The 144,179-nt window shown below is 45.8% G+C and overlaps 1 protein-coding gene and 1 long non-coding RNA gene across 4 annotated transcripts; one reads left to right on the forward strand and one right to left on the reverse strand.

Annotated features, from left to right (window-relative positions):
• Positions 1–380: 380 nt before the first annotated feature.
• Positions 381–13,238, reverse strand: LOC120371782. 3 transcript variants are annotated; one of them, XR_005584574.1, is made up of 3 exons: positions 13,124–13,238; positions 2,013–2,140; positions 381–1,033 (listed from the first exon to the last, which is right to left on the reverse strand). It is a non-coding gene; the product is annotated as an uncharacterized LOC120371782 (long non-coding RNA). The 3 variants fall into 3 exon arrangements; XR_005584576.1 differs by lacking the exon at positions 13,124–13,238 and adding an exon at positions 12,657–12,863; XR_005584575.1 differs by lacking the exon at positions 381–1,033 and adding an exon at positions 1,075–1,356.
• A 41-nt stretch (positions 13,239–13,279) lies between these two features.
• SLC16A2 (solute carrier family 16 member 2) lies at positions 13,280–121,605 on the forward strand. Its single transcript, XM_039488009.1, has 6 exons — positions 13,280–13,891; positions 100,583–100,727; positions 111,915–112,377; positions 113,780–113,923; positions 116,931–117,159; positions 118,652–121,605. The coding sequence occupies exons 1-6, from the start codon at positions 13,417–13,419 to the stop codon at positions 118,870–118,872; spliced, it is 1,677 nt and encodes a 558-aa protein (XP_039343943.1). The 5' UTR covers positions 13,280–13,416; the 3' UTR covers positions 118,873–121,605.
• The last annotated feature ends 22,574 nt before the right edge of the window (positions 121,606–144,179 follow it).

Genomic DNA, 144,179 nt, shown 5'->3' on the forward strand with positions numbered 1-144,179 from the left:
TTTCTATTTTGATTACTCAATAATAGCTGTGGGTTAAATCTATATGAGCTAAATTCATCCTTGGGATAACTCCATTGCCTTTAATTAATGTGGGAAAGACTGAATGAACTCCAGGCTATATAGGGTGCCATTCTCCAAGCGTTCAGCATTGGCCTAGCTGAGCTCCTATCAAAGTCCAATAGCGGAGTGCTTTTGAATGTCACACCTTTAGAATCCATAGGACATTGCTTATCAGAATCAAACTCTTTGAAGTTGTCAGTTTGTTTTGGCCAGATTACTTGGCAGGCTGCCTTTAAAGTTGCCTGTTTATCTGATAGTAAAGACAGTTGCATCAAAATATTACTGTATAATCTTGTGAAACCTGAATAAAATCTGTGCCATTTAGAATTTGTCAGGAAATGTAAATGTATTAGGGTATCATTAGTACACATTTTATTTATGGTATATGGCTAGGGCAATACAGCAACACATTACCTTTCCTTTAAAAGTAAAGGCGCTCTCTCGGCGTGTTCAGGCATTCGGAGATCTAGTGTTCTTACTGGTATTTTTATTCCTGCAGCTCTTGCTCTCTGAACTGAGTGTTCCAATGCTCCTGCCAAGGAATGCCCTGTCACTGTTTCTTCCCCCTCTGCCCCTGAAATCATTTACTCTACTGAGATCATGTATTTGTTGTCTTTGTCAGGCCAGATGTCATGGCTGTTTTAAGGACAGCTGAAACCTAAAGAGAAAAGCATTGCTAATGACAGTTGGGGAGGGGGGGAGGAGAAGTAACCACATGCAAGCATGTAAATTTCTCTGCTGGTAGCCACTTGCTAACATAATCAGTTTCCAAATGCTGACAACTTGTGCTGCTTGACCAAATTCAACATGTTGCTTTTGATGTCTGGTCAATGCAACTCTATTGCTGGGATAAAGTCTGAGTGCCAGATCACAAGTCTTTGCTGCTTCAGTGAAGATGAATTCATGTGGCAAAATGCTGTTAGGCTTCCTCAGAGGTTTGCATAAGATGTTTCTATGCAGTCACTTTTCATTTCTGAAAAACAACCAACCAAACAATATATTTTTGTGGCTGCCAGTAACTTGGTGTAAGAAGAGGGTTCTAGTAACGTGAGAAAAGGTGACATTTCTGAAACCAACAACAGTGGATGCACAGCATTGCTCCACCCTAGTGACTGTAGAATGACTGGAGAACTGCTTGCCTTCTGCATGCCTCTGATAGCCACAATTTGCCACCATTCGTCAGGGACTTTTCCTGGGTCCGATCCAATTCTCATTGAATGCAATGGGAGTATTTCCATGGACGCTACCATGCAGGAGGCTGGCTCTGTAGCAGAGGGGTTCTTTTTCAGCACCACCCTTTCTCAAGCGATAAAACAAAGGAAGCCAGTGAGCGTCAATGTGTAGCTGCCAGGCTCACTTGGTAAAGCCTGAGTCCTGGAAGCTGCTGTCACTGGGAAATCCCAGTGAAACAATGGCTGATTTGCCTCAAGATGAATATCCACTACGCCCATGGGTGCCAGTACAAATACCTGGAGAGACAGACCCTCCACCAACACTTTTAGTTACATGTAGCATTTAATGATACAGCTCTTAAAGGGACACTGTCAGGCTAAAAACATGGGTAAAATCCTGGCCCCACTGAAGTCAGTGGCAATGAGGCCAGGATTTCACCCCACGCGTTTAAAACAATGTTCTTTACTTGTGTTATTCATGACATATTATTAGATGCAAAGAGCTTTCAAAGTCTCCGATCCTTTATGTAGTTCACTTAGCTTGGTCAAGGAAAATGGACTAATTGGTTTCCCTTTTGTTTTTAGTCAGTTTCATTTTGTGACTCTAGCACACTAGCTCAAGGCCAAATACTGTAGAGGGGTGTTTAAATCCAAGTAAAAACAGTTTTTAATTTAAAAAAAAAATCTTGGAGACATGGAACTTTGCTGAAAATATCAGAGTCCCGGCTCTATGACCTGCTCTACAGGCCCCTCCATGCCGGAGACAGCCCATCACCTCACCGTCAGGTTGACATTGATTCTGATCTTCAAAGCCTTCAGTGGGACCCAGCTACGTAAATGACTGCATTACTCTCCACCATCCACTAAGACAGCCGTCTCTGGGACAATGCAGCTCATGCCTGTGAAAGCTAGAGATAAAAAGTACTCCATTGAAAGGGTTTGGCTGTGAAATGAGCTTCCAGAGAAGATGAGGTTAACCTAGTGTCTGGCCACCCATAGGACATGCAGCAAGACCTTCCCTTTTGATAAAGCCAGAATGATTTAGACAAACAAAATATAAAACACATAAAACCTCCTAGGCTGAATCAGAGCCTTTTATAACCAGAGAAGGCTCCATGAAATCAACTTGGGAACCCTTTATGCAGAACTCATTCACCTGAGCAGGTGACGGGTGCTATAGAAAACCAATAGGTTACGGGTGGGTGAGTGAGGGGGTGGGATTCCAAGGACAGCCACCAGTGGAAGAATTCCTGATTCAGATCTGGGGGAAGCTGCAGGGACCTGTGGAAGTTAGATTACGACCAAGGGCACTTCACAGATGCCTTGATCTTCAGCAGATCCTTTGCAACCCCCAAGCCCCTTCCCTCACAAAATAAAGAATTTGGAGGTTCTCCTCATGAACTTTACCTTCCCCCGGGGTGGGCCTTCTCCCACCCTGCTTTTTACCAAACACAATTTGGGCCTAAATTAGCCTGCCCTCAGGGTCAGTGGAAGAGACGAGTATGATGTTACTGGACATAACACTGTAATGAAGGAGAGCATCTATTTGTAGGAGCAACTTTTAATTTGCAGGGTTTTGTTGTTGTTGTTAACTTCAATTATAAAGAACTTAAGCAAGTATCCACGTTTTGCTTTGGAATCACCTGGGGCAAGAGCATGGTGGATATTCTAGTATGGGTCTTCGGGGAACTCAATGTCACTCATATTTATTCTGGCTTCTCATGACATACACTGTAGAGCTGGAAAGTTTGTAGCATTATTCTAAAAATGTGGTAAGAGAATGTAACAGCAATGTTAACATCCACGAAGAAGATAACCATTTCTCCATAGAGCTACTAAGTGTCTGTACAGAACCTAGCACAAGGGAGGCCTGGCTGGTACTGTAATAAAATATAATAAAAATGTATTCCTAATTCTAATGAGTGGACACCTGTTGTCTCCAGAATCATTAGCCCTTGCTTTGGGATGTTGCCTCTTTCAGAGTTGACCCTGATTTTAAAGCAACAGTATTTATATATACACAACATGATGGGAGGGGTTCCAGGCACAGCAGTAACTCCTTTGATGTGATATTGGTGGTAGAAGCTCACTGGTTATTTGGAAGCCTACTGGTGTAATAACATTGGCAAACAGCCCTGGTACCACTGTGGCCGGCCTCAGGAGAAATGATTCAAAAGCAGGTTGAACCTACTTTTGAAATGTGGCACCGAAACAATGGGATTGTTTGCAGCTTGAACTCCCAACAGGGAGCCTATTTTTATCGTAAATTCTTTCCAGGCCAGCCACTTACAGTCAATTCTGAGCAGGTCCCATTCCGTCCAGTGGAGGATGCACAAACCTTCCGTGCACAGACATGTTACAGTGCAAACATGGAGTTAAGGAAGAGCAGTCTAAAACTGAAGATCCTAAAGGTGGGAGGCTGACAAAAGACGGGGTTCACCATGAGGACTCTACAGGGAGAAGAAATTCAGGAAAGGGAGAAGATTATCTTTGCTTTTAAATACATTTAAATGCAAACTGTGGAGTCTGCAGAAGGGCTGTACTCCTGTCCTGGGTGTCAGCGACAATGCCTTGGTGTGCTCTGTTCAAACTCAGTCTGACTGTCTCACACACAAGCATGGTTCAAGAGCAATGTCGGAACAGTCAGGAATCCACCTCTGAAGTGTGGAAGAAAGCAGTGTGTAATGGAAAGTGTATAAGATCCAGTAGTCACTGATTTGCAGGCTGGTGGAATGACAGCTCAGCAAGCAAACAAACAAAAAACACAGCAACTACCAGAAAGAGAAGCTCTTTACCCCAAATCAAGGCAAGGTCACATAAGCAAAACAAACATTTCCCCAGCTGGGGGATCATCCCACTCCTTAGAACCCCATGTCTCCTCTCTCTTCTCTGGTCCTGCCTTTGACTATGCCTCTGCCAGGGAAGGAAACAGGGAAGCAGAGCTGACTCTGTGTGCACTGCTGTGGAGCAGATAATGCCACTGCACCCCGCCCCAATTACTTTTCCAGACATCTTTACTTAGTAATCCTGGAGGTAAAGAGAGATCATTATGGGGCTAGGACAGATATCATTTTAATCTGATAGCAGTCTGATACTGACACAAAAGGTAAGGCAAAGAAAGCATAAGACTTGGGCATACATTGAAATATAAATAACTTGAGGCAAGTGGGCCTGAAGACCTACTTTAATACGGACATGCTTGTGTGTAATTATTTAATAAAGGATAGAAATGGAAGATACTTTTAAAAACTAAATAAATGTAAACGCCAAGCACATCCCCAGCAGGTTTTAATCAGCTGTAATGAATCTGTGGTTGCACGCTGTGACAAAGTGGCAATTCTCTGAAATATTCCTAGGCATGCCTCAGTTTCTCTCCATACTTTGCATTCCTACCCAGTGGGTGCAAAAGGGTTAAAAAGCTGCCTTGAGGCAGAGCAAGAAACATAATAGGTCTGCAAAGTCAATGGAAGCCCAAATGGAAGCTACTGATACCCATGGGAATCTCCGGCAGGTGGAATCTGTGAACTCAGCAAAGGTCTGCAGGAGCTGGACATGGGACAGAAAGTTTCAGTTGGCCAGGATAAGCATTAGCTTTTCAAAGAGACTCAGCAGCTCTCACCTGGGACTGACAGAGAGATGGAGAGACAGAGCAAGAAATGGATTCCATGGTAGCTTGGCTAGATGAAGCACTGGCTTGGCTGGAATGGACTATATCTCAACCTGTATGTCTCTATGCTAACCTAAGGACTTCCTGCCGCTGTGTCCCAGTTGAACAATAAATCCTACTCTGTATTGAAAGGCTGCCAGGTGTCACTACAAATACTGAGATGCTGAGGAGCATTGGTCCCTGAAGCATGTAAAAGTCTCTGACCAAGAGTCTGCCACAGTTGGGCTCACTGGGCAGAGCTCATGGTGTGGAGTAGGAATGCCCAGAGGCCCAGTCTCAGAGGTGTTGAGACCCTATGGATCCACATAAGAGACACATGCACACGGCCATGGGAACACATCACATTGTTTGTGCTTAACAAATAACAAAATAATAAGAACTCAGGACCATAGGATACCAAAAGCCCAAGCCCTTAGGATCAATGCATAACTCCTTTAGCTCTGCTTAAGCATCAGGCTCTTAACCTTGCAAGGGGCCAGCCACTAGAGGGATACATGACCACACGCACTCAGCTCATGTATTACACAAGTTCACAAAACTTTTCCATTTTAAAAGACGCTGACGAATTAAAAATCATATTTTAAAAAACAACAAACAACTAAATCAACATCCTGTGTTACATTTTGCCCTCTGTTCTATTTCTTTACTTTCTGCTCTTCACTCATCTTGGACTGTGAAAATAGATGCAGAACTGCCACTTTTGTTTACAGTCAGTTTTGCTTTATGGCTCTCATCCATAGTCCAAGGCTGAAATGTTTTGGCTGCAAACACAGCAGGGGAATGCTTGAATCCAAACATAAATCTGTTTTCACTGATTTTTGTTTGTTTGTATTCTTTTCCTGGAAAATGTTTCTGGTAAGATTATGTATCCTAAAACTTTTGCCTAACAAAACATGAGTGTTTGCGTGTGTCTTATGGTGTCTCATAAAGGTATGGAAAATAATGTTCCATCCTAAGGATACTCACAGCTATCTGTATTGATCGTGAATGCAAGTACCTCTTCACTTGGAAAACTTAGCACTACATGGCTACCTTTCACTTAGGGTTGGGCTAGTTAGGCCCTGATCCTGCAAAGGGATATCCAATCCCATTGAAGCCAACGGGACTCTGTAAATGTCCATATTTGGGGATCCCTTTAAAATACTGGGATGGTAGGCCCTGATCTTGCAAATGGCTCCATGAGGGTGGACCGTGTGGTACTGGGATCTGTACCTTTAAGTGGTTTAGCTTCTCAGATAGGAAGTGTGTAGGATCAGTGCTGCAGAATCCCATCTTTAGTGATACAGAGTGAACTGCATTACAGAATCCAGAGGATCTCTTTCAGGCTCCTTGGGCCCAGAGTGATTGCTGGACTCTACATGGTACGAGGAATAAACAGAAATTAAAGAAAATAACTGGAGTGGAAGAATGGAACTGCTAACGGCTACATCAGAGCTGAAACTCTGGAAATAGGGCAGACAACTGGAAGACAGTTAAATAGCACTTCGCTCTGTATCTGCAAGCAATGGGTGCCAGTGAAAAGGAAGCCAATCAGAAGGCAGCCTTATTTCTGAGATAGCAGGTTCTGATGCACTTGATGTGTTTAAGAGTCTTCAGTTAACTCAGGAACATGAGGCTAACCACAAAAACTTGTGGAGTACAGCACACCAAGCAAAAATGAAACCTATTCAGAGCTGTGTTTTTAACAAAAAGGTACAAAAAGAAACTATAGAAGATATTGTGACTGATCTAAGTCTAAAGACCCAAGACTACTGGAAAACCCAGAAATAACTCTCGACAAGGCAATTAGAATTTGCCAAGCAATGTAAGACACCCAGTCTAGAATGAAGCTTATGGGGTGGACAGAGCTCTGATACTAGAGACAGGATTGAGAATCCAAACAGAACAAGAAAAGGGACCTGAGGCACAAAGACGTGTGGCGCTCAAAGGCCGTGTCTACACTAGCGAACTTACAGCAGCACAGCTGTACTGACGTAGCTGTAAAATCGCTCATGCAGCAGCTCTGTGCCGATGGGAGAGAGCTCTCCCGTCAACATAATAAAATCACCTCAATGAGCGGCGGTAGCTATGTCGGCAGGAGCTTTGTTTCACACCTCCGAGCGATGTAAGTTTTGCCGACATAAGTGGTAGTGTAATCATGGCCAAAGTCAAGGAAGAACAGCACAGAGCACCACACACACTGTGACAACCAGCACTAATCAGGGCAATGCCTGGCATATGAGAAAAGATGAAAGAACTGCAATGGATTACATCACTTTACAAGAGCTTGCGAGCACCAGCAGAGCTGGCACAGCGTGGACAAGGAGGATGATGACAGCAGCCCAAGCTCAGATTAATTTTTTAGAGGGGCAATGAACACATAACATTGCAGCAGATGACTGGACTATCATGCTGAAAGCAAATGAGCATTTATTGATTTAAGTTGGACACAGGTGCACAAGCCAATGTTTGTGCCAGAAACAGTAATATTGAAACTGAAAGAAAAGTCACAGGTGGTGAAAGGTAAATGGGTAAAACTCAGGGCTTACAGTGGTGAGGTGATTCCCACTAAAGGAATATGTGAATTCGATGGAGGGGTAAACAACAAACTGGAAAAGATACAATCTGTGATAGTATCAGGGAAAAGAACATCCAGTATTAGGTTAAAAGCGTGTCAAGTCCTTGCTCTCATCAAGAGAGAGCACTCATTGGTGGGGCAGGGGACCAAAACAATTGAGGAAGAGTTTGAGGACATCTTCAAGGGGATACGGAAGCTCTCACCAGAGTACAGAACAGAGCTGAAAGAGCCCAACCGACCCACCCTTCACACCTGTGAGAAAGTTCCTCTCATCTTAATCCATTTATTCATGCCTGAATATTAGTGTCACTGTAGCTGAATTTTTGGAAGCCTTCATGATCCATTGCTAATTTTGAGCATTCAGCAGTGATCTGCTGCACACCATCCATTCATCTCCTCACTGGTCATCTCCTACTACGAAGACTCTCCATTCCTTCCATAATAACTTTCTCAAGGTTATTTCCATCTCTTCATCTAATATTACTAAAGTACATAAGTTTGCAGCTGCTGATTTCCAACATTAGAGTCTGCTTCTCTCCAATAATATTTCTAACATAGACATTCATCTTTTTTTTCTGTCCAGAAAATCTGTAAGAGCCTTTGCCAGCACCATATTTCAAAAGCTTCAGTTTTCTTCTTGTCAGCATCATTAACTTCCCACAATTCACATCCATAAATTGCTATGGAAAAAAATCGGCTTTTCACCAGTTGCACCCTCATGCATTTTGAGTTGTTTCGGTTTTCCACACTTTCCTAAGGGAAGACCCTAGCTGAGCCAGCCATCCCTAAAAAAAGAGGATGAAAACGAGATGCCAGGCCATCTCTTTATGCTGGGAATTATAGAACCAATAGAGTGGGTATACTCGTTGGTCATTGTAAAAAAAAAAAGCCCCCAAAAGAATTAACTAATTATGTAAAAATGGAACATTTTCCACTCCCTACAAGGGGAGAAATTTTGGAGGAGACGGCTAATGCCAAATATTTTTCTATACTGGATGCTTAAGCAGGGTTCTGGGTGGCACCCTGAGAAAAACAGGGTCCACATCCATGCACACTCAGCAGTCCTTGTTTCCACAGACTGCCACGTGGGTTGCTTCATCAGAAAACACAACAAATTTCTGATAGTAGAGAGGATACTGAAGTCTACACAGCTGCTGTTTTGTTCTGGAGAAAAAAAAATGAAGCGCCTTACCAGAGGCTCTGGAAAGAGCAATAGCTGCTAGACTAAAGCTAAACAAACAAAAATATACATTCCATTGAACAGAAATAATGTACGTGGGCGAGAAGCTAACACAGCATGGTATAAAGGTGGAGAACCATAAGGCTGAAGCCACCACCAACACGCCTGCCCCAACAGACAAGGAAGGGGTACAAAGATTCCTCGGCATGGTGAACTATGTAGGGAAATTTGTGCCTTATCTAGCTGCTCAAACCAGCAATCTGAAAGTGCTACGGTGCAAAGACGTCCAATGAACATGGACTTGCAAATTTTAATAAAGGATTTGAGAAACTGAAGGACTTAATTAAAGAGGCCCCAGTCCTGAGATACTATAATGGGAAGTGCAAAACTAAGTTGTCCATGGATGCCTCCAAGGAGGTATTAGCACGGTCCTCTTACAAACAGCCTGGTCAAAACAGGAGACTAATGGGTGACGTATCACAAATGCTAACAAAAACTGAGTGTCATATGCTCAAACAGAGGAGGTGGCTTTGGTCTCAGGCCATGGGTGTAAAGAGTTGAATGTCTTCATTTATGGCAGGCCTGTGTTAGCTGAAACTGACCATCAGCTACTTATTGCCATTGTCAAAAGAATACAGAGATTATTTTTTCTGCTACAAATGTATGTTTTCCAAATCAAATACATATCTGGGAGAGATTAAGGGGTACAGATACACTTTATAGAGAATTTGACAGAAGTGCAAGGGTGCAAAGTCCATAGCTAGATTTTGTACGTCAATCTGGTTAAAAAACCTGTCTGGTCTCAGACAAAATGTGGTCTGTGATTGCCAAAACAACAGCTCAGGCTAAGACCCTGCATCAAGCGATTAAGGCTCTTACCATAGGGTAGCTCCTATCACCAATTAAGGGGGGAACTCTCAGGCCTAGATGGGATTTTGTTACGGTGTTACAGAAATGTGCAATAGAAAGGATACATGAAGGTCATTTAGGGATTGACAAATCTAGGAGAAAGGCTAGAAACATTGTATATTACCCTGAAATAAACAGTAACAGGGAGAAACCTGTCAAGGCTTGTTGCATATGCCAAAAATAAGGCCAAGCCAAGCAAAAGAGCCCATTGTGGTAACTCAGGAAAAACTGGGGAAAAGCAGATGTAGATTCATTTACACTGATAGAAAAAAACTATGTACAGTACTTGTTCTAGATTATTAGTCTCCCTTCTCTGAGATAGCTTTACTCAAAGACACTATAGCTAAATAGGCGACTGTGCATGTCAAGTCTGTTTTTGTTAGACATGGTATACCTTACACAGTAACATCTGACAATGGGCCGCAGTTCAGTGAGCAGAAGGTTAAGTCAGGGGTTCTCAAACTGGGGGTCAGGACCTCTCAGGGAGTTGCGAGGTTATTACATGGGGGGTTGCAGGCTGTCAGCTTCCACCCCAAACCCCACTTTGCATCCAGCATTTATAATGGTGTTAAATATATAAAAAAGTGTTTTTAATTTATAAAGGGGGGGGTCACACTCAGAGGCTTCCTGTGTGAAAGGGGTCCCCAGTACAAAGGTTTGAGAACCACTGGTTTAAGTAGTTTGCAGTAAGGTTTGGGTTTAGACATGTAAGCACTAGCTCATCGTCCCAAGTCCACTGGTTTGGTGGAAAGTGGTGTTAAAATAATAAAACAGCTACTGAAAATGACTGCAGAGTCAGAACGTGATCTGGACTTAGCACTGTAAAATGAAACATGGTTTGTCACCTGCAGACATTTGTTTAACAGAAAACTGAGAATGAGAATGCCTGTAATGATAGATGCAGTGTAGTTGTAGCCATGTCGGTCCAGGATATTTCGGAGACAAGGTGAGTGAGGTAATATCTTTTATTGGACCAACTTCTGTTGGTGAAAGAGACAAGCTTTCAAGTTACAGAGAAGAGCTCAGTGTACGCTTAAATGCTTCTCTCTCTCACCAACAGAAGTTGGTCCAATAAAAGATATTACCTCACCCAACTGCTATCTGTAATGATAGACACTGATAAAACCAAACAAAAAAAGCAGTATGTTTTGAGCTCCTGGGCGCTGCTACCACTTCATGAACATGATGCAATATCCATGATGTCACATGAGGTTGCCCTGAAGTCTTATGATTTTTACCCTAGACAGACATATGCTGAGGGGAATGGGCAACACCTTTTCCTGCTTCCAGGAGGGAGATTGGGGCCCTGAGTTTTCTGTTTTTCCTGAACGGCTCAGTTAAGCAACAACCAGGTCATGACAACAAAGCTCCAGGACATAAAACTGCCTGAACAAATGGACTGGTATTTCAAAGGAGATCCACATGTTGAAGCAACAGTGCAAAGCACTTTAGAGTTCTACTGAACATGGTTAGTCAATTTAGATGGTAGGTTGGATATAAGTATTTGAAATTGTGTATTACACAAGGGTTGTTAACTGTTACTATTATCAAGTTTTGGCTGGGAAAGGAAGCTGTAATGTATTGGGGACTGTATCTTTAAAAGGTTTAGCTTCTCAGACAGGAAGTCCGGGGGAGGAGTACTGCAGAGGGCCATGTCTGTGATGAAACAAAGGCAGTTGGAACTGTGTCTGTCATTGTATAAGGAAAAGCACCCAAGCACTTTGGGCCCAGAGTGCTGAACATCAGAGACCTATACACATGCTCTGAGTCCAATGAAGCCAAGGGGCTCTGGGCTGGTTCATGGAGCCCATATTCACTTGCAGGACTGGGGGCTTAGGTTGGTAAGCTCACTGGCTCAGCCACCTGTCAGTTTAGGGATTTCTATGTCTACATTTGCCCTACTAGCTAGGCATGGGAACGAAGATAGGGTCTGATCCTGTGAATCCTTATGCTGAGAAGTAACTTTTCTGATGTGAGTAGTCCTAATGGACATCATGTGTATAGCCGTTTGCTATATCAGGCCTACAGCATCTATGGATGCCTCTACAGGCCATGAACACCCATGTGGCACTGTATGGGAACTGGCAAAATAATAATCACTTGCTATGATCCAGCAGCCAGTACCTTGTACCTCAAACCCATCTGCTGGGCTGGCCCCTAATACAACTCACTTGCCCTCTGTGCTGCAGCCTCTCCGCTGCCCCCATGTGCCGGCGGTGGGAAATGGGGCTCCCAGGGAGAATTCAGCTGCAGGTAGTGGGGAAGGCACAGAAATATTCAGGGCCCAGGGGCTCAGCTCCACCAATGTTTAGGGCTGGGTCTCTCCCCTGGCCCCGCCCATGCGATTCAAAAGGGCCCCCCGGGCTCAGGCAGCTTCCAGCCCATCCTCATTCCACACCGCAGCTGGAAGTGGCCAGCACGTCACTGTGGCCCCAGGGGGGGATGTGTGTCTCTGCACATTGCCCCCACCCTGAGCACCAACTCCACAGCTCCCATGGGCCAGGAACTGCAGCCAATGGGAGCTGCGGGGCCGGTGCCTGCAGGAAGCAGCCTGCAGGAAGCAGCATGCAGAGACCCCCGCAACCGCTGCCAGAGGGGTGTGTGGGTTGCTTTTGGGAGCTGCCCAAGATAAGCACTGCACCCCAACCCCTTGCCCCCAGCCCAGAGCCCACACCCAACTCCCTCCCAGAGCCTGCACCCACACCCCCTCCTGCACCCCCATACCCGCTCCTGCACCCCTCCCACACCCAAACTCCCTCCCAGAGCCTGCACCCCACACCCCCTCCTGCACCCCTCCCATACCCAACTCCCTCCCAGAGCCTGCACCCCACACCCGCTCCTGCACCCCTCCCACACCCAAACTCCCTCCCAGAGCCTGCACCCCACACCTCCTCCTGCACCCCTCCCACACCCAACCACCCACCCAGAGCCTGCACCCCACACCCGCTCCTGCACCCCTCCCACACCCAACTCCCTCCCAGAGCCTGCACCCCACACCTCCTCCTGCACCCCTCCCACACCCAAACTCCCTCCCAGAGCCTTGGGCAGGTGTGTTTTTGGGGGGGGGCGGGACTTGGACCCCTTCCAGGCACCACCAAAAGTTATAGAAACCTGCCGCCCCTGCCAGCTGGCTGCCCTGGGGTGGCGACTGACGGGGGGAGTCTTGGCAGCCCGTGCGGTGGCTCCGGGCCCTTCGCGTGCAGCTCCGCGCTCCACCAACAATGCCCTGATTGACTTCCAAAGGGGGCGGCGCCGGGCGGGCGCTGCCAATGAACTGCCCTAGGCAGGGCGCTCGGGCGGAGGCGTCTGCGGGCCGGGGCAGCTGAATTACACTCTTGGGGAGGAAGGGGGCGGGGGTTGTTTTTAAAGCCCGGCTCTTCCCCCACCGCCGCCCCCCCCAGCAGGAGGGCTCCCCTCTGCAGCCTGGGGGAGGGGAGCTGGCGCTGGACCCGGCCCCTTTGCTTTCCGCGGGCGGATTCGCCCCCCGTGGGGAGCAAGAGCGAGCGGATCGCGGGGCTCTGCGCGCCCGTGTGGGACGCAGCCCGCCGCAGGGACGCGCCGATTCCTGCGTTGTTTACCGTGCGAGGGGAGGCAGGAAACCAGGGCTGGGGGAAGCTGGGAAGAAGTCCCCCTCCCCCACGTGAAAACCAAGGTCCAGGCACAGAGTCGGATCCGCCCGGCGTGCCCGGACCCGGCCGGCTGCGGAGCCCCGACCCTCTCTCCGCGCTGCGAGGGCGGGGCGCGCTGCGGCCGCGGGGGCGGAGGGCTCGTGTACCGCGGCTTTCCCCGCCCCCCTCCCGCGCTAACCCGCCTTGTCTCCCAGGCCTGCGGCAGCCGCCGGTGAAGGGCGCTGCGCGGCGGCGCCCGGGAGATGGAGGAGGATACAGCGGGGGGAGGAGAGGCGGGGGGGAGGCACCCGGCGGCGGCGGCGGGCGGAGGAGGAGCAGGCGAGCCGAGGGATGACAGGGGGAGCGGAGCGGGAGGAGGAGAGGGCATGTGGGACCAGCTGCTGGACAGGCTCCGCAGCCGGGATCCAAGAGGCAGCGGCGGCTGCAGCCCCTGCCCCAGCCCGGCCGAGATGGCGCTGCACAAGCAGGAGCAGGCGGTGTCCGAGGCGAAGGGGCCCGAGGAGGAGGATGGCGAGGCAGCCGGGGCCAGGGGGCTGCAGGGGGCCGGGCCGGGCTTCCAGCCTCCCGAAGGCGGCTTCGGCTGGATCGTGGTCTTCGCCGCCACCTGGTGCAACGGGTCCATCTTCGGCATCCAGAACTCCTTCGGGATCCTCTACGTGATGCTGCAGAGCGACCTGGGCGGCGGCGAGAAGGACCCCACGCTGGAGTTCAAAACAGGTGAGAGGGCGGCGGGCTCCCCCTCCCCGAGACCGGCCTCTGCCCGGCCCCGCTGGGCTCTGCGCGTCGTCTGGGGCGGCAGAGCCGGGGAGGGGAGCTGATGAGAGGTGACTGACTGAGGGATAAGTGGCTTGCACAAAAATCACCCCGTAACCAGATCTAAGGGCTTCCTGGGCCTGGCACCGCAAAGGGAACTGTATGTAACTTTGTCTGGTGTCAGGGACACACACACACACGGTGTCGGCAGGGGTGCCCTAGAAACGCCACTAGGAACGTATCTTGTTTAAATGGGAGACATCAGACGGTCTGCTGTAGGAGCAAGTTCCAGTCCAGGCTGTCACTCCTGCAGTGCTTCTGCTAGCATCGGTGCGTTGGGAACTCCCCTTTCTGCTGCTTGGCTTTGGTTGGTTTATATCAGAGCCTGCATGCTGTTTAAATCTAGGTGTCTCCTTGCAGCAGATGTAACTTGGGGGAGAGGGAGGAAGTTTGGGTTATAATCTGTATATTAAATGACTTCCATTCCTACAAAGATATCCCCAGGGAGTGAATCATGAAAACCAAATCAAATAAGAAAGCTCCTTTGCTGTCCAGAGTGAAACAAACATTTCCAGAAGGAGGAAAGCTTGGAAATATTTTACTGGGGGGCACAGGCAACAGATGAAGGTTGCATAAGCGTTTGTATTCTGACCCTTTGTTTTTTCACTGGTTTAGAACTTCCACCTTTGGACTGAATTACCAGGCTTGTTCTGTGCCCAAAGGTGAATCTTTGTGGAAAGTTTCAGTGCTCCTCTCCCACACACAAAAGCAAAACAAAAAAAAAATTCCCAGAACAGTTTAGGTTTTTTTGTAGCGTGGCAGAAATGTATATTTTCAGCATTTATATTAAAAATTTTCTGATGCTGTCCAGTCAAATAGTTCCATGTTGTCACAGGAGCACAGGAATTGTTACTAGTTTTCTTCTTTCTTAAAAAGGAAAACAAAAAACACAACAAAAAAACGTGCCTAGGAAGTTTTATTAAAAAAAAAACTGTTAAGAGACTATAGGATTGCACAGAAGCACAAAAAGGTCAAAATGATAAAGTTAAGGTTGCACATGTAACATGCCTTGTGCATATCCACTATGTGACAGTAATCAAAGATGATTTCTCAAATATAACAGTATTTTACAATCTTTTGTGCATCTGTGTAGAACATTGTGCATGCCAATTAAGCAGACCATTAAAACAATTTATATGAAGAGTGCACCATTAACTGTTCTTACACAACATACTACAGAGTAAAAGGGAAACTTAGCTGACATATAGGCCATCTGATTTTTTTTTTAAATACAGTTAAACAAGCTTTTTAACTGCATCCTCTGAATTGCACCCCAGGAAGGCTGCCTTAGTCCTGTAAAAATGCCTGTTAGTAATTTTAGTCACTTAAATTCAGTGGGGATACTGACATAAGAAAAGTTAGTAGCAGGATGGAAGTATGTGCAGGATTGTATCTTCTAAAGATAGAAAAGAGCCTGTACCTAAGTTAATTATTTATTTGTTTGTATTAGAGTAGCAGCTACAGGCCCCAGCTGAGATTGTGGTTGTATTATGTTAGTGACAGACCCTGTCCTAAAGCTTATAATCAAATAGACAATACATACAAAGCGTGGGAGAAGAAACAGACTTAGAGAAGTGAAATGACTTGCCTGAAGTCACACAGCAGGTCAGTATCACAGCTGAGAACAGAATCCAGATCTCCCGACTCTCCGTCTGGTGATCTATCCTCTAGAACCAGTGTTTCTCAAACTTTTTGATACCAGGGACTAGCTTGTGGCCTTCCTAAACTGTGTCAAGGAGATCTGAGGGACCATCACTGGTCCATTGACTGGTCGTTGAGAAACACTGCCCTAGATCACATTGCACTGATGTGCTAGATAGATGATTTGACAATGAATGTACAGCAATGAAAGGGATTACAAGATGCTACACCTCTTAGATTCTAGAATTAGCAGCATGATATTGTTGAGAAATAATATAATCGTGCAATTAAAGATGGTAACATAATGCATATCCACATGGCGGCAGAGTTAAAGATATATGGACAATCTTAGCATTGTCACTTCTAGGCTATTAACAGTACAGTGTTAACATGGGTTGTCTTTTAAATGGTAAGTGGTGGAATACACAATGCATCTCTGTGTTTGTATTCTTCAGGAAATCAACACTTAGTTATCTGTTTCCTTCTTGTGATCCTATCAACAAAACCCAAGGCACAGTTTTAAAAAAGAAGATCTAACTAAGGATATTGAAAACTGAGGTGATAAAAACTCTGCCATGGGCATGCGGGAATAGGCCCCTGTTTCTTCTAACGTGTGAGAGAGTGAGTGGGGGGAAAAACAAAACCAACCTTACACAGGAATGTAGAAAGAAAGAAGCCAACATAGGCGTCTGAGTCAATCCAGTGCTTTGTAATTAAATTGCCAATGTGACAAATGTGAATTTTGGTCTGTGTGCTTAGCGAAGAGACCGTTAATAATGCATATGCTTTGACCTGTTAGCTAATGTTGCCGTTATATGTTAGTATGTCAGTTCTCACTTGCTTTCCGATCGCTGGACCTGTACGTGGTACACTACGTACTAAACATGTGTATGGAATTCCAGCTTTCAGGGAGAAGGGAATGGGTGCTCATGTACAATGGAGGATTATTTATTTATTTATTTAATCCTCTGTTTATTTAAATCTTGGTATTTTGGCATTTAAATGTAACTCAGAGAGTCCATCCACCTGCAATTCCAGCAGCCTGCTGAGGTCCCTCTGTGCTAAGACCTGAAGCTGGGACTCCGTGGGTCAAGGGGAGGCACGTCTGGATAGGAGTGGAGAGGGAGAGCAGCTACTCTGCTTGACATGTTCTATTCCGTGCTTGGATTGCTTCGATGAATTACACCTGCTATCTAATGCTGCTAGAAGCAGCACTGAGTCTGGCCCATAGCTTCACTTCCCATCCCTTCTGACAAAGGAGCTGTATGGGACTACCTCTGTGCCACCCCGCCTTCCCCATTCTTGGTTTCACAGACCACCTCCGCCCCATCCCACTTACAATTACATACTATCCCTGTGGAAACATAATCAGGAAAGAATTTGTAGCTGCTTTCAGATTGCTAAGTGTTATGGCCTTCCTGAAAAAAATCACACTGTCTATTTATGCTCTGCATTTCATCTCCCTTCTCAGCTGGCATGGTGCTCTGAGCTGGAAACAGAGCCAAAAGTGTGCGACTTGACAGCTTCCCATAGACCACCAGCAAGTACTCCACAGACCATCATGTGAGAACCCCCAATAGATTAAGTACAGGACTAAGAGTAACTCCTGCACTCTAACCCAGCTCTGCCCCCGTGTCACTTTGTGGCCATGAGCAAGTCACTTAACCTCTCTGCCTCAGTTTCTCCATCTGTAAAATGGGGGCTAATACACACCTATCTTGTAGGTTTTTATAGGAATGATGTAATATTTGGGGAGCACTTTTAAGATGTGATGGCAGAGTAGTATTCCAGCCAAGTTATACTCCTGAAAAATAGGGCTTATATTTATATTGAAAAGGTGCTAACTCAAACTAAGCAATAGCAGCACAGGCACATGGCTGTAATTATCGAGGTTTATTTCTTGTTTGCATTGCATTCTCTTGTTTTTGATCTCCTAAAATGTAGACTCCTTGGAGCTCAAATTTAGGGTCAGGCTGTAAAAACAACCTTCTTTCAACAACACACTGAATGCATAGCTCCTTTGTTTAAAGAAATATACTGTTGAGCATATGTAAACAAGCAATCCAATGAAGATCAGCATGTACTGCTGTGAATCTCCAGCACGCCCCTTGGCTACGTGCAGCAGGAGACAAGACTTTATAATGAGACACATTGGAGGTTTCATTTTGTGGAGGGGAAGGAGTATTGTAGAGAAAAATTGAGGCTAGAGTAAAATCTTTACCCAAGGGAAGAGCAAAAATCAGTCACTTCTAGCAGACGTGGGCTATAAGGAAGCATGGAGCAATAGTATACCTTTGGGATACTTGAAAATGATAACGGTGATTAGACAATCTAGTAAAAGAAGCCCTGGTCCTTATTGGGTTTGGTAAAGACTCCCCAGCATGCATCATGGGAGTGACTGACTCCCATTGTGGCCTCAGCTGAGTCTCCTCTCAGTGCCTCAGTTTCTCCTCCTGTAAAAAGGGAACAGTATTCCTATGTCTCACACGGGTATTGTGAGAAGGATTAGTGAGTGGATGAAATGGGGATTCCTTTCCCATGTAAATGGATGTTGGGGCAGTGTCGTAATGCACTAGCTTTTCCTCCTCTGGGGAAGCAAACCTAACCAGAATAGCAGTTCTTCTAAAGGGTCAGTGTGCCCTGGGTCTTCAGGACCCCTGTCTGACCCATTTTAGATTGGAGGCTCTTAAACAAGAAAGGAGGTGCCTAGCTTTATTTAAATCCGTGACCCACTTCAAAATGTGACAGCTAAGGAAAATTAGGCTAAAAACCCAGGCCAGTTCTGGATTCTGCAAGTCAGGCAGCGGTGCCCCACCACTGTGGGCACAGTTGAGGCAACCAAGAGTTCCCAGCCGGTGTCACCCAAGCACAAGCAGTGTCCCTTATATGTGGGGGCAGCAGGGTTCATTGGGCAGGAGAAGCACCTGTTTCCGTTGGGTTTAATGAACACAGGATGTCAGTTGTGTACATTGCTTGTGGTTAACTTCAGTTCAAACATCCATCGAGGATCTGCTGTGGAATGGCAGGGAACCTGCCTGTCTGCCATTCTATAAATCCACTGTAGGTGTTGCAGTTTCAGGGATTTAACAAGAACTGGCAAGGCAGCTAGAACTACTGCATTGATTTTTTTCTCCCTGTTTATTTATTAAAATCATCTAGATACAGATTAACTTTATTTGCTTTACATTTTATGTTTCATTTGCCTTGAAATAGGAACTACAAGCACTTTGATAAATGGACTGTAAAGTTCGTCTGGTTTCTCCATAGCTCTCCCATAAGTGCCTCTGTAGCCTATTCCTCACAGCCAGGGGCGGCTCTAGGTATTTTGCTGCCCCAAGCACGGCAGGCAGGCTGCCTTCGGTGGCTTGCCTGCGGGAGGTCTCCAGTCCCGCAGATTCGGTGGCACGCCTGCGGGAGGTCCGCCAAAGCCGCGGGACCAGCGGACCTTCCACAGGCATGCCGCCGAAGGCAACCTGCCTGCCGCCCTTGCGGTGACCAGCAGAGCGCCCCCCGTGGCTTGCCGCCCCAGGCACGCGGTTGGCGTGCTGGTGCCTGGAGCCGCCCCGCTCATAGCAGTAGTTCCTCAGTGTGTTGTGCAGCAGCCCTTTGACTGCCTTTTTGCACAAGAGATGGGACTTTCTTGCTGCTTTGTCAACAGTGGAAGAATATCCACTGTTACAGCTCTGTGCAGAGTCAGGCTTCTGATTCCAGAAGGTCCTGTAGAAACCAAATGGTGTCTCGGAGTAAAAATGGAATTAAATACTTAACCATAGTGGTTCTTGCTCAGAATTAAATTGATCCCTACATTTGTGGCTGGGGAAAAGACTTCTCCTAGGATATGCTAGCAGGGAACTTTGTGGGGCTTTTCTGGTACATCATTGAATAGGGATTGCTTCTTAAAATCAAGAGTGCACGTTCTACACTGTAGAGTTTCTGTGGTCATGTTGGAGTAATGTCCATCCTGTCGTCATCTTTTATGTTTAAGGGAGGATAGGGAATGAACCACCCATAAACAACCCTGCTTTGGCTAACAAGATGGATAAGGTGTCCCAATGGGCTTTTTTGTCTGGAAGGCTATAGGGCTTGTCATTGTTAGTTTTTTGTTGTTGTTGTTTGTTGTTTTTAATCTGAATTCCCCATTGAGATCGATGGGGATTTCTGCTTAAAAATTGATGCTGTGTTATGTCCTCTAATTCCTAGGATAGGTAAACTAGTTTGTCTAATCTGTCCTGCTTTATCAAAACCCCTGTGTGGAAAGGACAAACCAGGTGCATGTTACTGATAAAAATGGATCAGGGCTTCATCAGAACAGAGAAACTGAGCTAAGATCCTAGTTCGGAGAAAAGTTTTAGTGAGAGGAGAAAACGTAGTTCTAACAGCCACACTGTTTTGGTGTTACTGAGAGTAAAAGAACAAGGAGCAGAAAGTAGGAACTGACTCATCTAATACATACAGAAAAGCTTTGCATACCTCATTGTGGGGCCCTGCTGGCTCTGTGGGCTAGAAAGGGAAAACCCTAATGATACAGTGAATTCCGGGAGGTCATTTTTGAAAATGCACCCAAGTAAATGTTAGCAATATTTCATTGCACTGATGACTTCAAACCCTCTGTCAGATCCCTCACTGTACAGGGCTGTGTAAACTGCAGGGACAGTGTCAGCGTCAAACATCTGTCATTAAAGCACTCTTTATTTGTTGTGTAGATCTAAATTTAAAAAGAGGCTTCTATCCAAGACTCCAGGATTTAAATTCAGGATGTGTTTGGGGGCGGGGGTGGATTTTGTAGTGATGTTTTGTGGACTCTTCAGCCAAATAGGAAAAACTAAAGAATAATTTTATGGAGGTAGGGGTGTGTGTGTATATATATATAGATATAGATATTCATTCTCTGTGAAAATATTCTTTAGTTTTTCCTATTTTATTTCATTCATACACACACACTCTTAATGTCTTTCTTTCTTTGCCTATAGCTTAGTCACCCATTAGGCTAGTAAACCTATGACTTACATTGGGTGACAAAGAAAATAGCTCCATTTAGGGTATTTGCTAACATTGTAAGCAGGACATATAAGCCATAGTTTCACTCCTACTTAATTCTAATATGAAAAAGTAATTTAAATTTCAAACATTTGAAGCGTCCCTGTGACATGATGAAAAGTAAACAGACTTTTAGTAAATTTGTTAACACAAGGGATTAAATTTGATTTTAATATCTAGAACTTCTTCTTTTTGTTGTTGTCCATATAGTTCAAATACATTATAGAACCCGGGCTTCAAGTTTTACATGTTGTTTCTTGAAAAGGTCTTATCTGTCCTCTCCTGAAGGTGGCACTGTAGCTGTTGATGTGGAACAGTTTTTCAGATAGGCTCGTTTCAGATGGACTTGACATCTTATATGAATTGCTCTAAGGTTATTGTATAACCATTAGACTTCTGTCTGCTTTTCACCCCAGGGCCTCAGAGCACTGGACAGACTTGAACCAATTACATTTCCACATCCTATGCTGTAAGGTAGTAGCATTAATCCCATTTTACAGATGTGTAAACAGAGAGGGGAAGTCGCTACCCTTAAGTCCACACACTGAGTCAGTGAATAGAACCCAAGTGTCCTGATTCCCAGGATCTTCTAACCATCAGATTACATGGCATCTCCTAATGATTCTCCCAAGCAATCATATTGCCTTTCACAGTTTTCCCTATGTTTTTTGTCTTCTCCATCTTACTAATATTTCCCAACCTCTTCTTTTAACTCCTCTGAATTTTTTTTCAACCTTCTCCTCTTCGTTCTCCCTTCTTAATCCCCCATTCTTTACTTTCAATTTTCCTGAGGTCTGTCAGTGGTTCTGGATCAGGTTGTTAGTTGCCCCTGCTGCAAAAACAGCAAAAATAATTAAGTAAACTAGATTTTTAAAGTTCGGTTTTAAGCATCAGAGTTTATTAGGAATGCATGAAGAGTTCTCATTAAAAATTATTTTTAACCATAGCTGTGAGCTCTTAGTTCTTTTGAGGGGCCTGGGTTAGCCTTTGGCTGTACCTTGCATTGATGCTTATCCTCTTAGAGTGTAAATGGAATGAGTAGACACAGATCTTTTGAATTTGATCAGCATAATGGTTGCACTTCATTTGAAGTTCCCGTGAAATAATCTCAGGTGTTACTCCAATTGCTGCAATGAGGTTAAGTGAAAAGCTTTAAAATGTCCCTCTTTATTTTGCAAAAGCTAAAAATGCAAATATAAAACTAAAAGAACAAGAAACAGGATTAATCCGAGACTTTAATGATAACAAGCGGCCTTGTATGTAATAATTAATGCACTGCAGCATGAGAGAGTGGAGGAGGAGGTTGCACATAGACAATTCTCAATTACTAGATTAACAATTCTAATAAAGAGTTGTTTAATCTCAAGTTACCTCCCTCAGATATTAAAAAAAAACAACTTCAGTGCTGATGAGAAACAGGCAAAGTGTTATTTAGAAATGCATATTGCAATGCTGCCAACTCTTTCAGTCTTATTGTGAGGCTCATGATATTTGGTGGTGTTCTTAAAGCCCCAGCTCTTGGAGTCAGCTGATTATGTGAGAATCTTATCTGTCATTTAAAACAATAGTTCTTAGCTATCCTGGTTGTGGAGAAAAGCTTGAGAACGTGATCTGAGTGTACCCTAACATCTTGAAACCATAAGGGAGACAAAAAGGACCCTGGTATTTATTTTATTTTAAATCTCATGATTTTTTTTTTATGCCTGACTCACAATTTTTGAACACTTGATAGTGTTGGTGTTACTTGTTGGCAGTACCAGTGTTCGTTCCAGTCAATAAAATATAAGCACCTCCTGCTTTTTAGTAAACCTTCCATCCCCCATACCCTTCCCTTTTTATATAAACCAACTTAAAGCCTTATCAAATTATAAGACTCTGAAAATGGTGACAGCCCACCACTGAGCGCACCCTGCCTCTGGCTTTGGTACCCTCCACTCCCATGGTGAGACTGGAATATAGATAGGAGCAGAGAACCCTATGCACAAAAGACCCTGTTTGTTTTTTTGATCTTTCTCTGCAGCATGGAGCACAGGTCACCTGCAGGTTTAAACTAGTGTAAATGGTGGATTCTCTGTAACATGAAATCTTTAAATCATGATTTAAAGGATAAGGACTTCAGTAACTCAGCCAGAGGTTAGGGGGCTATTACAGGAGTGGGTGGGTGAGGTTCTGTGGCTGCCATGTGCAGGAGGTCAGACTAGGTGATCATGATGGTCCTATCTGGCCTTAAAGTCTATGAGTCTAAAAGACCTTACTCCCAAAACTGCCCAGTGAAGTTAGTTAACTATCTTAGATATGTGTGGCGGTGTAGTGAACTGGCTTTTTTATGGTGTTGCTTTCTGAGAGCAGAGAGAGGATAAGGAACCTGGACTCAATAGTATTCTCCTTTTAGGTGGGTGGTAGAAACTGGAGGGCCTGATTCTGGTCTAATTTATACAAGTGTGAATCCAGAGTAACTCTAGTGAAGTAAATGGGATTTACTCTGGTGTAACTGAGAACACAGCCTGTCTCTCTTTTTTTTTTTTTCTTTTGGAGTTGGCTTCCTGAGAGTGATTAATGTAATTTTGTCTGCCTGCAGCCCATGGGTTTGTTACATTGCTTTGTTCTGGATGCATCTTCCTGTTCAGTGGCCAGGAGGATTTTGTAAGTCAACACTTTCTCCTTGTAATAACGGTGACCTCGCAAGACCAAAGTACTGGGCCTTGTTAACCTGATTGCGCGTGGATGCAAAGCAACTAGCGAGCCCTGTGCAGAAGGCTGTGATCATTGGAAAATGAGAGTTGCAAATCCCGGAAACTCCAGCCCTAAGAAGACCTTAAAGCTACATAAGGGGAAAAAGAGACGGTTTGAATTCTAAGTCAGCCAATCTTCAAGAAATAATACTTGGCACAGAATTGTTACTTCTCTTGTGTGCGGGTGGCATAAATTACTAAAGGGTGTGTGGTTTGCCTGATTAATCTCTTGCTCAATACAAGCTCTGAACTGTATATCTAGTTTTAAAAGCTCAGGGATGTTGGAAGAATTCAAAATATCTGCTAAAAAATGTTGTCTGTCTTCAAGCTTTACCAACCTAGATAGCCCTGGCCTACCCATTGAATCCTGTAACTTTGTGTTCCAGTTCTGAGTAAGTTAGTTTCTTAGTATCTCAAACAGGATAGTACCAGCTGTTCTCTGTAACCATGGATATTGCTAGAATCTGAAATTTTAATATTGGAAAATCACATGAATTCCTAAAGGGACAGGATAACACCAAGCTCTAAATTTTGCTGCTTTTATTTTAAGTGTTGGGAGAGAAGAAAAGCTAATAAAAAAATGGAAACCCCCCCTCTATTTTATAAAGTTCAGTGAAAACAACTTTAACCTTTAATTTTATTTAAACCTTCCTCTGAATTATTGTGACGCTAAGACAACCGTGGTGTGCTTGTTAGTGCATGAGAACTGGAAAGTGAATTTGAACAGAGCTAGCAAGTGAAAGATGGACAATGAAATTAGACCTGTTCAGTGAGAAACGTCAACAATGAAGAGCATGACTTGGGTATCAAAATGACAAGCACCATAGAAATACCTTAAAGAATACTATTGCAGAGCTTGTATCTTGATTATCTGAGTCAGCAAGCAGTCCGGAGTCGTCATAATATAGCTGTTTCACTGTGCCTTAGTTTATTCATCTTTAAAATGGATATAATACTGATTTCACAGCGAAGCTTTGAGACCTAGGGTATGTCTACACTGCAATAAAACACTGGCTGGCCTGTGTCAGCTGACTCAGGCTTGTGGGACGCAGGCTCTGGGCTATAAAATTGCATTGTACACTCTCAGGCTGATGCCTGGGCTCTGGGACCCGCCCCCCTTGCTCTGTACAGGTGCGTATGCAGGGATGCTGGAACTAGGGGTGCAGTGGTTTCCATCATATACAGGGTATACAGTTTTGTTCAATGGCTTGCCACACCCCCACTATAAAAATTGTTCCAACACCACTGTGTATGCACTAGACAAGGTGCAAAACAATAGCAAATTATTAGGCCTTGTGATGTTAAAGCTGCAGTGTTCCTTCCTTGGAGGAAAGGTGCAGGATAAGACAAAATGTTGTTGTTATAGCATCAAATGATCTAAGGCCTGGTCTACACTACGCGTTTAAACCGGTTTTAGGAGCGTTAAACCGATTTAACGCCACACCCGTCCACACTAGGAGGCACCTTATATCGATTTTAATGGCTCTTTAAATCGGTTTCTGTACTCCTCCCCAACGAGAGGAGTAGCGCTAATATCGGGAGTAACATATTGGAATAGGGTTAGTGTGGCCGCAAATCGACGGTATCGGCCTCCGGGCGGTATCCCACAGTGCACCACTGACCGCTCTGGACAGCATTCTGAACTCGGATGCACTGGCCAGGTAGACAGGAAAAGCCCCGCGGACTTTTGAAATTCATTTCCTGCTTCCCCAGCGTGGAGAGCTCATCAGCACAGGTGACCACGCACAGCTCATCTGCACAGGTAACAATGCAGTCTCCTGAGAATCGAAAAAGAGCCCCAGCATGGACTGCACGGGAGGTACTGGATCTGATCACTGTACGGGGAGAGGATTCAGTGCTAACAGAACTGCGTTCCAAAAGACAAAATGAAAAAGTATTTGAAAGAATTTCTAAGGCTATGATGGATAAAGGCCACAGCAGGGACTCACTGCAGTGCAGAGTGAAAGTTAAGGAGCTCAGACAAGCCTGCCAGAAAACCAAAGAAGCAAACGGAAGGTCCGGGGCAGGGCCAAAAACATGCCGCTTCTACGCTGAGCTGCATGCTATTTTAGGGGGCTGCGCCACAAGTACCCCATCCCTGTCCGTGGATTCCGAGGTGGGGGCTGTAATCTCTGCCATGGCTGAGGATTATGTGGACGGGGAAGATGACGATGAAGAAGAGGAGGACGAGCTAGCAGAGAGCACACAGCACTCCGTGAGCCCCAGCAGCCAGGAGCTTTTTCTCACCCTGACGGAATTACCCTCCCAAGCCACTACCCCAGACAATGAAGCCATGGAAGGGACCTCTGGTGAGTGTACCTTTGCAAATATCAAACATTGTTTTTTAAGCAAGCGTTTTTTAATGATTGATTTGCCCTGAGGACTTGGGATGCATTCGCAGACAGTATAGTTACTTAGAAAAGTTTGTTAACATGTCTGGGGATTGAGCGGAAATCCTCCAGGGACATCTCGATGAAGCGCTCCTGGAGGTACTCCAGAAGCCTTTGCAGAAGGTTTCTGGGCAAGGCAGCCTTGTTCTGTTCACCATGGTAGGACACTTTACCACGCCATGCATGTAGCAAGTAATCAGGTATCCTTGCATGGCAAAGCATAGTTGCATATGGTCCCGGTGATTGCTGGCATTTAAGAAGCATCCGTTCTTTATCTTGCTGTGTTATCCTCAGCAAAGTGATATCGTTCAGGGTAACCTGGTTGAAAATCAGGAATTTAAGTAAGGGGGATGGCCATTTTCCTACTGGGTTCGTGGACTGCAGCAGCTTAAAAAAAAAACCCTTTCCTGCACGTAGCCAAGCGGGGGGAGGGGAGGAGTGAATGCCGATGATCTTTTTTTGTGTTTGGTCAGCGGGGATCTTCCCCAAGCTACCAGACAGGCAGTGGAGGCGGGGAAGGGTGTTGATTAGCAGGGAGCTAGCATGGTATTAGCCATGCGTTGGGGGGAGGGGTAAATCACCGCAGAAGCCGAAAGACAGTGGCTTACCATGGCCGCATGCAAGCTGGATTCTGATGCCCGGACCTGTGTCTGTGAGATCTGTAACCCCAGAGCTGCAGGCATTCAGTATTAAGATGAAAAATGCGACCTTGTAGGGAAATCACATGTGCTATGTAAGGTGAATAGTGCTGTTCACTGTGAAAGAGTATAACCATTGTTCTGTAAAATGTATCTTTTAAAATACTTCTCTCCCTCATGCAGTTTCAATTTTTTCAAGCCTCCTTGCTCCATCCCAAAGGCTAGCCCAGATAAGGCGGAGGAAAAAGAAGACGCGAGATGAAATGTTCTTGGATATTATGGAAGTTACACGCAAGAAAAGAGCTCATCTGAATGAGTGGAAGGACGTGGTATCAAATTACAGGAAAGATGCCAGTGAATGTGAGGACAGGAGGGACACCCGAGATGAGAGGTGGCGGCAGGAAGACCGGCAGGAAAATCAGCGGTGGCGGGATGCAACTCTGGGGCTGCTGCGTGATCAAACTGACATGCTCCGGCGTCTGGTGGAGCTTCAGGAACGGCAGCAGGATCACAGAGTGCCGCTGCAGCCCCTGTATAACCACCCTCCCCGCTCACCATGTTCCTTAGCCTCCTCACCCAGACGTGTAAGAACGCGTGGGGGGAGGCTCCGTGCACCCGCCCACTCCACCCCCGTGGACAGCCCAACCAGAAGGCTGTCGTTACTGTGAAATTTTTTAAGTGGCCTTCTCCATCCCTCCTATCCTCCTCCCAAACCACACCCTTACTTCTCTCCCTCTTTTTATAATGAATTAGTAAAGAATAAATGATTTTTAAATGAGAGTGACTTTATTTGCATAAGTAAGCTGTACTCGAAGGGGGAGGGTGGGTTGCTTACAGGGAATGAGTCAATCAAGGGGGGTGGGGGTTCATCAAGGGGAAACAAACACAGCAGTCACACCCTACCCTGGCCAGTGATGAAGCTCGTTTTCAAAGCTTCTCTGATGCGCACCACTTCCTGGTGTGCTCTTCTAATCTCCCTGGTGTCTGGCTGCGCGTAATCAGCGGCCAGATGATTTGCCTCAGCTCCCACCCCGCCATAAAGGTCTCCCCCTTACTCTCACAGAGATTGTGGAGAATACAGCAAGCAGCAATAACATAGGGGACATTGGTTTGGCTGAGGTCTGAGCGAGTCAGTAATGTGCGCCAGCGCGCCTTTAAACGGCCAAATGCACATTCTACCACCATTCTGCACTTGCTCAGCCTGTAGTTGAACAGATCCTGACCACTGTCCAGGCTGCCTGTGTATGGCTTCATGAGCCATGGCATCAAGGGGTAGGCTGGGTCCCCCAGGATAACGACAGGCATTTCAACATCCCCAACTGTTATTTTCTGGTCTGGAAAGTAATTCCCTTGCTGCAGCCGTTTAAACAGAGTAGTGCTTCTGAAGACGCGAGCGTCATGAACCCTCCCTGGCCATCCCACATGGATGTTGGTGAAACGTCCCTTGTGATCCACCAGTGCTTTTAGCACCATTGAAAAGTACCCCTTCCGGTTTACGTACTGGGTGCCCTGGCGCTCCGGTGCCAAGATAGGGATATGGGTTCCATCTATCGCCCCCCCATAGTTAGGGAATCCCAGTGCAGCAAAGCCATCCACTATGGCCTGCACGTTTCCCAGAGTCACAAACTTTCGTAGCAGCAGCTTAGTGATTGCTTTGGCTACTTGCATCACAGCAGCCCCCACAGTAGATTTTCCAACTCCAAATTGATTCCCGACTGACCGGTAGCTGTCTGGCATTGCAAGCTTTCACAGGGCTATCGCCACTCGCTTCTCTACTGTGAGGGCTGCTCTCATCTTGTATTATGGCGTTTCAGGGCAGGGGCAAGCAAGTCACAAAGTTCCATGAAAGTGCCCTTATGCATGCGAAAGTTTCGCAGCCACTGGGAATCGTCCCAAACCTGCAACACAATGCGGTCCCACCAGTCAGTGCTTGTTTCCCGGGCCCAAAATCGGCGTTCAATGGATAGAATCTGCCCCATTACCATCAGGATCTCCAAAGCGCAGGGGCCCGCGGTTTGAGAGAATTCTGTGTCCACGTCCTCATCACTGTCATCACCGCGCTGCCGTATCCGCCTCCTCCTCGCCTCGGTTTGAAGGTCCTGGTTCACCATATACTGCATGAGAGTGTGCGAGGTGTTTAAAACATCCACGATTGCAGTATTGAGCTGAGCAGGGTCCATGCTTTCTGTGTTATGGCGTCTGCACAGTTCACCCAGGAAAAAAGGCGCGAAACGGTTGTCTGCTGCTTTCAGGGAGGGAGGGGTGAGGCTGTACCCAGAACCACCCGCGGCAATGATTTTTTTCCCCATCAACCACTGGGAACTCAACCCAGAATTCCAAGGGACGGGGGAGGCTGTGGGAACTATGGGATAGCTACGGAATAGCTACCCACAGTGCAACGCTCCAGAAATCGACGCTAGCCTCGGACCGTGGACGCACACCACCGAATTAATGTGCTTAGTGTGGCCGCGTGCACTCGATTTTATACAATCTGTTTTACTAAACCGGTTTCTGTAAATTCGGAATAATCCCATAGTGTAGACGTACCCTAAGAACGTTGAGTTAGTGCCCTAACATAGCCTCACCAGCTGCTTCAGGGCTGAAGTGCAGATGTCCCTCTCTACCTGTAAGAGAAGGCAAAACCTATTTCACCCTATTGCAGGCCCTTGAGAGGAAAAAGGGTGGAGCTACTTCCAATCAAGTGAAGATGTCCACATATACCACAAGAATGTTGTCATGTTCCCGGTGACTTGTAATTGTTTGTTTGTATTTTTGTTAGGGGGCAGCATTTCTAATGGCAACTGGCAGATTGTATTTTCGTTTCTCCCCCTTGCCTTTGATTAATACGTGATTTGTAACTGCAGCTGTACTAGCAATCACTTTGTGTGTTGTGCTCTGCCCCTTTGGGAGACTATTGCTATGCTGCGGGCAGGAGAACGATAGGAGCCAGTTTGCACACAAGTTAGGGGCCTGCTACTTCAGACTCGTACTTACACGGATAGACCTGCTGAATAACTGAGACTTCTTGAGAAGGTAAAGGTTTGTAGGGTCAGACCCTTGGGCACTAGGCCTCTGAACATGCCTGTAGGGGATGGGGAAATAGCCACCGTTTACATACTGGGAAACCGAGGCACAGAGCAGTAAGTGACTTTCCCAAGGTCAAACAGTGGGAGAACCAGGAGTAAACCCTAGGCATTGCAACTCCCGCTCTCGTGCTCGGTGTGAGACAATGCTCCTACAGATTAGTAGTTAAATGAAATGTTCCATATCTGAGCCCAGCTCAGCTGAGGTCTTGTAGCACTGAGGCCCACTTGTTGTCATCAGTTTATTTTAGCATAGAGAGCAGTTGGGAGTGGGATCCTGCAGGTGGGGCAAGAGAGAAACGTGTGCTGCTAATCAGAGGTTCACAAGCATTGCTACTCTGTCCTGAAAGCGTATTTCATGTTAATGGCCTAGAAGGAAAATGGTAAACGTGGTTTGCCAGTGAAAATGTCCAGTACTACAGTGTGTTTAAAGATCTGCTCAGCTAATCTTACAATGGCATAATAAATTACTGTAGTGTCCTTTAAGCAAGGCCTGTACCCTAGTCTCTTTATTAGTCCTAAATGTTGTGCCAAAAACCCTAGATCTGTGCGCTTGGTTCCTGGGTTGCAGGGGAGACTTGTAATTGGAGGCTTATACCTAGAAGAGCTCTTACGTTTACTAGGCAGGTGCCTTCTCCAATAGGTGTTGGGCATACGAGAAGTGGGGTGGACTGTGCGTGGCTAGAGTGGGGGTGAATATGGGGCGGTGGACCACGTTCTAGTGTGTCATTTCCATCTTGGAAAAATAATCTAATTTTAATTTTAATGGCTTTTGACTGCCAAGCCAGTTTAGATTATCGTGTTCTGCGTCTCTCACACACAGACCAGTCTAGGCCATCCCCAGTGTTTCTTCTTCTCTATCTGTTAGAGGAAATGCAGGTCACCCAGAGCTGCTTGCGTATTCTTCAGTCCCTCAAACCTGCCTCCCTCCTCTACTGCCTCCATTGACTGCAGAATGGAGCCATCCTGTGGCACAATCCTGGAATTATGCAGCATCTGAACAAAGAGGAAAATTGCTTAGCATTTGGTTGCATAATCAAGTAGGGCATAGCCGCATAGGGCCTTGCCTCTAAGTCAAAGGTGGGCAAACTATGGCCTGTGGGACCCTCCTGCCCGGCCCCTGAGCTCCCTGCCCTTCCCCTCCTGTTCCCGTCCCCCACAGCCTCAGCTCACTGTGCTGCCAGTGCAATGCTCTGGGTGGCAGGGCTGCGAGCTCTTGCCGGCGGCAGGGCTGAAGAGCCGCGGCCTGATCTGGTGCTCTGTGCTGCGCGGTGGTGTGGTTGGCTCCAACTGGGCAGTATGGCTGCCTGGCCTGATGCTCTGGTGGTGTGGCTGTTGCACCGCCAGCCACCGGTGCTCCAGGCAGCGCAGTAAAGGGACAGGGAGCAGGGGAGTTGGATAGAGGGCAGGGGTGTTCGGGGTGGTGGTCAGGGGGTGGGGGTGTGAATCGGGGTTGGGGCGGTCAGAGGGCGGGGAAAGGGGGTTGAATGGGGGCAGGGTTCCAGGGGGCAATCAGGAAGGAGAGGAGGGGTTGGATGGGGCGGCGGGGGGCAGTCAGGGGCAGGGGTTCTGGGGGCAGTCAGGGAGAAGGAATGGTTTGATGAGGCAGGACCCACAACCATGCATTTTTTCATATGACCCCTGTGTATGTGTGTATTTAATAGAACGTATGTTATAATAAAATCTATGTCATTGATACAGAAAAAATCATGCTTATGAACCTCAAAGTTGGGAAAACTCATCTTAATTAATTGCAGATACCTTTGTTTCCTTCAACCTAAGTGAGTTATCACTTATTTTGTTGTTTGTTTTTTTTCTTTTTACTTTTGTAAATGCCTGATTTCATTACTCTTGTATTGTGGTAGCACCTAGGGGCTGCAGCTCCATTGTGCTAGGTGCTGTACAAAACATAACAAAAAAGAGTCTCTGACCCAAGGAGTTTGCAGTTATAGTTATGTCCCTTGGAAACCTTCGTGAACTTGATGTTATATACCTGTGTTTATAAATGTATAGCTGCATTTTGGGGGTGTGTGTGTGTGTGTTATATACACACACACATCATCTATGTATGTGGATATAATATATATGCAGACACACGCTACGATTTTATGGAAGGGTTTAGCACCCATAATTCCAGTTGAAGTACATGGAAGTTCTAGGTGCTCAGTACGTCTGAAAATTAAGCCATGTATGCACGGTATAGTATAGACTTGAGGGATGACTTGCTTTGCTGTGGGTTATTTCTGTTCATCCACCCTGAGTAGGTTGGGGATGTTGCAAAACCCACATTAAGTATGTTCTGAATTGCCGTAACATGCTTTCAATTGTAAGCGTTTCAAATATCACCCAGTTAGCTAGTATAACAGGTCTTGCCAGGTGCTGTAAACAAACAGCTCATTAAAGAGATAGCAGCGCAATTTTCCAGCGATGTAGCATGGAGTCTTCCTGCATGAAAACTGTGTAGATATAAACAGAGCAGTGGCTCTCATTTCACTTATTTATTCTTCCTTCTTGTAAGGTCCCCTGCAGCAGAGGTGCTGTCCTAGGATTGGTAAGAATCCCTTCCCCATTTACAATCCTCCCCCTCAAGGCTCAGTCTCCAGAAGCTCCTTTCAGAACCTGTCTGTGCCTTTCCCATTTTAGTTGCTGTACAAATGTATACAGGATGGTGCAATCCCTGCCCTGATCTGCGTACTCATCTATCTCCCCATCCTAGCCCTCACGGCTCACAGGCTGGTGGTAGAACATGTTGCTACAGGAGTGTGCTCAGCATGGGAGCAAGAGCCAGGTCCATGAATCAAACTTGTGTGTGCTGCTTATGTGGCAATGCACAGCACTGGTACCTCTAGGCCAAGCTATTTCATTGCGTTTAAATGAACTGGTGTACTGGATCAAAGCCCTTTCCTTGGGAAAGGGGAAGGAAGGAGTGTTTTGCTGAGAAGCTGATTCCAGGTGGTAATCTATTAAAGATGATGCAGCGTTGTAAAAAGTTGCCTGCACTGCAGGGCACGGGGAAAGGAGGAATGTGGCATGCAACACTTATAGCTGTTAGCTAGGTCTGTGCAACTGAGTGAGCACCTCAATTGTGTTTTGCATTCAGCTGTGTCACTCCCTTGTGGTAAAGTTCTATGGAGTTTTAACGTGACTGAAACAAACAGGTTTCTATAGGAATCACTATAAAATCCCATGCAATGAAATCTGGAGTGAGAGCCTTACTGTGGAAGGGATTTTTGTCTCTTACAGTCACCCAGTGGAAGCCAAGAACAAGGAACTGGTTCACCACTGGATTCAATTGGACTGTTCCATAAAAGGGTAAAGGATCAGATTTGGTGCACTCAAGTCTCCAAGAGTAACCCCTGTCCATATGTCCCTTACAAGCCATGGAATTCCCTCCTGTTTTAGGTGGGTCCTGTGGCTTGTTCTTGATCCTGATGGGGAAGGAGGCTCACCAGGCTCTGGTTGTGGGGAATGCTTCCACTGAGGATGCCTGAGGATTATGAATGTCTTAACCCAAAGCTCCGTTCAAGTTGGCGTGATACTGCTGGTTCTGCTGAGTGGCTGCAGGGCCAGCCTAAAGTGCATGTCAAAGGCTTGGGGCTGGCAGCTTTCAGATGGTGGAGCAAGGAAGAACGTGTGTCACTCTTGAGGAACCGCCCTTCACCTTCCTTCCTACCCTGCCAAAGTTCAATGCTTCCAAGCCTAGGTAGCTGAAAGGAGGGTCACTGCAGCAGGCAGTGGTTCTTGGGGAAGCAATGGAGGGGAAACCTGCTAGGAAAGGAATTATACATCTCTTTCCCCCCCCCACCCCCCAGAATAACAGCTATCGTGTAGCCACATTACCAACACATTCTGTCAGTAACTCAGGTAGGTGTCATAAGAGAAACAGGAAACTATTATTTTTTTAACCTTTAACAAACTGCCGTTCCTACCCTAAGCACCTTGCCCAGGGCACGCAAGGCCCTGCTTCCAGGAATGCTTGGCCAGTCCTTTCTTTAGTTTGAGGTAGTTTGGTGTTCAAATAATCTATACTGGGTGTTCTCCACATGGCATAGCTCGCTGGTGCTTGTTTGACGTTTCCTGCATCTGGAACAGTGCCTTACACTGAGTAAAAGAATCAATAGCGCTCTCACAATCTCTGCAATGAAATGAGCTTTTCCAAATGCCTGTGTAATACCTAGCCCAATGCTTGTTGTGTGCTATATAAATCGTACTCTGGTGAGGGTATACACAATGGAAACAGAACCCTCTTTTGGGGAAGCCATTTCCCCTGTCCCAACTCCTCATAAAATTGGTTGCACAGGCAACCTTAACCCTGGCATTTCCTAACTATTGAGTGCTTGACTTTGCAACATGAATAATGTTCTTTTAACATAGTTTTCTTTTTGGGTGTGTTAATTATTTATATTACAGTAACACTTAGGGTACGTCTATACTTACCGTCCGGGTCGGGATATATCGAACTCCGAACGCGCTCCCGTCGACTCCGGAACTCCACCACCGCGAATGGCGGTGGCGGAGTCGACGGGGGAGCCGCGGACTTCGATCCCGCGGCATCTGGACGGGTGAGTACTTCGAACTAAGGTAGTTCGAGTTCAGCTACGCTATTCGCGTAGCTGAACTTGCGTACCTTAGTTCGACCCCCCCCCCCTTAGTGTAGACCAGGCCTTAGAGTCCCACCTGAGATTGAACTGTATTGTGATAAATTACACATAGGAAAAGACATTCCCTGCCCCCAAAAGCTACAATCTAAATAGACAAGACAGACTGAGGAAGTAATAGTATCCCTTTTATAGATGGAGAATTGTGAAACAGAGAGATTGCGTGACGTGTCCAAGGTCAAGCGAGAAGCCTGTAGCAGAGCTAGGAACCAGGCTTAGATCATCTGATTCCAAGTCCAGAGCCTTAACTGCAAGACCATTCTTTCTCTCGGAGATACTAATCAAGCACAGCATTAGTTGACTAAAATGTTAATTTGCTGCTGTTGATACCTGCACATCTATTGTTTCTTATAAAGGTCACCTAGTCTAACAAGCCTGTGGTTTTTTTTCAGTCTGTCACACGCACAAGACCTCACCCCATCTCTCAGGTTGTTGAGCTGAGTGAGTGGAGCAATAGATCGGTTGTGTAGAGGAGAATTCTCTTATGCAACCCGCCCCAGTAGAACATCATTTGTGAATTATAAAGTGACCGTGAGTTGTTGCATAACGAGCAATACAAACTCTTACTATTTGTTTAGCTCCAGATGAAGAGGGAACATCAACAGTCACAATGTTCCTGATCACTGGCCAACTAGTAATCCATGTATTTTAGTAAAAGCACGTTTATTTCTTAAGCTTTATGTAAACAATGGAAGCTGTGAGCAATAGGGGGTGGGGAGAAACTGGTCTAGGGACTAAGCTTACTTTAAAGCGAAACATGCCAAGCTGCTGAGCCCGGGGAGAGCTTAATTAAAGTTGAAGGAGAAAAACTTCCAAAAAAATATTAGGTACTTAAATGGGACATTTTTGTTCTGGGTTCAGAAAGTTTCCTGTTGGTATCGGCTTTAATGAAACCAAATAATCTCCAAGAAAAGCAAATTGGAACTCCTAAAGAGGCACTTTCCAAATGAAAATTTGTAACACTGTTGCTAGTAACACTTTATTATTGAAACAGAATTTTAACATTCTAATTTATATACATCCTTTCATACTGTTTCTTTGCTTGGACCTTGACCTTGCAATAAGATGCACACAGCTAAGAGCCCTGTGCCAAACCTCATACACCTCAGTGGGTCTCCACATGGGGATAGGGTTCCACCCGCACACCCCTCATTGCAGGATTGGGGCCTTGGAGAGGTAAGTAGCACCAAACTTGAGAACAGGCGTACTTGTGGCACTTTAGAGACTAACAAATTTATTTGAGCATAAGCTTTCGTGGGCTAAAACCCACTTTATCGGATGCATGTAGTGGAAAATACAGTAGGAAGATATATATACACACAGAGAACATGAAACAATGGGTGTTACCATACACACTATAAGGAGAGTGATCAGTTAAGGTGAGCTATTATCAGCAGGAGAGAAAAAGAACTGTTTGTAGTGGTAATGAAAATGGCCCATTTCCAGCAATTGACAAGGAGATTTGAGGAACTGTGGTGGTGGTGGTGCGGGTAGAATAAGCATGGGGAAATAGTTTTATTTTGTGTAATGGCCCATCCACTCAGTCTTTATTCAAGCCTAATTTGATGGTGTCCAATTTGCAAATTAATTCCAATTCAGCAGTCTCTCGCTGGAGTCTGGTTTTGAAGTTTTTTTGTTGTAATATTACAACTTTTAGGTCTGTAATCGAGTGGCCAGGGAGATTGAAGTGTTCTCCAACTGGTTTTTGAATGTTATAATTCTTGACGTCTGATTTGTGTCCATTTATTCTTTTGCGTAGAGACTGTCCGGTTTGGCCAATGTACATGGCAAAGGGGTATTGCTGGCACATGATGGCATATATCAGATTGGTAGATGTGCAGGTGAATGAGCCCCTGATGACGTGGCTGATATTATTAGGTCCTATGATGGTATCCCCTGAATAGATACGTGGACAGAATTGGCAACGGGCTTTGTTGAAAGGATAGGTTCCTGTATTAGTGCTTTTGTTGTGTGGTGTGTGGTTGCTGGTGAGTATTTGCTTCAGGTTTGGGGGCTGTCTGTAAGCAAGGACTGGCCTGTCTCCCAAGATCTGTGAGAGTGAGGGATCATCCTTCAGGATAGGTTGTAGATCGTTGATGATGCGCTGAAGAGGTTTTAGTTGGGAGCTGAAGGTGATGGCTAGTGGCGTTCAGTTACTTTCTTTGTTGGGCCTGTCCTGTAGTAGGTGACTTCTGGGTACTCTTCCGGCTCTGTCAATCTGTTTCTTCACTTCAGCAGGTGGGTATTGTAGTTGTAAGAATGCTTCATAGAGATCTTGTAGGTGTTTGTCTCTGTCTGAGGGGTTGGAGCAAATGCGATTGTATCGTAGAGCTTGGCTGTAGACAGTGGATCGAGTGGTGTGGTCTGGATGAAAGCTGGAGGCATGTAGGTAAGTATAGCGGTCAGCAGGTTTCACTTCCTGGTTCTGATATGCTAGCCTAGCGTTCTTGGATTTGGGTGTCCTTCAGTGCTGGAAAATGTTCAATGGTCTTTTGTTCTGCAAGTGATTTTTAGTGATTATTTAAATATTACTAATGAAAGCATTTCTATTAGGTATTGTAAATTTAACACACACCAAAAAAACCTTTCATTTTGATCAGGACTATAGTGGTAGTAACTGTTTGATGTGTTCGCTTTCTTGGATATTTCCAAAGAGAGAATTTGGGAGGTTTTTAAAAAAACAAAAGGCAGAGAAGGGATCCCATACAATCCTACATCCTGAAATACTTTGTTTCCAGCCTACCTTTGAGTGGAAATCAGCCACAAAATCATTTTTATGTTGAAATTCAATTCGAAGAAGCTCTTAAACTAATTGGATGCCGTGGAAAAACAGCACTATCCGTGTACAAGTAGATCAAAGAGCCTTATTTCTCCTCCTCCTTATAGCTGGAGCTGTGGTTTCTCTGGAGCACACTTCCTACAGCCTCCATAAAAGGCTGTCATGATGGCAGCCCTTTATAGGCCTGTTTGCCTCTTCTGTGTGTTAAGGTGCATACTGTAGCTGCAGAGGACTTAATTTCTGGATTCCAGTGGGTCTTAATGTTTTAACTAGTCATTATTGATTTGTCTTAATTAGTGTGTGTAAATTGCCAGGCTACTTACCACAATGCCCTGGTACCATCTGTGCAGATGGGGAGTTGCAGAGGTTTTTTTGGAGTCGCAGAAGGGAGTCCCCAGGGTCTCAGGTAGGATTAATGAATCTAGCTAGATTTTTATATCCCACCTGACTCTGGTCTTTGAGTTTGGGACTTCAGGATTAAGGTTTGCACTGCCTTATTTGGGAAAATGGCAAGGAAGCGTTGTTGGGGGTTAGATGAGGGTTACACTTGGATTCAGTGCACTTGTCTCAGGGGCTCATTAACCATGCTCATTACAGCACGTGAATGGGGAAATGATTATGCTCTGCAAGAACCAGCTCCTCTTAATGTAATTTATGTGAGAGTTCAGTTAATCCAGGCAGTCACTTGGAATGTACAACGCTACAGTGAACTAATCTTATTTTAAAAAATATACTTTGTATATATAGAGATTTTCCTTAGGAGATTCTTCTCCTTTAAGAGGTACAAATGGCCCAGATTTCCATAGCAGCAAGGAGCTATAATTTATCTTGGTGGGAGAGAGGTTGTACAGTTATTGGATTATGGATAGAGTTGGGTATTAGAAGATTGCCTGGTCAGAACCATCCCACCACCCGTAGGGAAGGTTGCCATGAACTCTTCCATCCCCGGAACCGACAGTCAACTGCGACCATGCCTTCCATGACCTCTGAGACACAATCTTAGCCTTAGTTGTAAACTTCAAAGGGCTCTTAAACAATGTAAATCCCCCTTCTGCAGTTATGCAAATACCCAGCCTTCTGAACATAAGAAGGGCCAGACTGGGTCAGACCAATGGTCCATCTAGCCCAGTATCCTGCCTTCTGCTGGTGGTCAATGCCAGGTGCTTCAGAATGAACAGAGCAGGCAATTAATGAGTGATCATCTACTATCATCCAGTCCCAGTTTCTGGCAATCAGAGGCTAGGGACACCCAGTGCATGGGGTTGTGTCCCTGACCATCTTGGCTAATAGTCCTTGATGGACCTATTCCACATGAGCTTAGAATCATAGGGCTGGAAAGTGCGAGAGGTCATCTAGTCCAGTCCCCTGCACTCATGGCAGGACTAAATATTATCTAGACCATCCCTGACATGGGTTTGTTTAACCTGCTCTTAAAAATCTCCAATGACGGAGATTCCGCAACCTCCCTAGGCAATTTATTCCAGTGCTTAATCACTAACCAGGACCGGAAGAAGATCGTCGTGGTGGACATCACAGTGCCCTTTGAGAACAGGACCCCTGGCTTTCCATGACACCCGATCTCAAAAGCTGGAGGAAGATGCCCCTTTGGCTGACACCCTGAGAGCTAGGGGCTACGAGGTTCAAACTCTCATGCTGGTCATCAGAGCCCTGGGCGCCTGAGACCCTGGTAATGAGCAAGTGTTGAGAGAATATGGAGTCGGTCAATGCTATGCTTGGCTGATGCAGCAACTCATGGTGTCAGATGCCATCAGGTGGTCGAGGGACATCTACATAGAGCACATCGTCGGACATTGGCAATACTGGGAGGAATGAGCTGGAGTGCCAATGAGAAGCACAGTCGGGAAAGTAACTCAGATACTTTCCTGATGCACTGGTTTTTTTCCCTAAATGGACAATGAATCCTAAATTCTCAATTACTGAGGGACAATCTTCACTCATTGCTATATTTTGCTTTCTGCCACCAACTCCCTGTGTAACTTTTTTCATTAGTAATGTACCCGAATACTTGGATGCTAAATATCTAAACTGTATTCTTAAATTCATTCACCTAAATTTAGGTTATTGCTGTATCTTATGAGTTTAAAAACAAACTTGGTATTTGTGGATAATCTAAGAGCTATACCCAGATGTACAAACACTCTTTTCTCAACCTGTATATTATATAATTTTAACATTAGCTTTAATAAAAATTTTAAATTTATTTGTATCAACAGTTGTGCTCAGAGGTTCAATTTGGGACCCTGTTATGCTGCCCAGCATAAGGACATGTGCTCAGAGACAGTCCCTCTCTTGAAGAATTTACAATCCAAGGCTTTGATTCACAAAAACATCCCTCTGCAGCAGAGTGCATAAGTCTCACTGAAGTCAGTGCAACTTGTGCACATGCTCAAAGTTAAGTATGTGTTTAAGTGCTTTACTGAATCAGAGCCTAAATACAGGCAATACTTATTTTTTATTATTATTATTTTTTTAATTAATGGAGATATCCTATCTCCTAGAACTGGAAGGGACTTTGAAAGGTCATTGAGTCCAGCTCCCTGCCTTCACTAGCAGGACCAAGTACTGATTTTGCCCCAGATCCCTAAGTAGCCCCCTCAAGGATTGAATTCACAACCCTGGGTTTAGCAGGCCAATGCTCAAACCACTGAGCTATCCCTCCCCCCTGACATGACAGATGGGTGTAGAACAAGAGAGAGAAGACCAAGGTGACAGTCATAGAAATGCAGGTCTGCATACACTGTACACAAAGGTAATTTGGAGCCCTGACAGTACTATTTTAAAATATGATAAGCAAACAAGATAAATGACTTGCTAGCGAGCCCACTTGCCTGTTACATCCTGTACTGGATACACACCCCAGTCAGAGTATAGTTTATGGGAGTTTGCAGTGATTCTAGCACCTTTCCTATCCCACTTTGCCAGTTTTGATTTTGGTGAGAAGACTTAATTGCATATTAGTTCCCACCTTAATGTAGTTCTGGCTCATTCAAACTCCTGCAATCACTCCAGTGAAATTACTTTTTTAATTGACTTTTAGATGGCTGGTGGTTTTTTGTTTTTTTCTCTTTTAAAGTCTCCTGGCACTGAACAATTTTCTACATTCTACTCTGTTCCTGATTTACTTTCTGAAGTCAATTTTTCCATTCCTCAGGGAGATGTTTATAAGATCTTGGAGGTTTTTTTTTTTTAATAGATCTGCAGTTATCGCTCACAGAGAGCTTGCAGGTTCAGGCTGTGAACAGAGGGAAGTTGCAGCAGGATCTGTTGTCGCCAGAGCAGAACTATGTTGTCTATCGTTGTTCGCAGTAGGGATGTAAAATATTAAATAGTTAAACGTTAAGTATTAATCTTACAGTTAATACATTGCAGTTAACATTTAAAACAGACTGGTAAAATAATTCCGTGACATTGTAATACCTAACGTGCACATGAAAAATGCCACAGCAATACCAGCAAATATGTAGCAATTGTGTTTTGAGAATTGGGTTTTAAGTGTCATTATTTTATGTGGGACTTATTTTCTTGCCTGTGTATTTTTCTACATTTCATAGTGTATGTGGAACTATATTCTGCATTGTTAGAATCATTTCTTTGGAACTGATGTCACACTTTGATAGCGTTAAACCTTCAAACAACATCAAGCAGGTTATTGCAATTTTGGTAACTACTTTTCCAGAGCAGTAAGCAAAACCCATAGTTTGAAGATGGAGTGATCGAAAAGGAGTAATGCTTGGAATCATTTCACAAAAATAGCAGAAGACACCATTAACTGTAAACTGTAATACAGAGCTGAGGTATGCAAACAGCTCCGGAGCAATGCTGAACCATTTGAAGCTGAAACATCCCTCTGTTTCATGTGTCAAAGAATGCAAAAATCAAACACTGACTGTGTTTGTTTCTGACAGTTCAAAAAAATGCAACATACAACATGCCGAAAAACTAATGGAGTTGTTATGCACCGTGATCACTACAGATATGCTGCATGTAAGTGTCGTTGAGGGTACAGGTTTTTGTGCATTGATGAGTTTTGGAGAACCTGAATACAATGTGCATGTGAGACAAACTGTAACCCTGCAACTAGAGAAGTGCTATGAAGACTGTGAGACGTCTCTCTGGGAAAAATTGGAAAATGCCGTTAAAGTAGCTTTTCACCACTAACTGCTGGACAGCATTAACTACAGAAAGCTACATGACTGTCACTTGCCGTTATATTGAAAATTGGGAGCTTCGATCCGCAGTTCTACAAACCAAAAGTATGGCAGAACTACATACAGCGGAAAACCTTGCTGAAAAATTAAACACTACCATGGAAAGATGGGGTCTGGCGGCAGTGTCTTGGCGTGAGTACACAATAATGCAAACAGCACTGTGCTCGCCAACACACCAAGGTATGTTACATGGGAATCTGTCAATTGTTTTGCCCAGACTTTGCAGCTAGCCATAAATGATGGGTTTTCTTCAAGTAGTGTGGATCATGCTGTTGCAGCTGCAAGCAGACTAGTTGCACACTTCCACCACAACACCGTGGCTGCAAACGCACTCAAAAGAAAACAAACACAGCTTCAGTTTAAGTGACACCATCTGATCCAGTCGTGTAAAACTTGCTGGAATTCGGTATATGACGTGTTCGAAAGACTCAGTGAGCAAAGGTGAGATATAACAGCTGTGCTTTCAGATAGCTCTGTAACAAAACAATCTGCTGCCCGAACGCTTCAGCTGCAAGATGAGCACTGGCAACCATACCTCACCAATCTATTAGAATTCTTTGAGGGGGTCAACAAATGTGTGGCCATGGATGATCCAGTGGATAGAATGTACTTGGATTTTCAGAAAGCCTTTGACAAGGTCCCTCTCCAAAGGATCTTAAGCAAAGTAGTCATGCGGGAAGCCGAAAGCTTGGAGTGTAAACATAACCTCGGAAAATGAACGGATGACTAGGGGTTTGTAAACACTCATCATATAGCTAAATACTCTGAGCATGGACTAAGCTTGAATATGTTACGTAGGAAATACTTAATGCCCGCCAGGGTCTCCTCCAATGCATTATCCTAGGTGTAAATCCGAAAGTTTGGTATGCTTGCTTGGTATACTGTGTTCTTAATTGAAGCTGACCTCCTCTTGGTCTGAGGTTATCATAACTCTGCAAAAAGTCCCCAGTGCCCAAATTCCTTTTGTATTTGTGTTCCATAGCCTTCACGTGTGAGAACTTTGCTGTTGGCAAGTAATGGGACAAGTCTATTGCTGGGAATTTTTTATATTGTGAATCTATGTACAATGCATCCACTAGTAGTAGTAGTAATTTTCCACGTGAACAGTGGAAGACTGTTCATTTTCCACTTCTCTCTTGGCAATCAGAACTAATACCCTAATACTTGTTTGGAAAAGATCCCTCCAAAAAAACACAATATAAGACTGTGTTGATTTGAGAAACTTATATAGGTCTCCCACATTTGATTGGCCTGAGATCCTTCAGTCCCATGGTGTAAATGAGGCAGAAGAGAATTAGCATAAACTGAAGTGTATTGATTTTTATTTTGACAACTGCTCAGTGAAAGTTAAGGAAGCATGCATGATGCAGAAAGACGGTTCAGAGTCGCCAGTGCCATTAAAAGAGGATCAGAGCTAACCAGCCCAGCCAGGATATGGGCTGAATCAGTGTTTCCAGGGTGGTCTCCTGTAGAACCCTGACCGGATTTTAAAGCTGCTCACCTGTAGTGGAACCCATAAGAAACAGCTGTGACAGTTCCACTACCTATGCATGCCTAGAGGTGAATTCCCTCTTGGGTCACAGCTGCCACCCAAGGTGAATGTGGTTGGATTATTTAATTGTGAAAAGATTTCACTTGTGCCATGATATATGGAAACAAAGCTGCATCATTAATTTCTTTCTGTCTACTTGTCCTTGTGGTAAATTCCAAAAATCCAGTGAAAAGGAACTTTTTTGGGTGGCGGGAAGAATGGAATGGGGCAGTCCCCTCCATCATTTTAAAAACAAAACCCTATGGCCAACAACAAAAACTTGCTTACTAGACAAATATAGTGGCCAAGTTCTGCCTTCATTTGCTCCCCTTCTGATCACTCAGGTTGTACTGGATGTAATTCAGGCAAAATTTCCCCCTATACTTGTAACTTTCAATGGAGACTGGGGTAAATAAGTTGTCCACCCCATAAACCAAATCTGCACTAAAGGCCAGTCAGGATGTTTGTATTAACTGACTAGCGATCAACCTTCATGCTTCTGCTGCCTCAAACTGCATAAGATAAGATAATTACATTCTTATTTAATCCTTGAGTAGAATAAAAAAATAAAGTAATTGGGATAGAACATTGCCAGGGGATAAATCCATCCAGCCTTTTAAAAATAAACTTGGCTGGGCCTCCACGTTTCCAAGTCTTTTATCCCGTGGCAGTGTTCTTCCCATTGCATTCAGGCTCAGGCATGCAATGAGTGCTCGCTCTTTCTTAAGGCTTCTCTGTCCTTGTCATTGCAGCCAAGTAGCTTGCAGAAAAACGAGAGACGTGTAACCTGCTCTTGGCCTGGATAGATTTTTCAGAAGCACCATCAACAAAACAGGAAACTTCTCCTTGCATTCAAACAAAGTTGATCCGAAACCAGCTGAAGTGAGAGGAGCTAGGAGTTAAAGGGACATTGCTGACCCCTTTCTTTATTGCTTTTTAATTTGTTTACTTGGTTCTCCATTGTCTATAATACCATCTGAGTAGCTTGAAAATACAGTTTCCTTCCCCTCCAGTTTTTCCTGTTTCACTCGGCAGGCATTGCGCGCGTGTGTGTGTGTGTGTGTGTGTGTGTGTGGTTAGTGCTGGTACAAAGACAACCCTGGAGAATTTGTCCACAGTACAAGGTTTCCTAATCCTTACATTACCCTGAGAACACACCTCCTTCCTGACCTGTGGAGTCTCCAGTGCCCATTCAGCCCTGGTCCCTGGGACAGTCTGAATAAAACAGCACCAACTGAAAGGTATTTTACCTGCCAGCACCAAAGTTTAGGATTCTGGGTGTCTCCTGCAATGATTGATGCCACCACTAGCTTCCTGCCAAGTAGGGGCCTGCATTCCTCGGACTGCTTCAGCTGATAGTGATTCCGCTAAGGCTGTAGCAGGGGAAAGGTAAAACTTGGAACTCTGGTCATGGCAGATAGGTAAAGGAAAAGTTATTCTTGAACTAGGTCTTGATTAAGACCTGACCTGAAACCGTGAGTCTGAACATGCCCAAGCTTGGGGAGACATCACACTGAATCAACACATACACCCATTTTTCAATTCAAATTTAAAATCTATTATTTTAAAATAGCATTTCCTTAGTTCCTTGAAAGTTGAGAAATTGGAGGCTTTTTGAGTATTCTGGCTGTGCGGCTGTTAGAGAAGCCTGTGACACGGCCAGTTTGGCTCTTTGCAAACGCAGCCCTCTGTGTTTAAGGTTCAAGGTATCATTTTAAAGAATAATAAAAAATTGGCCGGCAGCAGAGACCACACTGAAGCAGCGTGACTGCCATGGTGAGAAGAAACCACCCCCTTATGCAAGGATGCATTTTTGTGAGTTTAACAAGAGGTGAACAGTCTGCTGTGTCTCTCTTCCCAGCTTTTCATGTAAAAGAGTTGTGGTCAACTCTGTGGAGTGAAATGGAGATGAAACCACCTGCAAATATCTGTCAATATATTTCTGCTTACTGATAAATGACCACAAGTCATCAACTTCCCTGCTCTCAAAGCATGCGCAGGCACTCCACTTAGCCTTGGTCAGTGGTTTGTCTCCAGCCTTTTTACACCCAAGATCACTTTTTAATCTAAGATCTTCCCCGCCCACTCACTCCATTCCCACCCCTTCTCTCCGTCGCTCGCTCTCCCCCGACCTTACTCACTTTCACCAGCCTGGGGCAGAGGGTTGGTGTTTGGGGATGGGGGGTTGCAGTGTGGGAGGGGGCTCTGGGCTGAGCCTGAGGCAGGGGTGAGGGGTGCAAGCTCTAGGAGGGAGTTTGGATACAGGAGGGGCTCCGGGATGGGGCACAGTGTTGGGGTACAGGAGGAGGTGCATGGTGCAGGCTCTGGGTGGGAGTTTGGGTGCAGGAGGGGCTCTGGGCTGGGGCAGACTGTTGGGGTGCAGGAGGGGGTTCAGGGTGCAGAAGGGGATATGGGGTGCTGGCTCTGGGAGGGGGGGTATCAGGATGGGGCTTGGGGTGCAAGAGGGAGTATGGGGTTCCAGCTCTGGGAGGGGCTCTGGGATGAGAGTTGGGGTGCGGCCTCCCGGCAGGCAGCACATACCTCCCGGCAGGCAGCACATACCTCCAACGGCTCCCAGCTGGTGGTGGGCGCAGTGCGGCTAAGGCAAGCTCTCTGCCTACCCCGGCCCCACACTTCTCCTGAAAGGGCCCAATACACCCCTGTGGCCCCTTGGGAGCACGTGGCTCTGCACGCTGCCCCTCTCTGTTAGCCCCCGCAGCTCTCCCGGCCAATGGGAGCTGCAGGGACGGTGCTTGCAGACAGGAGCAGCATGCGAAAGAAGACCCCTGTCCCCCTGGAGCTGTGCTGGGTGCTTCCGGGAGTGGTGTTAGGCCAGGGTAGGCAGGGAGTCTGCCTTAGTTGCAGCCACACACTGCTGCTGGACATCACGGTTGACTGGGAGATCCTCTAGGGTTGACCAGTTGGTGACCACTGGCCTGTATGATGTGAATATTGAATGGTAAGGGTAGCTGCCAGTGGGGCAGTAGATGAATAGAGATGCTTCCAGGCAGGAGTGATGCATCTGTCATTGGTGGTTGGGGGATTAGAACAGCAGAGGTACCTGTGGGACAGCATTGAGGCTCATCTGCAAAGCCGGGGTGGGGAGCCGAGGACTGGAAGAGCAGATCAGGACTATGGTGCACTGGCTGAGCTGTACTTAGGGAAACATACGCAGCACCTGTCTGTGTTGTGTCTGGCGCAAGCTAATCACTGGTACTGTTAGCCCCTTGCACTCTTAAGACTTAATTCACTCCTAAATTAAGTTTAAACCTACGGGACGTTTTGGTGGTTGTCTCTGTCTAATCATTAGCATTAGACCCAATCGGCTTTCTTCATACAAGCAGATTAGGTACATACCATGCTGTGGCACACAGGAATTTCAGCTGTAACCAGGGTTTGTGAGCGGCGTGTGTTCTGCACGTGGATGTATTGCTAAACCCTCCATAGTGGGTGTGGGGAGAGCTGGCAAATGCAAGAGTCTGTGCAGTGATGTTTCCTCCCATAAACCTTCTTTGCCTAAGCAAATACTCAGACAAAGGACTCCATTCTCCCCCACCTGTGCACATGGCTGTTACCAGGAGCCCACATGTGTATGCAGGAAGAGAGGTCTCTCCCAAGCCCTCCTGAAAACAGTCATCTGTGTGCTTACTTTCCACTAGAAACCTTTGCCCAGTCAGCCGGGGATCTGCGAATACCCACCTATGCCTTGGAGCTGTAAATGTCCCTTACAAATGAACTCCCTCCTGTCAAGTACCTGCAGTGCAATAGGAATTGAGATAGAGAGAAGATCCAGTTGGCAAAATATGAGCTGCTTTTTTTTTTTTCTTTTCAAACCAATGCATGTTCATTCCCTCACATACACAAATGCAGGGACGGTGTGTGTATACCTCTTCCCCGCCCATCAGGCGCTAGAACACACCAGAATCAGAGGCACTGTAACTAGCATATAGTGCATTTCTTCATTCTCTGGCTCCTGGGAGGTGTCTGCATCTTCCTCTTGCCACTGTTCAGCAACTTGCAGTGAAAGAGGATGCCCTGTTAACATTTGATCACAACTCCAGTTTCTAGTTTATTCACAGAAAGGTAGCTTGATCTGCTGGGCTGTGTGCTGGTCTGGAAGCCAGGCGCTCCAAGTGCTTAGCACTGACTTTGATTCCTCTATGGTCCTGCATACATCATAGCATTTTTTGCCTTGGTTTCCCCATCTGTGACTTTCTACCCTTCCAAAGGAATAATTATTTTTGAATTCTTTGGGTTATAGACTCTGGAAGCTCCCCTTTCTGAACAGGCTCTGGTGAGCGCACTGTGAAAGTTACTGAGAGTCACTTGACAGTTCATTTTTTCCCCCTTTTTTGTGCCTCAAGGTATTTGAGCAAATCAAACCATAGCGATCAGATGCGTGGGACAGCGGTGCACATATGTTCCCTATTCCAGCCTGATTCCATGCGAACACCTATCAAACTCTTTGACATAAGAAATCTCATCTCTATTCTTCGTCTCCCAAGATGTCCTGTTTCCTCATACAAATCCAGCAAATATATCTTTGAGCATTTTACTGTATATTTAGTGCTAGCCAAAGATGCTGAGTTGACAGATCTGGAGACTAAAGTTGTCTGTTCATCCACAGCATACTTATAATGTAGACAGAAGTCATGCACTTCGCTCCCACATTCACTGATCCTCCCATAGGCCACACCTGAGTTAGGGCTGAAGGAGAAGTTAATTTTCTATAGCCCAGTATTGGCTTCTCTGTGAATACCACCAGCAAGGGCTCAAATTAATAGTGCTGAATGGGTTCCTATAGTGTGGGTCATCTGAGAGTCTCAAGTGCTGAACAGAGCTGGGTAAGCGTTATCCACATTTAATGATGGAGAAACTGAGGCACAGAGAGGCTGTCCAAGTGACAACGAGTCAGTGACGGAGCTAAGAAAAGAACCCAGGTCTCCTGGCTCCCTGCCCAATTCAGTTGCTTGACATGGGAACAGGCAGCCTAGAGGTGAAATCTAAACACTCACTCCATTGGAAATCAGGGCTTTAAAAAGCTGTTTGTTTGTTATTATTTGTATTGTTTGTATCCTATAGCACCTTTGCTTTAGGTGCTATACAAACATCAGTAATGTTAGAGCTCTTTGAGAAATCCAACAAGTCTGATTATACCTTGATCAGTTCTGTGTATTTCTGCTCCTGTCCATGCATGTTACCCATGCATTAAATAACAATTTGGTGCAGGTGCTGGGGTCAGACTCAGCTGTTCCTTACACTACCTGCCTTGCAGAACGCGGCACTCAGAATGGTTTTTAATTTGTGTTCTTAAAATCCCATGTTCTCCTATGTGACCAGTTTACTGGCATGGATTAGAAGCTGAATCAATGTGGTTTAGACTGGCTGTTAATGTGACTTACCTTATTTTGCTTAGGGAAGGCCCTTGTATTGGCCTTGCCTCGTGTCCCCTGGGTGTCCACCTCCCAATCCATTCCCCACGAGAATAGAAAGCAGCCAGCAGATTTGGAAGCGGGTGAATAGTGGATGGCAATCTTGCCATACAGATCACTCAGGGTTGTGCATCTGACACCTTGCACTTCGAAGCATCCCAGGGACTGCCAGCCAGCCTAGAATGTTAGAGCTATGAGCCAGTGTCTGGAAAGATCAGCATGTGAGTGCCTGTGCACATATGGTGGTGTACCGTTACTGAGCTGGCTGAACGTTGATATTGTTAATAATCCCATTTAATGGCTTGGGGACCTAATGCACCAGTCTGGTCGATGATCCGCTTCTGGGGCTCCTGTTTCCCGCTCAAAAGAAGAAAATCTGTTTTCTATTGTTGTGCAGTTTGGTTTTCCAGGCTATGTAGCCAGCTGGTGTTTGTTTCTAAAAGATGGGATGAGGTAGAACACAGGCCATAACATTTCAGGGTACAATTCAAGGTGCTGATCTACATCTTGCATGAGTCTGACCCTCGCTACTTTAATAACAGTCTCCATCCCCATACTCCCTTGTGACCATCAGAATCCGCTGATGTGTATAATTATTGGCATTCTCCAGATTTGAACATCTGGGGATTGCTGGCAGGATGTCTTCATTGGAGGGCCCTCAGCTCTAAAACTCACTTCCCTGCCTGCTCTGATGGCAAAGCCAGAATCTTTTGACCTTCATGGTATCTTCTATTTACTCAGGCCTTTGTCTGGAGGCTTGATTTTTGGAAGGTTAAGTAATTTCTTTTGACAATGGTCCATTAATGTTCCATTGATAAAGATTCCCAAGCCCCAGGGATAAGTGCAATTCTTGCATTATAAACAAAATGTCCATTAAAGAGACAGTCCAAAGCCCTTGACATGATAAGGGCATTCTCCATGAAAGCTCTCTAATATTCCAGATCCATCTCTTTTTTGTTTTTGTTTCCAGCCATTGTTATACCTTTTCCAAAGACAATCTTTGCAGAAGCCATAAGTTTAATTAAAATAAATCAAACCAATATTGCTTTATTCTGTTTATTGCACACAATTGGTGTTTGTTCTAGAAACGAAATTAAATGGTCACTTTGATCTTATGGATTGTGAAAAAGATGGTGAGTCTCAATTTTTTTAAGGGCCATTAAACTCTGCCCCCCTTCAGACCAGCAAATTACCCAAAACTTGACTCCAATTCAAACAGCCCTAAATTTGGGAAAGCCCAGATCCTGATCTCAGCTTTGTGGCTAGGCCCAGTATGTAAAGTTTAAAAAAAAGACAAGCTCCTGGATCTGAACACACATTAATTTTGATTAAGTCCAGATCTGAATTATTTATTATATTATATATTTGCATTGCAATCTCACCTAAATTCCCGAGCCCCACAGCACTTGCCATTGTACAAACACATAGAAAAAATGATTCCTGCCTCAAGGAGCTTATTGTCTAAGTATAAGAAGATGGACAACAGGTGGTTACAATAACTAGATGGGAGGGCACACAAGGTAACAGTGTGACAGTTTTAAAATACTCTGGCTCTTGCATATGTGATTATCTAGCCATGTCCCAGTAAATTGAATGTTTTCAGGTGTTTGTTTTAAACAAAGTCCATTTAATTAAGTTCCTGATTTCCCCGTGCAGTGATAAATGAAGATTGAAATGGATGGGGGACACTCGTAATACACCAGCCAAGGAGAAGGGAATCACTGATTGTTGGGTTTTTTTCCATAAGTTTTAAGGTCAGAAAGGACCACTATGATCACCTAGTCTGACCTCCTCTGTAACAGAGGCCTTGGAATTCCACCCAATAATTCCTGCATCAAGCCCTTACACCAGTGGTCCCCAACATGGTGCCCGTGGGTGTCATGGCTCCCGCCAGGGCATCTATGTGCTGCCATCTACTGGCTGCCAGACAAGCAGCCACCAAAATGCTGCTGAGAAGTGGCAATGTCAAGAAGAGGTGCCGCTGATTTTCAGCAGTGGCACCTTTGGATGATGCTGCTTCTTGGCGGCATTTCGGCAGCGACACTTCTTGGCATTGCCGCTTCTTGGGCATTTCAGCAGCTGCTTGTCCAGCGGCCACGCTCCTCGGATGCTAGTAGTCCAGCGCCTGCCACACGGAAAGGTTGGAGACCACTGCCTTACACTGTAGCTCCACCACAAGTTATCTCTAAACATCCATTCTAAAGGATTCAGCTGATGGAGAATCCACCATCTCCCTGGATATGTTGTTGCAGGGGTTAATACCCGGACTGTTGAAAAAGTTACTGTTTTTATTTATAGTCTGAAATTTGTCTAGCTTCAGATTCCAGCCAGGCCAGCTGTTTATCAAGTAGGAGGAGAGCTCTTCTGCTCTAGGCCAAGGACAGGAGCTGTTCTCCTCTTTACTTGCCCATATACCCCCCTTGTTTTCTCCCTCCTTTGGCTTTTCATTCCCTGGCCATAGCTTGGTGTCTCTGTAGTCTATCCACAGCCCATGTTTTTTCTTTTTTTTTCCACTATGATTTTCATATTTTGATCGTTCTCTATTGCCAAGAGATGTACCAGAGATGCAATTCCACTGCCTCAAATGACTTCTGCATCATAAATAGTTGGTGCACAGGTGTTGGTGCTCTCAGATTTCATACTTCTGCAAAGACCCATTTAAAATAAAATATGGTTGAAAGCTGCCTACTACTTCTAGTTGTCGGCTTTGTTTCAAAGTACGCTGCCTCATTTGGTTTTTTTAGAACTAACTACAATGAGAATGTCCCTTTAACATGAGAAGTTGAAAGCTGCCGAGGTAGAATTTTCAAGGCAGTGACCAAGGAGGGAGTCCTGTTTGGAATCTCTTTGGGGCCAGGTCCTGGTTCCCGAGAGCCTTTTCACATTCCAGTGCTGCTGCTATGTACATCTTGGATCTGTATAGGGTGACCAGAAGTCCCGATTTTATAGACACAGTCCTGATATTTGAGGCTTTGTCTTCTATTGTGCCTATTGCCTCCCACCCCCGTCCTGATTTTTCACACTTGCTCTCTAGTCACCCTAGATCTATATCTTTCCCTCACAAGATGTGAAATCCTGGCCCCATTGACGTCAATGGGAAAATTCCCATTAACTTCACTGGAGTCAGGATTTACCCAACGACTCTTCCTCCTCCTGGCAGGGATGCTAGCTGCAGCAGGAATTGAGGAGTTCTTGCAACTGGCACGTGAGAATGGGGAAAGATGTGATTTGTTTTGTAATGCTTTCACAATGCCATGAACTAAGCCCAGGCATTGGACACAAGCAGTTTGCCATATATCAGCTGTAACTGTTCACCTGGGGTTTCACCCCATGAAAGCTGTGGTCCCTAAATACAGTCTATTCTGCTAAAATGATTTCTGTGCTGAAAGTACGATGTTGAGAAGCATATGGGAAGTCTCTCTAGTTTCTCCTTCGTTCTTTGTCTTGCAAGTCAGAAGATAGTGTAGTGATTTTGAAGTGTGTTTGTGTACAGTACAAACAGCAGACATGCATAGATCTGGGTGGGAATTCATTTCCTCACCTATGTTACTAATAACACTTGAGATCATGAAAACTCACTGTATTCTAAAATTCCAGTTTACTCTTTGCCATTTATGCTGTCTCATTTCTTTGATATCTCTCAACTTGGAGTCAAATAGACTAACCAAATTCACTTTCAGGTTCTCGTGTACTGGCACAGTGCAATTCTGGAGAAGTTTGTCTTAAAGAACACATATTAAGGAAGTACTTGTACTGAACTGAGGTTTGGTAAATTCAGGTTTTGTAAAAAGAAAAATTGAGGGCCGATTTGTTCTACCACTGACCCTTTTGTGTTTGTAAAATTAGAATCTGGACCGCTGTAGAAGGAAGATGAAGAAGTAGACAAGTCAAATGTAAACAAGTCAAGCCAGGGTTTGCAGCTGGTGAATGGATTAGGCTTTACCTTGATTACAAGAAGGGGTAAACTTCAGTTAGTTCAGTCAGGATCAGTGCTGGTGTAGCTACACTGAGAACCCTATATGTATTCCACTGTGGGTACCCATGTGCTCCACGCACCCCTAGTTGGAGAATTCTTGACAGCAGTGTCCATGGGTCCACACACACGCCCTCGCTCCCTGATGATGTTAGCCAAGGAGATAAAGGGAAGAGCGGATGAACTGCCTTTCCTGTTCCTTCTTACTGCCACGTGGCTTGGGTCAGAACCCCCAGCATCTGGAGCTTTGTCTTCCTTTATTCTTTGATCTGTATATATATTTTGTGAATTGTTTTGTTTTAGAATTTTATCAGTTAGTTTTTAGCTAAGTTTGATATTGAGGTACCCTGTCACGGGTACTGAACTGTGCCCAAGAATCCAGGCTTCAAAATCTGTGCCTCTTGCCCATGCTCCTTCTCGGTCAGTGATAACCATCAATGCTGCCTGTACTGCCTTGGAAGCTCACATCTCGGCAAGCTGTAGTATCTGCTGCTCTTTCCCCAGTCGGACCCATGAGGGGTGGGAACTTCAAATGAAGAAGCACTTAATGGATGGGTTGGGGACATCCTGCCATACATTGGCCTGACTCAGCAAGGAGTACTTGTGGCACCTTAAAGACTAACAAATTTATTTGAGCATAAGTTTTTGTGGGCTACAGCCCACTTCATCGGATGCAGAGAAGGGAACATATAGTGAGGAGATATATAGATACACATACAGAGAACATGAGAAGATGGGAGTTGTCCTACCAACTCTAAGAGGCTAATAAATTAAGAGAAAAAACGTTTGTAGTGATAATCAAGATAGCCCATTACAGACAATTTGACAAGAGGTGTGAGAATACTTAACATGGGCTTTGTTGCAAGGATAGGTTCCTGGATTAGTGTTTTTGTTGTGTGGTGTGTGGTTGCTGGTGAGTATTTGCTTCAGATTGGGGGGCTGTCTGTAAGCGAGGACTGGCCTGTCTTCCAAGATCTGTGAGAGTGAGGGATTGTCCTTCAGGATAGATTGTAGATCCTTGATGATGCGCTGGAGGCATCTGGTAGGGAGTCAGTCCATCCTTTCCTTCAAAGAGGACTGCCAGATCTTCCTCCTGACCCAATGGAAGAGGAAGATTATGAACCATATCCAGTGGTTCCACTGGTACCAAAGAGATGGTCATCCTCATCTCCAGATGAAGTAGTCACTCCAGTATCTCCATTCACCCCACCACCACCTCCATGCCCATACGCTGTTCCAGGAACTGCTACATAGGGTTGCAGATGAGCTACAGATCTCCCTGGGGAAATTTCAGGATCCTCAGCATAAGCTCCTGGACATCCTCCAATCCTCTGGCTCCAGCCAAATAGCGGGTTCTGCTAATGAAGTCATGCTTGAACCAGCTAGAACAGTCTGACGTGCTCCAGACACTTGCTCCCCTACTCCAAGAGGGCAGAAAAACTTATTTTGTCCCAGCCAAGGGAGTGTAATTTCTCTTTTCTCATCCTTCTCCTAACTTTTTGGTTGTCCAAGTTGCCACAGAGTTCTAGACAGCAACATTCTAGATGTGTTCTGGTTGATAAAGAGGGTAAACGACTTGATTTATTAAGAAGGAAGATCTTCACTTCTACTAGCCTGCATTTCAGAATAGGCAATTACCAAGCACTGATGGGTAAGTATGATTACCTGAACTATTCCAAATATGTGGACTTCACTGACAAGCTTCCACAACTGGATATAGCTCATTTTCAGGCTGTCATTGGAAGGCAAGTTGGTTGCCAGGACCACTCTTCAATCAGTGGTAGATTCAGCAGATGCGTCTTCAAGGGTGATGGCTACTGCCATTATAATGTGCCGTGAATCATGGCTTCACACTTCAGGATTTCCCAGGAAGGTCCAGAACACTGGAGGACCTCTTTGATGAAATTCACCTTTTTAACCAAAAGACAAATGAGCCCTCATACATGCAAAAGGATTCCAGGGCCACTCCCTGCTCCTTGGGAATAAATACACCTACCCAAAGAGAAAATTCCACAGCAGTCATACAAGCCTAGACTGGTTCAATAGTTTTAACAGCAATGGCCTTATGAGCCAATGCTTAAGAGGCAAAGGATTCAGAAGTCCTGTTTCCCTGCACCACCTGTGATGACATCATCATCCCAACCCCAGCCCCAGCTAAACAATATTTTTATGGGAGTTTGAGAGCTGCAAACCAATGATGCCACTACCTGCTGATTCCCATGCATCCTTTGGGGATCCTCTAGCACTATTTTCCCACATCTGGAATGCAATAACTGACAATTGGGTACTAAAAATCATCCATTCAGGCCATTCAGTAGAATTTACTTTCCTGCCCCCTCCAAAAACCCCATCCCCACTCCTTTTCAGTGGCCAGTCTCGAGTGGAGGTTCTCAGACAAGAAGTAGAAGCACTCTTACACTGAGGAGCAATAGAGTGGTTATTTTTCAGTACGAAGAAAAGGGTTTTTAACTCAACATACTTCCTAGTGTCCAAAAAGAAGGGAGGCAGGAGATCTATCCTTGATCTCCGCCATCTCAGCTGCTTTATTCACAAACTGAAATCTTGCATGGTCACACTGGCATCTATAATCCCACCCCTGGAAGGGGACATGTGGTTACAGCTCCTGATATGAAGGATGCATACTTTCACATGGACATTCACCCTGCCCACAGACATTTTCTCAGATTCATGGTGGGATCCAACCATTTTCAATACAGAGTGCTCCCATTTGGCCTTGCTACCATCCATAGGGTCTTCACCAAAGTCTTCTCAGTAGTAGCATCTCAGGGCATGGTTTTTGAATGGGCGTCAATGTCAAGTCTAGAACGTTCATGCTCTGAAGCTGTGCAAAGAATCCTTACTAATAGTAGAAAAAGATCCACCAGAAAATACTACTTAACCAAGTGGAAGTGTTTATCTGGGCACAGCAAAAACTTACATCCCCAGAAGCTGCAGTTTTTCTCTGTATTCTGGACTGCCTTCTTTCCCTCAAAACAGTCAGTCTTTCTATCAACTTTTTATGGGTCCACTTGGCAGCATTCAGTGCATACCACCCAGCTTCACATGGTTACTCAGTTGTTGCTCACCAGGTTCTGGAAGGGTCTAATCAGAACTTTTCTGTCAGGAAGGAAACATGCTCTGCAATGGGACTAAACCTGGTTCTTTCAGTGCTCACTGAGCCTCACTTTGAACCACTCGCAACATGTTCCATGTCTCTTCTGTCCATGAAGGTTTCATGCCTGGTAGCCATCACCTCAGCCAGGAGGGTGGGTTTGCTCAGAGCATTGATGGCAGATCTGCCTTACACCGTGCTCCGTAGAGACAAAGTTTCATTGCATTTAATTACTAAGTTCACCCCCAAAGTAGCTTCAGAGTTTCCCCTGAACCAGTGAATCCACTGACCTATATTTTTTTCTAAAACCACACGCCTCTGAAGGAGAGGAGAGTTCAGTCCCTCGACGTGCGACAAACCTTAGACTTTTACCCGCAAAGGACAAAGCCAACCAGAAAGTCTCCCAGACTGTTTGTTTGTTTATCGCCATAGTGGAAGGAATTCAAAGTCTAGCTATCGCCTTTCAGAGGGATCTCAAACAGATCTCAGGCTGTTATCAGGTGTCTAATCTTCATCCCCCTCATGGCCTGAGGGCTACAAAAGCCCCAAGTAATGTCAATGGCATCACTCCGAGAAGTGCCTCTATTTGACATTTGCAAAGCAGCTACGTGGAGTTCCCGCTGCACATTGGTGAGACATTGTGCTTTAGTACAGGGATCCTCCGCTGATGCATCCTTTGGGGTGGCAGGACTTCAAACATCTCTGCCATCCTTGCACCCTCCTCCTACTTGAGTCTGGCTTGTCAGTCACCCACAGTGGAATACATATGGGGACCAGCACATGAAGAAGAAGAGAAAGTTACTTGCCTTATAGCAATGGTTCTCAGATTCCTCCTCCCCCCCCCACCAGGACCCTTTTGGCATCTGGCTAGATGTCCTGGGCCCCTTTCATTTCCAGTACACCTGGAATGCCCCCACATGGGAGGTCATGCTGTGTGCAGGATGCCATTTTGTTCTCAGTGGTGTTCTCCATGCAGCAAAAGTGTCCCTGGCTCAAGGGGCACATAACACACAGTGGGCCCCAGAGGTCTGGGTACCCCACCTGGGGAACCATTGCCATATAATAACTGGAGTTCTTTGAGATGCATGGCCCCTATCTATATTCCATTACCCACCCTCCTTCCCTCCTGCTTTGGGTTGTTCTTGGAATCATGGTAGAAGTGGTCAGTTCCCTCTACCCTTTATCTCCTCATTTGGAGGCTCAAGGAAAGCGAAGGCGCATGCATGGAACCTGCTTTCAAGAATTCTCAGACTGCCAATTCCTGGAGTGCATGTGTACCCACAGTGGAATATAGATAGGGACCACATATCTCAAAGAACCTCCAGTTACTGTAAGGTAAGTAACTTTCTCTTCCTACTTTAGGTACAAACTCTCTGGGACAGACACTATCTTTTTGTTTTGTGTTTGTTCAGCTTCCAGCAAATGAGTGGCGCTCCTAGGCACTACCGCAGTACAAATGATAAAATACTATTCATAATAAGGGACTGTAGCAAGGCGGTCTGGCTCCCCGCCACCCCAGAGGGGTACGAGCCTCTCTGGACACCAAAGTGGGCGGAGCCAGCAAACCCTGCACCCGCCCCTCAGAGGTCAAGGCGCAGGACAGGAAGTATAAAAGCCCAGAGCTCACTTGAAGCTCAGCCACCAGGGAGACCAGACGCCTGTGGTGTAGCTCCCAGTAGGTGGTCGGCAGCCGAACCGAGGACTGGCCAAACCAGCCAATACCTGATGCTAGCCCGAGCCCAGAGATGCTACCAAGCCTACCGCTTGCCCATTACCCTGAGGAACTGCCAGGCCTACCGTTTGCCAGTTACCCCGAGGAGCTGCCAAACCAACCACTCGCCAGCTGCCCCGAGGAGCCGATGGTGTGTGACCCCGTGGAGGATGCTGTCCAGACCCAGGTACCTCTAGAGGGGGAGGTATGAAGTAGCCTGGGGGCAGCTGACCTGAGTCTGGCTGCAACACTGCCAAAGCCAATGTCAGTGTGTTGCGGGCAGGATCCCCACTGACACAGCAGCGGGTCTTCTGCCGCTGCTAGGGCCCCGGGCTGGGACGCAGTGGAGTGAGTGGGCCTGCGTCACCCCTGCCACCCACCTTGCAGGTGACATCTCCCCCTCTCCCCAGCTGCTCAGAGCCAGGAGCCTGGGAATTTGCTATTGAACCTGTTTGCTCAGCCCCTGCCTGAGGGCCTGAGCTACTGACTGTCTGTTGCCCTGCCCCTGCCCTAACCCAAGGCCTGGACTTGCTCATATTGAACCTGTTTGCTTAGCCCCTGCCAGAGAGCCGGAGCTGCTGACTGTTTGCCGCACAGCCAAGCTAATTCCCCGACACACCTGACCCCAGTAGTGAGGCAATCTGGCTCCCTGCTGCCCTGGAGGGGAACGAGCCCCGGCCGAACCTCCCTACAGGGACTTTCAGAAATTATTGCCATTCTCTGAGCTCTCCTTGCCAGCCCATCTCTCAGGGCAGAGGTTTGCTTTCAAGGCAAGAATACTTGTGTGTGTGATAACATTCGACAAGCAAACCTGCCAAAAATGGCACCTGCAGTGGGGCTGGGGTAGGGTGACCAGATGTTCCGATTTGGGGGCTTTTTCTTATATAGGCACCTATTACCCCCCACCTCCTCTCCTGATTTCTTTTACACTTGCTGTCTAGTCACCCTGTGCTGGGGAAGGTGAGAACCAGACCTTATACTCACCTGAATTCTTGCCAGAGAAAAATGCCAACAGTATTAATGATGTCTTTGTGTAGTGTTTTCTTATCCAAGAATTCTTCACCAACTCTAAAACACAGCCACCAAAGCAGCATTGGAGAGGACATTTTTTGCTCTGAGGAAAACGCTGCCCATATGAAAAGTATCATACGTGTTACGGGGGATTTGCATAGTTGAGTCTGCTGCTTATGCTAAGCCAAGCAATCTTCTTCTGACTTGGAAATGCATCGCACTGCAAGCGTTTTAGGCTTAGAGGCCTAAACAGTGTATCAGTCACAGCTGGATGAAGCTCACACAGACATTCCTTGAGAACTACAGAGCAACTTTCTGGCAAGCTGCAGACACTAGTTTTCTCAATTTCCTACTTTCCCATGCAGGCCCTGTAGAAGTCAATCTGATTCTTCTCTCCATGCACTTCCATAGGACATTCCTCAGGAGGGTTATGACCTTTGTGTTGAATTGACAGCATTGTCAACCATGGGTTGCTCCATTAGCTCAAGTGCGAGAGGCATGTATTTTTGGAACCAGAAGGCCAGAATTCTGGACCTCTCTCTCTGTGTCTGTGTAATTCTATATATCTGCTGACTTGGATTGATTACAGGGCAACATCTAGGGTCGAGCGAGGGTTTGATTGCTCTGTCTGTGGCCAGTGCAGAGTCTATGGCCCCTGTGCTGAGTGAGACTGCCAACAAACTGGTTGCTTTGTAGCAATTGTGAAGGCATCGTTTTTCTTTCATAATTTGGCCACCCACTCATCCCCCTAGGAACTGGCCTGGGCTACATTGAGGTTTTTAGCCACAAGCGCAGCTTAACCCATGCATCCTAAGTGTAGATGAATTGCACCACTGCCAGTCACCACTTATGCCAGTGCAGCATATCTATGCTTGAGGTTTGCATGAATGCCGCTCTATCAGTGTATAAAAATCCCAGTGTAGGGGAATGCTTGAGAGACACCCTCTCCTGACACCCCATTCACTACATGCTTAAACCAGCAGCCAGCCACATGAAATGTTAGAAATTTCCCCAGTTCCCCAACCTTTCTTTCTGGCTAACCTTGTGTGCACAAATGCAGTTTCTCCCGCCTAAATCTGGGCTGTCGCTCAGGACCAGGCTCCGAAATGAGAGTTACAAGGTAACAGCTTCCTTTCTCTGGCTTTGTGGTGGTGCGTGCACGTCACTGCTGCAGCTGCACAAACTGGCCATCTGGAGCCCTGTGCAAACTGAGATGCAGCTCTTGATTTTGGTGACTCATTACCATTCCCAGTCCTCCCTCCCCCCCGTTGGACCTTTGTGTGTCTATGTTGCTCGCCCCCGCTTCCTCTGCGGTGATGGGGGCAGCCATTTGCTCTCTTCTGGATGGGCTTTAGTTTCCTAACTGTGTCTTTCCTTGATATTGTATTTCCCTAATTTCCATCACACGTTGCTCAGCTCTCAAGAATGTAGTTGTTAAATAACTCTGCTAGCGTGCGTGTGTGTGTGTGTGCGTGCGCGCGTCTTCTCTCCATTTTACACAGTGCTGCCTGAAACACAGTCAGCAGTGTCGGCCATACAAACCCTTTTAAATGAAAAGTGCGCCATAAAAATGTGGAAAGGGATGACTTTTATGAGGTGTGTTTGACGGGGCTGGTGGAGAAGGAGAACCTCTCTGAAAAGGTGTTAAAGTCCGGAAAATAGGACAGAACATAATGAAATGTTGTAAGCATTTTCAGTGTTTCCTTTAAACTTTTTAAAAATCCATCACTCATTGCATTGCTGCCAACTGAAATGACATCAGTAGGGTAGCTCTGAAAATCTGAGAATGAGATTTACCCTCCGAGTTAGCATTTTTACAATCAGGGTCCCAGTTCAGCAAAGCACTTTAAGCATTCAGCTTTGCTGAGTCAGAGACTAGGTGGATTTGGTGGGTTTCTTGCCTTCCTCTAAAGTAACCAGCACTGGACACATTTCTGGGATTAGCTGGAACTTTTATCAGCTGCAGTGTGGCAGGGAGGTTGGATGGTAGATTGGGTGGACTGATGATTTCCTCTGGTTAGCTGGAGAAGGGAGGTGGGGCAAGATGGGTCTTTGGTCTATTGTGGTGCAATACATTGTGGGTTGGGCCTTGGGGAGCAAGGGAGAATCTCACTTCACAACAGAGTCCACTGTGATCCTGGTGGGCATTGTTTTTATCATGACTGAAGCACGTTTATGGTCTCTGCTTCCTAAATTCAACTCCTGTGTCTGCAATGGAAAGAGGGAGCTGGAATGGCCATAGACTCTCTGGCTGTAATTGTGTTTAATGGGCTTGTAAGATCCAGCCCGTGAGGAATGCTCTCAGCATCAATCAAGGAAATGAAAGAAAAGCCAAAATCAGAACTATTTATCCCACTTTCTTCTCTCCCCTGCCACCCCTGCAACCCGCCTGAACACTGGAGACTGATAAAATGGAACCCAGATCTGAGCATGTGTTGGGTTTTGCATCCCAAGTCTATGCACTTAGGATTGTATTTTACAAATATTCTGTGATAGACGTGCTCTCAGAAACCTTTCATCCAGCCCTGTTTTTCTGTTCCCAGTGTCCTGGGCACCCTTTTGAACACTGAATTCAAAGGACGGAAAGGCTGTGTAGCTTGTTGGCAGTTCCTCTGTAGCTGGGCTTATTTCACGGTTGATCATTTTTTCTTTTGAAATAAGCTCCATTTTGAAGCAAGATAATTCCAGGGCAGCTTGGTACAGGAGAAAGGAGCTAGTCTGACAGCCCTGGAGATGAAATCCTCTCTCCAACCACAGAACTGAGACAGCCCAAGCAGGGGCACTAGCAGAGTTTTATCTCCATCCACCCACCTGTGCTGCTCCAGCACCATGATACTTTAGCCATTTGCTTTCAGGCTTCCCTGTTAAGTGATTCCTTCATGTTTTGGTGTCCGTCTTCATTCCCAGAGGCACTGGAGTCTTGTGGCCTGTGTTTATCTTAGTCACATTGTGCATGTGAGGCTGCAGGAACATTACAAACGAAGGGTTTGAGCGATATCTGTCAGAGGGTGTAGTGAGGCGGCCTGGCTCCCAGCCGCCCCAGAGAGGGACGAGCCCCTCCGGATGCCAAAGTGGGCGGAGCTACTGGAGCCTGTGCCCGCCCCCCAGAGGTCAAGGCGCAGGACAGGAAGTATAAAAGCCCAACCCCAGGGCTCAGAAGCGGCCTGGCCGCTGGAAAGGCTGGACACTGGTGCCCTAGCTCCCGCTGGGGAGACTCCTGCTGCCTGTGACCGCCCCAAGGACTGGCCATACCCATTGAGGCCGGACGCCGACCAGACGCCGGAGAAGCCAGTAAGCCTACCGGTGAGAAGGGACCCAGAGGAGCTGCCCAGCTTACCGCTCGCTGAGTACCCCGAGGAGCCAATGGTGCTTGATGCCGTGGAAGAAACCGACCAGACGCAGGTTCTGCTAGAGTGGGAGGTCGGAAGTAGCCTGGGGGCAGCCGACTCTAGTCTGGCTGTGGCACACCCAGAGCTGATGTCAGTGTGTTGCGGCCAGGATCCCCAATGACACAGCAGCAGGTCGTCGGCCGCTGTCAGGGTCCCGGGCTGGGACGCAGTGGAGTGGGCGGGCCTGCGCCCCCCCTGCCACCCCACTCCCAGGAGGCAGTCTCCCCCTCGCCCCGACACTCAGGACCAGGAGCCTGGGTTTTGTTTGTTCGCTGCCCCGCTCTGACCCAGGGCCAGGGCTTATCATTGAACCCTGTGCTCAGCCCTTGCCTAAGGGTCTGAGCCTTGAACTGTTTGTTCACTGTCCTGCCCTGCCTGAGAGCCTGGGCTTGTTATTGAACTATTTGCTCAGCCCCTGTTTGAGGGCCTGAGCTCCCGACCGGGCACTTGCAGCCTGCCCTTTTCCAGGGCCAGGCCAGTCACTGAACTATTGGCTCAGCCCCTGCCTGTGGGTCTGAGCCCTTGACTGTTTCCTGCCCCACCAGACTAATTCCCTGACTCACCGGACTTGTGTAGTGAGGCGGCCTTGCTCCCAGCCACCCCAGAGAGGGGCGACCCCAACAGCACACGCCTACAGAGGGCCACTGACTCTCCTCCGTGCCCACCTGTTCTAGTCCTCCTAGCCCTTTTGCAGCACAGCACTTCCAATAGTTTTGATTAGGACTTGGTCCATCTGCTGCCTTCGTCCCTATTTTCCTGCAGCAGTGACCAATGCAGCTGAAAGCTGATGTCTGAGCCCTGGCTTCTGTCTAGGGTTAGCTGCTACACAGAGGGCTCTCCTTATTACAGTGGTCTAAGTGATCTGCTGCATTAAGAATATTGGCTTTGGGTCTGCCTTCAAAACTGGGACCTCAGTTAGGACCACGTGTGGCCGATGAACCACATTTTACCTACCTCTTTATCTTTCTTGGAGTCAGAGATGGGAAAATCTTGTGCCAGCCCACTACAGTATAGACCGTAGGGAACTCTGTGATTGGCCCTTGGCCCTTGTATTGCTCTCCTGAGCTACTTAACGTTCAAAAAACCCAGGAGTCTGGATAAATACTCTGTGCTGCAGTGAGAGTCAAAGTAAGCACCAACAACCCAGGCCTTGGAACGCACCCGTGTGGGGTATTCCTTGTACATGTGTGTTGGGGAGTGTCTGAGGAAAGGTATGTAAGAGCACCCATAAGAGTGATTTTAGATATACAAGTAATAATTAATAATGGCCCCGTCAAGTGAGTGCTTTGGAAAATTTGGTGATGGCCCTGCTGATGGTGTGATCCCAATGCACAAAAGGCTGGGGAGTTAGAACTGGAGACTGTGTGTGAAGCGTCAGTGGAGTGGAAGCTGCTTGTTTGAATTTTTCTAGTGCTCCATGAACAGTGCTAGGCAACAAACATGCTGACCCACTTTTGAAGGAGGATATTTTTGAGCTCTTGTGCTGTCGCTGCTGTTTTGATTTCTGCTCCGCCTGGGAGCACACTGCTCATGGAGGTGTAAACATCCTGCAGATGGGCTTCGTAGTATCATTGTTTGGTACGATTTGCTGGTGCCTCCTCTATTTTGATTTTGTTATTTAAAATTACCAACTTGCTACTTCCGACTGGGGTTCTGGCAGTAACTTGGAGTGAGGGATCCATTGTAAAAGTCGTAGATTTCAAGGCCCAGGGCTAGCAAGGCTGAGTATCTCTGGGCCCTAAAATGTTCTCTGCTTCCTCTCCGATATTTGTAGCCTGTTCAGTGTGAGTGCCATGGTGATCAAAGAGCTGGTGTGCTCTGGGGTCAATGGAAAGACTCCCACTGACCTCTGTGGGCTTTGGATCAGGCCCATTGTACATGGCAGCCCTTTTCACAGAGACAGCCAGCTTCCTCTCCTCAGATTCACTGCTGCTGCCTCTTCTGGCACACCACTGCTCTTCTGTGCAAGCCCAGCGTGCAGCTACACCTTCTCCTCTAGGCCAGACAGCCGAGCCACTAAAAGCAGGCCCAGATGGCTGGTTGTTCCCCTGGCCTAGCTCCCCTCCCATCCACTTGCCTCTCCCAAAGCAGCACCCTTATGTAACACATTCACGTGTTGCACACACCAGACACTTACTGTAGAAATCACATGTATATGGGGAGCCAGGGCTAGACAGTGTTCATGCACTCTGGTAAATGCAGCCTTGTTCTGAGGATGTTCAGCAGAATTGAATCAATGACTCCATGTTGCTTATGCTAATTCAGTTCTGCTGACATTATGCAAGCTTCTGAAATACCAAAGGAAAAGTTGGAATTCCAGAGTGGATTGAATCCGTCCTGGGAGTCCCATAAGACTGTGTCCCTAGTCTTATTTTTTTTTATTCACAAGTATGTCTGATCTTGAGCAAAGATAGAAAGAGCAACAGGAAATGCAACAGCAATAATTCCGTGTTCAGAACTCCAGCTAATCAGCCAGGTCGTCGCTTCAGCTTCAGCCAGCAGTAGTGTCTCCCTCTGTCCTCTTCCCCAGTTCTATATCTATGCCGGTCTTAACCCGACCCAAAATGCGCAATAAAAAGTCATTTTGCGTTTGGCCGGTCGTCCTAGGTACATTCTACCTAAGCAAGGGGCTGGGCCTAACAAAAGGAAACTATTTGACAGACACTTCGGCTTCTTAGCGACCAGAATCCTCCGCTGCATGGATTGTTGCCGTAGTTGTTCCTTGCTTCTTCCAGGAGGATGAGGGAGTTGGCCCACATGCGCGCACAAAAGCCTATGGGTAAATAAACCCCCTTAATCTCTGGAGATGAGCCGCATCTACTTGGAGACCTCCTGTCTCTGCACGGACTTCAAATGGCTCTGCAGGAGCTATGCTGCCAGGAACTCCCCCCGCCACAGCTAGCCGTTCAGCTCTCCCCCCCACACCGCCACAGCTAGCCGTTCAGCTCTTCCCCCCCCCCACCGCCACAGCTAGCCATTCAGCGCTCCCCCCTCAGAGGTTTTTCTGTGTCCCAGAAAAGAAAGTGGCATAAGTCATTGTAAACGTCGTTGCAATTTAGACTAGCTTCCTTTGCATCCAGGTTGAGGGATGGAACACAAATCTAGAACTTGGCTGGGCCACCTTCCCTGGCCTCACCTCATCTGTGGAGATAGAACCATACAGAGAGGTTTCTATGGCTTTGGTGGGGAAAAGTAGAAACATTCAGCTGAAGTGGCATTGCCTCTCTCCTTCCTTTGCAGCCTAGAGGCAGGGGCACAGGTTCCTTTCCACACGAGGAAGTTGAGGGGAGCCTGCGAACCAAAGATGATGTCTGGTATTTTTATTTCAATAAGTTATTAGCTTTTATTTTTTACCTCTGGTTCAACAATGCAATATGTTTATTGGGCCCCCCAGTCACCCAGACAGAATGCCTGGTCTTTATTGGCCTAAAGAAAACTTTCTTCTTGGTGTTTTACTCCTTCCAATTTGGAAGGAAAAAAAAAAAAAGCTGTTTGTACAGTGGAAGACAAGTAAGTTTCTTCCAGGGAAGCACATTAACATTTGGCACAAAACAAAACACTTCAGAGTGTAATGACTTTCAGTCTGCCCTTAATTCACTTCACTGGGTTTAGATATTGCATGGGTCTGGGAAAGTAACTTTGTGTGAGCCCTACATTTACTCTGGAGGCTGCAATCCTTGGGCATTGTAGGGTGGGCCAAGAACCTTGGTTTTGATATATTTGATTTTATTGGAATGGCATTGAGAATTTTCTTCTGATTCAGTACCATATCCATTTTATTCCTCTCATGCATTGTGACTATAATCTCCCAGAACAGCTCTGGAGGTCAGTATGTAGAAAGCATATGCTATAAACTACACACTGTGAAAATGTTCTGTTACACTGCTGGTACATAAAGGGGCCCAGCTTTATAGATGGCTGTCGGTGGAGATAATCAACCATTTTCAATTGTTCTATGGTCCATCTGCAGCAGCTTCAGATGTCTGATGACAGTGTGTGCCATAAAGCCTTCAATGATGCTTTAACCACCAGCCAAAATGCAGGAACCACTGCTGAAAAATTCAACTTTAGGTTTCATCAGCCTAGAAAAACAGAATCCTCTCAAATGAGATTTCTCATCTTGCATCAGGTTTTAAAATGAAAGGTGGGTGGTTTCTAACACACAGAGGAATAAGGTCAATTACTTCATAATTCAGCTTCCCCATTCTAATCTGTCCATAGTTCTTCTGTCATGAACACATGGCATCAAAGGGGCATAACCTGTTTTCTTGTTTCAGGAAATATCTTCTTTAGTTTCAGTATCTTCTTTAGTTACTGGGCTTTGCTTAACAGAATGGGATGCTTTCCCAGGAACCGTGTTCTAAGACAGCAGTTCTCAAACTATGGGTCAGGACTCCAAAGTGGGTCACGACCCTATTTTAATGGGGTCACCAGGGCTGGCTTAGACTTGCTGGGGCCCAGGGCTGAAGCCAAAGCCTGAGGGTTTCGGCCCTGTGTGTTGGGACCATTGGGCTTCAGCTCTGCACCCCGCCGCAGCCTCCCCCACCGCCTGGGTCAGTGGGGCTCAGGCGGGCTCAGACTTCAGTTCCCTGTCCTGGGGTCATGTAGTAATTTTTATTGTCAGAAGGGGGTTGTGGTGCAATATGAAGTTTGAGAACCCCTGGTTTAAGATATCCATCTTAACTAATGGAACAACAGGAGATTAAAAATCAAAGGATTATTTTGATATCCCTGTGATTTCTCCTCTGGATAGCAACTTTAAGAATAATACCTAGGTCTTGTATAGTGCTTTTCCTTAGTAAACCTCAATGTGCTTTACGAAGGAATATCATTATCTCTAATTTATAGATGCATGGAGGTGAAGTGACTTATCCAAGGTTACCCAGCAGGCCAATGAACAGAGCCAAGAATAAAACCCAGGTCTCTTTAAACATTTGATTATATATTGCTCCATACATACATCAGCAATCAGACTTGGTTGATCTGTGCTCCACTTGTTAATGGCAACCAGATGTCAGAGTTTGAGTGGACGTGTGCAGCTTGAATTCCCAGAGTTTGGTCACCATTATGTATTGACTGTAGCAGCTTGGAGCATTTTAAAACCCTTTTCCCCCATCTGCCCCCCTTTCTAAAATGATGTTGGTTGCCCGTGATCAGAGTTCAGTTGTATCATTGCAGCAGAGCTGAGGTAGAATACCACTTCCTGTTCCAGGGAATCGACACAAGTCCATCAGCCCCCCAGACCTCCCTACAGTTGCAACCAGATTCAACTCCAAGGGTTTGTCTACACTGCATCTGGAAGGTGTAATTTTCAGGACACCCATGCTAGCTCTGATCCAAGCTACTGTACTAAAAAAAAGAAGTGTAGTCATGGCAGTGCAAGCAGTGGGAGGGGCTTGCTGCTCCAAAGATAATCTCTTCCCAGACATTAGGAATGTGCTTGGGTGGCTAACTCTTCCCCCTTCTATTTTTAGTGCCCTAGCTCAATCAGATTTAGCAGCTGTCTACTCAAGCTGGAAATTACACCTCCAGCTCCAGTGCAGACACACCCAGGGTCTCCAGCGAACCCCTGACGCACTCCCCCTGCAGCCCTGCCCAAGCCAGCCAGCCCCACATACCCCTGCCTCCAGCCAGCCCCACACACCCCCCTGCTCTGCCTCCAGCCAGCCCCACACACACCCCTGCTCTGCCTCCAGCCAGCCCCGCACCCCCTGCCTCCAGCTAGCCCTGCCCCACCCCCCTATCTGCAGCCAGCCCCACGTCCACTGGTGCCCTGCAGTTCCCAGGGCAGTAACCCTGCACACCTGCTTCAATGTGGGAGCAGGTGGGACCCACACATGTGTGCACACATACCCAGGGAGTGGCAGGGACCCACACATGTGAAACAGAGCTCATTTCTAGTTCAGGCCCATCTTTTAAAAAGTCACTTCACCTCCATGCATCTATAAATTAGAGATAATGATATTCCTTTTAAAAGAGAACTTTAGGTGGAGTTAACATACAGCGGTATTTTCCCAGACATGTCAGGCTTTATGGTTCTTAAATCACTGTCCAGGAGGAATTTTTAAAATTTTTAAAACCATACATCTGGGAAAATACAGACGTATGGTAATCCTATTGGTACAAAAAATACATACTGTGGCACATCCCTTAAATCAGAACTTTTTATAGGGAGCCGGTTGTTAAGATTTTGGTAGCTCATCACTGGACACACCTTGTTTGAATCTCATCCTTGTCAAGCCTAAGGCTCCATGAACCTAGTTCTTGCACGAAGAATGAGCAGCCTCCTCTCCAAATGAACTCAAAAGCTTTTGCACAAGCCTAGGGAGCATGCCTCAGCCAGCTGCAATGCATGCTCTGCTGGTGTTGCAGACGGAGCCAAGAGCCTGCATGTAACGTATGGATATGTGCAAGTTAATGGATGGCTGTCTTGTTTGTGAAGATGTCTTGTTTGCCCAGAGGCAAAGGAACTTTAAAGATAATTGACAAAGTTTGAGAGAGGTCTCATTTGAAAGCAGGCTAAGGCAGCTGCTGTTGCTATGTAGATTTTTCCTTACAATCTGTTACGTAGAAAATATTATGAATCTTGAGGAGAAGTGGGGGCTCATTAGTCTTAAGGAAATAACTTACATAATTAAAAGATTTCAATGGAAATTATTTTGGGGGGAGGGGTTGTATCTTGTTTAAGCGTTTATTAGGAGGGGAGGGAAGGAAACAGAAACCACTGTGTGTCTAACCCCTTAGCGCTGGAAATTGGGATGTCCCGTTCAGATTAGCTGCAGTTCTGAGAGGAGCAGAGCTAAATTCACTTCTTACTTTAATGCTTCTTTCCCAGCTAGCTTCTGCACTCCCTGCAACCTGTTCTGAACTAGATTCCTCCCTTTTACACACGTACCACCTCCTCCATTACCAGTTGCACTAGCTGAAATTTGCAGCCCTTCCAAGAGAGGGGCACACAGCAGGAAGAATTGGCTGAGTAGACACTTTTTTTCCCTTTCCTTTTCTAACTTTGGGACCTGAGGAATTTGTGTATAAACCCCATTCCTTTTACTGCTGTCATCCATCTTCTCTGCCCTTCAGAAGCGCCACAACATCCTTAGTTTCATATTAGGAGGGGAATAGAACTGAAAGCCTCACTCTTCATTTTTTTTTTGATAATTTTGTTTTTTATTGTACATTCAAAGTTGCTGCAGTCACACACTTGCTAGTAATCACCCCACTATTTAATTCATGACGTCTGTTAGGAATTTCTGCTTGAGTGCGCCACCTTTTTACCCCAGAGTCTCAGTTCAAAATCTTGCTTCCACTGTGGTCTCATTCTCTCATCCCAGACCAGAAAATAACAGTTGGGGATGTTGAAATGCCCTGTCGTCCTGGGGGGACCCAGCCCCCTTTTGATGCCATGGCTCATGAATACACAGGCAGCAGCCTGGACAGTGGTCAGATCTGTCTTAATTACAGGCTGAGCAAGTGCAGAATGGAATGAATGCATTTGGTCAGCCAAACCAATGTCCCCTATGTTATTGCTGCTTGTTATTCTCCATATTCTCTAATCTCTGTGAGAGAGAGGGGGGAGACGGCGGGGCGGGGGGAGGGGCTGAGAATGGCCGCCTGCTGATTAGCCAGCAAGCAGGAGACAGGGAGATTAGACACACCACATCAATGGCCAGGGTACAGTGGTGACTGCTGTGTTGATTCGAGTACAGCTTACTTATGCAAATAAGTCACTTATATTTAAAAAGCATGAATTCTTTATTGATTTCATTATAAAAGAGGGAGAGAGTAGGTGTGCTTTGGGAGGAGGAGGAGGGAGGGATGAGAGAAAAATTAAAAAAAAAAATTAGTAACATCCTTCTTTGGGGGCTGTCTTGATCACGCAGCAGCCCCAGAGTTGCATCCCGCCACCGCTGATCTTCCTGCCGCCACCGCTGATTTTCCTGCTGCCGGTTCTCTTCCCACGCTCTCCTCATCTCGTCCTCCTCTCCTGTCCTCACGCACACTGGCCTTCTCTGTAATTTGAAAACCATTCCATTCATCATCAGATGAGCTTCTTTCATTGCGCGTAACTTCCATAAAATCCGATCAGATCATCTCTCATCTTCTTTTTTTTCCTCCGCTCTATCTGTGCTAGTTGGGATGGAGAGATAAATATTTAGAAAGATACATTTTACAGAACAATGGTTATACTGTTTCACAGTGAACATCACTATTCACCTAGCACATGTGTTTTCTACAAAAGGTCGTTTTTCATCTTAATAGTGACGCGCTCTCAGCTCTGGGTTTACAGATCACAGACACATCAGGTCCAGGCATCAGAATTCAGCTTATGCGCGCATGCATGGTAAGCCACTGTCAGTGATTTACCTCTAATCAACAACCTTCCCCCCCCCCCACCGGTGACCAAACAGAAAGAAAGATCGGCAAGGAAAGTGTCTAAATTCCTGATTTTTAACCAGGTTATCCTGACGATATCACTTTGCTGAGGGATAACAACACAAGATAAAGGCGGATGCTTCTGAATGCCCAGCAGTAATGATACCTGATTACTTGCTACATGCATGGCATGGTAAAGTGTCCTACCATGGTGGTGGGAACAAGGATTTGCCCAGAAAGAAACTGCAAAGGCTTCTGGAGTACCTACAGGAGCGAGCGCTTCGATGTCCCTGGAGGATTTTCCTAAGTCCTCTGGGCAACCAATCATTAAAAAGGCTTGCTTAAAAAACACTGTTTGCTATTTTTTGGTTTTCTGGTAGGCTTGTCTGAGCTCCTTAACTTTCACTCTGCACTGCGGAGTCCTGCTGTGCCCTTTATCCTAGAAATTCTTTCAAATACTTTTTTTTTTTTTTTTTGGAACAAGTTCTGTTGTTACTGAATCATATCCATTACCTCCCGAGCGTCCCATGCTGGGCTCTTTTTTTCTTCTCAGAGACAGCATTGTAACTGTGCTGGATGAGCTGTGCGTGGTCACCATGATGATGATGCTCTTCCCTGTCTCAGTGTTATCTTTGTGCAAAGGGGATGTGACCTAAGGAGCAGAATAGGACATGGGGAGTCAGGGCTCTCTTCACACAACCTGTGAAACTCATTGCCAGGGATGATGTAAAGGCCAAAAGTGTAACTGGGTTCAAAAAAGAATTAGGGAACTGCATGGAGGAGAGGTTCAACAGGGGCTATTAGCCAAGATAGACAGGGATTTAAGCCAATGCTCCATGTGTCCCTAAACCTCTGCCAGAAGCTGGGACTTAGATGACAGGATGGATCACTTGTTAAACACCCTGTTCTGTTCATTCCCTCTGAAGCATCTGCCACTGGCAACTGTTGGCAGCCCAGATACTGAGCTAGATGGACTATGGGTCTGACCCTATATGGCCTTTCTTATATTCTGTACCTAATTCCGCCATTCAATCCCTCAGGACCTCACTTTCCCCATCTGTAAAATGAACACTTTCCTAATTGACACGGCTGTTGCGAGGCTTAATTTAATGTTTGTAACACTTTTTGAGATCTTCAGGTAAGAGGTGCTAAAGTGTTAAGTATGTCAAAGGTAATTTAACTCCTGTCTTTTCCCTTGGCCCCTTTTAATAATAATAATAATTAATTAATTAATAATAAAAGAGCAACAGTGAGGAGACAGAGAAAGACACCCTATAGAACAGAAATGCCTAAAGTGCCCAGCAGTGACTTCCGTGGAGATCATTATTTACAAATACGTCCTGTTGCTTCATTTTTGTTTTTCAGTCAAAGTGAAAGGTCCTTAGAAGGAGACTCCTCAAAGAGGTTGTGTACCTTAGCTTTGCTTTCAGTAGGTTTTTCCATCTTTGGCTGCTGTTGGGCTGTCCCTGCTTCACCATAGTGTCTCTGCTTCCACCTTTCACATCTTCTGCAGATACTACTTCAGTTGTAACTGCCAGAAATACTCCTCCCCCCGACTGTTCACCCCAGTAGTCTTACTGCTGGTGCTCCCAGTCCTGTCTTGCTGTTCGGTTTAATGGAGAATTTCCTGTTGGTTCTTATCTGGCACAAGCAGTCGGTCTCCTATTGCTTCTTAGCGCTCAGGGTTATTACCCTGGATTCCTCTAATGATCCTTTCCAGCACTATGTCGTAGTGCACCCAGCATCTCCCGCATTTGCTGGTATGTCACGGAACTCTTGGTACTTTATGTTCTATCGAACGAAGGAAGCATTAGGGTCCTGCTCAGAACAATACGTGGCTCTATTCTCCTGGGAGCCGGTGACCAAGACAGCTCCAAAACAGGAAGTGATATTTTCGATTCAAATGTGACCGTTCAGAGGGGCGGATGTTTGGAATGAGACGGATGTTGTTTTGGGGGCAGCCCCCGCTGGCAAGGGCAAAGCATGTCAGTGCAGCTGAGACAGAATTCATAAATCCTTAAAGGTATTTTCTGTAGATCCAGATGGTTTCAGGGGAGCTACTATCAGAGTTACAGAGAGAAATAATCTTGACGATTGTCCATAGGTCACACCATGGCCATAGTGACAGCAGTGGTGGAATTTAGATCCACCGGCTCCAGAAGGAGAGGTTATTTGAGCTAAAGGAGGATTTTTTAACTGTTAACAGTATAGGGTGTATGACACAGTTGCAGTCCTAGTTCCCTCTAGTAGATGGCAATGGTGCATATACACACTAACATTTATATAGCTTTTAATATATGTGGCTTTCATCCAAAGAGCTCAGAGCACCTTGCAAAGAGGAAGTAATTCTGTGCCCATTTTGCAGAAAGGGTGTTGAGAAACAGAAGTTAAGTGACTTAGCCAAGGGCAGTCAGTGGTATTGATAGAAGTAATCTAGCTGCCCTATAACTGTCTCCAGCTCTAACCTCTAGACTCACTGCCTTTATAACAGAGAAATAAGCACTAAATGTTGTTTTTCTTGTGGCAGCCTACAGGCCCTTGTCGGGGTTCAAGACCGTTGAGCTGGGTGCTATACATGCATGATAAAAGTAAAGACATTTTCTGCCCCAAGGATTTTACGGTCTTTGCACAAGACAATTAGTGGATACAACAAACAAATGGGCAGGAACTGGTGAGAAGAAGGGAACAGTGAAAGAATGATGTTGAGTATAAGTACAATAATTTGCAACAGAGATGCTTCCGTCCTCTTCCTCCCATCTCAGAAACAAAAGCTTCTCTGTAGCTGGAGGAATACAGATGTTTTCAAGAGGATCTAAAGTGTCTCCCAGCTCCTCCTCCTCCTCCTCCCCAAACGAGTGATGCTCTGGCACATTTGTGCAGCTGAGCAATCTGGGCTCCATCCTGGCAGATGCTGGGTTGTTGGCTAGGTGAATATTAATAGTTCAGCTACAGGAGCTAATCTGCTGGTCCTCTAGGAAAGAGAGAAAATTAGGTTTGGGGAGGATTTGTGAAGTTCACATTTACTATTTGAGGCTTGAACTACAAATAACTTTAAAACATGTTCCCTTCTTGCAGAGCTACATGACACCAGGAGGGTAAAGTGTTTTCAGGCAGCACAGAAGAATGTTGTTTGCCAGCTAGACTGCTAATGTTGTCCCCCTCTATTTAGCGCAGCACTGATGTCCCCTTCCCACTGCTTGATGGTAGGCTCTTTGCAACCCAGTACTGACTCTTGTTAGTGATCTGCTTACTCTGCATGGAAAAAGTTGGATTTTGGTTTCTTTGCCCACTCAGTCATACACCAATGTACCTGTTCAGCTTCAGAGAACTGCTGGAAACTGCTACCAAACTGCTGGACTGTTTAGCTTCCCAGACAATTCTCAAAGTGCAAAACCGATTGGTCAAAATTATGCTGGTGAAGCGCTTGTCGTGGGGTGTGTATCTAAGCAGGCAGATCAACTCCCAGCAAAATCTGTTTGACATTATTGAGGGGAAAAATGCATAAGGGCTTTTCTTGTTTTGGGGTGAGTGGAGCTGCACTGTTGTCAAACCAAATTTAAATTGACAGTCTCAGCATCTGAAGTCCCTCTTTCTACAGAATCCACACAGTACAAACAGAGCAATTCCAGTTTCCCCATGCTGCTCCATCAGTTCGGCTGCACTTGTCCTAGAAAGAACTGCCTCTGAACAACCCTTCTCACCCCACGCTCTCCAAATTTGTCAGTGGAATATTGATATATCCTGTTGGCAGTTCCAGGAAATGCTGAATGCCAGTAAAGGGGGTGGTTACCACAGAAATTCAGAGACGTTCACATCATGTAAGAAAGAAGCAATCATGGGAAGGTGCAGGGAAGGGCTTGTTCCAACAGTGGCAGGGAGGAGTGATATTTATTTTTAATTGTGCTTTCCATTGAAATCACATCTCTAATCTCATTCTACTGGCTTGTGGACATTTGCTGTGTTCTTAGGCTCTGACTTAACTGCCTTAATAGAGACTCTTGAGATGGAGGAGAGTCATTTCTCTTTGGGCAGTTCAACTGCCCAGAGCTGCCGCTCTTTTGTATGCAAGTCTGGCTTGGCGCAGGATCTCGGTTGGCGTTTCTATTGATGGTTTCTCTCCTCTTCCTATACCTGATCCTCCCACGTGCTCCTTCCTTTGGAGAGGAATCAGAACTTGTTTGTGATGGAATGTCAAGTCAGGTCATGCGGTATTTGGCCATTATGCTCAATAGACCTAAAAGACCTGTTTTTCTTTTACTCTCTACCCAACAATAATACAATTTGAGGGTGGAAGGTAGTTTATTTTTCAGCCATCTCAACATCATATATTAATTCCTTGCTTTTCTCATTTTGGGCAGGATCAAGTTGCCATCAGGAAGTAGCTACTAGAGCAGATCTAACTATAAGCTTGAGAACCACCCCACTTTATCAGCATCCTAATGTGCATGTTACTGGGGCTGGGTCCATAGGTGGCTGCTCTGCTAGACGGGCTGAAAGGCAGCTTCTCCTGAAGCCAGTGAGGCACCTCTCAGCTGCACATCATTAATCAGAGGCTTTTTGAAGTGCTTTTTTCTACAGTGCATGTATTGGAGATTAGCACAATAAACTCATCCCCCTGTTTCTTTTTCTTGCCTTCAGTGCTGCTGAGAAGTGTGTTCTGGTGAGAGGAAAATAGCAAAGTTGAGAATCACATTGTTTGAGATCATATCCTATAATAATTTTTTGAAAAGCCAAACCAGGTAGACTATTACAGAAGTGTGACTTTTTTTTTTACCCTGGTCACACAGCATTTGTCTCCTTGGCCAAATACTTCAGTAGCACATTGCTGTTGTCGTCGTATTAGTTTGTTTGTTCTGTTTTGGGTAACTTTTTAAAAAAATATTTCTTAAAATATTAGTTATTGGAGAGAGAAACAATCCCCTGGAATGATCTGGAATAAACCTGAGTTACACTGAGAGGAAAATTCTGCATTTATTTTTTTTATTATCTTGACCTCTCTTGAGATGAGCCAGTGCGCTCTTTGTTGTACCACCATCAAAGTGGTGGTTCTGCTTGATGCGTCATTCCACATGTTCGGTGACGGGTTAGCTGATGTTAGGAGAGGGGATGCACGTGGGGTTGCAGTGGATGCCAAGTTTCCAAAGAGCTTTTGTTCAAGACGAGGGTGGACTATCAGCATGCACAAGGCTATTGTAACCTGAAAAGGCTAGTTTATAATTACCAAGACACATCCTGCGTGGTCTTGTTCTTCTGGAATCAGCAACTCTCGAAACAAGGGGTGTTTGTGCATCAATCCGGAGTCTACCCTGCAGAGTTTTAGGATCCTGTTTTCTTTGTGTGATGGTCCTTTCTCAGTGGCCTCAAGCTAGAGCTGGTCAGGAATTTTTTGACAAAACATTTTTATCAGAAAATGTTGATTTGTTGAAACCCAAACTTTCCCCAGTAGTGATCAGTTTGACGGGAAGGTTTCTCGGGACCAGGATGGAATTCCTTATCCAAATAAGAGAGAGCCAGTCCAGAATAGCCAGTAGCCCCTCTTCACCTGGGATTTGGGAGATCCAGGTTCAAGCCCCTGCTCTGAATCATGCTGAGCAGGGACTTGAACCTGGGTCTCCCACATGCGAAGTGAACACCCTAAACACTGAGCTATTGGCTATTCTGGGCTGACTGTTTTTATGCAAAAAACTTCCAGAGGCCTAGTTCTCATTCTGATGCAGACTGAAAACAAATTTCTCATTTTCTGACCAGTCCTATTCGAGGCATTTATGGTCCAGGTCACTTTAATTCCACCAGTCCATTCTGCTTCCACACCCATCCATTTTGGACTGACCTCTGACTAAAACTCCTGTCCCACTGCATTATGGATCTCTTGGAAAAATTTTGATGGATTATTAGGAGGGATCTCTGCTTTAGCTACTCCAGAGCCATGGTTAGGAACTAGGAGAAGATTTTCTCAGGGCATTGCAGCATTCATGACTTTGGAAACACAATAAAAATATATGGTCTGGTCTGGGCCAGCAAGCTGCCAGGTTGAAAATCAACTAGGGGAACCCACATGCTCCTGGTCTGCACTTAAACATTTCACTGGCATAGCTGTTGGTTAGGAGAGGTGATTTGTTTTTAATTGGAAGAGCTATGTCGGTAAACACCCTGTTGCAGATATAATTATCTGTAATTATAACTGTGCTTAATTCCAGTATAGCACTTGTCAGTCAGGGGAACCAGAATAATCTATACCAGCATAAGCACTTTTATACCTATGTGACTCTGCTCTCCTAGAGGGATTTGCTGGTGTAGCTATACCAGCAAAACCTTCCTAGATTATATAAAGCCATGATCTGAAAGAAGGCTTTCACCTTCCAGGGGTCCCATTATATGTCCACGTGAAAGAGAGGATTGGCCAGTATCTGAGCAGTGGAAGAATTGTCTTCAGAAGACTCTGACCCACATGTGATTCCTTCCTTCTGTTCTGTCTGATTTTTCTCCCCTCCCCACTCCCCGTGGGAGAAGAGTTTTTCTCTTTTCCCCCCTCCCCACCTCAAAATTGATTGCCACCTTGTTGGCATATGACGGGCATAATTTATGGGTGTGAGGAGGGTTTAATGAAAACCAAGGGCTCGCTCTGCAGTGCCCTAGACCAGAAGAGCCACCTTTCCCCTTCCTTTTCAGCATGCATTCCACTGTGCGATAGAGAGTCAGGTTGTTTGGGTTTTGTGTCCCTCTTAGGATAATTTGAGTTGACGAGAGCTACAGTAGCTGTGGTGCAAAAGAATGTGAGACCTAGATGAAGGGTCTGTTCTCTCTCTTAATAGCAAGGGTTTGGCAGGGAGTGAAATCTCGCTGTCTCTTCCAATTTGGAAAAGTGTATCAGTTTGCACTCAGTCCTCTATCTGGCCTAGTTGCACCACCAGCTAAGGCCAAGTGTCTGTTGTGCTGCTGGATTTTGTGATAGGGACAGTTATCTGTTAAGAACTACACAGAGGCGGTTGGTTCATTTCACGTTGGCCACCAGATGTCTGTAGTGTCACTACTGACCTGCGCTGGATTTGAACCATTGACCTAGAAGTAACAAGGCTCCATTTTCTCATTGGCCTGAGAAACGCATCTTTGATTTTCCCTAATGTGCTTCTGGAAGGAAGCCATTACTTTGCTTTTCTGGCAGACTGTCACAAAGAAAAAAAGGTTACTGTGCATCAAGAGAAATGCTAAGTGGCTGATTTAGGTGAGACCTCAGGCAGTAAATGGAAGGGGGAAAGTAGGTTCTGCTGTTTCCGGGTTTACATCTACTGTGTGTAAATGCAGGTCCTAGAATGGGAGGCAAGGCACAATGTAAAAATCAACAGGAAGGATTATTCTCTGTGCTTTACCTCTGAAGGTCTCAAAGTGCTTTACAAAGGGAGTAGCTATAATTTTGTCCCCATTTTACAGATGGGGAAAACTGAGCCATAGGGAGGTTAAAGGTCCTACCCAAGTTCACACTGTGAATCAGTGGCTGAGCTGAGATTATGGCCTGGTCCTAGGGTTTAACTACTGCACCAGACAGTCTTCTTGCAGGGTTTGTCATGCGTTCTAGGCGGGGGCTCAGCCAGAAAAAACCAAGGCTAGGAGATTGAGATCCAAAACCAATAAAGATATCAAGCTGCTTTTTAAAGACTAGCTTCTCCTCCCCGCCCCCCGCTCTTTCTATCTCTCTGCCTCTCATCCCAGTATCCCTGTCCTGCCCTTCTTACCGTCTTCCCTTTTTGTTTTTGCAAATATGTAACTCTGCCCCACTGCAATAGCTTTTTGGGCCCAATGTACTTCCTTAGTAATTGGTTATGGAAGGGGGAAGTTATGCTAATAATAATAATAATAGTGCTTATTTAGCATCTTTCATCTGAGGATTTCAAAATGTCTCACTCACTCATGCCCGTCACCCCAGTCGGGGTATAGGCCGCCAACCACAGATCTCCAGAGTCCTCTATCCTGGGCCATTTGCTCTAGCTGGTTCCAGGTATAGCCCATTTTTTTGCTATCAGCCTGAAGGTCGCGTCGCCAGGTATTTCTTGGACGGCCTCTTTTCCGCTTGCCTTGGGGGTTCCACCACAGTGCCTGTCTGGTGATGTTGGTTGGCTGCTTGCATAGTGTATGTCCTATCCAGCCCCACCTTTTCCTTCTGATTTCTTCCTCTGCTGGGAGTTGACAGGTCCTCTCCAAGAGGTGGATGTTACTGATGGTGTCTGGCCAGCGGATCTGGAGAATCCGTCTGAGGCAGCTATTAATGAAGGTCTGGATCTTCCTGATGGTTGTTTTGGTTGTCCTCCAGGTTTCAGCTCCATACAGTAGGACTGATTTCACATTGGAGTTGAACAGTCGAATCTTTATTGCCAAAGACAGCTCTCTGGAGCTCCAGATGTTCTTGAGCTGTAAGAAGGCTGCTCTTGCCTTACCAATCCTTACTTTGATGTCTGTGTCTGTGCCACCCTGCTGGTCGATGATGCTACCTAGGTAGGTGAAGGACTGCACTTCTTCTAGGGGGCTTCCATTCAGTGTGACTTGGGTCATTGCTGATGGTGTTGATCCTAAGGATCTTAGTCTTGTCCTTGTGGATGTTGAGGCCACCCTGTGATGACGTGGCTGCCACTACGTTGGTCTTCTCTTGCATCTGCTGTTTACTGTGCGAAAGGAGTGCAAGGTTGTCGGCAAAGTCCAGGTCATTAAGCTGGGTCCACAACGTCCACTGGATTCCGTTCGTACGCTCATAAGTGGATGTCTTCATAATCCAATCGATGACGAGGAGAAAGAGAAGTGGTGACAACAAGCATCCTTGTCTGACTCCGGTTCGCACCTGGAAGCTGTTTGTGAGCTGCCCTCCATGGATCACTCTACAGTGTATGCCGTCGTATGAGTTCTTGATCAGGTTGACCACCTTTCCTGGGATGCCATAATGCCGAAGGAGCTTCCAGAGGGTCTCTCGATCCATGCTATTGAACGCTTTCTCATAGTCAACAAAGTTGATGTACAACGAGGAGTTCCACTCCATAGACTGCTCGACTATGATGTGGAGCGTTGCTATCTGGTCCGTGCATGATCTGTTCTGCCGGAAACCTGCCTGTTCATCTCGTAACTATGGATTGACGGCATCCTTCATTCTCTCTAAGAGGACTCGGTTGAAGACCTTCCCTGGCACCGACAGGAGTGTGATTCCTCTGTAGTTGGCACAGTTGCTGAGGTCTCCTTTCTTGGGGATTTTGATGAGGTATCCCTCTTTCCAGTCTACCGGAATCACTTCTTCTTCCCATATCTTCTCAAAGAGGGGGTACAGCATTTCCACTGAAGCATCCAGGTCTACTTTCAGGGCCTCTGCTGGGATATCGTCAGGTCCAGCCGCCTTCCTGTTCTTCATCATGGTGATGGCTTTTCTGATCTCGTCTCTGGTTGGTTTATCGCAATTGATTGGAAGATCCTCGTTGGCTGGGTCAATGTCTGGTGGATTTGGTGGTGCTGGTCTGTTCAGGAGTTCCTCAAAGTGCTCCACCCATCTGTTCATCTGTTGTTCTATTCCTGTTATAGACTTTCCCTGCTTGTCTTTAACGGGACGTTCTGGCTTGCTGAACTTTCCAGACAGTCGCTTGGTAGTATCGTACAGCTGTTTCATGTTGCCGCTGTATGCTACCTGCTCTGCTTCTGCTGCCAGTCCATCCACATAATCTCTCTTATCCTTCCTAATATTCCTCTTCACTGCTCTGTGGGCTTCAGCATACTCTTTTTGAGCTTTGGCCTTTGCTGCTCTAGTCCTGCTGTTGTTGACTGCTGCCTTCGTCTTCTTTCTGTCTTCTATCTTAGTCAAGGTCTCTGCTGTGATCCACTCTTTCTGCTGGTGTTTCTTAATTCCAAGCACTTCCTGGCATGCTGACCTAAGTGTGTCTCTCACTTTCTGCCATCTGTTGAGTACACTGTCTTCCTCTTCCTCAGACCAATCCTGTAGTACTGAAAGCTTATTCTTCAGCGTCAGTCCAAAATCTTCTTTGGTCTTATGGTCCTTCAGAAGGTTGACGTTGTACTTCGCTCTTCTGTCTGACGCGTCTATCCAGTTCTTCTTCTTCAGCTTCAGCTTCAATCTGGTCACCACTAAGTGATGGTCGGACGCCGCGTCTGCTCCTCTTCTAACTCTAACGTCCTGCAAGGATCTTCTGAACTTCTTGCGAATGCAGACACGGTCGATCTGGTTTTCTGTCATGCCTGCTGGCGATACTCAGGTACTCTTGTGGATCCGCTTGTGAGGAAAGATGCTACCTCCTATGACCAGGTTGTTAAGTGCACACAGATCCACAAAACTCTCTCCATTCTCACTCATCTCTCCCAGAGCGTGGGTCCCCATGACTTGTTCGTATCCTGTGTTGTCAGGTCCAATTTTGGCATTAAAGTCTCCCATAAGGATGGTGATGTCTTTGTCTGGGAGAGTCTCTAATATTTTCTGGAGTCTGTTGTAAAAGTAGTCTTTGTCGTCCTCTTCACTGTCATTGGTTGGAGCATAGCACTGAACAACATTCATCTTAATCCTCTTCATTTTAGTTCTGAAGGATGCTGTAATGATCCTGGGACCATGTGCCTCCCAACCCATCAGTGCTCTCTGTGCCTGCTTGGACAACATGAAGCCTACTCCCTGTGTGTGGGGTGCGTCGCTCTCTTCATGTCCTGAATACAGCAACAGCTCTCCTGTCAACAGTCGTCTCTGTCCAGCTTGCGTCCATCTTGTCTCGCTAATGCCTAGTAGGGTCAGGTTGTTGCTCCTCATCTCTGCTGCAACCTGCGCCGTCTTTCCTGACTCGTACATGGTCCTCACGTTCCATGTGCCGATGGTAATCCTCCTGGTTGTAAGAAGGGTGATCGGCTTAGTGGCTTCCTCGCGGCTTTCACCACCCAGCGTCATGCGTCTTCGAGTTGAAGACCCTTCTTTTTCCAGGCTAAAAGTCTCTGTTATCTCTATTGTTGGCGTTTCTGTAGCAAGTTAATTTTTTATGGGGTGGAGTTGCTAGCCCCACGCCCAACCCTCCTCCTTTACCCTTACTTGGGACAGGCAGATGGCCCCAAAGGACCTCTCTGGTGGAGTTTTCAAAATGTCTAGCAAACCTTAACTAAGCTTTGCAGCGTCATTTCATTGAAATTCAGCCACCTTTGGGGAGGAATGCTAACCACTTAAACAGTGCACAGCAACACTACACCTCACTTCAGGACAACAACTGAAGAGGGATAGGATAGTACATCCAGCTTGAAATTGCTAAGCAATGTAGGTAGACAGGAATATGTGGATAATCAGTTCTACACAATTGCACTTTGGATATGGCTGTTTACTTTTGTTTAAAGAAACAATCAAATATCAGATGCTGGAGAACAGTAAGAGATGTGGCCAGGACTGAAGACAAATCGGGTGTTGCCCTGTTGTTTCTATGCAGCATCATTCCTGTTTTTCTGGGTCACCTCTCCTCCCTGTGCTGAAGAGGCAATCTGAGGAGTCTTGCTATTTCTGTTGTTCAATAGCACCCTGCTTTTGTAACAGCTAAATGGTGCTGAGGAAGGAGCAGTAAAATAGTGGAATGTGTTCCAGAATCCCCCAGTTGTTCACTGTTTCCTGCTCGTCTGTCTCACAGTTGTCCTTGCTCACATGGAGTCAGAGCTAGATCTTTTTAGGACAGCCGATTGCACTGCTGTGCAGTTTCCAATGCTAGTGCTCTTGCTATATAGGCTAGCCTGGGCTGCGACTGCTGAGAGACAGCGTATTCAGTTGCTGCAGAGAGGGTATTCATGTAACTCAACACTGCCCCCTCTGGCCTGATCAGTAGCAGTGTAGGAGTTTAATTCTCCCAGGGTGGTGGTGAGCCTAGAATGTAACACTGGGATTAACTAGAGTTAATGAATTAACTAACCCGTGGAGTCCTGCCATCCATTTGGCATGCAAACAAAAGCAACCATAGGAGAATCTCTGGGCTCAAATTGGGAGATGGAAGACCCCCGTCCCTCCCCATGGAGAGGAGGGTGAATGGCAATACTCAGACATCAGTGCCAAGCTAAACCATGTCCAACTGAACAAACTTTATACAGAGATTTTAGATTAAGCACGGGGATAGCAGGTTAATCGTTGTCAAAGGACGACGAAGTCTGTACAGGTCATCACTTTTTAAAGGCTGTACCTTTAACTAAGCAGTAGGCCATCACCTGTGGTTATTGCTGACTTGGACTGTTGTGTAAGGATAGGGCCAGGCAGCAGAGTTAATTATTATTGCAGCATGGTTGGCTCTAAATCCTGTCTGACTTTGGCAGCGGGGGCAGCTACTCCAAAGGGCACATGCTGCTGCTGAGCAAGCACACTGGCCTCTGAGGGGGACAGGTACAACCCTAAAGCTTCGAAGGGTAGGTCTACACAGCAAAAAAAACCAAAACCCACGGCAGCAAGGCTCTGAGCCTGGGTCAGCTGACTCAGGCCTGAGGTATGGGGCTAAAAATAACAGTGTAGCTGTTCAGGCTTGGGCTGAACCCTGGCCTCTAAGGCCCTCCTCCCTTGCCACGTTTCAGACCCAGGGCTCCAGCAGGAGCCTGAAAGTCTGCACTGTTCTTTTTAACCCCATAGCACAAGCCCCTTGAGACTGAGTCACCTGACCCAGGCTCTGAGACTCGCTGTTGCGGGTCTTTTTTTTTTTGCTGTCAACGTACCCTAAAATTCTAGCTGAACTTCAGAGTCCTTCCTGCCCTCAGGGCACATTCCATTGAATAACATTGAGTTCCTGTAAAATACCATTCCCTTCCTGCAGGACAGGTTGGCATCAGCCATAAGGCTCCATGCCGACAGGTACTATGGTTGGATATGCTAGATCTGGCAGTCCTGCTGTGTGATGTGTTGGTGTCTGACTCTCATCCTGATGATAGTACAAAATTTATCTCTGCCGATATGCACAACTGCCCCCATAGGATTCTAGAATGAGCTTGTCAGGTGGGGTCGAACCTTTTTAAGCAGGTGGGTTTTGCAGTCACAACGCACATGGTCCTGGAGCATGTGCTTCTCCTTAGCTTCTGCTTTAGACTCTGCTCACATAGTTCTCCTGGTGTTGGATGCCAGCTCCATTCCACAGACAGACCTTCAGAGAGGCTACGTTACTAGGACCCTGGTGAATCTGGATACTTTGATCACAGCTGCTATAGAAATCATTCTTCCACAGTGGAAGCAGTCATTCTAATGCATTGTTCATCGTTGGCTCCGTTCCGTCCTTGGGGCATTCCTACTCAGAATGTGTGCTTCCAAAAGGAAGAGGTTGGAAACATTTGGGAGAAAACATGAAACCCTGCTGATGACTTTGAGACCTGAAGCTGATGAGAAAATTGCCTTATTTCACAAATCATCAGTGATATTTTACTGTGCGGTGGAAATGTGCTTAGTACCACGCAGGACACAAAGGAAATCAGGTCCTGTCCGGTCCCCAAAATGTTACAGTATACAAGGCAGAGCCAGATCAGAGCAGATGACAGACCTACGGGGCTGTTTTAACTGAGAGCAATCAATATTTTTTCAGTTTTCAACGCCATCCTATAACAGGGTGAAGAATTTTTCATGTTCACAGAAACTTGGGCCCGTAAAATTGCAATGGAGAATTTAGGGGCTGCTCTTGGAAAATCTGGCCTCAGAAGTTCCTCCCTTTTCATCTGCCTCATTCTCTTGCTTGATTCATTCTGCAGCGTTTCAGTTCAGTGCTCCTGATATCGTCAGTCCATCACTGTGCAAGTGAATGATGATGTTGCCAAAGTCTGCACAGAGAGGAAGTAACTCAGTGAGTGAATCTCCTTGGGGGAGCAGTCTGCTTAGAATGGAGATGTCTACTGACTGGGTGATCAGAAATGATGGGAAAAGGAAATAGTGGTAAAAAGCATGTGATTAAAGCACAGGACCAGGAACCTGGACTGTCGAGTTCTGTTCCTGGTTCTGCCACTGACATGAGAGAAACTCTGGTGCCCAAACTTGTGTCTCTCGGGTCCCCATCTGCTTCACACAGGTACAGCAAGCGTGGTGAAGCTCTCTGAGATCTCTAGTTAGCAGGAGCAACAGAAGTTCCCCATATTCTAATACATAGTATATAACTCTTCACTCAGTGTCTTGCAAAAGACAATATTCCTGTCACTGTTCTTGACTCAGGTGGTGGTTCTTGTATTTTATTCTCTCTGGGGGTATATTTTGAAAAGGGATTTGGGAACAGTGGGAAATAACAGGCAGAGAGAGAATTAAATGCAAAGTTTAATTCTTTAAATGTGTGCACATTTGAGAGTGTATTTGTGCCAAGATAAACTCAGTCAGGAATAAACATGATTTTACATGAAAGGCTCATTAAGGATTTGAGTTCAGCATGTGGCAGAAGGGCATTTTTACCAATTAAAGTGGAACTTTTTTGTGTTTTTTATTAAATGTCATGGAGAAATGCGGCCTAGGGCTGGTGACATGATGGGGTATGTTCAGCAGGACAGGCAAGTGAAGAAGCCATGCACTGTCCAGCTCTAACCAGCACTCTTTATACCCCGTTTGTGTGCGGAGATTTCGGTTTTTTGGACTAAAGTGAGGGCTGGCGATGAAATGTGCCAGGATAACAGCCCTGAAAAGTGAAGGCCTCTAGCTACCATGAGGACAGGTGCATACTGGCAGCAGCAGCACCAGAAATGTCCCAGCATCATGGCTCATTGTGCTCTGGACAAGCCACATCTAAGGGCAAAAGAGTAGTTCAGTCTGCATAGCTCGTTTGTTATTAGTCCTCTGCTGAGATTCCCAGTTGGAGGTGGGGGGGGGGGGAACCAGAGGAGTTGTGATGTGGACATGAAAGACCTGATTTCCAGGGGCAACAAGCACCCACGCGTTTGTTTGAGGTAAATGGGACCTATATAAATCAGGTCCCAGGAGCTAAATGGAGACACCAACACACTTTTCATTTAGGCCACTGATCAGTGGTCCCATGTTAATGTTTGTCACTTCCACTGTGGGCTGGATTCAGCCTAGATGTGGACAATTCTGTATCCCATTAAATAACAACAAATGCATGGGTGCTGGAACTAGGGGTGCTCCCGCACCCCCTGGCTTGAAGTGGATTCCCTTATATACAGAGTTTACAGTTTGATTCAGTGGCTCTCAGCACTATATCCCCCACTATCCAAACTGTTCAAGCACCACCCAACAGATGCGATTGAGAAGTGGGAGAGCAGTGTTGCAAAGAGCATACATCCTTTTGTGGGAAGTGTTCCAGACTCCCAAGCCTAGAATGTGTGGCTCTAGATAATGAGAGGATTTTGTGGTGCCCGGTGAATTTGAGCCATTGAGTTTTGGAGAGATTGTGCTCTAACAGTCATATGGACATTCATGTATATGCTAGAAAACATATTTACACTCCAAACTCCTGTTTGGTTTGTCTAGTAACTTTATCAGAGCAGGTTCACCCCTCACGGGCTAAAGTTGAAACCAAAGGAAAACACAGAAAATGAAATGTCAAGTCCCTTAATGTGCAACCTCCACCCACCCCCAAAAAACACACACTATCCAAACAAAGACCTGTTGGCTTGATACTGGAGCTGTGCAGAAATGTTCATAATGAAAACCCAGCCCATGTGAACAAGGAGGCTTTGCTCTGCAGAGGAATCATGCTGCTCTTCATTGGTTTTGGTCAATTTCAGGGGGATTCAGTCTCCATGATCTTTTTGAGTCTACTTAAAGCTCAGAGAGAATCTCACCGCCCAAAGCTACCAAACCTAGCCTGGTGCAAGACAGTACCTCGGGTTTCCACCCCAAGTCATAATTCAGCTCAGGCTTGAGCCTGAACAGTATGTTGAACTAACGTGGGTTGATTTATAGTTTTGGGTGAAAACCATACGAACTGTGGTTTGGGCTGAATTTCTCTTTGGGGCTTTGGTCAAACCTAAAACTCAGAGAAAAATTCAGTGTGTGAGAACCTCCTATGAAAAAACCTCTGCACCAGTCTCTGGCCAAATGAAACCACGGAGTTGTCTACATCTCTACTTAAGGAGGCCGCAGCCTTGCTACTATTGGGAATTATTTCTCACATACACTGATATCCCTTACTTAGTGGTTAACGTAGGCTGAAACAGGAGGGGGAGCTCATTCTACAGCCAAGGAAAGAGGGAGTCGAGACGGAACAGTGTTTGTCCAAGCCAGGAAAAGGGAGGGAGCTCCCCTTTATTTTAATCTCTTTGGTAGCTGGGCTTCACCTCAAATTCCAGATCTGGGCTGTTCATATGCCTGGAAGTGCAGGGATTGTCACATCTGTGGAGTTGATTTAGGGTTATCTCTAATTATTTCCTGCATCCTGGGGGTGGCAGAGATCAGGGGAGGAGGCAATTTGATGTCTAGAAATATTACTGAAACTAATATAGGCTTCTCGGTTCCAAATCCGTAGGCTCCTGCAGCAGTTAAACACAGACAAATGGTCCTGTGCTTGGAGGATATGTGATGCACACTTGATATATTTCAGTTTCTGGGAAGCAGTTTAATAATTCTGTTTTTTCATAGGACTGTGTAGTGGTGGTGATGGCTAAAGTCTTTAGTGCATTAACACCCCTTCTATGGCTTTCACATTCTTCCTTAATCTGCTGTAATTCCTCCAAGAATGGGACATTGAAAATAGTTCTTTAGTCCTTCTTGGTCTCATACTGACTTTCAGCAAGGAGGGTTGTTTTGTTGTTTTTGCTGAGGAACAAACTAACAAGCTACAAACTAACAGCACAGGATGTTCGTAGATTTGAGTCAAAGCTGCAAGAAAAACTCCAATCAAATCCATGATTAGTAAACCATCCGTAACATTAATTATCTGTACTACAATAGTGCTTAGAGGCACTATAAACGGCTTCCAGGAGTTTCTGAAAACTGGTCACCCCAATTTTGGTCCATATTTTCCCATTGAGACCTCCTGGTTTTAAGATAGGGGAGTCACAATTTCAGGGCAACTGAACTTTGTTGTTATTGGCCTGAAACTAAGTTGAAAATTTCCTTCCTGTACTTACAAGGCCTCGTCAGTGTAACAGTAACATGCTGAGGTGCCCCAGTGTATGGTGGGCTGGGATCTTTTGTATGGGACGGGAGTGGATTAGATCTAATGAATAAAAGAGATGTTGATGAATTACTTAGACCCAAAATGTGGGGTGTTTATAAGCTCTGTGTGCATGCCTGTCTGCTGAACTCCAAACACGACAGCATTGTACATGGGAATCAAAAAGTGAAGTTGGCCAGATCATTTTCACTGGCCAAGTGGAGGTCTGTGTAAAAAGTAATCAGCCAGCAGCAATAACACAGAGTAAATGTTCATGCCAGTTTTAAATGGCAGATATTACCAGTGACACATGCAAGGGCATTTCTGTTTGTTAAATAGGATTATTCATCTTGTCAGTTCCCCTTGGAGATAGGGACTGTGCCTTCCTCTTTGTCCATGACAAGCGCCCACACTAAGCAATGAATCAATGCCTGGCTTTAAGCTGCCACCTGTGGCATGTTGTCAGAACCAGATGGACTGTGTGCCTCTTCTTGCAGGTTTGCCATCCCCTTCTCACATCCGAGAGTATCAATATGCCTCTCTTCGAGGAAAACCATGCAATGGGACCTCCTTTGCTTAGTATGCTTGGGGAAGCCGGGTATCTAGCTTCAGTTGACAGCTAAGCAAATTAACATTCCCTTTGGGCATTAAATAACAATGGGAACTTCCTCAGGGTGGGACTTGGAGCTTCCCTTACTAATTGTGAACGCTCCCCCTAAAGAGCCTGGATCAGCTCCCACTGCAGCAGGCTTTGCGTTGAGCCCTAAGAGCTCTTCATGTTTTGCTTTCTGGGAAGGCAGATGACAGGCTGAAGAACATCACAGTACTGCAATAACCTTGCTATTTTTTTTAAGGGGAACCAGATGAAATAACGATTAGAAGTCTAATGCTGATGGTGTTTAGTTTGACAGTTGTTAGCTAAACAAAGGCATTTTATGGTTCATGAATTTTGATGCCTCATTCTCTAGTCCAGAAGTGCCAAGTTGTATGAGATCCCAGGCCCACTTTGTGCCCTGATCTCTATAAAGATATAATTAATAAGTTGCTGGAGATCCATCTTTCTTCCTTAGAGTTCTCTGTGTTTAAACTCCAGCATAAGAGCTGGCTAATATCTCCAGAGGAAAAGTACATGGCTTAGATAAGTGCAGGAACGTACCAGTGGTTAGACTCATCCATCATGTGCACTGTGTAATTGCTGGGAGATATGGTTTTTAATGGTATTCAAGAGGAGCTGTGGGGGAGGATCATGGGAGAGCCAGGCTAAAACATCAGTTTTGAAAGCTAAGTGAGTTTGGCTGGAATGTGATTAGAAATGCAGTGGGGTCTTTGAAAGATCCACTTTTAAGCCATGTGTGTAGCTGCTAAGTGGCAATGATGAAGGCTGCTCTATCTTCCCAGAACACTGGGATGGGACAGGAATACGCAAATAGGAGAGGAGGGATGGGGGGCTTTATGGTTGGGGTTCTAGGCTGGGACTTCGGAGACTCAAGTTCAGTTCCCAGCTCTGCTACAGACTTCCTGTGTAACTTTGGGCAGGTCACTTGGTCTCTCTATGCCTCAAAAAATACCACTGCCCTACCTCACATGAGGATGAATACATTAAAGACTGCGCTTAGATATTACAGTAATGAGGCCATGGAAGTACTTTAGATAGGTGAGACCATCTATTGAGGGAATATGTTCAGAGACTCCAGTTATAATGGTGCCACTTGCTGTGTCACACTGTTAGCTGATTCAGTATTAGAATAGTCTGTGTGTGCTGCCTTCTTGACTTCTGTGGAGAAATTATTTTAAAAGGGCCCAAATATGGGAGGCCTGTTCATCCACCTTTAACCCTTAAAAGTGCACAGGGAATATTTGGTGGGGAGAGGGGGAAATGACATACAGCTATTCCACCACCCATGCCTAGTAAATACAGAAGCCCTTCAATACACAACAAGGGAGGGGATGATCTACTGTTGTACAAAGAAGGGAATTTTAACAACTGCAGAAGTACCACAACACCCACTGCTAAAATGCAGAGGTCATCAGAATAAAACAATGTGTGATGGGCACACAAGTGTTGGGCTCAGGAGATGACCATCATTACTAGCTGGGAGGTGATGATACAATGCAGTCTCCGATGATAGCATAGGATGACCAGATGGGCATTGCACCCAGGAAGCCGTTTAGCCATGCTCATTTTTTGCCAGATATATTTCTGGTTGCAGTCACTGGGTCAGTGGTCATGTGAACATGGCTAGTATAACACCTTCTGAGTTTGTGTAGCTTGCATGTTTTTTCCCCTGACCATATTGTCCAAATTGATCCTTTATTGCACTTGCAATCTGTGCCATAGGTAGGGCATTCAGGTTTCAGGTGTAGAATACCAGCATTCCTTCATTTCCTCCCTTTTCCTACTGGCCCTTCAGATTTGATTGTATTCATCTGTTCCAGCAAGGCCACATGCTACCATACAGTGTCTGCAAGGATTCTGGTAGTTCTCCAGCAGAGAGAGAGAGAGAGAGAGAGAGAGAGTGTGTGTGTGTGTGTCTCTTTCTGTCTGTCTCTGTCGTCCATCTCTCTCTCTCTCCCCCTTCTCCCTCCCCTTTGCCCTCCGCTATGAGGAGAGAAACAGATGTGGTCAGTCACACTGAGTTAAAAATGGATCCACACCAAAACTTCAGATCTGAGCACTTCTGAACCTGGAAGAAGTTTGAATGCAGACCCAAGCTTAGCACATCAGGTCCAAATAGAAAACACATAAGAATGGCAATACTGGGGTCAGACCAATGGTCCATCTATCCCAGTATCCTGTCTTTCGACAGTGCCTGGTGCCAGATGCTTCAGAGGGAATGAGCAGAACAGGCAGTTATCAAATGATGGGTCCCCTGTCATCCAGTCCCAGCCATAGGCGGCAGGTTCGTATAATTTTTAGTGGGGCCCAAAATGGTGCCCCCCCCCGCTCTCACCCTGTAAGCTGATATAAAATGAAGCTACAGTGCATCAGCACCACAAGATTACAAGGGTCAATTAAAAGTGGAAAGTCAGAAGCAGCACTTGCCTGCTTCAATATACGGTATTAAATTTTGTTGCACCTGTTGTGACAAAGTGGGAATGTTCTTAATGTTTTCTCTGAATACTGTGTGGGTGCCTCAGTTTCCCCTGCAAAGTGCCAAGTGACGGTGTTGGGGACAAAGATCAGGTGGCCTCCTTGTCCGGAAGAGACACAAAGGCCAGATGAGGGAGTGTCAGTTTGGAGCTGGCTGGGGAAATCGGGAGAGGCCCAGAACTTGGGTCTGGGCTCCCCGCCCCCCAAGATGGACCTGACTGAGGGGTCCTGTTTTCTGTACCTACAAGCTCTGTTTTAGACTGTATCCCTGTCATCTAATAAACCTTCTGTTTTACTGTCTGGCTGAGAGTCACATCTGACTGCGGAGTTGGGGTGCAGGGACCTCTGGTTGCCCCAGGACCTGCCTGGGCAGACTCGCTGCGGAAAGTGCATGGTGTGGAAGGGCATGCTGAATGCTCCGAGGTCAGACCCAGGAAGGTGTAAGCTTCTTGCCCTGGAGACAGTATGCTCAGAGAGGAAGCTCCCCCAGAGTCCTGACTGGCTTTGTATGGAGTTGTTCCAAAGCATCCCAGCATCCCCTTCCACACCATGCGCTTCCCAGAAGTCTGCACAGGCACTGACACTCCCTCCTCTGGCCTTTGTCTCTTTTCCAGGCATTAGGAGGCCACCTGATCTCTTTGTTCTCCAACACCTTCAGTTGGCACCTTGCAGGAGAGTGGCCCAGGCCATCAGTTGCCTGGAGGCAGGGTGTCGGCCATTCTCTGTGCAGACAGCATCACACTGGCCCTCTAGGGCTTTACAACAATCACACCCCCTTATCCCACCATCTAGAGCCTTAAGAAATGCATTGGGGAAACTGAGGCACACAGACAGTATTCAGAGAAAACACCTGTATATGACCAGTTACATACTTTGAAGGGTGTAAAATAATCAAATATTGTGCTAAATACAATGATACTCCAAACTGACCATCAAATTTAAGTTGCATGTTTTTCCCCTCAGGTGAGGGTTCTGGGGTGGGGCTGGGGATGAGGGGTTCACAGTGCAGGAGTGTGCTCAGTGCTGGGGGTGCAGGCTTTGGGGTGAGGCAGGGCTGAGGATGAGGAGCTTGGGGTGCAGACAGGCTGCCCCAGGGCTAGGGCCAGAGAGGACTCCCCATCACCACCACTGGCAGCAGCAAGCTCCAGGGGAGGGACCCCTCCTGCCCCCCACAGCACACATACTCTGCACATGCTCCTAGGGCCCCTCTCAGGTCCAGAAAGCTCACTCCCCTCCCCTATGATGGGTACTGGGGGGGGCACAGGTGGCCTTCCATGTTGCTGCCCCTCACCATAACTTCACTGTGGATGGGGCTGCCCCTTGCCCAGCATGGGGCAGAAGTGGGGTAGGCAGGGTGGTGGCTGGCTATGGGACGGGGGAGCAGGGTGTCATAAAATTCACCCAAGCCCCAGCTGCTCAGGTCTAGGAAGCCTCCCTCTCCCATCCCTCCTGTGGCGGGTGGGTTGGTGGGTGCTGGGGGAGGGGGCATTGCCTTCACATGTGGCTTCCTGCTTCCCCTGTGCAGCCTGCTGTGCCTCACTGGGGGTAGGAGTAGGGGCTGGGACTGGGACTGGGGCTGGGGCAGGGGGGGAATCATAGGGTCAAACACTCAAACATAATAAAAAATCATAGGGTCAAACACTCACGGAAGCCCCAGCAGCTGCTAAGGTGAATGATGTCTGTCTCCTGGCCCGTTTGTGTCTCCTCCAGGTAGGGGCAGGAGAGGGGAGGCCCCCTCCACTCCCCTCCCCCTCCTGAGTGCTTCAGCAGCAGTTAGCATTCCTCTTATGCTAATGCTGCAGCCCTTAGGCTATGGCAGCAGCAGCAAAGGAGAGAGAGACGTGCTGTGCGCTCTCTTTACATTCAGGCAGGGAAGCTCCGGGGAGGGGGGAAAATCTAGCTCCAAATATTGGTGGAGCAGAGCCCCTGATTATGAATATTCCTGGGGCTTTAGCTCCAAGAGCCCATATAAGTTGGCGCCCATGGTCCCAGCTTCTGGCAGTTGGAGGTTGAGGGACACTCAGAGCATAGGCTTGCATCCCTGACCATCTTGGCTAATAGCCATTGATAGACCTATTCACTATGAATTTATCTGATTCTTTTCAAACCCAGTTACACTTTTGGCCTTCACAACATCCCCCAGCAATGAGTTCTGCAGGTTGACTGGCCATTGTGTGAAGAAATACTTCCTTATATTTGTTTTAAACTTGCTGTCTTTTAATTTCAGTGAGTGACCCCCAGGCTCATGTGTTCTGTGAAGGACTTAAATAATACTTCCTTATTCACTTTCTTGACATAATTCAGGATTTTATAGATCTTTCTATCACATCCCGCCATAATTGTCTCTTTTCTTAGATGAACATTCCCAGTCTTTTTAATCTCTCCTCATACGGAAGCTGTTCCATATCCTTAATCATTTTTGTTGCCTTTGGTACTTTTCCCAGTTTGATATATCACTGTTGAGATGGGGCAATCAAAACTGCATACGTTATTCAAGGTGTGGGCGTAACGGAGTTACATAGTGGAATTATGATATTCTCTGTCTTGTTATCTCATACATGCTGGGCTTTGTTACCATGGGGTGCAAAGAGATCAATCTAAGCTTTCAGGGTCCTTTCAGACCCAGGCTTTGTACATCAGGTCCATCTCTGCATTGAGAATGCCCTGGAAGGAAAAGCCCATTCTAGTCAAGACACGGTGCTGCTGTTTCAAACTGCAGCTTCTGATTAGGGCTATGTTTGGAGCACTGTTAAATCATAGAAGATTGGGGTTTGAAGGGACCTCAGAAGGTCATCTAGTCCAACCCCCTGCTCAAAGCAGGACCAATCCCCAGACAGATTTTTACCCCCGTTCCCTAAATGGCCCCCTCAAGGATTGAATTCACAACCCTGGGTTTAGCAGGCCAATGCTCAAACCCCCTGTTTTTATGGTTTTATGATTTCTAGTGCTAGTACCAGATTGACAGCCCTAGAGATGGACGCCACATAACATGTACTGCACAGGCAGTGGGGGTGGGTGGGGAGCCTCTAGGACTGAGAGTTCACTCTTCATTGCCCATTTGATCTTTCACCTCCCTACTGAGACTGCCAACCCATACGGCCAGTTAGTGCCAAATGGTGGGGTTGGGCTTGACGATGTCTGCTAGAAACTGGACTGATTTCCTCTAATTCAGTGGTTCACAACCCACGGGGCACTTGCGGCCCAATCAGCACACAGCTGCAGCACATGTGACATCCGCAGGCAATGCAGGTAGTATGTATATTGTGTGGATACAGCCCACATAACACATAGAGAGCTGCATATGTGGCCCACAATGGAAAATAGGTTGAGAACCACTGCTCTATTTCATTTCATAGAGACCACCAAGCAGCCAGCAGAGTGCCACTACTTTGAGTTATGACTTTCTGGGGCTGGCTAGAGGTGAAAAGGTCCATCCAGATCTCATTACCAGTGCCTTGAACTGCCAGCTTTCCTTTATACATTAAAGTACAGATAACTTCATATACTGAAACCTGTGTCTACAGTAGTTTCTTTTCCCTAATATTTGTTGCTGTCACAGTTTGACTACATCAGGAGCAGCAATGACAAGCGCACCAGTGTAGGCATAATTCCAAATGATTGTTGGCCTTTCAGCACTGTGTCCTCCTCTTACTCTGCAGAGAGCAGGTCTACATGACACAGCGCCTAAAACATTGACAGCCGCCAGCATCTGCTTAACACCACCCTGTCTACACATGGTGGTTCTGCACTAATGAAGGTAAAAGTGGGAAATTTTAGGACAAGCTTTCAAGTGTGGACAAAGCTTGGGACAGGATCTGAAATCACCTACCAATTCTTGAGCAGTTAAACTCCCATGCTGTGGTCAGAGAAGGAGGTCTCTCCCCTTCGTTTCCCTGGAGATTAATTTATAATGAACAAAAAGACTAGATTTAGTGCACCCCATGGCACAGTATTAATGTTGTCTTTCTGAAAGCTTTGAAAACAATGAGCTCAATACCAGAGGGAATTTGGATTCTTGTCTGTAAATGACTACAATATTTTTCCTTTGTTTCCTGTCCTGGAAAAATCATTTAAGACTAATTTTCTATTGTGCAACTTGCTAGCCTTGCCCTGTGCCTGTTGCAGCTCCATTCCCAGAAGCAAGAGCTGTTGTATTATTGAAAGCCTGATTCAATTAAGTCAGAAAATGGGGGATGTGCACCTTTTTAAAAGTGGTTTTCCCTTTTGGAATAGATGGTTAGAAAGAAATGGAGAAGAAAGAGCGTGCCCTCCGTATCATGTGATTTAGAAATCCCCTGCAGATTTAACCTGCGGAGCAAGCTTTGCCTTTTGTTGTAGCAGATTTCGCTTGACATTCATCTCCCTGTCTCCTAGAGAAGAATGGGTTTCATGATTCCTGTTAGCAAACGCTTCAAACACAAAAATATAGAGCCTGTTGGAAACCACCCTCTTGATCATCAATCCCAGGAATGGATGGACCCTGGAGACTGAGCTCACCTCTCACTTTGTGAGGTGTTTACTTCAGGTCAGGATTGAGTCATGCTGGCATGTGGGGTGGGGGGGGGAAGCTTGCATGTGAACTGCTTGTCCTGTACCTTGCCTGCTGCTGTGCACCCCATTCAGTTGCTCACTGCAGATTGTCTACGTTCCCCCTGGCTCTGTGGTGATGCTCTGTTTGCACCCTGTACTGGGTCCATTTCCCACTCAATTCCTATTAGCTTGGATGTGGGAAGGAGCTTTTTGGAAGCTGTTGATGCCCTGTTGGCTGCTGCATTGCCGTTCTGTGGTTTGAAATGCAGAGGGCTGCTGGTGGGACTGTTTCCACTGCAGTGTTCGGTAATGCTGCCCCCTCTCCAGATAGTTGGAGGATATCCCCGTGTGTTCCTTCTCCAGCTCCATATTCGGAAGAGCGCTCATATAGGCATGCTGTGATTTACCCACCAAATACCCTGAGCATCAATCTAAGAACATTCCACCTGCTGAGGAGAAAGTTTGGGGCTGCCTGGGAGGGCAAATCACAACACAATCAGCTTTCCACACAGTCTTGCTGCTGTTCTCTCCCCCCTGCAGGTGATTTTTGCCAGTCATTAACCTGCAGACTTGGACAAAGCAGCAGGCATCTTTAGGGAGGTAACTTTGAAAATAATTCAGCCTTTGGTACTCTTTTCAGTTAAAGTCGCCCCCCACGTGGCTGCCGGTTTGTTATCCTCAGGTGGAGACTATTGTGGAGGTTGAGTAAGAGCATATAGATGCGATTTGCATTGCATGTAATTTGATACCAGATGCATCAAACTCAGAGCCAGCAATTAGAACGTGACAATATGTTGGTTGCTGATTCTACCAGCTGCAGTATTGCCAAGCCCACATGTTAAAAATGTGAGTCAGTCCCCAAAAGATCATTTCATTGGCTCAATTTTTTTTTGAGAGAGAATTTTTGTATTGGTTGCAAAGGCATCCTTTTGGGTGGGGAGGGGGGCAGATTTTGACAGAAAATTTTCATCCGGAAAACACATGCTAGGCCTCGTTCTCATGCAGTGTTGGGGATCAGACTAGAAAATGTCAGGATCCTTTGTTTAATGAACTTGCGTACACGTGTATCTATTCCATTGCATTTGAAAGGCCAAGAGAGACGAATGAAAACTTCTTAATATATTGAAATGACCTTTGTATTCCCATAAAGCGTGTCCCGTGTCACACAGGGGGTTTTGCAGGGACACGACAGCTTACAAGGTTCTGCCTGTCAGTAGAGCACTGATCTCTCCACTGCCTTCGCGCACACACTTCGGTAACATCAGTCTTGTTTTCAGATGCTCACAGCATGTCTGTTGGACTTGGAAGATTCTGAATGCCCACCAGTCAGGCCTTTCTTCTCTCCAAAGGCTGACTCCAAAATAAACCCATTTACCATTTATTCCAGTAAATGTTTGAGCCTGAAAGGCCTTGAGACTGATCCAGTCTTAACCCAATTCCTGTCCAGATTTTGCACAATACTTAAATAAATTCCAATCTAGCTTTAAATTGGGTTTTGTCCAATTTTTGTACAACATACTTCATGCTCCACTGGAGCATGGTATGTTGTTGATAAGATTCCATTAGTGTCCTGAGTATTGTGTTTATTTTACATATATTACCCGATGGATTTTGGGGGTGGGGTAGGAACTAAAGGCCTAATCCAAAACCCACTGAAGTCAAAAGCAAGACTCCTATTGACTTCAGGGGGCGTTGGATCAAGTTCTAAATTCACTAAGATTCTTGAGAGCTGCCAAGTGAAATCCTGGCCTGTGCAGCAGACTAATAGATCCCAGTCCAGTTCCCACTGAAGTGCAGGATGAATTTCCTGTTAATAGTGCTGCACTGGTACCACAGAGATCAGCATTTCTAGGCTGCGGTGACCCAGAGGACCAGAACAGCTAAGACTCCACAAGAAGCTTAATTCCATTGTGGAGAGTTAAGATGGCTTTCCAAGGGTCAGTTCTGCTTTAGCTCATGCAGTAATGACAATGGACAGATACAAACACAGCACAAGAGCTGGTCTAGTGACATACCAACAGTTTTATGTGTTACTAAACAATGTGCTGGGCACTTTTTACTATTTTTTTTCATCATCTTTGACCTTTCACTGTGACTATCCTCTGACCTCTTGCTGAAATTAACAAGGCAAAACCGCCTCGGTTGTTGGACCCAGTAGCCATCTTCAATTCAGTTGTTGCCTATCGCAATGGAGGGCTCTGCTCTATTTCTTCGCTCCTGCGCATACCAATCCTGTGACTGTAAAATATAAGAGTTAACTATTAATCCACTTGTCCCTATCCTCATTTGGTGTTTAAACGCAAACCAGCATTAAATAGGCCTCAGGATTGGGAGCCAGCAACTTCTCCTGGTCTACTCCCAGCAGTGTCATTGTGATCTTGGACAAGGCACTTAACCAGTCTCTCCCTCACATTCTGTGTCTGTGGAACTGAGATAGCCACGACGTTTCCCTGTTTCACGGGGACATTGTAAGCATTACCTAGTTAATATTTGTAAAGCACTTTGAAAACAAAAAGCACCCTGAACATGTTGTTTATTATTATTACCTATTTTATCTCACTGTTATGCCAGAACACTATTTTTTCCCCCCACTGCATGTGATAAGCAGTTTCTCTAAGGTGGAGTAATAGAGTAGGGGAATTTTTTGTTAAACAATCCCTCCCTTCACAAGTTACAATTTTTAGAACTTCCAAGCTGAGGCTGCTGATTCTCCTGGTTGAGGTGTGTTTTGAACTACCTATGTGAGTCTGAATGTTGGGCAGGATTTTAATACCGGTTATGCATGTATAAATCTGGAGTAATTGAGATCAGAATCTGGCCTATTTAAATGCAATACCTGGTTTTCTGCTTGCATTTCCATGTTTCTCAGATTCATTTCCCATAATAACCACAATGCTCAGCAAACTTCAAACATGATGGGACCGTCAAATGTTTTACTGGCTTGGCTTAAATAGAGGGAACATTTCCGGAAATATATTCTCCAATGTAATGAGCCTTTTTCATTCTGGCTCTTCCCCTCTGGCCCCCCACCCTTTTTGCGGTTGTTTTGGATGGCTCTTTGGAATGATGCCGCCTAATCCTATTAGAAGTACTTTCATTACACTGTGCACCTTGTTTATAGCCAAGAGTATTGGCTATAGAGGGAGGTCTCTCCTTTGCTCTCTCTCTCTTTTTAATTTTGTTTCGTTCCAGTGCCAGATGGGAGTATTTTCAGCCTGAAGTGAGTCCTAGAGAGCTCCTGCTGTGCCTCAGTTATTCTTCCCTTAAAGGATTTTTCCTCCATCTCAATTTATTGTCAGAACACTGTTTTGAATAAAGTGGTTCTTGAAAACCTATAATTAATTTGAAAAGGCCAGCTGTTCTCAGGCCCAAGAGTGCCTCTTTGTGTCGAGCTTTTTAGGAAAGAGGAAGGGATTGGTTGTGGGGGTGGGGCGCTATCTTTAACTTTCTTTTTGTAAGGGACCTGGTTACTTTTGGAAGCTCTCAGTTATAGAAGGATCAGTTGTATTGTGCTACTTTGGGTTCAGTTGTATGCCGGGATGAAAAGATTTGCAGAGCCCTCACTGCAGGTGCAAGCAAATCCTTACATGCTGAATACTTGCTGAAGTTTGCCTTGGAGTGTAACTGGGACCACTTGTGTAGGGGAAGTTTCTTGTTCAGTGGTCAGTGTTACAGTCTTAAAAGTTGCACTGTGGAGTCTGGTGCCCAGAAGTACATGACTCTGGAAGCTGCCATAAAGAAGCTTATTTCCACGAGTGCAAACCACTGTGATTTATAAGAGATCTTTCAGTAGTTTTAAGACCTATATTGCTGCATGCTAGCATGCTAATGGATACTATCCTGCATTCAGATATGGGTATATAGAAGGTACTCAAAACTGTGCACTTACCGAATTCCTGTGGTGCTCAGGAAAAATCATTCTTCGGCTGTTGATCAAATACTACAGTTCAGAGTTGTGGAAATTCTTTATTTTCTCTTAAAACACTTAAGAAATTCCATTTTAAAATATTAACAATACAAAGTTAAGCACTCAGAAGTCAGAAAATGCCAGTGTTGTCCGCACAACCTTAAGTTTGCCCCTTTGTGCAGCTACTAGATCTCCTTAGCTGGTGTAAACTGTTGTCTCTAATTACATAATTGTATATTGTATTGTCTCTATTTATATTTTGCAGGATCCCTGTCTCATTCATTATACAGGTTGGCTAATGAATGAGGCAGGGGTTGGTGTAGAGACTACTGGGAAGGAGACCACATGGTCAACAATTAAAAATACGATTTCTTAGATCTGTTTTGAACAGCTGTTTAGCTCATTGCACACCATCTGACCTGAACGTTGAACGAGGCAGGGGTGCTGCAGAAAGAATAGCATGTGATTATGTAAATAACGACTCTCATAATTCATATTCATAAGGTGTCCTAAATTAAAATTAATTTGCTCTTCTGAGTGCTTTATTTCGCAGCCTTGTTGTTGTTTATGGACTAAGACATATAATACCAACCTGATTTGCGACTAATTTTGTATCCCATTATACTTCTTTTGATAGGTAATTCTATAAATAAGAGCAGCTGTCTGCGTTTACACTACCTAGAATAAAATGCCAACTGCTTTCAATCCTTATGCATAAGCTAATCATCAGCTGACAAAAGAAATTCCCCTTCCCCGACCAAGGATTGTAAATATTATACAGTTATGTGCATTATCCAGTGGCTGTTGATCTGTGCCAGAGTGGTAGTTTCTATATTCCCTTCCTTCTTTCCTCAGAACTCTGTGCTCCAGACAGGAGACCTCCTCATGCAAGGGTTAATGTATTCTGCAGTGCATTTCTTGTTCTTGGTTCTCCTCACCATTTGTGGATGGAGGATTTTTTTTTAATAGGTTGCCTTTCTGTATCTTCTAAGGAAAGAATGGGTTTGAAGAGACCTTTAAAGACATCAAGCCTGACAGGCCCAAAATCTTTTTCAGCAGCAAAATCTTTCTTTTAAAAAAAATAGTCGTTTCCTCCAGATTTGTGTAAAGAAAGATGGAAAATAAAAGACCTTCCAACAGGCAGTGTTAAATCCTAGGTCATCATCCTAAGTCACTGGAAAAATGCCCGTTGACTCCAGTGGGCTTTGGATCATACCCCTGATCAAAGTCTTTCCAATGGAATTGGGGCATTGGATTTGTTTTGTGATAATGGTCTTGTTCACGCATCTAATATGGCTTTGTGCAGGTACTGTATATCTCTTTGTCCAAAACAAGGTGCATTCCTTGGAACGAAACACTGGCAAGAGATTTGTCAGCGAGCACAGCTCCAGACCGTGTGTGTTCTGTTTTATTACTCTTGGACCAAGCCAACATCTCTTGGTGGGGCTCAGATCTTGTTCTCTTAAGTTTTGCCATTTTTCTGTTTTTTGTTTCTGGTTGACGTGTAATTTGAGTGTCATTAATTTACTAGCTTATGTTGTTTAGAAAATTGATGTTTGCTGTAATTAATATCTCTCAGTTGTTTTATGTAGGGTACATATTGTTGCTGGAGTAGGAAAGAACATTGCAATGGAAAGCCACCCGCAGTGACGTCAGAAAACCCTTATGTCCTGCAGGGAAGTTTAGAAATCTCTGGCCCTTTAGGAAAATTAGTATTGATGGATAGTAATTGTAGCTAAAATATAGGGCTGAAAGCTCTCTGCCTCAGGAAGTTCCTAGGAGTTGACGGTGCTTAGTACCTCAGGATATCAAGCCCATAAATGTCAGAGTCTAGGAAGATCTTATGATCTCTCTGGGTCTACATGTTTTTCTTACCAGTCCAGAATATCTTACAGACAGAAATCATAGCAGTGGAGACCTCAGTATAGTGACTACAAGACAAGCTAGATAGATGCAGCAGAATCTGGGTTGCCTTACTAGAATACATAAACCCAGCAGAGGTGGATATAGCATAAACCTAGGCACGCCTCCCTCACACAAACACCTACTTGTTCTATCCACACAACAGGTACAATGATGTCTGTGTACATGCCAGGCTAGCATGCCTCAGCTATGGCCAGAAGAGACTGTGTCTCTTGAGAGAGTAGTGCAAGGATTGGCTGGCTGTGCAATGGAGATGGGCCACTCTACTGAGACTACCAACAAAATCCTCTCCCCACCACTGCTTTGGTTTCTCTGTCATTGGCATATTGTCTCCAAAGCAGTTGCTGATCTTCACCTCCCTTTCTTTCTCTCCCTAGCACTGGTTGGAGCCCTGGCCATGGGAATGATTTTCTTCTGCTCGCCTATTGTGAGTATCTTCACTGACCGGATTGGCTGCAGGACGACAGCAGCCTCGGGGGCAGCCATCGCTTTTATTGGACTCCTTTCCAGCTCTTTTACAAAGTAAGGCTGAAACTTGCCTGGGGTGGCATGTAACTTTGTGGCAAGCTTTTTTTTTTTTTTTTAGACAAATCCAGTGCTAGTTTATTGCTGCCTTATGATCAGGTGTAGTGGAAGAGGGTGCTCTCCCTGCGCCTGCCCCAGCCTGCCTGCACACAGTGAGTTACTGTCCTAATTTCATCCCCCTTCCTGACGCTTTTCTTTATCTTTGTCTTAAGGAGACACAAACCTTAGCCTGAATTTCTTTAGAACTTGGCCATGCCCAGGGTTTCTCCCTGCCGGTCTGCTCCTACATCTCTCCTCTATCAGAGTTCTCAGCCTTTTTTATGCTCCTGAATTGGAATTTGAGACCTCCTGGTCTGACTTGCAGAGTGTCAGCAGAACAGCTTTGCACCTCCACACGCGGTGATAGAACCTGAGGTACTGTCACAATCAGGTTCAAAATCATATTTTTTAAAAATTGACCTCAGCTACTAAAAGTGAATTAATGTTTAAAATCAAACCTGACCCCAAGTATGGCTGAAAGTGAATAGCTTCCACTGGAGCATAATAAATTGGAGTTGTATAGAGACTGAAGCCTGTCTTTTTATCACCAGTCACAATGGAATCACAAATTTAATTTGCATGGGATTTTTGGCTATCTGCAGTAGAAGGAAAATCAGGAATGTAAATGTGTTTTGAAGCAGAACATATTAGTCTGTTGGAATGTCTTTGTGTCTGCAACATGCTGCTTTTAAAAAATACAGTAGTGTTATTAATTTTTTCAGTGCTTTTTAACTTCTGTGGATTTCTGTCAGGACACGATTTCATTAACATTATAAAAATGTTTAGCAGGCTTTGATGGTACATTATACTGCTTCAGCATCACAGATTTTCAGTTTGTTTGTGTGTGTGAGAGAGAGTGACTATAAATAAACAATTTTCAAATGGGTTTGTTTTCAGTTCTAATTAAAACACTCCCTGTAACTGTTTGAAACCATACTTCTGTGAAAGGAGGTGACTTGTCTGCAGCATTCCACTTCACCACTCCCCAAGTGGGAACCCTTGACAGGAGGGGGCAATGAAGATAGCTGAGGCTCAGAGCAGCTGCTTTTATGCCTAACTCTTCAGTCTCCTTTCTGCTTTGGCATGGGAAAGGGCCCCAGTGATCTCCCAGAGGAGACCCTTGAAACCGACATTTTAAAAAGAGGAGAGAGCTCTCCATGGGAAATTATGCCCCACAATCTAGGTACATCAAGGGGCTATGTGCTGTTCAGCCAGGCATTGAAGGTATAAGTGGAGGTGTGCATTGCTGGCTTCCTAAACAGCACCAGACGATGGAGTCGAGGCACCACATCTTGCCGAAAGTTCAGTGTCTGGTTGGTCCCAGATCAGTGCATTGAGGAATTTTGGCCTGATTTTTACCCATTTGTTGATATTCCCCAAATCCTGCCCATAACTTGGTTTTCTACTAGCATGCTCCTGTATGTGCATGTACCCTCTACTGTGTGGAATCGGAACTGCTTCTTAGTGTGTCATGGAGCCTGTTCTAATAGAGGCCTTGTCTACGCTGGCAAGTTTCTGTGTAGTAAAGCCACTTTGAGCGCTGTAACTCCCGAGGTATACACATTGCCAAGCCACTTAGTGTGCAGAAACTGCGCAGTTGCAGAGCTGTGTTTAAAAAACAAAACAAAAAACAAACAAAAAAAAACCTCGACGAGAAGTGTATAACTTTCTGCTCCGGGGCTACAGCGCCACGGTGCCAGTGTAGAGATCTTGGTTGGTTTCAGCGCTGTGATTGGCCTCCAGGAGGTGTCCCACAATGCCTGTTCTCGCCTCTCTGGTCATCGGTTTGAACTCTACAGCCCTGCCCTCAAGTGACCAATCAAGAGCCCCACTCCTTAAATTCTTTGGGAATTTTGAAAGTCCCCTTCTTGTTTGCTTGGTGACGTGTGCAGTGGTCTCAGCGCATTTTTCCAAGTGACCATGCCTGCTCCACGCACCAGGCAATCCCCCACTTGGAGCAATGCCGAGCTGCTGGACCTCATCAGCATTTGGGGAGAGGAGACTGTCCAGTCCCAGCTGCGCTCCAGCCATAGGAATTATGATACCTATGGACAGATTTCACGATGTATGACAGAAAGGGGCCATGACCGGGACACACTGCAGTGCAGGGTCAAAGTGAAGGAGCTGCGAAACGCCTACCACAAGGCACAGAAGGCAAACTGCCCCTCCGGTGCTGCGCCCACAAGCTGCCAGCTCTACAAAGAGCTGGACGCAATACTCTGTGGCAATCCCACCTCCACTGCGAAGGCCATTTTGGATACTTCAGTGGCTTGCATGTCAGTCGAGAGTGGACTGAGTCAGGAGGAGGAAATCTTGGACGAGGATGTGGAGCGGGACCCAGAGGCAGGTGACGACTTGGAGGTCAAAGATGCATGCAGCCAGGAGCTCTTCTCTACCCCGGAGGAGGCTAGCCAGTCACAGCAGTTGGAGCTTGGCGAAGCACAAACAGGAGAGGAGGCCCCTGGTAAGTGGCTTTGATTTTGGAAATCGCTGAAGCGAGTTGTTGGGGGCAGGAGGGTTGCAAAAAGCAGGCTTGTGTCTGTATGATGCGCGTACCACCACATGCCTAGTCTGAGCGGTGGAACAGGCTGTTGATTGACTCCCTCCCTTCACAGGAATCTGCCTCAGAGATCTCCACGAAACTTTCATAGAGATACTGGCTAATTCGCTGCTGCACGTTCTTTGGCAGAGCTGCTTTGTTTCTTCTCCATTAAGGGTCTCTTTCCCGCGCTACTCTGCCGTCACTGGAGGGAGGACCATTACTGCACACAGGCGAGCCGCATAGGGGCCAGGGCAGAAGCTGCATTCTTGAAGACCCTCCCTTTATTCCCTGCTCACCCTCAGCAACAGAATATCTTCCCTAATGAACGCAGCCTATGGAAAATGTAGGGACAGTAATGATTATAAGGCCCTCCCTACAGTGCTGGGTCTCCCCAAGAGCCACGTGCCCAGTGTACAGTACGGTCCTGGAACACTGATTTCCCCTGCCCCCGTGGTTAGTCACCATTTTGGGGGATTTGTGGCTCCTGTGTGCTTGCCTGGGGTCAGCCAGTTAGTGACAGGTATGTGAATACTAGCTGTGCTTTTAAATCACTGAATCCGTGGTCTGTGTGTTGCAAACAATACTGTTTCTGTAAAATGTAGCATTTTGGCTTCACAGATATGGTCTGGGGAGCCCAGCCTCCCACTTTATCACTGGCTGAACTTCTGCGCAGTTTTAGAAAGAAGCCACAAAAAAATAAAGAGGACTTTCAGCGTGAAGTCACAATGCACTCCACGGCCGAAAAACAAGAATTGAAGGAGTGGTGGTACAGCAAGAAGGACAAAAAGGAGACCGCGGTGCGCCAGAATGAAGCCACGGAGCAGCTCTTAAATGTTATGGAGCGCCAAGCGGACACGCTCCAGGTGCTACTAGCACTGCAAACCGAACAGCTCCACGCCCGCCATCCCCTGCAGCTGCTGTCGCAAAACTCTTTCCCATGCACCCCCCAGACACCGCTAACACACTTATCAACCTCCTGGCTCCAGTCTGTACCCTCTGCATTCCACTCCTGCCCCATCACAGTCCAGTCCTGCAGACTCCCAGTACCCACTGCACTCAACACCCATCCCTCTGCAGTTTAGCCCTGCTGAAGAACAGTACCCGCTGCACTGTACTCCAAAGGACAAGATTGCATGTGATACCTGGACATACACAAATCTTTAACCGCCCTGGGATCCCACCTCCTCCTGGTTGTTGTTTTTTTAATAAAAGAATTGTTTTGATTTGAAAGCAATCTTTATTCCATTAATTGAAAGCAAACAGAACCCTGCAAAGCAAGAGGCAATTTTCTTAAACCTTCACAGTGTTTTCATCTGCATCAATAACAGTCACCTCCTAGCATTACAAGCACTGCACTCCCAAGTATAGCAACAAATAATAGTGGCTTTCAGCTTCAAATTGCTGCCTCAAGGCATTCCTGATCCTTATGGTCCTGCGCTGTGCCCCTCTAATAGCCCTGGTCTCTGGCTGTTCAAATTCAGCCTCCAGGCATGGAGCCTCAGCAGTCCAGCCCTGAGTGAAGCTTTCACCCTTCCCTTCACAAATATTATGGAGCGTACAGCACGCGACTATAAGCATAGGAATATTGTCATCGGCCAGGTCCAGTCTCCAATATAGGCAGCACCAGCGGGCCTTTAAACGGCCAAAAGCACACTCAACTCATTCTGCTCTTGCTCAGCCTGTTGTTGAACTGCTTCTTCCTATTGTCAAGGTTCCCCCTGTATGGCTTCATAAGCCACAGCATTAAGGGGTATGCAGGGTCTCCCAGGATCACAATGGGCTTTCCGACTTCCCCTATGGTGATCATCTGGTCCGTGAAGAAAGTCCCTGCTTGCAGCTTCCTGAACAGGCCAATGTCATGCACCTTTCGAGACCAGCCTGCATTAATGTCTGTGAAACGCCCACAGTGATCCACAAGCGCCTGGAGAACCATAGAGAAATACCCTTTCCGATTAAGGTACTCAGTGGCTAGGTGGTCTGGTGCCAGAGTTGGAATATTCATGCCATCTATCGCCCCTCTGCAGTTAGGGAAGCCCATTTATGCAAAACCATCCACAAAGTCACGCACATTGCCCAGAGTCATGGTCTTTTGGTCCAGGATGCAATTAATGGCCCTGCACACTTCCATCAACACGAATCCAACGGTCAACTTTCCCACTCCAAACTGGTTAGCAACTGATCAGCAGCAGTCTGGAGTAGCCAGCTTCCACAGTGCAATCACCACACACTTCTCCAACAACAAGACAGTTCTCATTCTCGTGTCCTTATGCTGCAGGGCTGGGGCGAGCTCGTCACACAGTCCCATGAATGTGGCTTTCCTCATCCGAAAGTTCTGCAGCCACCGTTTGTGATCCTAGACATGCATGACGATGTGATGCCACCATTCAGTGCTTGTTTCCCGAGCCCCAAAGTGGCGTTCCACTGTGGTCAGCACCTTCGTGAATGCCACAAGCAGTCTCGTGTCGTAGCTACTACACATAGTGAGATCAATGTCGAACTCCTCATGCCTTTGTAGTTTAAGGAATAACTCCACTGCCACTCGTGATGTGTTAGTGAGAGCAAGCAGCACATTGATCAACAGTGTGGGGATCCATTCCTGCAGATCAAAGAGGCAGAGCGCGCAGTGCACAAACCATTGAAAGATGGCGCCAAATGCGGATGGAAGGGGATTGCTGGGATGCGAAGCAATGCATCATGGAGCATTGGGACAGGACCCAGGAGGCCCCGTGACCCCCTCTGCCTTCCCACAACTCTTAGTGGTGGAAGAGAAAGAGGTGCTCTGTGGGACAGCTGCCCAGAGTGCACCGCTCCAAATGCCGATGCAAGTGCGGCAAGTGTGAACACACTATTGCACAGGCAGCTGATCATGTGACCACACAACAGCGGTTTCCTTTCAGCGTTCTCTGAGCAATGATGTAACTGTCAGTGTAGACGTACCCAGAGATTGTCTCTGGGAGCATAAGCACTTTTGCTACCCAAAACTACCTTGTGGTGGCAAAGCTAGAACTCGGGTCCTCCTGCTCTAAAAGGATGAGCTGCTGCCTCTTGATATGGAAAACACTGAAAGACCGGTCTACTGGAAGCGTTGTATTCTATTTATTTATATTCTTGTGTGTGCACACATGCGCGCACACGCTCTCCCACACTGTTTCCAGTGTAATGTCTTATGTAGCACCCTGCACCAAGCCCCCCCACCCCCGATCTCACTTCATGTTTCAAAAAATTTTCAAATAAAACTATGCTATTTGAGAAGAGAGCCTGATAAATCCTATGGGGAATGCTGTATATGAATTCATGGCAGTGGAATAAATAGAACTGAAGTGCAGTGGTGGATTGCTTCAGAGAGAGACAGCATTTTACCCCATCGTCTCTTTTCCTCCCAAGTACTTCTGCAAAAGTTTCAAACTTTTTTTCCTTCGCCAATAAAATGTTCATACAAAAGAAAGAAACTCTTCAGGCTAGGCCGCTTTTAGTTTGGGGTTTTTAAAGAAAAACAGAGCTTCTTTCCATTAGGAGCACTTCAAAGGTGAAATGCGTATTTCCTGCTTTCTCACTGGTGGTTTAAATTCCTTCAAATATCTTGTAAGGATAAAATCAAAGCCTTCTACAGCTGTGTCGCGGGGAGGGGGCCCTTTTTATTGGACTGCCTTAGGCAAAGTCTAACAGAAGTCAGGGGAAGAGTGGTGCAGCTTAGCAGTTTCCACGTACTCCATCAGGATTGTAAAGTCCAGTTCTGAAATTTGGAACTACCAGCTTCCTCCCATAACAAGGGTTTTTTTAAATATAGCCACACCACACAGTTTCAGGTGACACATGTTGTAGATTATATGCACATATTGCAGTTACTACACTGAAACAGACCAATGGTCAGTCTGCTGTAGAATCACAGAAACTGGAAATGGTAAAGAGCTGCTAGACCATCTGCCTATCAGTGCAGAATTGTTCCGTATAATGCTATGTCCAGGCCAGTTTTAAATGCCTCAAAAAATGGGGGCGGGAGGGGGCCTCCATCACTCTCTATAGCAATGTCTTTGACTGTGGGCAGTGTCCTATGTTAGTTCAGAGGAAGGTGTTTAAAAACGCTGTAATTCACAAAACTGTGCTGTACTAGGGTGGTTTTCACTTTGTTTTGGCACTCACAGCAGAGAGGAGAATCATGATTGAGTTGATTTTATAAATCAGACCCAAACCTTCCCTTTTTGCAGATCTTTGTTTTCTGCATGGAAAGAGACACCCACTCCTCTTTCCCCTTAGCAGCCCTAGGGAATGAATGTACAGTAACTCCTCGCTTAACGTTGTAGTCATGTTCCTGAAAAATGCAACTTTAAGCGAAACAATGTTAAGCGAACCCAATTTCCCCATAAGAATTAATGTAAATGGGAGGGGGGTAGGTTCCAGGGAAATTTTTTTCACCAGACAAAAGATATATAGATATTGGAGGGGGGGGTGTACACACACACACACACACACACACACACACACACACACACATATACAGTATAAGTTTTAAACGAACAATTTACTACTGGTACATAGTGATGATGATTGTGAAGCTTGGTTGAGGTGGAGGAGTCAGAGGGTGGGATATTTCCCAGGGAATGCCTTACTGCTAAATGAACTAGCAATTGACTGAGCCCTCAAGGGTTAACTCTCACAACTACAAGGCAGCAGGAAAGGAGGGAGGGCAGACAGAGACACACACCCTGTGTGTGAGAGAAAAAAATGTGCATTTCCCCTTTAAGTAGCTGACCCCAGGCTTAAGTACACTGCCTTTTAATTAAATCAGCTTGCTGAGACCCAGCTACTGCCTAGAAGCTCCCTCCATCGTTGTGTGTCCCCCCTGTTCTATGGAAGATGGGGTAAGTGGGGTGCAGGAGCAGGGAGGAGGGGGAGACACCCTGACATTATCTCTCCTCCCCCTGTACAGCAAGCAGGAGTCTCTGGGAGCAGCTCCAAGGCAGAGGGCAGGAGCATCACATGGCAGTGGGGGAAGGGACAGCTGCTGCACAGGGAACTTAGGGGAGTGGGGAGCTGATGGGGGGGGCTGCTGGTCCACCCTGGTTCCAACCACCCACCAGCTAGCTGCAATGGGCTGCTCTTCCTGCAAGCAGTGGACAAAACAAGCGGCTGCCAAACCACGTTAGAAGGGAGCATTTCACAGCTTTAAACGAGCATGTTCCCTAATTGATCAACAACTTAACATTGAAACAATGTTAACCAGGAGGACTTTAAGTGAGGAGTTCCTGTACCAGTCACTTGCTATCACGCCTCCTTGCTGAACAAGCCAAAATGTTACAGGGATGAGTTTTAATTATGTGATGTGTTTCTCTGGCTGTACAAGAGGGAAGGAGGGAGGACAGTCCTCACTATCACATGGCAAAGAGGGACAGGCAGATGGATAGGATCAAAGAGGAATTGACTCAAACCTTGGTCTATCCCTCGAACCAGAACTTATTAACATTTAGGGAACGTTGTGTTCCCTTTTTTTTTTCTCCTCCTCCCCCATTTCCATGGGCCTCTGCATTTTCTGGTTCCCGCTAGCGAAATATCAGTGCTGAGATAAGAATATCAACATTAGGGATGGGCTTGAACTAGCATCCCAGTTCTGAACACCTATGAACGTGGTAGTGGTTCAGCATCTGGATTCAGATTTTCCATGTGCCCCTGGGCTGATCTAAAATGCCAGATCCAAACATCCCTGAATTTTAAGGTGTTTGAAATCCTAGTCCCTAATTTTGCAGTCTGTTTCTGTCTGGGGCCACATACTCATGAAATATTGGGAGTTGTACATGAAAACTGTTAAATAAACAGTGATTTCAAAGAAAAGCTTTGGGAGGTTGCCTTAATTGTCAGGGTTTTCTTCCCTGTTCCAGCCCAGTAGCAGGCATACATTGTGGCAGTAATAGTAGTGGAGATTTTCAATTATGGCTTTCAACAAGCATTGTTACACTATTAATTAGTGGGAGGCTGCTGCGGCTCTAATGGGCTCTCAAGACGAGATAAACATCGGCTGTGTTTAATCTTCTTTTTATTCAATCTTAGCTGGATTTTGTTAAGCAAAGGCAGGAAACAATAGAATCAGAAACATTTAATATTCCAGTGGGGCTTTCCCCTTCCATATATCAGGCCTCACCTAGAAACCCTTCTCTCCCTAACTTCTGCCCTTCTGTGGGCTGTTTGGTTTGGAGGTGTTCTGGAAGGGACAGATTTCCCTAGAGAGAGAGAGACTCTTTTTCTACCCAGCCTGTACCCCTTGTTTTCCCCTTAGGCCTCTACATTTATTTCAGTGATCTTCTTTGAACAGAGGATGGGTTATCATTGCTCCTATATCAGCCAGCAGGATCTCTGCTGCTGGGCCACATGAACTGCTCTTTCCCCACGGCTGAGCAGCCTACATAGTACCACTGCATTGCTGTGAGCCCAGGGAATGAGCAATCAACCTTCGAATCAGACCCAGATGTGTTAGCGTGGGAGCACTTTATTCCCACCAGGGTCACCAATCTCTCCCTTCTCATCCCCTCCCTCCACTAACCCAGTATGTGCATTGTGAAATAATCAGGCGATGTCTGCATCAGTCTTTCATCTCAAATGATTTCTCCTCCACCAGTGTGTTTTAGAAACGGAATTTTTGCCCTGTGCTGTTACTGTTTCCTTTTATCATAAATATTGATAACCCAGTGAGGGATTAAATCATGGTTGACGGGTTTTATTTTAGAGGATGGTTTTTTTGGTTTGTTTTTTTTTACTGTTGCTATGGTAACTCCAGAGCATTTTCTTTAATGCTTCCAATTTTTTTGTCAAGAAATCTTCTTCTCTCTTGCTTTCTGTGGCTGCTGCTTTTCTTTCTAAAATGTTTTCTTGTTGAGCAGTTAGGCAGGTTTTTGATACAGGGAGAATGCAAGCGTCACATGTTGTCATTGAGCGGATTCTCCTTGTAATATCATTTTGCCTTCAGTGCTTTCCATCCCAAAGGACCCCAGAAGCACAGACTGTCTGTACCTGCCAAGAACCACCTGCAGAGCCAGACATTTTTCTGCAGGAATAGAAACACAGTCTTTGGCACCAAAAGCCCAGGCCTCTACCACCTGGGCTAAACGAGAGCTCATTCAGTTGGGAGTTGTAAGTCTGGGGCAGCCAGTAGAGAGAGAGGTTGTTGTAAATACTAAGCTGGAGAAATATACCCCACTTCTAAAATGCAACCACCTCTGAAGAGGACAGCAGCCAGCTCACAGCAAGGAGTTGGAAAGGAAAGTCCTGGACAAGGATCCAGAGGGAAGCCTCTGCTCTTACAAATCATTCTATAGGGTATTTTAACACCTATGCAGAGCAGACAGGATCTGTGGTTTTAATGTCTCCACTCCTTCCAAACCTGAAACTTGCTCCAGAGCTAGAAACCATTTTATCTCAGCTAAGGCTGCTAGCAGTGGATAATTTGGGGTTATGAAAGTGGTAGGGAAACCAGATGTCCTTCTAATGTCTGTATTCCACTTTAAATGGCTCATCTCAGACTGCAGCGGCATTTGTGTGTTTTGTCAAAGCTTTGTCCCTGAAGCAGTTGTGCAAAGGGTAAGGGAATGGCTACAAAATTATTACTCATCAGTGCACCCTACTTCTGAGGTTTCTCTGATGTGGTTTGGTTTTGGAGGAGCCTGAAATTTGGCTTTTGTGAACGGTGGTTTGTCTTTGAGTAAGTTAGTGTAGCAATTGTGCCTTTCTGCACTAGCTGAGGAGACGGATTTGTAATGGAATTAATGATATACTTGTAAATATTTTCTGATTTCCTGTTGCTCTGTTTCTTCTAAGCAGGAATCGCCTCACCTGGTTTATTAATAGCAATTGGAGATTTAAAAATTTTAGTAAACGTTCATCCCAAAGGACTTGGCACATGGTCTGTAGGGCAATTATTTCACTCCCTATTAACATGCAGCCACCTCTGGAGTGGGTTACAGCAGCTGCTTAATAGCTCACAATAAAACTTCAGGGAACAACTGAAGAAAACAATATCCAGTTAAAATTACCAGAGGATTTTAGAGCACAGAACTGGAATTTGGGCAGCAATGCTCATGTTCTCTTCTTGAATCCAGAGGTTCTTTAACCATTAGCGGTCAGGGCCTCCTGTTTTTAAATTGGGGCTGGTTGAAAATTTTCAGTTGGAACTGGGTCTTTTTATGCAAACCTGAATCTTTGGCTAAATTTAATTTTTTTGCAAAAAGTTTCTTCTTTCCATGGAAAATTATTATTATTTTTTAATAAAAAAAACAGATGCCTGAAAATCACAATATTCCAATTCAGATATGCTGCCACAGTGCCCCATGGGAGTTGAAGTTCAGTTGCTTCATGGGACCATTCTCCTCCAAAGCCAGACTTCATCTCCCATTAGATGTAATGGGCCATCTGTAAAATGGGGATAAACCTTGCTTTGTCATCTAGGCTGTAAACTCTTCCAGGCAGCAACTGTCTGTTCCTATGTATCTGTACAGTGCCCAGCACAAAATAGGACCTGATCTTGACTAGAGACTCTAGGCTCTATTGGAAGATAAATAATACACAGCAATATCTGTTATCCTTTGCAATTTTAACCAAGGTGTTTTTTTTGCCAATAGGTCCCTGGAAGTCCGCTATTTCACCTATGGAATCCTCTTTGGATGCGGCAGTTCCTTTGCTTTCCAGCCCTCCCTGGTCATCCTCGGCCACTACTTCAAACGCCGTCTAGGCTTGGCGAACGGCATCGTGGCCGGAGGGAGCTGCCTCTTCTCAATGTCCCTTCCCTTCTTTTTGAAAACAATCGGGAGCACCATCGGGCTAGCTCACACTTTCCAAGTTCTCAGCGCCTTTATGTTCATCCAGATTCTCTTGTCTCTGACATTCCGGCCCATCTTGCCGCCATCTTGTGACTCTCACCATGATAGGCAAGATAAACTGGCCAGCCGGAACATGAAACAGCAGTGCGGGTCTCAGATGCGGAAGTATTTCAACATGAGGGTTTTCCGGAGACAGACGTACCGAATTTGGGCTTTTGGGATTGCGACAGCCGTCCTGGGATACTTTGTACCTTATGTGCATCTGGTGAGAACATTTTAGGGGAGATAGAGGTGACCGCATGGGGTGTGGGAGGGGGGAATTATTTGTATCTCTTTTTGCAGCCGGTCTCATCCTCAAGTGTACGCCCTTGCCCCACCCCACATCTTGGCTGTGCTCTGAGTGCTGTTGATGGGCTCCAGTAGGAGCCTTATCTCTAGTACTCAGCAAGAGGGAGAATCACCACAATGTGGGAGAGATGCAAGGAGGTGAGAGGAGAGACTAAGGATATGGCTCCTTCCTAGAGATTCTAAGGTGGTGGGTGCCAGGCTGAAGGACCATTTCATAGCTCAGACAGGTAGCTCGAGAGCCCCCTGAGCTATGAACAATCACACCCAAGCATGTTTCCAGCTAAAAAGTCCCATTGATTAAAGTGCTGTAATTGCATGTAGTGCTTCACAAAGCCTCTGACGGTGCATGGCCCCTGCTCCAAAGAGCTTCCGCTCAGATCAATGCTGAGTGTAGCACCGTCTACACTCAGAATGTAGCAGGAGCTCAGGCCTAGGGAGCTATGGGGAGGCATTATGGGTGAGAAGGGTCAGCACAGGGAGGCTTCAGGCAAGAAATGGGTTTTTACAGAGGAGTGGGAGGACGCTTGGCACATGTGAGGTGGGATGATTTTACAAACGTGAGAGGGATGGGCCACGCCGAGAGCAGGGAGGTGAGAGCTGAAGGAGGACACAGGTTGAGAGGAAAACAGGAATGGCTGGAGCTGCGGAGAGTCTTGATGACAAGAGAGTGGAGTGCGCTGCAGAAGCTTCTCTTTGAACAGAAATAGCGAGAGGCAGGAGCCAGCTTTGGGGTGTGTCACTAATAGAGCATTCTGATTGGCTGAGCCTCCCCATGGACTTCATCTGTATAGTAAGTCGTGGCAGGTAGGACAATTACCGCATGCCACTGAAGTAGACTTCGAAGGCGTGAGGCTGAGGGACGTTAACCCCTTGAGTGCCTAGGTTAGAGCACTTGCTGCAGTTTGAGAATAGGTTACCAAACCGACCCATCCGGCTCACGCAGAGAACCGCGTAATGCATAACTTAGGGCTGTGCTGTTGCCTTCGTGGGATTGAAGCCATAACAAGCGGTGAGGGAAATAGGTCTGTGCAGTTACTGGACATTACCGATAAGGTGGGCGATGGTGGAAGCCTCTTACGTAAGGGCTGCCATTATGTTTGGTGCCCTACAGTGGATCTAGCATTTTGCAGCCATTCTCTAATACCAATTAATCCCTTGAGGGGAATTTTATACATGGTTATAATTAGTACCCAGAAATAGACATTCCTGTTAGAGATTCCTGTTTTAATGTTTGACAGTCCCAGCAAGTCCATTTTTGGTGTGTGTAATTAATAAGTTTATTGAGGATTAATGTCCTTCTTTTCCTCCCTGAACCCTAGATAAAGTATGTGGAGGAGGAGTTTAAGGAAAATGAAAAGGAATGGATTCTCTTGGTTTGCCTTGGAGCTACATCAGGGCTTGGGCGCTTGGTTTCTGGCCGGATTGGTGACTGCATTCCTGGACTGAAAAAGATTTTCTTGCAGGTATGCTATGCCTAATCCTCACAAAAGCGCATGCTAAGAATGACAGTTTTACTACCATGGAATGATTTGTCCATACAAATATCAGTACTTTGCACTTAGCACCTTTCATCCAGGGATCTCAGAGAGATTTACAAACAATTAACCCTCCCAACACCTCGAGAGGTAGAGAAGTATTATTAAATCAATTTTACAGAAGGGTCAGTTGAGGCCTAGAGAAGTTATGTGACTTACCCGAGATCTTGCAGCACCTCTCTGACAGAGCTAGGACTAGAACTCAGGAAGTCCTGACTCCTAGTGTCTTTCCCTGACCACTAGACACACTGCCTTCCTCTCTGGATTTTGTGTGCACACCATTGACATCACGTGGCTGATCCATCAGATAGCTCTTCTCAAGGATTCGTAAAAGGTCCTTCTCAAGATTTGGGTGTAGTTGCTCTCCAAGTTAAAACAGAGGATCCCCTGGCATCATTGGGTTGATGGTAGGGGGTAACACTGGTGTCCTGTTCTGTATTCCTTATTTAAAAACCCCAACAACCCTGGTTCTGATAGCGAAGGGCTTGTCTACGTGTGGCAATGTGCACAACAGGGGTGTGATTGCAAAGCACATTAACGTGTTGAGCACTAATTGGTCTGTGTAGCCCCTGCTGGTGCTCACTCAAGGTCCTTGCAGCTCTTTAAAGTGGTACTGTCAGCAGGGTCTGTCTATAGACCCAATTAGTGCACAACACGTTCGTGCGCTTTAGAAATCACACCCAATAGTGTGCATTACCGCACCGTGGAGGCAAGCCCCGTGACTGACTGTGAGCTGCTGCCTTCATGGTACCTAGCTGTTTTTTGGGGATAACTAGAGTACGAGAGGCCCTACACAAAACTATATTCTCCTCTCTCTTTCAGTGTCAAATTCAGCCCTGGTATAAGAGGAGCAACTCCCCTGGCTTCAAAGGAATTGCTCCCACTTATATTAGGGCAGAATTGAGCCCTTCTAAGCAGCATGGGCTAGAGTCACAAAATAAGTTAGGTGCCTAAATCCCAGAAACAGGCCCAAATGGGATTGACAAAACCCCCACTGAGGTGCTGCTGAACCCTATAGGCACCTAAACTCACTTGGCATCTCAAATTTTGCAGTAAAAGTGCCCTGAGTGCTTATATTTCTGCCTCTGCATATGCGTGTTGCAGCCCTAAGTCCCAGAGCAATGCACAGACGGGGGAGAGAGAGGCATTCCTCCACCTACTTCGCCTGCAGAGCCCAATCCAGTGCACATGCACAGAGACCATCTACCAGATCGGGCCCCTGTAGACAAGCTTGCACAAAACTGCTGGGAAAATGGGGGATGAGAAGAAGGACCTCCCTCTGAACTTCTGTGCCCAGTGGTTAAAGTACTCACCTGGGACATTGGGAATCCTAGTTCAAGTCACCCCTCTGTCTAAGGGGAGGAAGGACTTTGAACAGGGATCTTCCATCTCTCAGGTGAGTGCCCTAGCCAATGGGCTGAAAGTTAAGGGAAGGGGGCCTCCCTCCTCCCCCCTCCTTGCAAAAAAAAAAAAAAGAAAGAAGAAGATTGCTGAGAAATCCCAAGTAGAGGAGGTGTGCCTCCTGTAGTCTTTAGGCACTAACTCCCTCCCTGGGGCGGGCGGGCCAGGCCATCCCCTGCCTCATTGGCTCTCCCATTGGGCTGGAGCCAGCTAGCTGCCTTGGGCTTTGAGAATTCTGATTTCTAGGAGCCTAACTCAGGCTTTGTGAATCCCAGTGATATTCTAGGCACCTAAAAGTTAGGCAGATCAATGCTGAGTGTAGCACCGTCTACACTCCTTTGCAAATCTAGCCTCACGTGTAATGTCAGGTAGATCTACAATGTGGGGCTAAAACACCTTTATTCCTTATTGCCCTGGTATAGGTGCGTTGCCTCATTTCTGTTAGGGCATTAGCTTTTGGAGAAAGAAAATCTGAGTGTTATTCCTGCCCTTTCTTTCTATAGTTTAGGCAGGGAAGGAAATACTAGTGTTTTATCTTTCAAACTAGATAGCTTTACCAAGACTAGAGGCTTGCATGCATTTCCAAGAACCAGGAGGTCTAAATATTTATTCTTGCAGCTGTGGCAAAGATCCTACAGGCTGTAAAAAGGTAACCAAATACAATGGGCAGTAATTGCACCCTTTTAAAGTCACCTTAATGAGGGCCTATGTATTGTGTAACTTTATTAACACTTAATAGGTTTGCTAATATGCTGGGCTTTTCTTCTCCTGCAAGCTTTTTTTCCTCTTCATTATTTCCACAAACTCTTCATTCTCTGTAGTTAAGTGTTCTCTTTAGGTTTCTGGGCCATGTTACCTCAAGCATGTGGCATAGGGGAGGCAAAGTCAGAGCCTAGGGCCAGATTTTCTAAGGTATTTAGACTCCTACTGGCATTTTCGAAAGCGCCTACGTGAGTCAGGCAACTTACATAGATTTCAATGAAGTTAGGTGCTGAATCTGCTTTGGTGCTTTTGCAAATGCTGTGAGGTGCCTACCTGCATTTTTAAAGTGCCTAAATGCCTTTGGAAATCTGGCCCAGTTGGATAAGTAGTCAGTGTTCCAAGGCACAGGGCAGGTGGGATGCCTGGAAGCAATGTGTCAAGGTTAGGAGAGTGGCAAGCAATTGAGCAATTCAGTTGGAAGCAAATATCTGGGGCAGTCAAGAAGGTGTAGCCATTCCGGAGAGTGTGTGGCGTCGGGAAGAGAGACAGGTTGCTTATTGGATGTAGTATTTGGCAAGGTCAGTCCAGACACTTGTAGCCAGAAGGCTAGGGAGCTGGCAATGGGTTCCTGAATTATTTGCATAATTTCTCCAACAAGCGCTCTTCTCTTAAAAGGAAATGCTCTCAAGTCACCAAGGAAACTACAGACTGGGACTATGGGGAATAATATTCTGCCTCTAATGTCCCTGCTGCCCTTGGACTTGCATTAGGAAGGCATGATTTTGTCGTCTGTCACAGTTATCTTAGTGATGTCTATACTTTGCCTCTTCAGGTTGCCTCCTTTATGCTTCTGGGCCTCATGTGCATGATGATCCCTCAGTGCCAAGCGTTTGAGGGGGTCATTGTCGTCTGCCTCTTTCTCGGACTGTGTGATGGATTCTTTATAACCATCATGGCCCCCATAGCCTTTGAACTGGTTGGACCCATGCAAGCTTCTCAAGCCATTGGCTATCTCCTGGGACTTATGGCCATTCCAATGACAGCTGGCCCACCAATAGCAGGTCAGTAACCATCAGAACGTAGGGCCCTAGGATTTAGTTAGAATTCTGTCTTAAGTTTTTTTTCATTAAATTATTGGAAGGGTGATGTGTTGTTAGAGGAGTAGGATTGTCACCTTCATCTGTTCTCATATTGTGTGATGCAGTTTCTTACATTTATTTGATCCTGTATCCACTTTGACTTTAGCTGAAATACGTCTACAATTAGCCCTTTTTTCCATTATTTGACTGCCAGCAGTTTTCCCTTCCGGCAGCTGAATAATTGAAAAAATGAGCAGAGGATGATTCATTTTCAAGGCAATTTGGTCAAATTTTTCAGCACAATTAATAACAAAATTGCCCAGAGTTAGTGAACATTCCAGTAACCTGGCAGAGAGCTGGACTTAAACTTATGTAGGTGCCACTTATGATCTGCTCTCATATGAAATTTAGGGTTGGAGTTTTGCCTGATCAGCAAAGGATAAGGCCCTAAACTGAGTCAAATCTAAAGATATATGCTTGGGCCCTGCTCCTGGAAAGACTTGGACACATATTTAAGCATGGGAGTAGTCTCAAAGTTCTTAAAATTGAATGTGTATGTAAACCCTCTGCAGGACAGGCCCTTGAACAAGAAGAGCATCTGCAGTTGCACTAGCTAAGCTAAAAAATTAAGGTTGTCAATCCGTAGACAACTGGGCACAAACTGATCACCAGCTGTTTTCAGGAAGAAACTCTGGCTGTTGCAGAATTATAAGCTTTATAGCACTATTCATCAGAAGCATCCTGAACTAGGTCTATTACACACAGGATTAGGTGTCTTTCATTTATACAATTCCTATGTAGGAAAATTCCCAGCAGCCCCTTCCTAGTGAGTTTCCAACAGCCCTAGAATGATGATGGCAGTAAATGCATCAATCTCAGAAGCGTGGCCATCTCAGAACTCACTGAACTAATAGAAGTGCAGAGTTATGACTGGGTTTGGAGGGATTCATTTATAATTGGTACATGTCAGTAGCTGTTCATTTCTTCCCTAACCAAAAAACTAACTAAAACATGTATCAGCAAACCAAATATTACAAAGGAAGGAAGTTAAGAATGAACCAGTTGCACTTATAGATTGCTGTTAACCTCTTTGCTTGTCATATTTGTTTGGCAATCAAGTATTTAAGAAATTTATCTGAAATGTCTGATTATTAAATACCTTGATTTTGTTTTTGGGGTGAATCTGAGATTCTACATTCAGCTCTGATTTAAATAACAGTTAGCATTTGAGATTCTGATTCTTAAATTTCTTAATGTGAAAATGCCATTCTGATACAAATGTTTACATACCAGTGGGGAAGATCCCACTCTGTGGAACTAAACATCGATATTATTCCATGCTTTAAATACCAGATTCTTCCAAGTCTAATTTATGATGGAGTTGGAGAGAGACTAAGTTGTCTCCTCTTTTGATTTAGGGAGCTTAGATTAGCCATCATACTGAAGCAACAACCAGTGTCCTTCTGTTTTTCAGGATACCTCCATGATTATTTTGGGAATTACTACCTAGCCTTTTACTTAGCTGGAGTTCCCCCAATTATTGGGGGCTTGGTCCTGTCTGTTGTTCCTCTGATCCATCAAAGAATGCTCAAGAAGCAGCAGATGGATTCTGGCAAAGACAAGATGTTGGCTTCAGAGACTGTCATGAACGGTGAGCTTCTTCCAGGCTGTCCCGCCACTGAGGCGCACGTGTAAAGCCTTTCCCCATGCAGCCATCCACACCCAGACACACACACACGCTATCGCTACCAGCATCTTATCGCTTGACTGAGCACAGGCCCTTTTCTAAAAGGAGCGGGACCCTCCCAGATTGCAGATGAGCAGCACCAAATACGTAAAGAAGAGAGTTCTCCTAGTTCCAAGCATGAGCTAACGGAGCCGTTTTTCAGGATGTTTTGATTTGAAAGTTGCGTCTTTCACCAGCACTTTTCTAAAGAGAATTCTCACTAGAACTCTAACTCCATTTCTCCCCCCCCCCCCCAATTTTCTGTTTCTCACAGCAATGGTTTACAGTTAATTAAATGCCTTTAAAACAGGCTGTATGTGGAGCTTGTTAACCCTTTTGATTTTAGTTTCAGATCCATCCCATCACACAGCGGTGTCAGTGCTGCTTGGATGATGCCTTGGAGTGGGATTCCATTCCATGCTGCCTCAGTTTAATCTGCAATTAACAAATTTTCAGACTGTTTTTTGATCCCATGTGAAGGCAAAAGAATTCCAGTGGGGGTAATCTTTGTATCTTTTGCGAGAATGCTCTCTCTCCCTGTCCTTCAAAGAATCTATCTTTGAAGCTGTCAGCATGCTTTTATGGACCATCAGTTAATCTCGATAGTATGGTCTGCCAGTAGACTCGAATTCCTGCTATTCATCCCTTGCTGTTCCATGTTAATGTACACCAAGAAGGGAACAGCCCCTTATTATCTAATCTTCTACCCATATTGGCTGAGGACAGTGAAGGTAAGTTAACGCATTGGCTACTTCAGATGTGAGTTTCACTGGTCTCAACACTCCTGTCTTTCCATCTGTTCTTGGAGCATGCTGCATTGCAGTGGAAGAATGCTTCTGACCACTTGCTGTGACTCGGTGTATCACTGGTCGCCACCAAAGGTTTAGGGCTTTGGGTCACTGCAGGAAAAAGAGAGGGGGTTGATTAAACAGAAGGGCAGAAAATAAAGTAAAAAAAAGAATGATTGGCTTTGCGCAGCTACTATGAATGGCCAGCTCTATGCATTCAGGTTTACTGCTCTGAAAGCCAGGAATCTGTACCATTTCCCAGTGGCTCAATCTGTCATTCATCTCAGATTTCTTGACCAGTAACTAAATTAGTATGCTTCCAAACCATCCATTGAGAGGGGAAGTAACGGGGGCTATTTTAGGATTGTGCTGTAATCATTAAAATACTAAATTTGCAAGGCAACAAAATTACTAGCATTGAATCCTCCAAGAGGAACAGTTAGTCGGAGCTGAGTCCTGATGTTTACACAAGTCAGCATTGGCCTGAGCCATTCCAGTTGGTTAACTCCTCTTTTAGTATTATTTTTTTAATTAAGTTGCAGTATGTGAGTTAGTTTTCGCTCAGAATTCTGAATCCCCTAGCATACCTGTAGGGCTGTCAAAACATGTGCCGTGTGAGCAGAGGGGTAATACTCTGCCGTGCAGATGAGCTCACACGTACCTGTTCTGTATTACTCAATAATAATCAACATGTCAGTGTTACAGGAGCTGTGGGAAAAGACTGAACATTTTTTTAAAGCCACCTGGCTCCTTTTTAAAAACAAAAAATAGTCTGCTGCAGTATTTAACTCTGTGCTCATGCAGGAGCCCTGCAGTGGGCCAGAGTGAGAGGTCAGTTTGGGAGGCGCGGGGATTGTGCAGAGGCCGGCAGTTGAGCTGGCTGGGTGTCCTAAGTGATTTGCATTGTGAGAGAGAAGAATTCTCTCTTAGTGCCACTGATGCAATATGTGGCTTTTATTCTCTGAACATTTGTGTGCTGCAAATGTCTCTATGCTTGATGTAGGAAGAGTAGTGTCAGCTATCCAGCTGGATCGTTGCAAATCAAAATCGCCTGCAAGGCCTTGGTGACCTCTGCCCTCCTATGAGCCAGCAGAGAGAGAGCAAGTTCGGCAGAAATAGAGACCTCTGGGGTTGCACTGAATCTAGTTCATAGAATCAAAGACTTCAGTACATCTTGATCTCGGAGAGAAAGCACAATAAAAATAAATACAACAGAAGTGAATTCACAGCATGGAATGAAGGCAAAACTCAGCGCTGCACAGAAGCTAATTATCACCAGGGCAGGGGTGGCAAATACAATATAGGGCTGAAGAGAAAGGGAGCTTCCCTAGCTCCATGTTTATGAAACCAGTAAGCTGCTTGTTAACCAAGAGAAATGAGGTTCCCTGTGGATCTACCTCCAGTGGGAGCCCTGAATATCTGATAGGAAATCAGAGTCACAGATGATTTTTCTAGGTTTCTATATTGGTGATCAGTCAGTAGAGAGGGATATTGTTGGCCAAAAACAGAGTAATCGGGTCCTAGATGTGAAGTTTTCATACATCTACAAACTTTTTTTTTTACAAGCCATGAACTTAAAAAAAATAAAAAAAATAAAAGCTACCATTAAAAATGTTACAGGAAAAATTTTACAGATGGACATACTATGGTAGCCTTTCTTTATTCTCATTGTGAGTGAAGAGGTCTGTAACCTTAAGACAAAACACTGAACCATAGACTTATCTCCAGTCCGTGCCTACAAGTCCTGTTAACGTTCGCCTTGGTGGGAGTTTGGCATATGGATTGCGGGCTCAGTATGCCCCTTTTGCTTTAACAGCATTGCCTGTATAAGCTAAGGTCTTGTGTTCTGATCTTTTGTAAATTTCTGTCCCTGTAATATCTGGAGAACTAAATGATATTTTGTAGCACTTACAACTTAACCCAAACAAGATGTGTGTCTTTTTTCCCCCTGTCCTCAAAAGATATGCGTGCTTTTCTGTGACCTTATTTACTGTTATTCGATTCACATGGGCTAACATACGAAGCAAATTTTCTAAACTGATTTCTTATTTTGTGATGTGTATGCCAGGAAGCAGGCAACACAGCAAGACTGGGCACATATCAGAGCCAGGGGAGATTGTGTCACCTGGATAGATGCTTGGTGAACAGGCTTGTACTTCATATCAGTGCCTTGATATGGGCCAGACTGTGATTTCACACTGGGAATTTTTTTATTCCATTGAAGTCAAAGGGACCGTTGGCAGAGTAAGAGCATCACAGTCTGACCATAAATCTCTTACGAGAAGAGACGAAGAGGACTTTGCATTGCAAATTTCTTCATGTCTTGGGGGCGGGGGGGGGAGGTGGTGTATGTATGTCCTGCGGGGGCAGGGGGTGTCTTATTGGGTTGTGTTGTGCGCGTGTGATGTCTCTACGTTAGCTGAGGGGTTTTTTAGCTTATTCTCAATTTTGGAGCTTTGCTGTGAAGAGGTGGAAGGGAGTTTAATTTTAAAAAGAGGATACAACTGACTTGTAATAGTACAAGCAGTGCTGTCTCAACACCAGCCCTGAAACAGTAAACAGATACATGTCAGGGTTCATAACTAATTGACTACACATACTGATATCAAACAATAAGGCACTCTGTGTTGTCTGCAGATTAATTCTAAAGAGTAATACTTCTCTAACTCCTGGGAGACCAATTACAGATAAGTCCAGAATTGTCTCAGAATTGCATGCCCCAATACTCTCCTTACCTGTAAAGATCTCACATTGAGTAATAATCCACTTTCTGAAAACTCTCAAAGCACGTGGGTTCTTATGTGCTAGAATATAATAGCACCATGAAATTATGATCCACGTCTTTAAGAAGGTTTTAGCTTTCTGTATCATCAGAGGTAGCTAGCGTTCTCTGCAAAGTAGATGGGGAGTGCCATAATAAAGATAAACAAACTTAGTTTATCTAGATTTAGAGGGAAAAGGTGGGGGTTAGCAAACAGTAGTCTAACCTCAACATCTTTTCTGATTGTAGGCGTACTCTTAATCAGTAATTAAGGGACCAAATTCTTCTACAGGAGAGATGTTTGTTTGAAAAATTAGGGCAAAATTCTCCTCTTTCATGATCCGTACATTGAAGCTAGACTCTGATATTTGGTGCTTTGAACAAAACAGATGAGGGTAAAGAAAGCCAAACATTGGAGCAGCCTTATGCCAGATAGATGCAGGAAGAGAATTTTGCCTTTAACTGTAAAATAAGCCGCTCTCTTATAGTTTAGTAAATTGCTTACATAAGTACTAAGGTATGTCAGGCAGCCTCTAGAAATTATTGCACACTATTGGTATGCAGTAGAGATGAGGCTGAATGTCTGAGTGGTGTTAACCTTGTAGCAATTGCATTAATTTCCCAGAAATTACCTGCCCTTGCTTTGTGCCCATTGGGAGTCCACTGTTGCAAAGCCAAACTATGACTGTAAGCAGCTTCTCCAGTGTAGCCAAAATGAAGTGAGATGCATGGGCTGCTCTTCCCGGTGCATTATCTGGGGAGCTAATATGCTTGTGGTTCCTGCTAAGGACTAGGTTCTGAAATTCCTACTGGGACAGGATTCCTGTTTTGAAGTCAAACTTGCCAGAGTAAAAACTATAGGATCATCCCCTGGAGTGCAGTGTGACTTGATCCTCTTATTCAGGGCGAAGTCGTACTTCAGCTGACAGCGAAGACTTGATCCTGGCCTGTCCATTGCTCTGCAAAGTGTGGGAGCCCTATTTGTTTTTTTTCTCATCAGTAGATAATTTAATAAAAGTATCTTCTTTCTGAATCAAATCATATCTATGAATCCTGTCATGTCAGTGTGAGAGCAGAGGCCACCACCATGACAGCTTGAAATGTCTGTTTCCTGTTCCGTTCCGTTTCATTTGGGGTGAGGTGTTTGCTAGGTGAAGCCTCTCTAGCACCAAAGCAGTATTAACCTTGGAGTATTAAGTGATAGTGCACAGGCTGCAGTTAATGAAATGATCTTCTCTTTCAGCAATAAAACCATGGGAAAATCAAGCAAGGAGGGGATAGGCTAAACTGTGTATCACAGTAGAGTTAGCAGTGGATCCAGAGAGAGCTGAAGACAAATGTATAACCCTATATTACAGTATGTCAGAATAGGACATGTTGTAGGGACACGCCAGTTAAGGATATATTGGAGTTTCCATTCTAAACCCTTACCTGCAAGATGCTCAATACCTGCTGCTAAAAATTTGGTATACAAGATTTAACTCCTGCCACTCTGGGAGAAGACAGGACATGGTAGCAGGGATCAAAGGATCATGTTTTCTTCTAAAAATCTGTTTAAGTTTATATGAAAGTCAGAAAATGTGTGTGGGGGGGGGTGTTACCATTTGTCGGTGATCTGGCTGTCCTGGACTCCATAATTGAAAAATAATTATTTTTCGAATTGATGTATCTCAAATAAGGTTGGGACTTTCTACATAAAAGAAACTGTTTCATCATCAATGACATTGAGGTTTTATGTTCAGTCAGTTTTTTTTAAAGCTTTGTTTACCCTAAACACACATTAAGAAATGAAATTCAATAATCCACATTCTTAAAACTGCCTGTGGGTGAAATCTGTGGAAAACCATACAGGCCATTTATATCCCATGCAAGAGTTTGAGTGTATGGAGTCTTTCAGAGGCCTTCTGTGCTGGGATGAATTTCATCTTCAATGCACACTGGTAGGCCAGAATGTCACTATCCAGTGATGACCTATTTTTTCAAGAAGTTTTTAGACCCATCTGTATTTCAGAGATGGCATGAACCCAGACTCAATAAAGGAGTCCAAGTTAAATACATACATACTTAATCTACTGTGAAGGAGTCAAATTCTGCTCTCAATTACTATGGTGATGTTACCAATGTAAAAGTGAGTCACTGGGGTTGCATCATAATAACATAGCAGAAAAAGATCCGATCTGTCTATCTCGGTGAGTGCCTGAGGGCTGTCTGATTTCAGCATCAGTATCTTATACAAACCAGTCAAGCTGCCTGTGTCGTTGCCGCTCTGCATTATGCCTGACTTGGTCATAGAGAGCGTTGCCATTGAAGTGCCTCAGAATAACCATGAGCTGAGCCAAAAGCTCTGAACTAGGAGATTGGAACTTCAGTTCTGGTTTATAATCTCTCTTGGGTGAAATCATAACACTAATTTAGGCAAAGTTATTAACAAATTAATTATTTGTATTGCATTGCTTGATTCTTAGCTTCACTACTTTTCATTGGGGCAGAATAACCTTTCCTCATCTCACTGGAAATGGAAAATATGAATGGGCTTAAAAGAGCTGAGGACATGCCCCAAACAAAGCAGTGCCTCATCTCTTTTCCCCCATCCTCTCAGCATTCATTCACTAGAGCTGATGGCCAATATTCCTCCCTAGAGAAAAACTAGCTTTCCGAAATGTCAAATTCTGTAATTTTAGGGCAACCCCTTCTAATTTCCAGCTGTCCTTTAACCTGCTGGAGACTTTAGAAATATGCACTATACAAGTCATCCTTAAACATTCATCCAGCTGACAAGTCTGGGTAATACCAGCATTCTAAGGTTAAACACTAGTGGCTGTGGCTCTAATGCCTACTTGGTTCCTTTTTAATTTTTTTACATAGTTCCTTGGTTTTGATCCATTGACTTGGTAAGATTGCTTATTGGGTCCCTAAGCCAACAGATCAGACAGCATTAGTTCATAACAATTAAACCATATGAGGCAGTTTCACACATCATTTCCAGGGAAACCCTCTGAGAACTTGCTTACAGAGAACCTTCATTTATAAAGGAGCAAAATGGCAATCCCAAATTGTTCCAGTGCATAACAGTGCAAACCTCCCGCTATAGTGACATTATTATGCAGTGGGGAAATGATTTGAGTATCAGAAGGTTCCACTCTAGTCAGCCAGAGCCTATAATATGGTTTGCATTCTGGCTCAGGAGTTACTTCATACATGGACATCCCAGCTCATCTTTGGGAGCAGAGCATAGTTCCATATTTATTGAATCACTAGATTTGCCTCCCATTAATCATCATCGCTGGCATGACTTCCTGATGGCATTTGTGCACTTGCGACAGCAGGTGTCATTCTCCAGTGTGTTGCATCTTGTGGGGTCACATCTGTGCCAACTTGGTGTCAGATGCCGCTGTTTTCATTGAGTGGCATATGTGCAAATGGCACCACGAGTCGCAAAGCAGTGGCCCCGGTGACTTTTGTTCTAGTGACATTGAAATCGCCTCTGCACTTACTTTAGCAGAATGATCCCACATGACCATCTCATTTTTGTAAATAATGTTGAAGTCGCTTTACTGTTGCCGCCATGTACTCTTAGTCTCCAAACAGCTGGAATACCGGGGACTCTAACCACACTCTGTCCTGTTGTGTTGGAGATTTTGCAGCCTTCTAGTCAGGCTTATGAAACTGAATCATCTCTGAAATAAATGTTTTAAAAACGAAACTGTGCTGTTTGTTTACTGTTCAGTAACCTAATAGTAGCCTGCCAGCTCCATTTACCTCTTACACACATAGAGCTTTCCAAATCAAAGTGCTTTTCCCTTCACATCTGTTAAAACATTTGCATTACTGATTGCAAATACAGGACCTAATGAACAGAGCATGCTCAGTGTATGCACTCTAGTCCTTGTCAAATGCAAGAGGTGCATATCAAACAACAACAACAACATGCTTTTAGTATGTGAAAAATTTGCTTTTGAATTATGTTTTCTATAGCTAAAGATTTTTTCATTTTATAATGTACTTTCCAAAGTTCATTCCCTTAGCTACTTTCAGTTCCAACTGCCAAGACAATCGTAAATGTAAAGCATTAAGCGTATTGTTAGTCTCTAGAGTTAGCCATTCTGTTTAGTAAGGAATGAAACTTTGTGTACAGTTTTTTGGGGGAGGGGGATTGTTTTTTAATAGATGTGCAGGCTGATTGTTTACTGAAGTCAGATTTCTGCTTGGATTTGACACACTCCACTTTTCATTGATCACAGACAGACTTCAAACTGTCTTTTTTGGTAGGATTTCCAGCCTTCCCTCAATCTGTGCATGAACTTTTGATCCTGAAATGGCTTTGTGCTTTCCAGAATGGTCATTCTGGAGTTTCAATGCATTTGAGTTTGTTGTTTTGTTGGCTTTTGAGCACATCAAATCAAATTGCCCTGTACTTTCCCAGCATATCCTATTTCACCAGACCCAGGAATTTCACATAATGGAATTCATCAAAGCAGGAGGAGGGACTTCGCTTGGGAGATGTTGGGCAATTTGAAAACAATCCATTCTCCCCTCTTGAAATCCAGCCACCTGAAAGGCAACTCTGCGTGTGTGAACACCAGAGGCTGAGGTTTGAATTTATGCTGATGGGTAACAGATGAGTCTGGTCATGGGTTTCCGAACCCATTATGACGATCGTCATAATCCTATAATGAATGGTCTCCAGCGCCCTCCCTGTCAAATCTGTTTGTTTAAAGGATGGTTTGGGTTATGTGCATGGGAATGTCTTTCAGGCCCCAGTGAGGTGGTGGGAGATGAGCCCTTCAGCATCCCTGTAAGGCCTTTTGGAGGCTGGGATTCGTTGCTTTAGCCAGCTTTCCATGCTGATTTGCTGGTAAAACTTGCTTTGAGGGTGATGACCAGCAGTCCCCACCAGAAAGACAGTGGATAAAATGCTTATTTGCCCTACGTAGGCTTTACAAATCCTCCCATTTGTCCTCTGCTTGGAGCTCCAGCTCATCATCTGAAGGGTGCGGCCTGCCATGTGCTGAGCACCCTCAGCACCTATTGAAATTGCTTCAGGTCAATGGAAGCAGAGGGCATTCAGCACTTAGACCCCAATTTGGCAAAGTACTTAAGCATGTGCTTAAGTCCATCCCTATTTAGCAGAGCTCTTGTGTATGTTCTTAACTTAAAATTGAAGTCAGTTCTGTCCAGTATAGCTATGTGTTCCTGAATTAGTGCTGAGCACTTTTGCTGAATGGGGCTGGGTTTTAAGCATATGCTTAACGTAAAGCAAGTACTTAAGTGCTTTGTTGAATCAGAGCCATATAGTGGGTGATTAGTACTTGACAGAATCAGGCCCTTATGAGATCATGAGCTTCAGATAAAGAAAGCTAGTTTATAAAGCTAAAGGCCAGAATTTGATGTCTCCTCCAGATAAATGTTTTATATTCCCTGAAGTTTTGTACTTGGAAGTGAAGTATTTGGATGTGTTTAAAATATGACTGTCCTTTTCAGATGTGAACTTCTGATTGTTGACATAAAAAAGCACATTTTTGTAAATGTTTATTAATGTTTTAAGGACGTGTAGAATTAAAAGAGAGAAAAAATTGACTGGGCTTTTGCTTTTTTTCTGTCCTTGCCATATTTCCCTTTCCTTCCTGATCTGCGCACACAGCCTTTTTCTGCCTTCCCATAGATCCAGTGTCCCTGAGACAGATAAACTGATTTCAAAACACGCCTGCATTCAGTTGTGGAATTTTCAAAGATAAGGAACTTCAGAGATTACAATATAACACAGCATTTATTTTCTAGACTCTTTCATACAAACTGAAACAACCCAAGGCACTTTGCAGAGGTAATTAAAAAAAAAATCCCATAGGAAACTTTTCAATCCCCATTACATTTTCTAGGCTTTTAGAATGTCTGTGGAACTCCACAGTGGTTTCATCTCTACTAAATTTTGTAGCAGTTTTCTAGAGGGGCAGACTCATTAGCAGCATGTTTTTGGAGGTTGTTTTTAAGCTAGCCAGTTACTGGGCTCTGCTTTTGGCAGATTTCACACTGCGGTTGTCAAATACTGACTCAACCACCCACACCAAAAAGAGGGTGGGGGTTCGGGGAACAGCGATTCATGGGGTTCTGGCTACTGGCCTTTCTGAATTTCTGGCTAAAGCATCCAACAATTGTGATCTGTTTTCCTCTATTAGTTGCCAGTGTTTCCTTGATTGCACATATTATTTCCTTGATCTGTATCCGTCTAGTTCTGTAGCGCACAGAACTGAGCTCATACACTATCTCTCTCAGCATAGCGATTGCTGTACCCTTAAAGCTCCCTGTCCAGGGAAGATGTGGGCTGCTTCCACTCCCTTTTGCACAGGCTGAGTGGTGCAAAGGGAATGGAAGAGGCCAGAGAATTTACTCCCCTGACTACCTTTCAGAGTGATTTTTGTTGCAGGTTCTCCAAACCCTTTACACAAAAAAGCTGATTTAAACCTTGCAACAACCCTGTTTAGTAAATAGTTCAGCTGCAGAGAGATTAAAATGTACATGTTGAAAAGAGTTCACTCACTGTCAGTGCTAAAATTCCTGAATACTCAGCTTGAGCACCTATATACTCAGGCATCTAGTATTAATGGATTCTTTTAAAAACATAGGCTCGTAACTATGTGACACACCAAGTCCATGGCAGAGCTGACAGGCTCCAGGCATCCTGCACTAATGGCTAAAAATTCTGCTTCATGATTTACGTGCTAAATCATTGATGAAAAACGGAGAGAGAACCTTTTTGTGCTAGGCAGTGGGAAAAGGACCGAGAATTGTTGCAGAAGTCAAGCTGGGTAGGAGCCACTCTTCTGGCCATTACTTCTGTGTACCCTGCCACTTCCACTGATGATCAGGTGCATAAGATATGAGAATTCCTTTCCCCAACTCTACCCATGCCATACGGCCGGCTCCCCCTGCTGGCACGACTGCAAGTCTGCTTGCATGACCTCTGGAAAATTCAAACATGGTGGAGACACAAGGTCAAGGTAATGAAGCAATGTATATAATAGTGTCCACACTAGCGTTTCCTCTTTCCACAGCTTTAATTGTGTGACAGCTAAACCATCTGTCAACAGAATAACCCAGAGTAGAGCAAGTCTGACCAGCGTGGGGGGGAAGAAATCCTTGTAGAAGCCACAATTATAAGTAAGAAAGATAACGTTGCCAGTTAGAGCTGTGTGCAAATGCTCTAGAAACACTGTTTCTGGACTGGGTTGAAGAATTAAGGTAGTGCAAGCGGCCTATGTCCAAAAGCCACTCCTGTCATTTAAGAACACCACCTAGTAAACGTGTCCCATCTCACTACGTGTGGGGTAGTGCTCTTTTTCTTTTCTGTTGGCATTAATGACTTATGGTAATGCCTCCCAAGGGCTAGCATCATTGTGTTGGTGGGGTCAGAGAGTGTGTCTGAATTACCTCCTGCCACAAACCAGACTATAGAATTTTTCCTGGGGATTGGGTGATTAAACATAGTAGAAGCTGTAGTGGACTGTTATAGCAACAGCAGAACATTAAATTTGTATGATGCCTGAAGTTAATCTTTGAAAAGAAATATAGTAACATGGTAATTATTCTGCTGAGTCCTGTGTTTTAATTGGCAGCAGGTGAGAGCTAGTACACAGTTTAGCACTAACGGAAATCTTCATCAGAGAGCTCAGACTGGTCATTTTTTAATCTTGCACCCATGAAAACCCACCAGTTTGGGATTAGTTTTTGCATATCAATCGATCAAAAGAAGTTGCAGGAGGAGGGAGAGGTAAATGTAGCTTCAAAGGGAATCTCATAGATAAGACAATCAAAACTAGCCTTTCCCTAGGACTCTGTTGTGCAGGTTCTGGGGGGAAAACAAGGTGCCCTAATTGGTTAACGTTGTTTTCAATTTCTCTGAATGGAAACACTGTGAATGCCCTGTCATTTCATTTCATAAATCCTCTTATTCTGGCTAGCAGGAGGCTGCAGAGAAAGAAAAGTTAGCCACAAGCTGGGCGCTTGTATATTTTACTCCCCATTTTTTGCGCACAGTTAACGCCTCTGGGAGAGACACCTACAAGGTTTTTTCTGGGTGTGGTATGTGCGCACACATTTTTGTGGATGGAACTTCTATCTCTTCCTGAAAATTTAGCCCCCTGCATACATCTATAGACAGTGATGAGCTACCGAAATCTTAACAAGCGGTTCCCTATAAAAAGTTCTGATTTAAGGGATGTGCCACAGTATGTATTTTTTGTACCAATAGGATTACCATACGTCCGTATTTTCCCGGATGTATGGTTTTAAACATTTTAAAAATTCCTCCTGGATGGTGATTTAAGAACCAAAAAGCCTGACATGTCTGGGAAAATACGGATGTATGTTAACCCCACCTAAAGTTCTTTTTTAAAAAGATGGGCCTGAACTAGAAATGAGCTCCGTTTCACATGTGTGGGTCCCAGCTGCTCCCTACCCCCCACATTGAAGCAGGTGTGCAGGGTTACTGCCCTGGGAACTGCAGGGCACCAGTGGACGTGGGGCTGGCTGCAGACAGGGGCGTGGGGCAGGGCTAGCTAGAGGCAGGGGGTGCGGGGCTGGCTGGCTTTGGGCAGGGCCTCACGGGGGTGCGTCAGGGGTTGGGTGGAGACAGTGGGGGGGCAGGGGATGTGGGGCTGGCTGCGGGCAGGGCAGGGGGTGAAGGGCTGGCTGCGGGCAGGGCAGGGGGTGCGGCGGGGGTTGGGTGGAGACAGTGGGGGGGCAGGGGATGCGGGGCTGGCTGCAGGCAGGGCAGGGGGTGCGGCAGGGACTGGCTGCAGGCAGGGCAGGGGGTGCGGGGCTGGTGCAGGCAGGGCAGGAGGTGCAGCACGGGCTGGCTGCGTGCAGAGCAGGGGATGCGGGGCTGGTGCAGGCAGGGCAGGGGGGGTGTGGGCAGGGCAGAGGGTGAGGCCGGGGCTGGCTGGAGACGGGCTGGCTGCGGGCAGGGTGGCAGGTCCTCAGGGGAGAGCGACTCGGAGCAGCCCGAGCAGCAGGACACAGTCCAGGCCCAGCAGAGCAGCCTGGACTGCCACCAGGCAGCAGCGGGAGCCCCAGGGGTCGAGGGAGCAGCAGCAGCAACAGGGCCCAGAGCCAGGCGGTGGCCCACATGGCTCCTGCAGCACCCCCGGCGGCCTGAGGAGGAATTACATCACTTCCTGGCCGGAGCCCATCAAAGCCACAGCGCCCCCTCCTCGCAGGGAAGTGGGTTAACAACCAGTTCTAAAACTGCTTCAAAATTTAACAACCGGTCCACGTGAATTGGTGCGAACCTCCTCCAGCTCACCACTGTCTATAGAGTTGCTTTGGTGACTTTTTTTTTAGCTTCCCCATACATCCATTATCTACTGGGTCCCCTTTTAAGGATATATACATAGAGAAATAGCTACCCAGACACCTTGAGGGGATTACACATCTCACCATTAGGCAACAGTTTGCCTTGTTAATGCCCAGCAGTGAACAGGCATAGGGCTCTGACGAAATAAAGACCAGGTGAGATTTCTGTGGCCAGGGGCGGCTCTAGGCACCAGCGGGCGGCATCCTGGAGAGGCGTCATTTGGCTCGGTGGAGCTCCGCAGGCATGACTGCGGCAGGTCCGCTGTCCCGGCTCCGGTGGACCTGCCGCAGGCATGCGGGAGCTCCTCCACCCGGCCAATCCCCCCCCAGGCCAGGAGAGGAGAGCCGGAAGAGGGGGGACCGCGGCGGGACTGCGGCTGCGCCGCAGGCATGCCGCGGAGCTCACCGAGCCAAAAATGCTGCCCCCATGCCGCCGGAGCCGCGGAAGAGAAGAGGACACCCCGGCGGCGGGCGGGGCTGCTTGGGGCAGCCTACTTTGTAGAGCCGCCCCTGTCTGTGGCAGTGTAATGACTTCAGTCATCAAAGCCAGCAGCTGGAGAGGTGTTAGCCGCTGGGCACAGTGCCAATGATGTAGTTTATAATCCTTTCAGCTCAGCCCTGAACATAACCTGGATCACAGTCGCTGCACAATGCAGATCATATTAATGTATTTTGTTACTGTTTTAAACTACGGTAATGCGCCGCAGCTATGACAGCCAGAGCTAACCTTGTTACTTACCCTTAAGCAGATCTGAGCAGGGCCTTGACGAGGAAAACCTCGAGACTCTCATACGCTAAACAAAAAGGTAGTAGCTAGAGGCCAGTAGTCGTTTATAGAACAAGGTGTGTTGTAAGGATTCCCCAACTCACAGTATAAAGCACTTTGCACAAGCCCATTTCCATCTGAGGCAGGCAGAGTTATATTACCATTTCCACACTAAGGGCTTGGGTTTAACCCTTGAACACTCAGAGCCAGCTTCATCCTTGCCTGCGCTATCTAAGGCCTAGTCTACACTACAGGGGGTGGGGGTCGAACTAAGGTATGCGACTTCAGCTACACGAATAGCGTAGCTGAAGTCGACCTACCTTAGTTCGAATTTCCTACCTGTCCAGACGCCGCGGGATCGAACATGGGCACCCAACCGATGCCACTTAGCAGCCGTGCCTAGTCCAGGGCTCCTCAGTTAGTTATGTGGTGCACTACTGAGCAGTCCACCACCACCAAAAATACCAGGCCTAAGTGACTGGCCAAACAACTGTGGCAGAGCAAGAGCCAGAACTTAGGTTTCTGGCTCACACCCTAGCACCTGGCCCAACCTGCCCTTCTGTTAGGTGTTGCTGCTCACACCACTGTCACTGAGAAAGGTACTTGTCCCTGGGGCTGCATTATGAGCTCAGCTAACATGCATGACCACAACGGTATGGTTGCCATATACCTGGGCTTGGCTTTTAGGGGACTGACAGCTCGAGCCCCACTGGCAGGGGCAGCTCTAGAGCCCAGCGGGGCAAGCACCCGCCTGGGGCGGCCCTTTCCCAGGGGGGCGGCAGGCTGGGCCGGCGGACCTGCCGCAGTCATGCCTGCGGGAGGTCTACCGGAGCCCCGGGACTACCGGACCTGCCGCAGTCATGCCTGCGGGAGGTCTACCGGAGCCCCGGGACTACCGGACCTGCCGCAGGCATGACTGCGGACGGTTCGCTGGTCCCGCGGCTCGGCTGGACCTCCCGCAGGCATGACTGCGGCAGCTCAACCGGAGCCGCCGGACCAGCGAACCGCCCGCAGCTGCGGGAGGTCCAGCTGAGCCGCGCGACCAGCGGACCCTCCGCAGTCATGCCCGCAGGAGGTCCGCTGCTTCCGCGGCTCGGGGGCGCCTCCCGGGCATGATTGCTTGGGGCGGCCAAATTTGTAGAGCCGCCCCTGCCCACTGGCATGGGGGGGGTACAGCCCCCAACCCCGCTGCAGCTCTGGCTGTAGCTGGAGGGAGGGCAGGAGGGCAGCTCACAGCTACGGCCACTGACTGCTGAGGCCAAAGACATCATGGCAGTCTGATTAAAGTCCTGCAAGCCCTAAACGCATACCCTTAGCCATGAGCCGAGCAACAGCCTCCTGTTTGGGGGAAGGCCGGAATTCAACCTTACCTAGTAAGGTGCCAGGTGGGTTAAGCTCGCCAAAAAGCCTAGTGCTGTTTTCCAGCTTATGACTGTGCTGCACATTATTCATTTAGGCGTGTCGCTGAGTTGCATTTGTTTTGGCCAGTCAGGCGCTTATTCTGCCCTCCAGGCATATTGGCCAATAGGCATTGTACAGGCACAGGGCAATGATACATTTATTAGCGGTGAACACTTGTACTATTGTACACAAATGACTCACCTTTAGCATAGTCCGAACCCAGTGCAGTTGCCTGGTATGAGGAAGCCAGAACCACAGTGCATGAGAGCATTTGTTCAGGCATTGCATGGTATTTGGCACTAGATCATCCATTCCTAGTAAATTCATGGTTATTCATGCTCTGTTCTTGGAAGGGGAGCAAAGGGTGCAGCTTAAATCACTGACTTTGGCTGTTGATGCGGTTGGACTAGCGCCAGGTGTTTGACCCATAGACTTTAAGGTCAGAAGAGATCAGCATGAGCATTTAGTCTGACCTCTGGCACATTACAGGCCACAAAACCTCATTCACCCACTCCTGTAATAGACCCCCTAGCTTCTGGCTGCATTACTGAAGTCCTCAAATCTTGGTTTCAAGACTTCAAGTTACAGCAAATTCACCATTTACACTAGTTTAAACTCAAAAGTGATGCAAGCTCCATGCGGCAGAGGAAGGCGAAAAAGACTCTGCCAATCTGACCTGGGGGAAAATTCCTTCCTAACCACAAGAATGCCAATCAATTAGACCCTGAGCATGTCGGCAAGACCCACCTGCAAGACACCTGGGAAAAAAATTTCTGTAGTAACACAGAACCCTTCCCCAGTTACCAGGGCTGCCCAGAGGATTCCGGGGGCCCGGGGGTCTTCGGCGGCGGGGGGCCCTTCCGTTCCGGGACCCGCCGCCGAAGTGCCCCGAAGACCCGCGGCGGGGGCCTCCCCCGCCGCCGAATTACCGCCGAAGACCGGGCTGTGCTTTGGCGGCGGGTCCCGCTCCGTCTTCGGCGGTAATTCACCAGCGGGGGGGTCCTTCCGCTCCGGGGCGGAAGGACACACACACCCCCACCCCCCCCGGCGAAGACCGGGAGCTGAAGAAGCTCCTGCACCCAGCCCCGCAAGAGGTTTCTGGGCCCCCCCCCCGGAGCGAGTGAGGGACCCCGCTCCAGGGGCCCCGAAAAACTCTCGTGGGGGTCCCTGTGGGGCTCGGGGCCTGGGGCAAATTGCCCCTCTTGCCCCCCCCCTCTGGGCGGCCCTGCCAGTTACAGTTCCATCGCTGGCCGTTAGAGAGTTTTGCTGTTTGCAGCTTGGCTACCTGCCTTTGTAGGCAGCCTCTTCATACCATTTCCTCCATAAACATTTCAAGCTCAGTCTTGAAACCAGTTATGTTTTTTTTGCCCTCCACTGCTCCCCCTGGAAGGTTGTTCCACACCTTCACTCCTCTGATTATTAGAAACCTTGATCTAATTTCAAGCCTAAACTTGCTCTTGTGACCATATTAGTGCTTAACTTAAATAACTCCTTATGCTTTATTAAAAACTGAGGCAAAGTGGTGTTTAGATGTTGAGCCATGGCTAGTTTATCTTTAATTTCCACCCCATCCTCATTTGTTAGCAGGCCCGGTTCTTTCCTTGTTTCCTTCTTATTTATATGGCAATAGAATCTTTTACTAGTGGTTTTAATTCCCTTTGCAAGGTCCACTGCTGGGTGGCTTTTGGTAGTTCTCACTTCATCCCTACACATTCTGCCCTCCAGGAGGTAGCTTTCCTCCCTCTCAGTGTTAAAGTCAGGCATGGAGCTTACATGAACAGCTTCCAACCATCCCTGTGAAAAGCTAAAAGCAGCCCAGTCTGTCTAGAATGTGGACACAGGCAAAAATAGAGGCCATTTTTATACAATACAATGTGTTGGGGCAATGTATTGTGGGGAGTAAGGGGAAAAACAGATTTCCTGGGGAGGAGGGTGATTGAGTGGACGGTATGTGCTAGTAAGCTGCATGTCCACAAAGGCCTGTGTTTGGCAGCATGTCATCTCAGCCTGCGACCCAACCCGTCCATGCCTCGGCTCTCCTCCCACCATACCACCCGGAGTAGAGACGTGGGTGTCATCACTCCACACCATAGGGAGGTCATTTGCAGGCAAAACGTGCAGAAATTGAAGCCAGATGAGTCCATCCCGCCTTTCAGCCCTGCTCCTGCTAATGCAAAGAACATGTGTGATAACAAACCTTTAATGTGTTCAGTGCCACTTAAAAGCTCGCTACAAAACTGCTCTGGTATTTTAGCTTTCAGTGAATCCATATGTAACATTAAATATTTAAAGAAAGAAGTCCTTTAGCAGGCTACTGTCAGGACCCAGGCTCCACATTTACCCGCTCTTTGCCTCACCATGATGCACACCTCCATATGGAGGCACACAGCTTCCAAAAAGCCACTTGTGTGGTGAGTTAGTTAACCCAAAAATACCTTGTACTGTTAAATGCTCTCCTGAAACTGGAAGATTTGTCATGACCCACCTCGAAGCAAGGCCTTAGAACAGAAAGCGGAAGGCAGTGCACTGCTACTCACTGTACCCAGCATAGTAATCGCAGTGTTACCTTGTGCTCCCTGTCCCCCTCCCCCACACTACTTTACTGTACCCAGTTGTTAGCATGTTGGTGTAGGGCAGGGGTGGCCAACCTGTGGCTCCAGCGCCACATGCGGCTCCTTGTATAGGCACCGACTCTGGGGCTGGAGCTACAGGCGCCGACTTGCCAATGTGCCGGGGGATGCTCACTGCTCGACCATCTGCTCTGCCCCCTGCCCCCCACTCCACCTCTTCCCACCCACCCTCCCCTGAGCCTGCCATGCCCTTACTCTTCCCCCCACCCCCAGAGCCTCCTGCGTGCCACAAAACAGCTGATTGGGAGGTGTGGGGAGGGAGGGGGGGAGGTGATGATCAGTGGGACTGCCGGTGGGTGGGAGGTACTGGGCGCGGGCGGGGGCTGCTGATGTAATATTGTGGCTCTTTGGCAATGTACATCAGTAAATTCTGGCTCCTTCTCAGGCTCAGGTTGGCCACCTCTGGGGTAGAGGGTTGTCTTTCTGATGTACTTTTAAAACAACACACCACCACTTTGCACAGGTTAAAAATGACAACACATGTGCAATGCAGTGAAGGATTAAGCCCCTGGAATTCAAATGAACAAAGAGGTCCATTGGAAAAGCAGCAATAGCAGGCTAACAAGGTCTCAGCTGCTGCCTTCATGGTCAGAGGGAAGCAGGATGTGTTTTGATTTCAAAGATGATGCTGCAAACAGCTGACGGGTTGGTAGGTCATCTAGCATTGTTGCAGACTCACAAGAGAAATAGACGCACACTGAGGACAGATGCTGGCGCCACTCAGTCAGAGAAGAGAAAGTTGAGGCCTGGCCTCAGACTGCTTCAGAGGACAATGACCATTGTGGCTGGGCTGCCTCTCTTAGCAAGAAAAATCACGAACCCAATCATGGAGAGTGCCCCGGGCAATGCAGTGAGAGCTGGGAGGGCTGATCATTCACGCGTCTTTGGGAAGAAGACACGCATCTAACATGAGACAGGAAGCTTTGAGGAAGGGCCCAGGCTGGGGGCTAGGGCCGTATAAAGAACCTGTCTGGGAAGTAGGGATGACAGGAGAAGTTTGTTGAGGGGGAGGGGGCTCCCTTAAAACTTTTAGGTTGGAGAGTGTTGCAATTTTTATTGATTTTGGATCTAGTTAGTTTTAATTTACACTTGTGTGTTTTGTAGTTAATTAGGCCTCAGGACATTAGCTTTTCATTCAAAAGCCAGCATCAAGTCTGTCTCATCAGTCACAGCCCTGTTTGCTCCCACATCCGTAAAGTGACACACTCATTTTTGCCTCACTGTCATAAACTTCCCCTCCTCCTGGTACAAGTGGTGGGCTCTGCCATCTCCCTCCTGCTCACCATTCAATTAGTCACTGTAAGCTGAAAATACTGTTCTAACATGTGTCTTTTACATCACCCACATGGGAACATCAGATTTGTATGCTGCCAGCTCTCCTAGCCCCTAATCTGATATAAACAAAACCCTACGTAAAGATTAGCTGGTGCAGGAGTAGCAAAGGTTGCCATGGCAGCATATACTATCTTCATTAATTGTTCTGGAGGGAACAGAGGTTTCTTAGTTTAGTGCCTTGGCTTTATCACCACCTTGGCTAGTCACGTGGCTATGGGCTGTCTCTTCTCAGCTGTCACAGACATCACCAGCCCTGCACAATCCCAACATTGCTTCCAACCACAGTGGAGTCTACTGTGCCTAAGAGTTAACTTGCCTCTGGACCTGGCACATTTCCCCTGCAAGCTCTCAAAAAATTGCAAAGCTTAGAATATCTTCATTACAGTCTGGCTGCATGTGGCTCTTGTTTAAGGATAGTTCAGAAGATTGAAAGAGGTGTTATTCTGCTTTCCCCCAAACTCCCTCTATATCCCAGTCCAAGCCTCAAGGAAGCATCTCTCCCCCAACTCTACACTGCTCATCATCCTGCAAAGGAACTGCCATGTCATTTAAGACCCTTGGTCCATCTAGTCCAGTATCCTGTCTTTTACAGCAGCCATTGCCAAATGCTTCAGACACACAATATGCACCCTTACCTTGGAATTTGTGCCCTCTATATCCCTGCTCCTGTCCTCTACTTTTCTTATCTCTTCTCCCCACCCTCTGTGCTTGGAAACAGTTTCTTGTCTGGGGGTCGAATAGGAACAGCCATTCTGGATTAAATCAGTCGGCCTTCTAGTCCAGGACCAGCTGCTTCAGAAGACAGAACAAAAACTTTGCAAAAGGCAGTTATAGAACCCTGAAAGACAAGGATTTCCGTCCCTTCTAAAACTCGTCACTCTCAATCTTAACTCTTGTAACTGTAGCTCCCATCATTCTCCATGTAAATACCCAACCTTTGCTGGAGTCATGTTAAACTCTTGGCCTCACTAACATATTGCAACAACGTGGGCTAATTATGGTTTATGTCAAAAAGTATTTCCATGTGGCCAAACTGGAGCACTAGATTGTGGCTCAGGAGACTCGGTCACTATTCCCAGCCCTTCCATTGACCTATTGGGTGAGATTGGGCAAGTCACTTCACTGACCCATGCCTCAGTTTCCCCAGCTGAAAAATGCAGATAATGATCCTGACCTCCTTTGTAAAGTTCTATAGGAGAGTTAAGGATGATGAGCAGTTTTAAATGTTCTGAATTTTAATTGCATTGGCTGTTCCCTAGATCTTGGGTTATGAGTGTGGAAACTGCTGTTTACCCTAGCTGCATTCTGCACTATTGGGCACACCTTTACTCATGTCCCTCCTTATTCATCTCCTCCTTAAGGGAAACAGTCCTACTCTTCTCAGCGTCTCTCTTCCCAGGGAAGCTGCCATATGCCTCCCATTATTTTCATCATGTGTCTCTAGCCCCTTTCTCTGGGCACTCTGTTTTTAGGAAGGTGGGGTAACCACACCTAAACACAACATGTCTGTTGGGAGGTACAATCAACTCATAATATATTTTCAGTAGTATTTTCTATTCCATTCTTAGTGCTTTGTTTACTTCTTCCACTGGCTTTACAAATTGAGCAGAGATCACCATGGAGCTGTCAGCCATACAGACCTAGTCTTTTGAGAGGGGTTACAGTTTATTTAGAACCCAACCATCTCTACACAAAAAGGTCACAGTATTCCAATGGACATTCATTCCCTTACATTTGTCAACACCATTTCAAATGCCATCGTGTTGCCATTCATCCAGCTTTGTTAGGTGCCAATTTTATTGTCAGTAGCAGGAATACAGAGTCACAACAGTGTTCCTAAAACACTGAGATGTCCCATTGCCACTAAGAGGGTCTTGGCTTACATCCTTGCTTGGGGTCAGGAGATAGAAACATGTACACATTCAGTTGCTTGAGTTTCAACAGGACTGTGACACAACTGGGTTAGATGCCTTTCAGAATGCCACTTAGTCTCAGAGGAGATGTTTTGGTTTGTAGGCAGATCAAGTATGATTTTTTTCATGTAAATACTACAGTGCATCTTGCTCTCTATCCAGAACCCTGCAGCTGAGATGGTGCTGGTTTGGTTTTGTCAGGATCCAGATTTTGTTGCTTTAAGGAGAGAATGAGAAACAGGCGGCTTCCCGAAGCAGACAATAAACCCTTTTTTTCTTTTCAACATTTCATATAGCACGCTACTGAAGCCAAAATATTTGGGTGCAGATTGCCAAACAACACAGACCATGCATCTACTCATTAAACTAACTGAAAGCAGGATGTTTGTGCTGGAAATGCTTGCTTGTTTAAAGGTTTCACACTATAGCCTCTTTGCTCCTTCAGTTCATATTTGACAATCCAGAATCATTTTTAAAATTCAGGTAAGTATTTATCAAGTGCTTATGCTGCTAGGGCAGATTAGGATACAAGTTTGGCTATTTGAGATCTCAAACTGCTGCCCTGAAAAACAGTTTCTGAAAACTTGTCCTAGGGCAGTAAAACAAAAATCTTCATGTCAAAATTGGTGGGTTTTCAACATCAGTAATAAATTATAGTGACATCTTTTACAGTTGCACAAGACATCCCCCTAATGGTTGACATTTGCAATAACACTTGTAATATGATTAACAATTACTTCAATACCACTATAAAATTGCTTCACACACTACAGCATTGCCAACTCTTAAAATCTTACCATGAATCTCATTGTATTTGATGTTCTTCTTAAACCCCAGTTCCTGGATGCATGTGCTTAAGTGAGCTATTCAAACCTTTTAAAATAATCAAAGCTAAGTTCCTAGTCCTCCTGGCTATTGAGAAAAATTTGAAACCATAACCCAACTGCACCTAAAACACAAACAAAACAAAAATGCCCCAATTTTATGATGTTTAAGCAAGTCTCATGGTTTTTCCACAGCATGACTCATGATTTATTGCATCCCAAATGTGTCAATATTGCATATATTTAATGCAACGTTTTTAATGTTGGAATGTCAACTTAAAATAATGCTTCCTCCAGTTTAAGCTTTGTAGGAGTCTGAAGTGTTTTCACTCTAGAATTTCATGTACAGAAGGTGGCAGTTTTGCTTCTAAATTAGATTCCTGTAAGTTAGATGGAAGAGAGCTGCTCGGATAACTTATCTAACCCGCTATGTATGATCAAACATACCATCGCGCAGTGCCTTCTCCTGGAGGTGGTAAATTTTGGATTCTCCCTCAAGATAGATTGGAAAGCAAAGTGGTAGGAGGCTGCTGTAATTAAAAGCCAGGCCTGTCCTCTTTCAAGGAGTGTTCTGCTATATTGAGTGTCCACCTAGCCCATGGCAAGTCCACACTGAGTTTACATTCATTACAGCAGAGGTTCCTACCTGTGGTCCAGAGTCCTTGCAACTAGTTGAGTGAGAGCTAGTGACAAGGTGTCTGTTTCCAAACGATAAATGGCATTAAAAGCCAAAAGTATATTAAATATTTTCCTCCTATGACTTTTCTATGTGCTTGTGGACTTGTCAAAGGTATTTTACAGGATTTGCAAGGGGAGACAGGCAGAGAAAAATAGCATTCATAGTTTTCCCTGTGCCTATCCCCATCCCACAAGGAAATCTTGTTCTGCTCCTAATGCATAAGTGCAAAAGTCATTTTGTTATTGAGAGTTTTTGTTCTCATACATCTGCACTGTGAGCCTGAGGCGTTAGGCCACAGACTGCATAGAGAGGCCACTGCTCCCTGAAGTAGAGGGCGCATGATGGAATGTCTTTCACAGTCCCTCATGGGAAGTTGAAACCCCTTTTAGAAGATGAGCACTTCAACAGAGCCCTGCATCAGTGAAGTTACAGGAAAACATTGCACATTCATTTTGGAGTAAATTACAGTCCTGCTGCAGGGGCTAACAGCCTCAAGAACCTCAATCATCTTTCCCAGTTCACACAAGTGTTCTCCACTTAAAGCACCTACCAAACCTATGAGCAGCTTCCTTCCTTGTGTTCTATACCCATGTGAAAGCACATCACATGGGCACAACAGCACCTTCTCAGCATTCACAACCTCTGCCGCAAGATTGCAGCTCTCCCATCTCCCCTGCTCCACTGACAATAAGATAACCAACATACATACCTGGGAGGTACATTTTCATGCCACTTTTGCAAAGATGCTGGAATTCGTGGGAGAGAGAGACACTGAAGTGTGGCTCCAGCCACAAGAGATCAGTAGCAATTGCACCCTTTCTGATCTGATCATATCTGGTACAGAAGAGCAGGGAGACAGTCGTCTCTAGATATTTATATTGATTCCTTCACTGCAGTAACGGGAGACCTAGACTGCCAGGTATGCAGGATTATGTGGAAGCAAGTCTGAAGGGGAGTGTAGGACAATGCAAAGTGGAAGGTCATGGGCCTGAACAGAGACAGGGAGGAGCTAAATTATATAAGGGTTTGAAGGCCATAAAAAAGAGCTCAAAATCTGATGCAATGAAGGGACTGGAAAATAAGTTAGGTGGGTAAGGTTTTTTGAGGGGGTTTTTGAGACAGAAGGGGATTCATAAGGAATAGATCAGGATTGCTCCAACTGGGAGGTGGAGGGGAGGGGTGTCAGATCCACCCGCAGCTAGATGGGAGGGAGGTTCTGCTATAGAAAAAGACTGAGGAGGTCAATGGACTAGACTAAAATCACACAACAATATTAAAGATCAAATTTCAATCTATGAACCACTGAAACAGTTGTCCCCCTCTGGGACAGCACAAATCACACAACTCAGGATGAAGCGTATGAGAGTTGGGGATAAAGCACTCTTGGGCAAGGAGATGTGACTAGAAATAAAATTCGAGATTAGACAGATCCAAAACTAAACTATCCTTTAGGAAACACTCCAAATCCTTCCTCTTTCCACCATGGCAAGTATGTCATTTGCAACACTGACTATTCCATCCTACCAAAGCACACCTGCCCAATGATAAAAACAAAGAAAGAACTTGTAACAAACCAACCAACAAGCCAAACAATAATAGGCCAAGCAGAGTTTTTACCCCCAAAAGTGAGGAGAGACAAAGATTCCAGGATGTCATTATTGCTATTGATTTTACATGGAAAATGCTTGGATCCTATAGTGAAAGGTCCTAGTATAAAACCCTAAGATAGAGAGAAGTTAGAATAGAGAGGGTATTTTTCTTTAAGAATTTGGAACTGGTAAAAAGACACCTTAAAAAATGAAGTCTGCCCTATATAGAGTAGGTACTGTACAGTGCAGACAGCAGGAGTGAGGCAAGCTTCTCCTTGCAATCACATCAACACTAAGTGGGCAAGGCCATGAGAGATCAGTTTCAATGGCCATTCTATGTAAGAATTCCACCAAGAACAAACAATGCTAATTGTGGTGGTGTTTTCTAATCATGTGGCTGTTGCTACTTCCCAACAGGGACCAACTCACTTCATATAATAAATATCAGTACCTATCAGAGGCACACTTGAACCGGTCATCTCGAAATAAAAGGGAGGTGGGTATTATGATCCCCATCTGTGAAACGGAAACGGGGGGAGAAAATTAAAGTGACTTGCCCAAGACTACAAAGACTGTATCAGAGCTAGGATTAGAACTCAAGACTTCCCAAACCTTTGCCTTCAGAAAGATTAGATTATGTCCCTAATTAAACAGATGAATCATCCTTGAAGAGCACTGAAAGCATCTTCACACAGAGGACACTACAATTTCGCTTTGCAGTACATTTAAGGGTGCAACTTTCGGTTCAAACTGAACTCAATACTGTTCGTTTCTGATGCAAGACAACACTTTTATCAATAAATATCTGTACAAAAGTTAAATCCATCCTTCCTCCCCCAGACATGGCTCTTATAATGTATGTCTATGTAAGCCTTCATATTATCCCACACAATCCTATCACTCTTCTCCGACTCCTCCCTTCCATTTTTGTGTTACACCTTGTTGAACGCTGTCCTAATAAATACAATTAGACTCCCCCACCCTTTGTTTCAGGCATCATCCCATGTGTCCAGGATTGGTCATTGCTTCCTACTCATACAGCATGCATGGAGAAGCACTGATAGTTTTCCACATCCTGCTAAAGGTAGTTTCCTTCTCATTCACGTGGAGCACTGCACACAGGTCAGAGATTAATTTTAAAAGGAAGCCTCTGGCCATGCATGAATTTATGCAAACTTGACAGTGTTTCTGTGGCCCTCTGCATGTTTCTAGTTTGACTTTCATCGCTGAGACCAGGTCCCT

Source organism: Mauremys reevesii, linkage group 9 (assembly GCF_016161935.1).
Source record: "Mauremys reevesii isolate NIE-2019 linkage group 9, ASM1616193v1, whole genome shotgun sequence".
Taxonomy (NCBI): domain Eukaryota; kingdom Metazoa; phylum Chordata; order Testudines; family Geoemydidae; genus Mauremys; species Mauremys reevesii.

What these genes read in the sequence shown, in the direction of transcription:
- SLC16A2 (XM_039488009.1), top strand. Translation starts at nt 13,417, where the DNA reads ATGGAGGAGGATACAGCGGGGGGAGGAGAGGCGGGGGGGAGGCACCCG. An exon ending in CTTTCCAGCTCTTTTACAAA is followed by an intron (nt 100,728 to 111,914) that starts GTAAGGCTGAAA and finishes TTTTGCCAATAG; the next exon opens with GTCCCTGGAAGTCCGCTATT. An exon ending in TGAAAAAGATTTTCTTGCAG is followed by an intron (nt 113,924 to 116,930) that starts GTATGCTATGCC and finishes TTGCCTCTTCAG; the next exon opens with GTTGCCTCCTTTATGCTTCT.